This window comes from Sarcophilus harrisii, chromosome 1 (assembly GCF_902635505.1).
Source record: "Sarcophilus harrisii chromosome 1, mSarHar1.11, whole genome shotgun sequence".
NCBI lineage: Eukaryota > Metazoa > Chordata > Mammalia > Dasyuromorphia > Dasyuridae > Sarcophilus > Sarcophilus harrisii.
Window position 1 is genome coordinate 86,031,121 of NC_045426.1, and position 144,159 is coordinate 86,175,279.

At 39.0% G+C, this 144,159-nt stretch overlaps 2 protein-coding genes and 1 long non-coding RNA gene across 7 annotated transcripts; all 3 read left to right on the forward strand.

Annotated features, from left to right (window-relative positions):
• Nucleotides 1-4,622: 4,622 nt before the first annotated feature.
• On the forward strand, nt 4,623-22,230 carry LOC111719422. Its single transcript, XR_002769570.2, has 3 exons — nt 4,623-4,988; nt 21,179-21,343; nt 21,975-22,230. It is a non-coding gene; the product is annotated as an uncharacterized LOC111719422 (long non-coding RNA).
• Nucleotides 22,231-31,648: 9,418 nt separating this feature from the next.
• Nucleotides 31,649-82,190, forward strand: IP6K2 (inositol hexakisphosphate kinase 2). 5 transcript variants are annotated; one of them, XM_031959616.1, is made up of 6 exons: nt 31,649-31,763; nt 66,445-66,756; nt 68,964-69,186; nt 69,851-70,026; nt 76,223-76,398; nt 79,409-82,190. In XM_031959616.1, the coding sequence occupies exons 2-6, from the start codon at nt 66,555-66,557 to the stop codon at nt 79,904-79,906; spliced, it is 1,275 nt and encodes a 424-aa protein (XP_031815476.1). In that variant the 5' UTR covers nt 31,649-31,763; nt 66,445-66,554; the 3' UTR covers nt 79,907-82,190. The 5 variants fall into 5 exon arrangements, with proteins under 5 accessions (XP_031815476.1, XP_031815487.1, XP_031815497.1 ...); XM_031959627.1 differs by lacking the exon at nt 31,649-31,763 and adding an exon at nt 39,679-39,695; XM_031959637.1 differs by lacking the exon at nt 31,649-31,763 and adding an exon at nt 43,636-44,001.
• Nucleotides 82,191-102,641: 20,451 nt separating this feature from the next.
• NCKIPSD (NCK interacting protein with SH3 domain) lies at nt 102,642-132,013 on the forward strand. The gene is made up of 13 exons (XM_031959663.1): nt 102,642-103,053; nt 110,733-110,845; nt 116,445-116,646; nt 118,719-118,803; nt 119,760-120,343; nt 121,273-121,443; nt 123,144-123,230; nt 123,426-123,564; nt 123,776-123,856; nt 129,743-129,871; nt 130,096-130,188; nt 130,445-130,617; nt 130,980-132,013. The coding sequence occupies exons 1-13, from the start codon at nt 102,883-102,885 to the stop codon at nt 131,184-131,186; spliced, it is 2,235 nt and encodes a 744-aa protein (XP_031815523.1). The 5' UTR covers nt 102,642-102,882; the 3' UTR covers nt 131,187-132,013.
• Nucleotides 132,014-144,159: the final 12,146 nt, after the last annotated feature.

Genomic DNA, 144,159 nt, shown 5'->3' on the forward strand with positions numbered 1-144,159 from the left:
TTTCTTGGAGATGATTTTCTGTAGTCTTTTGCTAATATCTTATTTAAGATTTTAGCATCAATATTCATTAGGAGATTGGTCTATAATTTTCTTTCTCTGTTTTCAGCCTACCTGGTTTAGGTATCAGTACCATGTCTGTGTCATAGAAGGAATTTGGTGGACTCCTTCATTCCTATTTATCAAATAATTTATATAGCATTGGGGCCAATTGTTCTTTAAATGTTTGGTAAAATTCACATATAAATCCATCTGGTCCTGGGATTTTTCTTAGGGAGTTGTTTAATTGCCTGTTCTATTTCTTTTCTGAAATGGACTATTCAACAATTTACTTCTTCCTCTGTTAGTCTGGAAGTCTGTATTTTTAGGTAGTCATCCATTTCACTTAGGTTATCAAATTTATTGGCATAAAGTTGAGCAAAATAACTCCTTATTATTTCTCTAATTTCCTCTTCATTGGTGGAAAGTTCTCCTTTTCATTTTAAGACTACTAATTTCTTTTCCTCCCTCCTTTTCTAATCAGATTTAAAGGCTTATCTATTTTATTGGCTTTTCATAGAACCAATCTTAGTTTTATTAATTAGTTCAATAGTTTTTTACTTTCACTATTTTTAATTTCTCCTTTTAATTTAGAATTTCAATTTAGTATTTGATTGGGGGTTTTTAATTTGGTCTTTTTAGTTTTTTTAGTTGCAAGCCCAATTCATTAATCTTTTCTTTCTCTGTTTTATTCAAGTAAGCCTCTAAGGATATAAAATTCCCTCTTATTACCGCTTTGGCTGCATCCCACAAATTTTGCACATACCAATATTTGTTAATCCACTCCCCAAATAAAGAACAGTCTTTTTTTTTCTCCCAGTTTTCTGTTACCAGGAAACAAGTGCTATGAATATTTTGGTATCGGATGCAGGAATTCTCTTCAGAGGTGTACCTGTTTTATACAAGCAATAAAGATGGAAATGCAAAGAGAGCTACAGTAGTTTTTCAGAAGGCAGTCACTGCAACAGCCATCAGGTGCTGCTCTGATTTGAAGCTGCCAGACCCCTTTTAACATGTACTGTAGGAACCTGTATGAGTTCCCACTGTTTCCAGCCCAAGTTGCTTTCTATCCTTTTGCATATGTAAGAATAATGACCTAAATTTCCCTCTGATCCCAGCCTTAGAAGTCAGACTAGGTTTTATTTTATCCAGTTTAGGGCTGAAAATATAAAGAATGCATATTTAGGGTTAGGGTTAACTTATTTCATACTATCAAAATAGCTCAGACTTGACATCCCACCAAGATTCTTATCTTCTTCACAGTTTCATATGACTCAGAAGACTATATGGTCACATTATAGAGTAGAACAGAGTTTTTGAAAAGAATAAAAAATACACTATTAAAGTAAACAAAGCACAACTATTCTGAGGGAGAGGTTTTAGATGTTTGCTTCCCACTGTGGTTTTCCATTTGCCAAGGGAATAGCCTTGTCCAGAAACTACCAACCACACTACCCAATATCAAAGATAGAAAAATTAAATTAAATTAGCAATTTAAATTAAATAGCAATTCCCACCCAAATTCCTGTAGAAATATAGAGACACTTTTTGCTTCTCAACTAATCTCCAGCCAACAACTGGAATCTGATGGTCACAGAAGAGTCTTTGATAGCTCTGATAGTACCTCTGATATCTGAGGACAGGACTCCACAATCAGCTACTTCCCCCACCTCTTTTGATGTGTCTCTTACAAAGCAATCAATTGCCCTTCTTATAAATGCTCTGCTATAGCATGACATTACAGGATCTTTTGGGGGAATACCATGTAAATTAATCTCCTGAGGTTATATAAGTCATACATATCTCTTCAGACACCTTCAGGATGAAAATAATTCAAGAGAATACAAAAGTTAAGAGAACCTAAAGCAAATTAAATTTGCTTCAAACATGGGGGGTTTGTCGCTATTATTTCAGTTGTGTCCAATTCTCTGTGCTGCATTTGAGGTTTTCTTGGCAAAGATGCTGGGGTTTTTCCTTTTCCATCTCATCTTATAGATGAGAAAATTGAGGCAAGTAAGGTGAGATAACTTCCCCAAGTCATACAGTGTCTGAAGTCAGAGCTAAACTCAAGCCCCTTATCCACTGTGCTACCTAGTTATCCAGCTGTCATTGACCTATGTCCCGTACTTACATTATTGGCTCAAAGAACACGAAGAGTTTAGTGACTCCAGGACCATTACTCTAAGCACTGTGGCACCTAAGTGCCCCAGTGAACATAATATTTGCTTTTAAACCCACTAGCAGCAAGTAACAAGAATTTATTAAGCAAGAAAACAATCATAGACCTCAAGCTTACATGCTAAAAAGGGAAATATAGCATATGAAAGGGAACCAAAAAAGGTGTGTGAGAGAAAATGAGGAATGCTATGGAAGCAAAGTCTGTAGAGCATGGCTAGGGTGGGAACTGAAGCCTGGCTGGCTTGGGCCAGTTCCCAAAGCGGAGCCCTGGGGGAAATCGTCATTGGAAAAAGGGGGCTGGATTCCTAGATGAGCAGGTCCTGGATGCAAGGGAATTTCCAAGGGAAGAGGTAGATGAGTCATGAGAAGGCAAAGTCTTTAGAATCAGAAGTGCAGCCAGAAAAGAGAAAGCTCATGGCTTCTGTCCCAGCCTGTGCCCCAAATGGAGAGACCCATTCTACCAGATTTATCTGCTTTCTTTACTTCCCAGTTCTAGAAGACAGAGAGCATGAAATCTTTTATCAGTTTCTTCAGTCCATATGGCTGGCTCAAGTCTGGCCCAAAGGAAAGAATGCTAAATCTACTATACTTGGCAGAAGTGCCAAGAGTAGATTTTCCATCCATATGGTAGCATCCTCTATATATACCATTTTATATATATTTTCTATTTATTTAACCGTGTGTGTGTGTATAGTTTCCTCTAATCAAATGAGCTTTTTATGGACAGGAACTAATTTTTTTTCCTTTGAATTCTCCATATCCTAGCAAAGTAAAAACTTGTCAGTCTATTGTACTTAACCAATGTTCCTTGACTGAGATAGAGGAAGAGCAATTCAATGGCTCAGGTAAAAGGAGCAAGTTTGGGAGATAACCAGGAAGGCCCCTTGTTCTCTCACCTAGAGCATAAAATTCCTACCTGTACAGTTTATGCCCAACTTAGGCCCCTAGGCTACTGACTACGTGCTCTCTGCCCAAAATAATTGGCAATCCTGCTCACCAAGTACCAAGGGAGAAAAGCATGACGGTCTCCCCGCCTTTAAAGAAAAAATATAACCCATGTTTTTGAGGTCATCCTGATGACCGTCAAGAACAGGCAGATTAAAATACAGAGTAAAGACTCAAACATTTATTCCTACCCAAACTGCTTTCTTAGCAATTTGAAGGTACCCCCTCCCTACTTCGTGCAGACCTGCTTGTGCTCATGCTGTGGTCTTATTGCTATTCTGAAAACTCCCTTCCCAGTAATTCTGCTTGTCCAGGCATGAATAAGTAAGTTAAAATAATGTTGGTAAGAGTAGAACTGTAATAAAGGGGAGGACACGCCCTACAAAGGAAAGGGAGGTAACTATGGTTTGGGTTTCAACAGGGTAGGTAGGCTGCCCTGCTCTGGCACCTTTCATGGGACCTAAGGCCAAAGGATTCACAACTTGTAAAAACTTATAACAAGCAGAAGGAAGAGCATATTGATGCATAGGCTTAGGGTTGTTTTGTTCTGGTTTTTTTTAGTTTCTTTTCTCCCCAAAATCTAGCATTTTATACACAGAAGTTGCTCAATAAAAATTCATTGAGTCAACTTGAACCAACAAATACTCCATAAACTCTGGGAAAGAGGTGAAATACAAAGAATGAGACAGGTCCTCATTCCCATTGAGTTCTTATAATATGATCAGGGAAATGAGACATATACATGTGAGAAACAGGACAGTATATACCAACTGAAATTTATTAATTCATGTTAATGAATTAATAAATTATTTAATATTGCTAGGCCCAAGGACCTGGGTCATCATCCCATCCCTTCTCCTCTAAAAAGGACCCTCTCAATTCTGAACTGGCTCACAGCATTCAGACCAAGTTCAGTCCTGGGAAATCTGATCTCTGATAAGAGAAGCTGGGTTCACATTTCTTGGCTGGTTAAATTACTTAATTCTCATATATACGATTCTACTAAATAGGGAAAAAGAAATGTTCTTTATATAAAAACGTGAATCAGATATGGGACAGGTATTTATTTCCTACACACAAAAATGATAAAAGACACAAAAGACTTGCCACATGCATGACAACATACTAAACAAGCAGGAGTATTATTGCTATACTCTGCCAGGAGGCTAATACTCAAAACCATCTAAATATGGAGTAATTTTCACATAATTTCACATAATTATTTGTTATATTTCTTTTATAATTATATAATGTATATTGATTATATTATTTATTTCCCTCAGTTCTGCTCTATCTCCCTAAAAGTCTGTGACTTTTGGAAAACTGAGCCAGGGGATTTGGATTTTTCCTGTGGCTGATAATCTTCTCCAAAAAACATTAAAATCATTGTTGAGAACTACTCCCTTTATCATTAGGCAATTCCAACCAAAGGGCTTGGGACCACACTTAAACTTACAAAATGATCTTCAATCTAGGACACATCTATCTCAATAGTTATATTCATTTGCTCAAAACCCAGGATTCATGCTTGTCTAAGCAGGACATGGGATTTAGCTGACATATGCTCAATCAGAAATTTGTCCCAAAGTTACATGTTGCCACACTGAAGGGTCAAAGAGAAGTACAAGGGTAGAGTCCCAACTTTGGAGAAGGTCTGCTGAGTCAGTAACTCTTCCTCTTCAGTAGCCAATAAAAGGAGTTGCTTTGTCATCCCAAAACACGAGCTCTTCGTTGCTGATTCATACATGACAAAGGGCAATAGGCTTTTTTTACTCCACAGGGTCAAATCCCTGCAGCAATGAACGGATTATGCATATAGCCAGAAGCAGGTAGGAAATATCCAAATGCTCTTTATATAAACCACATTAAGAATAGTACAGATTACAACAGATGTGGGAATTCAAAGAGATAGATTGGTATGGATTACAATGACCAGAGAAAGCTGTTTTGGAAAATCCAAGTCTTGCTGGGTGGATAGGATTTGAAGGGGTAAGGGAAGGGAAGGAAAGAGGAAATAGGTATTTTTAAAAATGTTGGCAAGGAAAAGCTGGATATGGAGTAGGAATTGGGTGTAGGAAATAAGGGAAAGAATAAGGTCAGGAAGAACACAGAGAAAATGGAATAACTTTATCACAGGCATGCACATATTCTGTGTACACACTATATTTGTATGTGTATATATATATACATATACACATATAGAAATAAAAATATATTAATTTATACTTTAACATATTTAACATGTATTGGTCAACCTGCCATCTGGGGGAGAGGGTGGAGGGAAGGAAGGGAAAAATTGGAACAAAAGGTTTGGCAATTGTCAATGCTGTAAAATTACCCATGCATATATCTTGTAAATAAAAAGCTATATAAAAAATAAAATTAAAAAAAAAAAAATATATATATATATATACACACACATTCACACATGATAAACTGTATACCACGTATGTATGAACAACCTTGGGGAAATTAATAACAAAGAGCAGTCATTGTTGCCTGGATGTGTCATAAGTATGTACATATATATTTGTATGTATTTACATATCTTTGTGTCCAAGTATGTGTGTGAAATGAGGTGGGACTGGACTAGGGTAGTGGTAGCATCAGGAATAGGGAGAAGATATATTGGAGAGATTATTAGGAAAAGGGGATCAACAAAATTTGGTGAGGAATTTAAAAATCCAGGCTATGGCTCCTGACAGCCTACTCAGGGCTAAATTATAGGGAGAGGATTTTGGAGGATATCCCCAGGTGTAGACTGGGATGATTCCTGTGTAAATAAAGGCGTTGGGTGATTTGATATGACCCAGGCAGAGACTTTTGATGTTATTTTTACTATAATGCCAGATGAAAATGGAGAATCATCTTTTTTTTATTATAATAATTTTTTATTGACAGAATCCATGCCAGGGTAATTTTTTTTACAACATTATCCCTTGCACTCACTTCTGTTCCGATTTTTCCCTCCCAGCCTTCACTCCCTCCCCTAGATGGCAAGCAGTCCTGTATATGTTGAATATGTTGCAGTATATCCTAGATACAATGTATGTGTGCAGATCCAAACAGTTTTCTTGTTGCACAGGGAGAATTGGATTCAGAAGGTAGAAATAACCCTGGAAGAAAAACAAAAATGCAAAGAGTTTACATTTGTTTCCCAGTGTTCTTTCTTTGCGTGTAGCTGCTTCTGTCCATCATTGATCATTTGAAACTGAGTTAGATCTCTTTGTCAAAGAAATCTACTTCCATCAGATTACATCATCATACAGTATCGTTGTTGAGGTATATAATGATCTCCTGGTTCTGCTCATTTCACTCAGCATCAGTTCATATAAGTCTCTCCAAGCTTCTCTGTATTCGTCCTGCTGGTCATTTCTTACAGAACAATAATATTCCATAATATTCATATACCACAATTTATTCAGCCATTCTCCAGTTAACGGGCATCCACTCAGTTTCCAGTTTCTGGCCACTACAAACAGGGCCGCCACAAATATTTTGACATATACAGGTCCCTTTCCCTTCTTTAGTATCTCTTTGGAGAAAATGGAGAATTATCAGTAGCCAGGCAAGTCAGTTCCTGATTTGACCAGCAGGCGTCAGTCTGTCCCCAACGAGTTGAGGTGAGTCATAGGATACCTTTCCTTTTTTCTCCCCCATTGCTCCTGCCCATTTCTTCCTCCTATCCTTTCCCCTAGGTAATCCAGGTGCCAGCCTTTGCTTGGTTCATCCAGAATTGAGGGTGTTTGAAGAAAGTGAAGGAAGATGCAATGGAGGGGGAAATGGGAACAGGTAGACATTTCCAAATGGCCTGAACCTGTAAGAAGAGCAGAGCAAAGACTGAATAAATAGCCTGTATCCCCTGAGGGCTCAACCTTAAGGCTCCAGGGTCTGGCCTTCAATCTGTGAAGAAAAGCTGTCAATGGGGCTTGAAGGGCACAGAAAATAATGCAAAGTAGGGAGAGAGCTGCTGTTTTTTAGTTTGGTTTGGTTTGGGTTTTTGGTTTTGTTTTTTAAATTATAGCCTTTTATTTACAAAACATATGCATGGGTAATTGTTTAACAATGACCTTGAAAAACCTTCTATTCCAAATTTTCCCCTCCTTCCTTCTCCTCCTTCCCCTAGATGGCAGGTAGTCCAATACATGTTAAATATGGTTTGTTTTTTTTTTTTTTTTTTTTTTTTAATAGCCTTTTATTTACAGGTTATATGTATGGGTAACTTTACAGCATTACATGTTTAAATATGTTAAAAGTATATGTTAAATACAATATATGTATACACATTTATACAGTTCTCTTGCTGCACAAGAAAAATCGGATCTAGAAAAAAAGAAAAAAACTGAGAAGGAAAACAAAAATGCAAGCAAACAATAACAAAGAGTGGAAATGCTAGGTTGTGGTCCACACTTATTTCCCATAGTTCTCTTTCTGGATGTAGATGGCTCTCTTTATCACTGAACAATTGGAATTGGTTTGAATCAACTCATTGTTGAAGAGAGCCTAGTCCATCAGAGTTGATCTTCGTATAGTCTTGTTGGTGTGTATAATGATTTCCTGGTTCTGCTCATTTCACTCAGCATCCGTTCATATAATTCTCTCCAGGCCTTTCTGAAATCTTCCTGCTGGTCATTTCTTACAGAACAATAATATTCCATAATATTCATATACCCTAACTTATTCAGCCATTCTCCAGCTGATGGATATCCAGAAAAAGCAACTATGAACTAACTACGGCATAGGGTGGTGAATTTGGAACCAGGAATGAATTCAAATCCTGAGTCTACCACATTACATTTTCCCCCTCTAGGTCTTAGTTTTCCCATAGACAAAGGGGTTGAACTCCATGGTCAGTTCTATGCAACATATCTTAGGAAATCTCACTGATAAATGAGACATTCAGAAGGGGATTGGAGACAGGACATACCAAGTAACATTTGAAAATCTGAGGAGGTTTACATTGAAGAAGAGAAGGTTTAGAGCATATAATAATTCCCTCAATTTTTTAAAGACTGCTCAAACCAAAGAACTCTGAGACTGGAATAGGAAGGCACAGTATGAGCCTATAGCTTGAAGGTACAGGATGTGTCATTTTTGATCAGAAGCAGTCAAATATCTCGGGAAAAGCAGCTTGCCATAGAGGAGACGCACTGGTTTCAAAGCCAGGCATAGAGGAGATGCACTGGTTTCAAAGCCAGGCTACCTGAGTTTAAAATATAGCCATTAATACTATCTTATTTGTTTATTAAGGTTATTCGACTATTGGTACTTATTGGCTGTATTATCAAGAACAGATCACTCCCTTTCATTGAAAAGTTTCCTCATTGAGGGAGGGAGAGGATGGTTGAAAAAAAGTAGAGAATATAAGTGTTACTATTTCCATTTTCTATATGGGGGAAATGAAGTTTAAAGGGTTCACACAGTATTTAAGCATGAAGCTAGATTTGAAATGAACTTCAAAGCCAATGCTATTTCTGCTCCAATAAGTGATCTTCTCTCAAAGAATTCCAATCAGCCAAGCTGAACAGCTTTAAGGATGGAGGCTTAGACTGTTCCAAATATCCAGGTTCTCCAGGGCCCTATCTCCTCTCCTGAGATGACATTGTACAAGCTCCATGTTGACATCGTCTGGTGATACAAACAGTTCTCAAAGCCAGGACTACATCTGGGTCCTGGGAATATCCCCTACCTCAGTTTTTTTTAATGGTAAATTACCTGAATACAGAGAGGATTCCTTTGAGCAGGAGTTGACCCTCTTTTCTGTACCTCGAGATCTGTGGGCAAAGTCCAGGCCTAAGCATCACGAGGCACAATATTCAAGTGCAAGAAAAAATCCCAAGTCAGAGCAGGGAGTCAACTTAGACACATATAAACACCACAAAATAAAAGAATATGAGTGGTTTAAAAAAAAAAAAAAACACTAGCCTTCTTACCATCCCCATCAAAGGTAGCAAAGTTCAGAGTGGTCATGATTATGAGAACTGATTCCTACCTTTGAGATTTTCTGATCCAATGCCTTCCTCTGAAGGAGGAAACAGAGGGTCTGGAGGGGGGAAAGGCCTACTTTCTAGAAGACACAAGAGGATTGTATTCACTGTGGCAAAGGTATTAAGTAGCAGATCTAGGCTCTAACTCAATTTTCTGAACTCATTTTTTCTACTATATTACTGTTTATATCTAAGGCCATGTCTGCTACTGAGCTGACTTAACGCTAGTGCCCCCAAGTTGGCTTTTTTTATCAGTCTTCCTTAGACCTGGAGTTATGTTGCTCAAATTTCTTTTTCTAAGGAGACAAATTAATGTCCAGATTTGTGTATGAATGGGATTTAGAAAGGTAAGATTGCACAAAGTCGTCAGCCTCCTTCTCTCCTCAGAGTCATCCAAGACCAGTGTGGAGACAAATCAAGACAACTGGCAATGATCTGGGATGACTTGGGAATCTTTCTTGTCTGACCAAGCTCTAAGTTCTCCACAGTGCCTCCTCCAGTCATCTCCATGGCCGCTGTCATTCAGTTATTCTTCTAACAACTATTGTTATTATTGTCTACAAGGTTCTTTTGGTTCCACTCACTTTATTCTTCATTATTTCATGCAAGTCTAAGAACTAATACTATAAAATCCTTTTTTCTTTACATTTTGTTCACTAATTCCTTTGCTTTGTTGACCTTTTATTCTTCCAAATGAATTTTGTTACAGTTTTTCAAGCTCAAAAACATAATTTTTTGTTGATTTAATTAAGATGACATTGAATAAGTAGATTTGTTTAGGCAGAATTGTCATTTTTATTATCTTGGTTCTGTCCATTCATGTGCAATTAATATTTCTCCAATTATTTAAGTTTGACTTTGTTTAAAAAGGAATAGTATAATTATGTTCATGGAGTTCTTGGGTTTGTTTTGCAGGTTTGCTCCCAAGTATTTTATGCTGTCTATAATTATTTTAAATGAGCTATTTCTTACTATCTCTTCTTGCAGGGTTTTGTATGTGATATATAAAAATGCAAATGAATTATGTAGCTTTACTTTCTATTATGCTACTTTGCAAAAATTATTTTTTCAACTAGCTTTTTAGTTGAATCTCTTGGATTTTTCAAAAATATCATCATATCTGGCCTAGGATGATAGGATAGTCTTCTGTTACAACATTATGCACATAAGAGGTAAACTATTCTAAGTAAGAAGCACCTGTAATAAACATATCAATTGTTGATGGATTCTGAACCATTTGGTCTGGACACTGATAGAAATCTCATACATATAGTGACTTTCTACACTTTCCAATGCCATATATTGATTCAACACAGTGTGTATGCAAAAAGTAGAGGAAAGTACTGCTTCAAGCCCTGCCTCTGCTGGAATCCTCCAGCAACCATGTTGATGTACAACAGATCAACTGCAAACTGCAAAAAGAGATAGTTTTATTACTTCACTGCATATTTTGATTCTTTCAATTTCTTTTTCTTCTCTTATTGAATAATTGGTGATGATGGGTGTCCTTGTTTCATTCCTGTTCTTACTGGAGCTTCTAGCTTATCCCCGTTACAAATAATGCTTGCTGGTGGTTTTGGTAAATCCCTCTTATCATTTTAAGGAAAAATTCATGTATATCTATGCCGTCAAGTGTTTTTAATAGGAATGAATATTGTAGTTTGTCAAAAGGTTTTTCTACATCCATTGATATAATCATTCAGCCTCCCTAGTTTTTCTCTGGATGCAAATGGCATTTTCCATCCAAAGTCTATTAAAATTGTCTTAGATCAGTTTATTGTTGAAAAGAGCAAAGTCTATCATAGAAGATCATCACATAATCTTGCTGTTACTGTACATAATGTTTTCCTAGTTCTGTTCACTTCACTCAGCATCAGTTCATGTAAGCTTATCCAGGCTTTTCTGAGATCAGCCTGCTCATCATTTCTTATAGAAAAATAATATACCATTATATTCATGTCATAATTTATTCAGCCATTACCCAATTCATGGACTGATGCTTTTTTCTTATGAAGCTCATTTATTATCTGTTCAATTTTTTTCTAAAATAGGTTTATTTAGATAGTCTATTTCTTCTTCTGTTAATGTTGGAAGTTTATATTTTTAAAAATATTCAAATTTATTGGCATATAACTGGACAAGACAACTCCTAATAATTGTTTTGATTTCATCTTCCTTACTGGAATGTTTACCCTTTTCATTTTTTGATACTAATTTTCTTTTCTCTCTTTTTAAATCATATTAATCAATAACTGATTTTGTTGGTTTTTATAAGACCAATGCCTAATTTTATTTATTAATTAAAAGGTTTTCCTTACATTGAATTTTATTAATCTAACCTTTAATTTTTAGGATTTCTAATTTGTTCTTTCTTCTAGGTTCTTAAGTTGGATACGCAATTTATTGGCTTGTTCTTTCTCTATTTTATTGGTATAAACATTTAGAAATATAAAATTTCCTCTGATTACTGGTTTTACCATATCCCACATATTTTGGTATGTTGCCTCATCATTCTCTTTAATAAAGCTATTTGTTTCTATGACTTACTCATTAACTCATTCATTGTTTAAGATTAGATTATTTGGTCTCCAATTACTCTTTAATCTTTTTGCATAGTCTCTTATTAAATGTAATTTTTACTGCATTTAGATTTTAAAAGGATGAATTTAATATTTCTCCTTTTCTGCATTTAAGTATAAAGATTTTATGCCCTAATATGTGGTCAATTTTTGTGAAGACACTATGTACTACTGACAAAAAAAGGTATATTCTTTCTATTCCCATTAAATTCTTTCCAGATATGGATTACCTAGCTTATCTAAGATTCTATTCATCTTGGGGGTTTTTTTTTGTTTTGTTTTGTTAACTTTATTTAGTTCTGAAATGGAAGGTTAAAATCCCTCACTATTATAGGTTGGGTTTTTGTTTGTTTGTTTTTTATTTGTTTCCACCTGTAATTCATTTAGCTTTTCCTTTTAAAATTTAAGCTAAAATTTAAGCATTTGGTGCTTATAGGTTTAGTACTGATATTACTTCATTGTCTATGATACCTTTTATCATAGTGTAGTTTCCCTGTTTATTTCTTTTCATTAAATCTATTTTAGTTTTAACTTTGAAATCATATTTGCTATCCCTGCTTTTTTTGTATCAGCTGAAGCATAATAATTCTGCTACAGCCTAGCTTTTCTTTTCTTTTCTTTTTTTTTTTTTTAACACCCTTTGAGATCTGGGAAACCATTGTCAATAGCTCTAGCCTTAGTCTCCTGGAAGTTTCAAGGATAGTTTCAGTGCCATTAAAGGAAAAATTAACTTAGCCTACATAGGATAGGGCCCAAGAAAAGAGTCTAATCCATTTGAAATAAGAACCCTAGTGTAATAGTGCTGGACTTATGCCTGATGAAATAGATTTTTTTAATGGTCCAAGTTTGTAGCAATTCTGTCCTTGAAAATGTAGTTATGAAATAGCTTATGATTATGCCTTCAGTTGTAGAACAAAAACTATGTAACAAGTGAGTGGGGGGGAGGTTGAAATCCCAACCCTGCATCAGGAAGGGTTACTCCCTCCTACGTGGCTCCTTCAGCTGTCCCACACCCTTCTACTCCAAACAAAGGAAAAACAGGAAATATAAGGACAGACAGCACAGATATGAAAAATAAAATTAGATCTTTCAATTGCAGTTTCTCTAACAATAAAAAAGGTAAGCTTAGAAACTGAGGATTCCAAGTTATATAGAGAATTAACACAAACATGAAACCAAGAATCTATTCCCTAATAAATAAGTGGTTAAAAAAAACAACTTTCAGAAGAAATTATTAATTATTAATGATCATATAAAAATCTATTCCAAGTTAATATTAATAAAAGAAATATAAATTTAAACATCTCTCAACTTTTACCTTATGCCCTAAAAACTGGCAAAAATGAACAAAAAACTGGAAGTGCACAAAGTAAATCCTTATTAATTAATAATTTCCCTGTTGGTAGAGCTAAGATTTAGTCTCATTTTCTTCTGTTTAAAAAAATGGGGAAAAATAGAATTTTATAGAAACAATGATGACTTTGCCATTCATACCTTTTGACACTACTGGGCACTTATTTCACTGTGGTCAAAAATAGAAAACAAGATCTAATAAAAACTAAAATATTTATAGCTGTGAGTATCTCTACTGGGCCTGTATCCCAAAGAGATCATAAAAAAGGCAAAAGGACCTACATATGCAAAAATATTCATAGTAGGCCTTTTTACAATGGGAAGAAACTGGAACCTGAATGGATGCCCATCACTTGGGGAATAGCTAAATAATTATGGTATAAAAATGTTATGGAATATTATTGTTCTATAAGAACGATTAGAGAAAGGCGTGGAGAGATTGATGCTAAGTGATATATGTTCATTATTTGCTATCTAGGGGAGGGAGTGGGGAGAAAGGAAGGAGAAAAATTTGGAATACAAGTCTTTGCAAAGGTGAATGTTGAAAACAATCTTTACATAAATTTTGAAAATAAAAAGCTGTTGTTTAAAAATATATATAGCTGTGGGTTGGGTAGTAGCAGAGAACTAGAAACAAAGGAAGCACCCAGAAATATAAAATTATTCATTTTTCACTGTTATATGTGCCTACAGTTTGACTAACCTAACCTTTCTGCTCTTCTTGTACTCAATATTCCATCTCCAGTTTCTGTAACTTTGCCCAGGTTGTTTCTCACATCTGGGAAAGTGCCCTCCTTCTCTTTCCTATTCCTCTCCCCACCTCCAGTTGTGAGGTTCTCCTCTTGAAATCACTTGTATTTACTTTGTATTTTGTATCACATCATTTTCCTTGATAGACTGGAAGTTCCCTATAAGCAGTAATTGGTTTATTTTTATCTTGGTACCCCCTCAGCACCTAGTAAGAATTCCTGGCATTAATAAATGCTCGCTAATTGACGGAGCTGCTAGGTGGCACAGGGGACAGAGTTGGGGGACTGGAGTCAGGAGAAATTCAAGTCTGGTCTCAGATATTAGTGATGTGATCCTGGACAAGTGACTTAACCCTGTTTGCCTCAGTTGCTTCGTCTGAAAAATGAACTAGAGAAGGAAATGGCAAATCATTCTATTATCTTTTGTCAAGAAAACCCCACATGAGGTCACAAAGGGTGGAACTTGACTGAAAACAACTGGGCAACAACAGATTGATTGAGTGAATGAATGAACAAACTGCCACATATTAATGTGGTAGACTATTAATATGCATAAGAAATGTTGGAGATGAAGGATTCAGAGAAACATTGGAAAATTAATATGAATTAATGCAAAGGAAATAAGCAGATCTAGAAGAATAAAATCCATATAGTAGGAGAGCTGGAAACACCCAGCGATCCCCTGTACTGGGGAATCTATAGAACTTCTATAGAATTGCTCTTGCTCAAGGACTTTTGCCTAGTTTATCTAACCCTGTGATGAATCTGACAGGAACACCTTTCAAATCCCAGAATATAGAAGATTCAGAGACAGATACTTCACCTTTTCTCCAGTGCTTCTTACAGATTATAGCCCTGGGGAAGATTTTCTCTCTCCAGCCTCACTTACAAGTTTGAACACAAACTGAAAGCACAATGCTTTCTTCCATGTAAAGGGTGGGTGGGATTTGGAGAGAGCTCTGGCAAGTCCGATGGTGGAGTCAAGTCAAACAATTTGTTGAGAGAAGTCAGTCTGAGACTGGGATCCATCTCTGCATATGGGGAGCCTCAAACATGAAATTCTAGCTGGCTTTAGTGTGTGGGCTTTGGTTCTTTCTGAGTGAACCCAAGACTTTTTTTTTTTTTTTTATTTAATAGCCTTTTATTTATAGGATATATTCATGGGTAACTTTACAGCATTAACAATTGCCAAACCTCTTGTTCCAATTTTTCACCTCTTACCCCCCCACCCCCTCCCCTAGATGGCAGGATGACCAGTAGATGTTAAATATATTAAAATATAACTTAGATACACAATAAGTATACATGACCAAAACGTTATTTTGCTGTACAAAAAGAATCAGACTCTGAAATATTGTACAATTAGCTTGTGAAGGAAATCAAAAATGCAGGTGTGCATAAATATAGGGATTGGGAATTCAATGTAATGGTTTTTAGTCATCTCCCAGAGTTCTTTCTGGGCATAGCTAGTTCAGTTCATTACTGCTCCATTAGAAATGATTTGGTTGATCTTGTTGCTGAGGATGGCCTGATCCATCAGAACTGGTCATCATCTAGTATTGTTGTTGAAGTATATAATGATCTCCTGGTCCTGCTCATTTCACTCAGCATCAGTTCGTGTAAGTCTCTCCAGGCCTTTCTGAAATCATCCTGTTGGTCATTTCTTACAGAACAGTAATATTCCATAATATTCATATACCACAATTTATTCAGCCATTCTCCAACTGATGGACATCCATTCAGTTTCCAGTTTCTAGCCACTACAAAAAGGGCTGCCACAAACATTCGTGCACATACAGGTCCCTTTCCCTTCTTTATAATCTCTTTGGGATATAATCCCAGTAGTAACACTGCTGGATCAAAGGGTATGCACAGTTTGATAACTTTTTGAGCATAGTTCCAAACTACTCTCCAAAATGGTTGGATTCGTTCACAACTCCACCAACAATGCATCAATGTCCCAGTTTTCCCGCATCCCCTCCAACAATCATCATTATTTTTTCCTGTCATCCTTAGCCAATCTGACAGGTGGGTAGTGGTATCTTAGAGTTGTCTTAATTTGCATTTCTCTGATTAATAATGACTTGGAGCATCTTTTCATATGACTAGAAATAGTTTCAATTTCTTCATCTGAGAATTGTCTGTTCATATCCTTTGACCATTTTTCAATTGGAGAATGGCTTGATTTTTTATAAATTAGAGTTAATTCTCTATATATTTTGGAAATGAGGCCTTTATCAGAACCTTTGACTGTAAAAATATTTTCCCAATTTATTGCTTCCCTTCTAATCTTGTCTGCATTAGTTTTGTTTGTACAAAAACTTTTCAGTTTGGTATAATCGAAATTTTGTATTTTGTGATCAGTAATGATCTCTAGGTGAACCCAAGACTTAAAGCCAACTAGTGAAGAAGCTTCCATTGGCACAACAGCTGACAGGGTGCTCTATGACCAAGGTCAGTGGGATCAAGACAAGGGTATTAGTGAACCTGAAGCCCTATAACATATCAGAAATATGTTGGGACAGCTCAGGGGCCTAGTGGATAGAGCACCAGCCCTGAAGTCAGGAGGACCTGAGTTCAAATTTGATCTTAGACACTAAACACTTCCTGGCTGTGTGACCCTGGGCAAGTCACTTAATCCCAAATTCCTCAAAACTATATATATATATAAACCCCATTGGCATATGTTTTGGTCACTCACATTCCCAATTTGTGTACTTTTTTACTTGGGAACTCTGTGTGTTTCTGTCTTCCCACTGGTACTTATGGAAGTTTGGAAGGGGAGATGTCTTATTGCTACCACTCTAATGATTCCATTTTAATAAAGACTTTTGTTTTGAGCTTAATTGTGTCCTCTGGATGATTAGAGTAAAGATAAAAAAAGTTTTTTTTTTTTAATTTATGAGAGAGTTTTAGGAGTACAAACTTACTGAGCACCTGGAGTTGGGATAGCTTTCAGAGAGGATGCAAGAATGAATTGGTGAAATGGCCTGGAAGAGGCTACATTCTGCCAAGGTCAGGCCACATCTGGATTATTACATTCACTTCTTGGATCAACATTTTTGGAAGTATAATTGGAAAGCTTAGGGAGAAATATGTTGTTATTGTTTGTCCTTTGTTCTCAAAGAGAACCATGACATCAAGGAGTTAATGCCATGACATAAACTTGAACTGGATTTATGTGAGGGAGGGCTGCCTTACTTTCCCCTCCAGACATATCAGGGTCTAGTGGCAAGATAGAGATCTGGACTAGAGATGATAGGATGGTGAAAGACTTTAAGATCATCCCTCCTTGCTGTTTCTTATATACAATATTTTACTTTTTGACTCAGTGCATTGTCACTGACTCTTTCCCACATGGAAGTCCAGGCCTCCTCATCTTCAGCTCTGGGCTTCTCTGTTTCTTTCAAGCCTCAGCTAAGACCACTTTCTACAAGAAGCATTTCTGAATCCCTTTAATTGTTGTTAATGCCTTCCCCTGATGTGATCTTCAATTTATCCTGTCTTGTCTGTACATAGTTCTTTACATGTTGTTTACTCTATTAGATTGTGAGCTATTTGAGGACAGGAATTCTTTTTTGCCTTTCTTCAAATCCCAAACACAGCATGGTATGACACATAATCACACTGAATAAATGCTTGTTGACTTGATTTGATTCGAGTATAAGGAGAAGAAACTAAGTACAAAGAATAGTAGAATTCTTCAAGTAACTTTGAGGCTTTGGCTCTTAGTGATTAGTCAAAGATAGGTCCCAAATCAAGTCTCAGAGCAATTGTTTTTGTTTTAGACAGAAACCCTGAGGATCTCCTCCTTCCAGAATGATTAAAAAAAAAAAAACTAGATAAAAGAGACCATATTCTTTCCCTTATTTCTTACCTAGTTTTTCTCACTGAATGAGCATTGCCTTAGTCAAACAGACCTGGGAAAACTTAGCTTAAAAAGGCCAAGGTCTACTATTGCATCCAGTTCTCCTGGTTTATCTTGCCACTAGACCCAAATGGCTCTGGAGGAGAGAGTGGAGTTGTTGACTTTGCCCAGCCCTCTTTCAATTAAGTGCAATCCATTTGGAAATTATAACATCTCCTTCTGAATATCATGGTCCTCTTTGAGATTGAAGGACAAACCATGTATACTTATTGTGTATCTAATTTATATTTTAATATATTTAACATCTACTGGTCATCCTGCTATCTGGGGGAGGGGGTGGGGGGGGGTAAGAGGTGAAAAATTGGAACAAGAGGTTTGGCAATTGTTAATGCTGCAAAGTTACTCATGTATATATCCTGTAAATAAAAGGCTATTAAATTAAAAAAAAAAAAAAAAAAAAAAAGATTGAAGGACAAACAACAACAAATTTGAACCTTTTTTTATAATTTTCCTAAGATTAAATATAACATTTTATCCCATGTCTTGTTATCTTAAATCCTTCTCAATCCAGAGGTGTCAATGAGGTTCAGGACAACCAAAAGCTAAAGGCATTTGGGTTACTTGGAAAAGTTTCAGATTCTTTGAGATTCCAGTAGTCTTGAAAAAGACTTTCTGCATTAGTTTTGTTTGTACAAAAGCTTTTTTACTTGATATAATCAAAATTTCTATTTTGTGATCAGTAATGATCTCTAGTTCTTCTTTGGTCACAAATTCTTTCCTCCTCCACAAGTCTGAGAGGTAAACTATCCTATGTTCTTGTAATTTATTTATAATCTCATTCTTTATGCCTAAATCATGAACCCATTTTGATCTTATCTTGGTGTATGGTGTTAAGTGTAGGTCCATGCCTAGTTTCTGCCATACTAATTTCCAATTTTCCCAGAAGTTTTTGTCAAATAGTGAATTCTTATCCCAAAAGTTGGGATCTTTGGGTTTGTCAAAGACTAAATTGCTATAGTTACTATTTTATCCTGTGAACACTGATTGACTACTCTTATTTCTTAGCCAATACCAAATTGTTTTGGTGACCGCTGCTTTATAATATAGTTTTAGATCAGGTACAGCTAGGCCACCTTCATTTGATGTTTTTTTCATTAGTTCCCTTGAAATTCTTGACCTTTTGTTCTTCCAAATGAATTTTGTTATTATTTCTAGGTCAGTAAAATAGTTTCTTGGGAGTTTGGTATAGCACTAAATATATAGATTAGTCTAGGTAGTGTTGTCATCTTTATTATATTTGCTCAGCCTATCCAAGAGCACTTAATATTTTTCCAATTGTTTAGGTCTGATTTTATTTGTGTGGAAAATGTTTTGTAGTTTTGATCATATAGTTCCTGACTTTCCCTTGGCAGATATATTCCCAAATTTTTATGCTATCGACAGTTATTTTAAATGAATTTCTCTTTGTATCTTTTGCTGTTGGATTTTGTTAGTGATGTATAAAAATACTGAGGATTTATGTGGATTTATTTTGTATCCTGAATCTTTGCTAAAGTTGTAGATCATTTCTAATAGCTTTTTAGTAGAAGCTCTGGGGTTCTCAAAGTATTCCATCATAACATCTGCAAACAGTGATAATTTAGTTTCCTCATTACCCACTCTAATTCCTTTTTCATCTCTTATTGCCGAAGCTAGTCTTTCTAATACAATATTGAATAGTAATGGTGATAGTGGGCAAACTTGTTTCACTCCTGATTTTATTGGGAATGGTTCCAGTTTATCACCATTATATATGAAGCTTACTGATGGTTTTAAATAAATGCTACTGACTATTTTAAGGAAAAGTCCATTTATTCCTATACTCTCTAGTGTTTTTAATAGGAATGGATGTTGGATTTTATCAAATGCTTTTTCTACATCTATTGAGATAATCATATATTTTTTGTTAATTTGGTTATTGATATAGTAAATTATGTTACTAGTTTTCCTAATATTGAACCAACCCTGAAAAAGACTTTCAATGCGAAGGTAGGTGACCAAAGGGCCCAACAGAGAAGGAGAATGCAGTTCCCCTTTAACCATTCAACTATTCAACCAGTTAGAAATGATAAGTAACAGCCAATGGTCATTGCTTCCCATAGGACCATGAGCCTAGTATAATAGAGTGCCTAAAGTGTTTATTGATTAAGTCAGGTTGAGAGCTGAGTTGCTGACTGAACACTGTTAAGATTTAAGGACACCAGGGAAACTGAAGCCAGGTCAGGCTGAAACAGCAGACACAAATAATTTATATTCTCTATTTCCTCACCTGAAAACTGAGAGTAAAACTATCTGTAGTAGTTATAATGAAGCTCAAATGAAATCATGTCAAGATCTTGGACTCTATAAATCAGTTATTATTTATCAAGCTGAGTCTGAATTTCCTTCTTTATAAAATAAGATTATAATGATTCTACCACCTATCTCACATGACTGTTGTGAGAAAAGTACTTTGGGAATCTTAATGTGCTCTAGAACAAAGCTTCCCCAAGTAGTTACTTGAATGTGGGGGTTATGAAATTATGATTCATTATCAGTAAATGTTTTATTTGTATACCTGTTTGTATATCTGTTTTATCTGGGATCAGGTAAAAATTTCTCAGGCAAAGAGTGGTTTTAAGTATAAAACATTAAAAAAGTCCTTTTCTAGAAAAGTGAATTGTGATAAGGAGCTGAGAACTACATATTCTTGGGAAGGATCAGAGTTGAGAACTTGATCTGAGAGTGATTCTGGGCAGAAGCTACAGCTTGAATTGTTTGAGGCAGAAATTTTGGGGACATGGCTACAGTGTTGAGAATGTTCAGGAGGGAGAGAAGGTTGTATGGAAGGGATCTATTTCAAGTTTTTTGGGTAGGGAACAGGATTCCCCATCTCCACAATCAGGGTCTTGTAGGAAGTGTGAGTATATGGGTGCAGAGCATGGCTGTATATGTTTTGAGTACTCAATGATTTTATTGGGGAGGTGGTACTAGCCTTCCTACTAGTAGTATGAAGCAGACCTGTCATCCCTTCCCTAGGAGTTACACTGAAAGAACCCCAGGCTGTGCTCTTTCACCTCCATGTTACCTTTGGAGATTCTGAGCCTACCCTGCCTTCCCTCACCAAACATATTTACCACAATCATGTCAAAGCCGTGCTGTTTGAACACAACTCGGGATCAAAAGCATTATGTAACTCCCAGGCCCTCCTGGGGCTGCTAGTCCTGGCTCTCTTCCCAAATCATAAAAGCTTGAAAGGATCTTTGGAATCACATAGTCCTTTATCAGAAGAGACTGGGGTCGGGAGAGGTTGTGATTTGCCTAACGTCACGTAGGTAATAAAAGAAAAACCAGGATTCAAACTCATAGGAACGACTCCAGATCCAGCGTTCTTTCCCCCATCCTGGCTCTGCTCTTCTTCCTACTCCATCTCTCAGTAAACATTGTTTGGTCTTTCTTCCAAAGTTCCTTGACCCTCCATTGAACCTAAGTCCTAGGCGCTGTTTTGGACCTGGGCCACGGCAGGTCCAGCAGGTCAGTGCCCTGTGGATGTCAGTGTCCCTCGCTGCCCTGGGAATGGGCTTGTGGCCACGTAGGAGCCTGAGACAAGGACAGCTGCCTAACCTGTAGGTGAGGTCACACTCGGGTCCCCAAGGGGAGGCACGTGGATGCTGGTTAGTTGACTCTCTGTGGGTGACTTGGGAGTCCCTCAAGGATCTGTCTACCCCAAGCTCATTTCTTTCTCTCAGGGTTTAATTATCATCTCAATTAGACACATCTCGATCACCTCTAATAAGTCCTGCTCCACCAGAAGCTCAGAGTTAGAAGAGAACTCTGAGACAATTTCCTCCAAGTCATACCTGAACAAGGACACCATAACTCTTCAAATCCTATTATCTAACTTTTGCCTGAAGGTCCCTAAGGCAACCTGTTTCACTTCTGCCTAGCTAGGATTGATGCAGGTTTTCCCTTCTGTGCTTCATTTTGTCTCTTTGGAGCTTCAGTTCTGCTTCCTATTATCATCTGCCTGTTAGCTAGGGCCATCTGGTTATCCTGTAAGTATCCCAAGTTCAACATGCTGAAAACATCTCTCATTCTCTTTCCCCAAAATTTGCCCCGACCCCAAACTTCTGTATCTCTTTTGAGGGCATCACTTTCCTTCCAATATTAGATTCATTCTTGATTCTCCCCTCTCCCCTACTCTTTGCCTCGGATAAGTGATAAGTGACACACATTAATGCCCTTCTCTCTATTCCCACAGCCACCACTTCTCATGGAACCCACTTTGGTAGCCTCCCAATTGGCCTCCAGTCTCTGCGATCCACCCTCCACAAGCTTCAAAAACCAACTCAGCGGATCACTCTTGGATTCTTTATAACATTAGGGCCTTTCTTTTTTCTCCAGAATAAAACAGAATCCCCTCATGCTGGCATTTCAGGCTTTTCCCCTCCCAATTTCATCGATGGAGAGGCCCTCTCTTAAGTCAGAATGGCTTCCTTTTGGTCCCCGCAGGCCAGGAGGAGTCACTAGATCTCTCTGGGCTGTAGTCAACTCTCCAAGAATACAGGGGGTAAAGAAGTTGCCTAGATCCGTGGATTCCCAGATTCAGCCCCGGTTCCTTATATATATTTCTACCTTGTTTGACACATAAAAAAGCAAGAAAAAAACAAATTGAAAAAAACTATTTGTTCGCGCATCAGGCGCAACTTGCACCCAAGTTCATCGGTTTTCTTTTGGAGGTGGATAATATTGTTTTCCAACCCGAGTCCTCTGGAGTTTCTTGGAAGATGGCATCGATGAGAGGGGCTCCTCGTTACAATGTGGGGGTTAATGTGTACGAGGGCCCGGCTCTGCTCGCTCTCCTCCGCCTCGGCCCGCCCTTCATCACTTCGTCCTGCTTTTGGGTACTTTCAATAGTGCTCCATCACAAGCCTGCGCCAGCAGCTGGGCCAGACGCTGTTTTCTCTTTCCCCAACCGCCTGGGGAGGGCGGAGTCCGGAGCGGGTTCTACAGGAACCTGGGCTCGGGATCGGCCGAGGCCTGCAGAGCCGGGGGAAGGGGGGCCGCCCCCGCAGGGACCCCGCGGGGACGCGATGTTCCCGGCCCCGACCCAGCCCCCGCCCGGCCATTAACGCGCCCGGCGGGGCCCAAGCGGGGGCGGGGAAGAGTGGGGGGCAGGCAGGAACTGGAGGTGGGGGACTTCTCCCTCCGGGCGCCGCCTCCTCTTCCCCAGCCCGGCCCGAGCGCGGACTCTGGCCCGCCCGGGCCCGAGACTAAAAGTGGCCGGAGCGGCCGGGGAGCGCGCGGGGGGCCGGGCCGTGGGTGGCAGCTGGGACTAGAGGAGGGCTTCTGCAGCTGCTGGGCAGCCAGTCCCTCTCGTCTCCGTGCCAGGGCCCTGCACAGTGCTCCCCATCCCCTGGCAGCCCCTGCTCTCCTGCCCGGGCGGGTCCCAGGAACGCGGCGTCCGCTGGGAGCACGGCGCAAAGGTCCCGGCCGGCCGCCAGGATGCTCTCACTTTTAGGGGTTTGATCTAGAGGAAGTCATTTATTTACTTTCCCTCCTGAGGCAGTTGGGGTTAAGTGACTTGCCCAGGGTCACACAGCTAGGAAGTATTTCCGATTTGCACTCAGGTCCTCCTGACTTCAGGGCTGGTGCTCTATCCACTGCTCCACCTACCTATCCCTAAAAACTTTTTTTTTTTTTAAATTAAAACCTTTTATTTTCTAAACAAATGCATAGATAATTTTCATCACTATTACAGCTTTTTATTTACAAGATATATACATGGGTAATTTTTCAGCATTGACCCTTGCAAAACCTTCTGTTCCAACTTCTCCCCACCTTCCCCCCACCCCCTCCCCTAGATGACAGGTAGTCCAATACACGTTAAATATGTTAAAGTATTTGTTAAATGCAATATAGGGGTACATATTTGTACAGCTATCTTGCTGCACAAGAAAAATCGGATTTAGAAAGAAGATAAAAATACCGAGAAGGAAAACAAAAATGCAAGCCGACAAAAACAGGAGTGGAAATGCTATTCAACATTCACTCTTGCCTTGTTTCCCAAATTTTTTTTTCTCTCTCTTCCTCCCACCTTCTCCCCTAGACAGCAAGTAGTCCAATATAGGTTAAACATGTTAAAATTCTTCTATACATGTTTCCACATGCTGCACAAGAAAATCAGATCAAAAAGGAAAGAAATAAGAAAGAAAGCCAATTGTAAGCAACCAACAACAAAAAGAGTGAAAATACTGTGCTGTGATCCATATTAAGTCCTCATAGTCTCTCTCTGGGTGCAGATGGCTCTCTCCATCACAAGAGCATTGGAACTGGCCTAAATCACCTCACTATTGAAAAGAGCCACATCTGTCAGAATCGATCATTTTATAATCTTGTCATTGCCATGTCTCTTGGTTCTGCTCATTTCACTCAGCATCAGTTCATGTAAATCCCCACTTCAGGTCTCTCTGAAATCATCCTGCTAATGCATATGTGGGTCCCTTTCCCTCCTTTATTTATGATATCTTTGGGATACAGGCCCAGTAGAGTCACTGCTGGATCAAAGAGTATGTGCATATTAATAGCCCTTTGGGCAGAGTTCCAAATTCTCTCCAGAATGTTCACAACTTCATCCACAATATATTAGCATGCCAGTTTAGTTCTAGCCTACCTCAGTTTCTTCATCTGCTTAATAGAAATAATAACGAAAGTTTCTATTTAAGATCCGCTTTAATGTTGTCCTAACCCTTTTCTCACTACCTCACTACCTGGAGGTAGGTAGTGTATTATTTAGCAGATGGGAAAACTGAGGTTCAGAGCTGATATAATTTTTCCAAAGCCCCGCAGATGAGAAGTATAAGAGCCTGAAGAGATGACTTGGATCGCAAGTCCTATCCTAATCCATATCAACTTCAAGGAAAGTAGCAAATGTGATAAAGGTCCTCCACGGTCTGGCCCCAACCTACTGTTCCTGACAGTCCACTTCACTTCCTTTCACAGACCATATCTAAATTCTAGTTCTCCCATGAACTTGACCACCAATCCCTGAGCATCTACATAAATCATACCAATGGTGGAATCTTAATCCTAGAATATATGCTCCTTGTCAAAATACTTCTGCTCCTTAATATTCGATGCAAGGGTCATCCCAAGGACAATTTTCCTAATTCCCCCATGAAATCTCTCCGTCCTCAAATTCTCATGCAGCTTTTGTCTGCATCTCTCCTATGCCATTATCAGAATATATACTCCTACTTATCTAAGCACATTTTATGCACTGCCCAATCCTAGGAAACTGAGCTTCATGAAGGTTGTGAGCTTCTTGTGGGTCCAGACTGTGATGAGCTAAGGATATTTCATTTAGCCAGTCCTCAATAGTCTGGTGAAATGAATTGATCTGAAAACTCTTGGTAAACCTTAAAACACTATGGAAATAGAAATAATTATTCATATTATTGTTACTAAAGACCTAGAAATCCTGGTTGGGACAGCAGCAAAGATGGAAGGGAAGGGTCCCCTGGTTTTGTCAGAGCACTGAGCAGGAAGGAAGTGTCAGCAAAGTTGAATACAAATCCCAAAGAGAAAGGCTGGGTGGAACCTGATGACTTTATCATGCACACCTGATAGGTATGAAGTAACTATTTCTGGCATAAGAATCATGACATCACCTGATTCTTAGTGATTCTCCTTTTTGGGGATTGTAGTGGAGATAGCACAGCAGGAAGCTTATGCATCAGGTGTTTGCAGGTGGGTTCCCAGGCTGGAGGCCATCCAGAATTCTTTTCATTTCTTGCCTGTGGTGTCAAAACAAAACTGCCCTCTGAATATTGACGAACCCAAACACTCTTTTTTTGATTATCCTTCCATACCCATGATTCTTGAATCATGATAGAGAAGAGTTGGGGATAGTTGCAGCTGCTACTCTTTCTCTAGTATCCTTTCAGATAGCTCTGCAGGTCATCTGTTAAATGACAGAGGGACAAACTGAGCATAAAATGAACAAATGAATAGAATCCAAAGATCAAGGAACTGACCAAAAGCCTGGAAAGGCAGATATTCCTTAGACTGGAGTTGACAACAAAAGTATCTTTTACCATCTTGAACCTGGTTCCTCTAGTGGTTCTTTACAAGGTCAATCTTTGCATCTTTAATACTCTCCCCTCTGGTTCTTCTATTTCTATTTCATCCAATGAAGAAAAAAATCTATTCTTTCCATCCAATACTTCCATTAACTCATTCTCAACTCTTTTATAATCGTTCATGACCTCCATCCTTCAATTAAAACCTGCTCTCTCCAAAGTTATCAACTGCTAAATCTATTGGGTTTTATAAGTTCTCATTCTTCTTGGACTCTATTCACATTATTCTGTCCTGATTCCTTTCTCTCTATTCTCTCGCTATTGATCTAAATAGCTCCCAAAGACTCAATTATAATCTCTATGAATATGAAGCCCAAATTTGTGTATTTAGAGAACCCTAACCTTTTCTAACACTTAACATCTTATTTAATATCTCCAACTTTCTCCTGGATATCTCCAATCAGATATTTCATTATGTCTCAAATTCTTCCTTCATCTCTATCTCAGAAGCCCTATCTTCATATTTCAGTAATTCTTCCAACCCACCTTGATGCTCACTTCCTCCTGGTATTTACTTAGGTACATGTATCCCCCTATAGAATATCAACTCCTTAAACTTTGAGACAAACTATTATTAAATAGGTATTTAGCAAATATTTGTTGAAGTGAACTTTAGAGTCATTACCCCTATGAGTCTAAAGGCTTCTCTAGGACAAGATGTTTCCTTTTCTGATGAGAATTGAGATGCCTCTCTTATCTCTTACTTTCCTGCCTTAACAGTGCCTAAAGAATTTAGGGGAGAAAAAGGCAGAGAGAGAGATAGAATGAAGATATCACTCAAGGGAAAATTCCCTGAAGTCCCTACTGTAGTAAACAGAGACTAGGGACCCAATCAAAGTGCTGGCTCCACTACACGCTAGCTTTTCCCCAGAGGCTTTCTCCCTCTAGAGATCTGAAGAGAACATAGAATGATGAGTCTTCTTTCTGGAAGCTGGAAGCCAGATAAGAATCTTTATTCTCTTTAGCTCTCATCAACTGTGTCCTCAGCCAGAAGAGAAAGCATTGCAAAATCAATCTCCATCGACAAGGAGAGTCCCATACAAACTGACTTTAAGGTATGGGGATACACATCCATCAAATGGATTCTATTCATTTGTCCATTTTATGCCTCAGTTTGTCCCTCTGTCATTTAACAGATGACCTGCAGAGCTGAGAGTTCTTGATGGCAGGGATCATTTTGTATCCTCCGTATCAAAGTATAATACTTCATATACAGTATATGAACAGTAGGTGTTTAATAAACATTTGTTGAATTGAATCTCCTCTACAACATTCATAACAAATGGTCTTTCCCCTCTGCCTTCTTGCTACCAATTGTGATGAGCTCCCTTTTTTCTCTTTGTCACCCATGACTGAGATGCCTTCTGTCACATTTTCCTACACCCTTGTCTCACAGAAGATAGCTTTATCAAGGTTAATCCCGATAACTACCCAAGGGATCACATTCCGTCTCATCTCCAACAGGCTGCTTCCTCGGTCATCCCTACTTTATCATTTTAGTTACTTTTGAGAGACAGGGTTAAATGACTTGCCTAAGGTCACACAACTAATAAGTGTGAAGGGTCAGAAACTGATTTGAACTCAGGCCCTAAGGGGCATTATATAATTTACATTCATTCTCTCCCTATCTATTGATTAGATCCCTGTTGCCTGCAAACATGCTCATGCTTTCCCCATTTTGAAAAAGCAGCAACTTGATCCTTCCATCTCTGCTAACTTTTGTTCTATATCTTTTCTGCCCTTTGTGGCTAATCTGCTTTAAAAAGCCTGTCTATGCTAAATACCGTCCCTTTCTCTCTTTTCAGTCTCTTTACTTCTTACAATCTAGCTTCTAACCTCACATTCCACTGAGACTGCTCTCTCCAGAACTACTGGTTGGTTGGTTGTTGTCCTTTGTTCTCAAAGGACCAAAATGACATCACTGCGTTGAGTCCAGTTACAGTCTGTCCAACTGTGGCTGATCAGACTACACGAGCTCCCAGTGCTCTGCCGCAGGTTGGACACAAATAGTCCCTATGAATCTTGGAGGTAACTTCTCCATCTTGGAACCTCGAGTTTCTTCTGAGCTAATCCAATTCCGCTTTGCACATAGAGCACAGCAGCTTCTCTGATGAGGGCATGCCATGCTGGGCAGTCCTGTGCCAGTGTCTCCCATGTCATAGAATCACTTCTAAGATCTTGAGACCTGGACAGTGTCCTTGTTTCGCTTTTTCTGACCATCTTGTGAGCGCTTGTCCTGTGTGAGTTCTCCATCAAATAATATTTTTGTCTAGCATATATTTGGCATTTGAACAACGTGGCCAGCTCAACAGAGTTGTGCTCTCTGCAGTAGAGTTGGAATGCTTGGCAATTTAGTTCGAGAAAGGATTTCAGTATCTGATAGATTATCTTGCCAAGTGATCTTCAGAATCTCCCTAAAACAATTCCCCAAAACGTGATCTCATGATTGCCAAATCCCAGTGGTCTTTTCTTAATCTTCATTCTCCTTGACTTTTCTATAGCCATTGACAGTATGGATTACTCTCTTCTTCTTGATAATCTCTTCTATTTACTTCTCTATTTGGAGGACAACATCCTCCTCAGGCTCCCCATCCAGGTGTCATTCTGGACTTCTCACTAACTCTCACCTCCCCTTTCCAATCTGTTGCCACAGCCCATCTATCTTATCTTTGCAACATTTCTGCAAAATCTCCAATATATCCCGTTGGTACTCCGACACTGCCATCATTTGGGGACAGGTCCTTATCACTTTACACCTGGACTATTACAATAGCCTTCTATCGGACCTGCCTGCCTGAAATCTCTCCCCACTGCAATCCAAAATAAATTTCCTAAACTTCAAATCCAGCCACTTCTCCCCCTACTGAATCAATTGCAGTACTTCCCTTTTGCCTTCAGGATCAAATATAAAACCTTCTATTTGACTTTCATGAAGTCAATGACTTTCATTCCTACTTTCCAGTCTTCTTACACCTTAGCACTGCCAGAGAACATTATAACTTTGCTGCCCCAGGAACAGGACACTCCATTTCTGAGCTCTTAGGGGCTGTCCCCTAAGTCTGGAATGTTCTCCTTCCTTATTTCTGCTTTGTGATTTCCCTGGCTTCCTTTGAGTTCCAATTAAAATCTCACTAAAGGGAAACCTCTTAATTCTTAATCTGTTAATTATTTCCTATTTATTCTATATTTGTTTTTGTATTGTCTCCCCCATTAAATTGTAAGCTCTCTGACAGCATGGACTGTCTTTTACCTCTTTTGTATTTCTAACACTTAGGACAGTACTTGGCACACAGCAGGCACTTAATGAATGTTTACTCATTAAGTGAAAGCTTTCCCAGTTCCTCTTAATCCTAGTTATTTTCCCTCTCTTAATTCCTTTCTTTTTACCCTATAAGGGTGGCTGGTTTGTATTATTTGTATACTTAATTCTCTCCCCCCCTCTCCCCGCTGTATTGTATGCTCTTTAAGGACAAGAACTGTCCTTTGCTTTTTTTGTGTATTCCATAGCACAAAATAGATGCTTAATGTCTTGACTGACTGACTGACCACCTCCGAGGACAGGGAACTGATTACTTTATCTAACACAACCAGTTTTACTTTGGAACAGCTGGAATCAGAGTCTGCTTTGAGGCTACCTTCTTTCATTCTTTTTAGTTTTGCCCTTTGAGGCTAAGTTCAAATCTTCCTCTGCTTTAGATATCTGCTTTAAATGTCTGAAGGCAAGTCATAAACTTCTTTCTGGGCTAATCATCTTCAAATCTTTCAAAAGATCATTGACATATACTGGATTACTTGTAGCCTAAGGGAGAGGATGGGGGAATGGAAGGAGAAAAATCTGGAAGGCTTTGCAAGGATGAATGTTAAAAACTATCTATGCAAATATTTTGAAAATGAAAAGCTTAAAAAAACAAGATCATTGATAGTATAGTATTCAAATCTCACTATCCTGGTGGCCCCTGGACGTTCTACAGTTGGTCATGTCCTTCCTATATATGAAGACTGTCATTTCATAGTGTTCATTCATCAAACCACTTTGCCTACTATGCAAGGCCCTTTGCCCAATCCTAAGGAAAGTGGGAAATTGTGGAAAATGGTATAAACCCTACCTTGAAGTTTATAATGTAATAAAGGAATACAATTATTTGCATCAAACTGTTGCAAAGAGAATTGATTGCTTAAGGGATTCAATTTGATGAATTTTCTGGGCGGGTGAGCTTTTGTTTTGGAATAATTGTTATGCAGTTTCCACTCCAAGTAAAATATGAGCAGTTATTGGCATTTTTAGCCGGAGGGAAGAGGAGGGAAAGTGGGGGTGTATTCATTGCTTTAGGGAATTCCTGGTGTAGAAACTGCTTTAGCAAAGCAGATAGGGAACTGTTCTCCAGTAGTCTTTAAGAGAGTTACCTGGGAAACTAAGCAATTAGAAGTTGCTAGTATGTTTTTTCTAAAAGGAGGGATTTGGAACCATGTTTTCTCGATTGAGGACTGTTGGCTAGCCACTATTTTGTCAGGACAGAAACCAAATATTGATTTAAAGTGATTGGATTCCCCCCAAGATGATTTGGTTGACTGAAATGAACTCCTTTCCTGGGGCTTGGCACATAGCAAGTGCTTAATAAATACTTATTGACCAAATACTCCCAACAACAGGAAACACACTACTTTATCTAACAACTCTTCTTTGGAACAGCTTTAATTTGTTTTGTTTTGTTTTCCCTTTTGCTTTGCCACTTTCCAACTCCAGCCAAAGAATTGATGACTAGTTTGCTCTCTTTTCAGCGCTTCATCTTCTTCAAAGCATCCTTTAAAATTTTTTCATTCTCTCTTTTCATTTCTATTTTTCTTCTAGAGTGTAGAGGTGAGTTGAGGCGAGAGGATTTCCTATTAAATTGACTTTATTCCATCTGATCCTTTGTTCTATTCTGGTAAAATCTTTTTGAATCCTAACTCTGTCATCAAACTTGCTATTTTTCCTTGCTTTGTTTAAATAACTGTAAGGAAATCATTCATACCTTTATTCAAATAATAAAAGCAGCTAACAAGAGGAGACCCAGGACCCCTTCCTGCCGACACACCCCTTTTTGGGTCTGGTCAGTGTTCAAGGTCACATTGTGCACTCATCCGGACAATTAGAACTGGGGCTCGGGGCTCTCTGCACCTTCCCTGGCTGCTCCCCCCGCTTCAGGACTGCACAGATCAATACTGATGATTGACAGTGATTGGTCTCTGAGGCTGGGTATTCCAATGGGTGATGCTGAGGAGTGAAGGAGGGCACTGTAACTAGGACCAGTCAAATTGTGGAAGGAGGAGAGCTTGCGGTGGGAAGGGAAGAGGGATGAGGTTCACTGTGGGGGATGGGCGGTGGCGGCTGCCCTGAGGGATGGGGAGCGGGCGATTCATTGGAGAGGAGGATGTGGAGACAACGTGGGTGTCTGGTCTGAAGTACGGGGTGTTCAGCAGAACAGCAGGGATCCCCTGGGGGAAGGGGTATGTTGTGTTCAGTAGGAATCTGAGGAGACAGTGTAAGGGGTGGGGGCGCTGGGGGAAACTAAGCGGGAATGGGATATGTTTTATTCAGTGCGGCGAGAAGGTGATGTCACCCGACTGCGAGGGCCAGGGCCCTCAGTAGCCCCTAGGTACGGCCAGGGGCTTCCCCTCCCCCCCTCCACTTCAATTTCCCTTCCCCCGCCCTCGAAGCCTCCCAGCTGGGTCACCAGGCGCCTTAGCAACAGCGTATTTTGGGCTATCCAATCAGCGAGCCCCTCTCCCGCCCAGAGCCAATGAGGCCCTTCGCTGAGAGCGAGGGTACCCGGCGGGGGGAGCCCGCGGCGGCGGTGGCCGCCATCTTGGCTCCGGAGAAACAATAGAGCCGGAGTCGCCACCGGGGACCGCACGGGCCTGAGCCGCAGGTAACGTTACGTCCTTCGCCGCCTCCTCGCTCTTCCCACCGGGACGGCTGCCATCCCTCCCCACATTTGGCCCTCAATTTCGGCCCCAGTCCGGAGTCCCGGGGACGCCCTCGAGGGCACCCGGCGCCCCTCACCGCCCCCCGGAAGCCGCCCCCGGCCTGGCCCTTTCAGCCCCGCCCCAGGCCGGGCGGCCCGGCTGGGCTTGGCCCCGCGCTCCCTCCCTCCGTCCCCCATCCCGAGCCGCTGCTCCCGGGGCAGCTCGCTCTGTCCCCTCCTCCCCCGCCCTCCGCTTCGCCCCGCCCCCTCTGCTCTCTTCCCCTCCCCCTGCCGGAGCAGCCCGGGAGAGGCCGGCGAGTGCCTGGGACCCCTCAGCCCCCCGATGGGGCTCCGACCTCCCGGGATTTCCTCTCTGGGTCCCTCTTCGCTCTCCCCTCCCCCGTCTAACGGGGCAAAGGGTAGGAGCGCTGGCCCTGGCCCCCAAGCCCTGCCCTGCGTCTTTTCTTCTCCCTGGGCCTCATTTTCCTTCTTGTGGAAGGATGCAGGCAGTTTTAGGAGCTGCGCTCGACCCTAAATCTTGTCCTCCTGCACCTCATGCTGGGTTAAAAACAAACGTGCGTTTACAGCCGGGCTCTTAACGGAGACTAGTCCGTGACTAGACATCGGGGAGTCCCTGAGCGTGGAGGGGGGGAATTAAGCCTTTAACACAACTTTTAACAGAACTTTTAGCGTGCCCTTCAGTTGTGAATATGGGCAACAATACGGGCGGAGCTAGCGTATTTATCAGCCACCCAGGCACTGTGCTAGGCGCTTTATTTGATGAGGGGGTCCCTGAGTTTCGACAGACTCCCCAAGAGGTGTGACGTAACACCAAGCATGACTAATTTGCTCGAGCTACTACGTCATGGGTCTCAGCCATCCTTAGGAGGGTGCATTGTGTCTCCCATGTTTGAGAGCTTAGAATAAAATTTGGGCTCCTGACTTTATTTTAGTTCTCATTTCCAGTTATTTGTATTCACTCAGGACCAAGTCCTGTTCAGTAGACGTTTGAAATCCTGGCTCTGACCTCTTATCTATTCTTTAACTGCCACGACTTATCTTGGTTTCGGCGACTTTCTAATAGGCCTTCCTGTTACCTCTCCCTTCCTGCTGGGCTGATGATCTATCTGCATGGAGCTGATCCTAATACTCCAAAATTTTTCATTGCCTCGGTTACCTCCCTAGCACTTTGTACCTCTCCATTACAGACACCCTTTAATTACAGTGTGTCAGGGTTATTTGTGCTTGCATTTTGTTTCTCTGCTGGATTGTAAGCTCCTTGAGGGCAGGAACCATATCTTAACATTGCTGAGCACTGCGTCGTTATCAGATGAATTGATGATTTATTTTAGGAATAAGAAAATGTCTTTCTTATCAATGTTTGTTCTTTGTCATTTAGAACTGCAAGTTTTTGAACCTTATGGGGCTTGCTCCCAAGAGTCAGTTTCCTAATTTCTTGAACAAATCCTCAATTTAACATGGAGTGGGAATTATAAATGTCATGACTGTTTTTTTTTTTTTTGTACTTGATAAGAGCTTCATTCTCCTTTCATTCAGTACAATTCTCTTAAGCCTCTCTGTTTAGGGTGCAATTGTTGGTCAGATCTAACTGATAAATAAGGTCCACATCTAGTTCTCACAGTGCTTTTTGTGGGAGATGAAGACATTTTTATGATGCTGACTATAATCTAGGGCAGAATGAAGTTAGTTTCCATGTAAGTAAGACAAAATTACCTCTTTAAGGTTTCCTTCAGCTCTAGCAAACTATATCAATTATGTTGTACATGCCCTAAGTGTGTTATGCTATGGAAAGTAAATCAGAAAGAGAAGCTTCTTCATGCTCGTAAATAATAGTTAAAACTGAAAAGTACCTATTTTTTCTATTTATTAAGTACCAGATACTGTATCTTTATCAGTAAAAAAAAAGGGGGAGGGCACATATCTTCAATATTATGCACATTTATTTTAAAACTATATGTAAATTTTCTATTAATAAATTATGTAAAGTGTAGTTTAAATTAAAATGGATGAGGGTAAAGATGATAATCTATTTAAAAATAATTTTTATTTTCATTAATAATGGAACCCCCCATTTTGTTGTCATTTAAATATTACTAATAATTTTAGTGTAATTATCAGTAGAAGTGTGTTTCCTTATTTTTTTTAAAAAAATCTTAATACTTTGTGATATAGCACATTTTTGAATTTTATTCTGTGTTTGCTTGGCTCCTTTATTAGAGCTGAAAACTACCATAAGAGGCTTTCTAAAGTAGTCCAGCCCTGACATTGGAGGAAACTACAGCCAATAAGGAAATGTCTGTGAATTCCTCTCAAATCACATCTGTCATTTTGACCACCTATCTTTGAACGGTTTTTAGTGTCATAACTTTTGTGGAGGTTATTTCTGGTAAAGCTTGGGGGTTATGGAAAAATTTAAGCTTGGATGGTTTTTTAAATCTGAGGTGAATGCAAATTGTTATTCGTCAATATTTTGGATTGGTTTGTTTTTGATTTTAGTTTTTGTTTTGTTTTTCAGCTTTTCATGGGGCAGTTTAGTGATGTCACCCAGTCAGTGTCAGAGGGCAATAGAATAAAAAGATGTTCCTCTATCCCTCCTAGCTAAAGGCATTTGAAAAATTTGCAGGTTACTTTTGAAAACTGGAAGTTGGAAATATTGGAACCCACTAATTTGTATTTGTGTCTTGGACTCTTTTAGTAGTCTGGTGAATCATGGATCCCTTTTTAGAATAATATTTTTAAATGTATAAAATAATACATAGTTATATATAAAAATATTTTTAAAAATTAAAGGACTCTTGCTTTAAAAGATAAAAGATTTCCTTAAGGACTAATGGTGAAAACATTGGTATTTTTTTGTCCTTTTTATGATGTTAATATAATTTCCCAATGAAATATATCAAAGAGATATCACAGTGCCTCCGGAAAATGTTATGGACTTAGGAGTCAGGAGGCCCAAATTCAAATTCTAATTGTTTGACTATGTGGCTTAAAACTTGAGCCTTAGTTTTTTTTCATTTGTAAGTTGATAAATAAAACTTCTACAACCTACCCTGGGAAGCAACTTTGTAAATCATAAATAACTACAAAAATGTGAGGGAATGTTTTGCAGATATGTTCCAATGTATAAGATGAGGTTATAATATTGAAAACTAGAAAGGATCTTGGTAATTATTTAGTCCAACCCTCATATTTTAGAAATTAGATAATTGAGGTCCAAGTTAAGAAACATGCCAAGATCGCAAAAAGATTGTAGGTAGCAGACTGCACAGTAATTCACTCTCTGATAAAGCCTTCATCAAAGCACTTACTAATACATTAATAGTAATGGTAGAGCCTATTTCTGTCTAGTTCTTTTATGGTTATCCCTTCCAAATCAAGATTTTTCTCATTGGGGTTTTTATATATTGAGAGTCAGGAATAAGAAATTAAATGGGAATTTTTTTGGAAAATTTTGCAAAAGCTGCACAGTCTGTGAAGGCCAGCAGAGGATATAGAAAAGGTTAAGAAACTCTTAAGTGGATAAAATATAATGATAATAGTAGTAACATCATATTAATATTAATACTTTCATGAAAGCCATATGACTATATTTCCTTATTCTTAAAAATCTTGACTTGAAACTTTGTGATTCAGCAATTAGAAAATATGATTTTGTATTCGTTTTTTCCCCCATAACTTGTCTTTATTAGAATGTAAGTTACAGAAGGCAGAGACTGTTCACTCTTGGTATCCCTAGTAGTAGTATGTACATAATAGGTATTTCATAAATGCTTAGTGATTTCTGGCTAATAGCTGTTGCAGTTGAAAAACAAATAACCTCACAAATAGAATGGATAGATTCCTAATGGAAGAAGTGTTATTGACTTCACTTGTTAAATGACAAAACTTATTTTTCAGTTCTAATTATCTAAATGGGCATTTCCTCTGATAAATTTCTTTCTGATGTCAACTAATTTTTAAAATTATTTGGAAGGTGTTGCATTTTTCATTTTTAACATATAGGTTCAAACCACTGAAATTCATAGTTTAGAAGATTTTAAACAGAAAGTTTTTTTTTTCTGATTTTTTTTTTTTTTAAAGGGGTACAGATGTAGGAAACATCTTTTTGGACAATAGCTTAGTTGTAAAATGAATTAGTTATGATGGCTTCATTAGCTGATATCTCAAAACACAGTATATATTTAGGACAAGGTTTTTAGTATTCCATATTTCAAATCATTTTGACAATTTCAAATATTTTTATTTTAATAAAGCTTTATTTTTAAAAAGCTTTTTATTTTCAAAATATATGCATAGTTTTCAACATTCAACACAAGCAAAATCTTGTGTGCCAAATTTTTTCTCCCTCCCTACTCCCCTCTCTTAGATGGCAAGTAATCTACATATATTATATAAACACGTGTAATTCCTCTATACATTTTTCCATAATTATACAGAGAAAAATCAAATCAAAAGGAAAAACAATGAGAAAGCAAACAAAATGCAAACAAATAACAAAAAAGATGAAAATACTATATTGTGATTCACACTCAATCCCCACAGTCCTCTCTCTGGATACAGATGGCTCTCTTCATCACAAGTCTGTTGAAACTGGCCTGCATCACTTCATTGTTGAAGAGAGCCACGTCCATCGGAACAGAGCATTATATAATCTTGTTGTTACTGTGTACAATGATCTTCTGGTTCTGCTCATTTCATGTAAGTCTCCTCAGGACTCTCTAAAGTCATCCTGTTGATCATTTCTTATAGAACAATAGTATTCCATAACATTCATATACTATAACTTATTCAGCCATTCTCCAACTGGTGGGCATCCACTCAGTTTCCAGTTTCTTGCCTCTACAAAAAACGCTACTACAAACATTACACATGTGGGTCCTTTGCAATTATTTTTTGGGATACAGGCCCAATAGAGATACTGCTGGATCAAAGGGTATAAAAAAAGCTTTTTTTAAAGATAAAAATAAATACAAATAGAAATTCTATTTTCTTGTCATAACTCTTGGATTATATATACCCTCTGTGTTGGAGATGAGTGTTTTAGTAAACTGTTTTTCATCAGTTGGAGTAGTTAGAACAATTCATTATCTGGAGATCAGTTTGTCTGGTTCCATTTGCTTCTCCAACTTTTAAATGGGCTGGTTCTACTGGAACAAATGATTCATCCAGGGTTCATAAGATCTGTCAGAACTCAAGCTTTACAGACATCAATTTCAAATGAAACCCATTATCAACTTCATGTCACAGGTATCAGAAGAGGATTTTTAAATGGGTTGGTATATCAGGTAATCAAAAACATTTGGTTATGGGTTTAAAACCTAAAACTTGTTAGAGGAGAAAAGAAACTAGTTATAATGGTAAATTTATTGGTATTGTAGTTGCTTTGACCAGAGGCATAATTTTGGTGAAAATTTATTATCACATTTAATTGACATTTTCTTTTTCCTCCATCTCTATGCTCTTTTGAATAATTTAACAACAAAATTGTACTCTTCTTGACAAGCATAATAGAGTAAAACTGATGGCATTTAGCATCTGGAATCGAAAATTAAATAGAGCTGGTCAGATCTATAACATGCATATTTTAAATAGCAAAATATAGAGCTGGTGAAGAGAAATGAGTGTAAAAAAGTGTAAAAAAATGAGTGTAAAAAATATCAATCTATGGAAAATAGTAAAATCTTCCAAATTTCTTCTAATTTGGGAAGCTTCAAACCCTTATTAAAATTAAAATGTATGTAATAATAAGACCTTGTTGGAATCATTTTGACTTGTAATATTTTAACAATGTGGCTTCCTTATATTCACAAACTTTTCAACTAAGGTCTATGTTCAACATGCTGTGCTTGACAAAATGTAAAAGATTCTTTCTTTGCCCTCAAGAAGCTTGCAAGCTTGTTAATAGTCTTGTAAATTCTTAATTAAAATGTAATTTGACAGAAAGGATGAAGTCAACTGTTAAGACTTTTAGGCAACTTTGGCCTTTAAAACCTTAATCTTGGCCAGAAAGTAGATTTTGTTTAGATGGTAAATCCATCTGGGTATTGAAAATTCAGTAAAATATGACACTAAGAAGTTTTCCTGTGGTTTTCTTAGACTGTTAGAAGTGCTTTAAGACTGTTAACTGTCATTCTAACTGGATTAACTGTTATTCTGACTGATACAGAATTCACAGAATGTATTTTATAAGCAAAATTATGGACTATAATACTATGGGCCATGATCATACACTCTATTACTAAATTAGGCTTGTCTTTAGACAGCAGTCTGTCTCCAAGATGATTTTCAAAGCAACTGCTAACTGGTTCCACTTTGCTGGTATGGTTTTAGATAATTATTCCTTCACACATATCCCGTATTTTATTCTTTATTGCTCTATTACTGTGAATTATGGAACACACTAAAATTTATGAAGCCTCAAAATTTCAGTTGACCCAAAGGTCAGTGGAAGGACATATGGTAGGTAGAGATCAAATAACAGCATATTACCAGTGATTGACTTCATACAAAAAGTATTACAAAACATGCAATATAGAAAATGTAAATGTGTAAAATTAAAGCCATGGATTTTTATTTTATATAAATATAGATATACACACATATATACATAATACATATACAGGTATATATATGTATAGTCTGAGTGATGCACCACAACCCACAAAATCTACACAAGATCTACATGAAAGCTTCTGTTGCATTGGGTAGATTTTTTAATAGAAGATATGAACAAGAATCATACCAGATGGAAATGTGATTAGATTGTAATCTTTGTAGTTGAAAGGGAGTATTACTGGCATTGATAAGAGTTATGACTCCAGTGAAGTGTTGAAGTCTAATTTTTAATTATAAAAATGTAACACTCAAAAATGCAATACAAATAGACCCCCAAAAAACCCCAAAATTAAAACAAAATGAAAAATACAAAAGACAAACAAAATTAGAATAGTTTACTTTGAGATTGAAAAAATAAAGTAACAAAATGCTTCATAATTTTCTTTTGCGTTTCCTTCAGATTTTCTTTATGTAATTATAAGGTTTTATTGACTGTATATATGTATACCTCATATTTCTCTATATATGTATGTAATAGGATGTGAATTTTGTTTAGCATGTTATCAAATATGATTTGGATGTTAGATTTATTCAGATTGTGCTATAAACTCCTTGATGTGAGTATTCTCAGTGATGTAGAATACAAATCATCTTTGCCTACCCATTCTTGGATGGCCATCTAATTTGTTAGGGTTTTCTTTATTTTCCCGTGTATTCTACAGTTCATCAATCAAGCACATGGACAGTCCTTTGGCTCTCTGTCACAACATGAGGTGGTTGTCCTTTTTTCATTGCTCATTTCTATGATGACATCCTTTATATAGCTTTTTTTTTTTTTTTTTTTTGTAATGTGAGTGATTATGGTTCTTGTCTGTGGAGCTCTGCATTGGCAAGGATAACACTAGTTTAAAATATAAATCCTGTAGGGAAAAATACTGTAGGGAAGGATGGCAAAAGAATATGAGCAATGTTGTTTCAAAAAACACTGAGAAGCAGTACAAGAAAAAACAGATTCAAAGAAAGTTTGTCAAAAGACACAGCTAAGGAAAGTAATTTTAAGATTATTTAAAGATGAAACAAGAAGAAAGATAATAGAGAAATAGTTGAAAATTAACAAGTTTTTAGAATTATAATCATACCTGGCCTTTTATATAGTGTTTTAAAGTCTGCAAAACACTTCACATATATTATCTCATTTGAACCTCACAATAATTTTATAGTAGGTACTTACCAGGCATTATATCTCCATTTTACAGATGAGAAAATAGGCTCAGAGGTCAAATGACTTGCCCAAGGTCACACATCTAGTAAGTGTCAAAGGTAGGATTTGAACCTTAATCTTCTTCACTGTATGTCTAGTCTTCTGTCCACTTTAATTTTACATCACAGTTATTTCTCAGTATACACCCCACCTTCTCTCCCAGAATTAACCCCTTCCTTCTAAAAAAGAAAAACAGTTTAACAAAAATAATCAATACTGTGCCAATATATGTAGCATTCTACTCTCAAGGCACCTGTTTTTCTTCTAAGAGGAGGGAAGTCAAGCTTTTTTCACCAGCAGAGGCAGTGGAGATCCACTGCATTTGGACTTTAAATACCAAAGTTCCAAGGTGTTTTTAGAGGATGTGGAAACGGCACTAAAGAAAATAAAAATGAGAAAAGCAACAAACTAGACCAAATTTAAACAGAGCGAGTATGTGCTGGAGGTGACATGATTCTGAGACATTGAGGGATTGATTTTCAAAGTATATGAAGTATATATGAAGGTGAAAATGAAATTATGAACAAGGTGGAAAAAAACTTGAACCTTATTACCATAAAAAGAAAAATAGAATGACAAATACTAACCTCTCTGCCTAATTTATAAAATATATATTTTAATAATATTAATCAGTATGTACAACAAAAATATAATTGATGAGGGTATTGGAAGAGAGCTGGAAAGTTTCACAAATAATATTCCATAATAGAACATTATCTTTATTATCATGACATTGAAAGTAGAGAATTGTACAAATCTCTATTGGGTATAGTTTGTTGACTAGAGAGAGTCATTTGATTCAGTAGAACATTGGTTTTTCAGAATGTGATCTGGGAATTCCTGTGGGTTTTCAAGACCTCTCAAGGGGTCCACAAGGTTGAAGCTACTTTCATGATAATATTAACATATTTTAATCTCTAATGCAATACATATCATTAGATATAACCAACATAAAAACTCTTCAGAAGATCCTAATTTTTAAGTGCATGAGACTAAAAAGTTTGAGAACTCGTGTATGTGTGTGTAATGGGTATCATATTTCTTGCCTTCTCCATGGATTTGGGGAGAATTTGTAATTCAGTAAATAAAAAAAGAGTTTGAGAACTAATGCAGTAGAGCAAATTACTGCCTTCCAAGGTTTTCCAACAAGGCATTTCCCATGTATGTGTGACAGTTTTTATTACATAAAACAAGGGAATGTTATTTAATGATCTCTGATTATTAATCAGGCAGTAAATAAAATCGCTAGATGTATGCTAGCCTGGTGTATTTGTTTGTGTCAGAGGAGATGCTCTACAGAGTTCTTAATTGGAAGTCCAAGAACTTGAATAGAGGAAAAAAAATTGCATCTTTGTTTTTATTTGACTCTTAACAGAAATTTAGTATTTCCTTCACTTATGAATGTTAACAACAAACATTCTTAAAAGGGATTCTTCACCAGAATGCCAAAAAGGTCCAGGACACAAAAAAGATTAACCTCTGTTAAAGATGGTGAGGTGTTCCAGATACTCTTGTTTGTGGATTATTATGCTGATTGCATCAAGGATCAAGAACTAAAACATATTACATTTAAAATTAATAACTAACATACATTTTAAGTTGGTTTAATTGAAATAAAACTTACAAATGGAATAGGCTTATTTTTTTGTTCTTAATCTTTGCATGTGACAAATTGGTACCTGTTTGGACAAGAATAACAGTAGAATAGAACTGGAAATCACCACCACCTAGCTTGCTTCACCTATTTGTCAGTATATTCCTATGCTGATGCTGAGATCTTTGTATTAGCAGTAGGATGTCTTTGGTATCTAGGCAACACAGGTTTAGCTAAGCATTTCTGTTCTTTGCTTACAGAACTGAAAATTTTCCATTGTGTAGTTTATTGAGATTGCAAGAAAAGGGTTTTTCCTTTAAACCGAGATATTTCTGCTATTGCTAAAAGTTAATATAGTATAGGAACAAATTTTAGTGAGTCACATATTAATGAAATGTATAGTAATTATATTTATTTGCATTGTCCAGCAAATTACCTGTCAGTCAGTAAACATTTCTTAAGTGTCTGCTATGTGCCAGGAACTATGCTAAGCACTGAGGACAAAGAAAGGCAAAAGATAGCTCACAGTATAATGAGGAGATCATATGCAAACAAGCTATGCACAGCAATTATGTCTAGTTGAAACAGAGCCAGGGCCACTAAACAATATATAGCGATCCTGTTGGACCACATATTGACTTATAAAACCACAAATTAATATTATGTTTTTATTGTACTTTGATTTTGTTAAGTATTTTCTAATTGCATACACTTGGAAATGTTGCTACCTGCATGCTCTCAAGGCTTCATCTTTGACACGTCTGATAAACACAATAAATTTGAAATAATATATAAAGGAAGACACTAGAATTAAGGGAGATTAAAAAAGGCTCCCTATAGAAGATGGAATTTTAACTAAGACTTGAAGGAAACCAGGAAGGCCAGCAGACAGAAGTCTGAGGTTAGATATGACATTTAGAAAGACTTTTTTCTATTCTAAAAAATTTCTCAAAATATTTACTTCATTGTTCAGTTAGCATATAATCTAAATATTTAAATGAGAGGGAAATGTGCTCTATATTTATTTATTCTTTTTTTTAATTATAGCTTTTCATTTAGAAGTCATATGCATGAGTAATTTCATTGACAGTTGCCAAACCTTTTGTTACAATTTTTCCCCTCCTACCCCGCCCCCCCCCCCCCATGGCAGGTTGACCAATACATGTTAAATATGTTAAAGTATAATATTCATATACCATAATTTATTCAGCCATTCTAATTGATGGGTGTGCCCTATATTTAGTAGTACTGAACTGTTTTTAATTTTTCCCCCCCAATTTCACATAAAGATATCATTTTAAAAATTTTGAGTTTCAGGAGGACCTGAGTTCAAATGTGGCCTCAGACATTTAACACTTCCTAGCTGTGTGACCCTGGGCAAGTCACTTAACCCCAATTGCCTTGCCAAAAAACTTCCACATTTTCTCTACCCTCCCCCTAAAACAAGAAGCAATTTTATATAGGTTGTATGTATGCAATCATGTTAAAGCTATTTCCATATTAGTCATGTGAAAGAATAGACCTGGGCAGCTAGATGGCACATTGGATAGATCACCAGCCCTGAAATCAGGAGGACCTGAGTTCAAACAGATTCGGGTACTTAACATTTCCTGGCTGTGTGACTCTGGGCAAATCACTTAACCCCAGCTGCCTCCGGAAAAAGAAGAAATAAACCAAAAGGAAAAAATTTAAGTGAAAATAGTATATTTCAATTTGAATTCAGAACTCCATTGGTTCTTTGTCTGGATATGGATAACATTTTCATCATGAACCCTTTGGAATTGATAACTATTTTTTAAAAAAAACTTTAAATAATGACAACTTTTTTTTTTTTTTTAATAAGAGAATTGTACCTTAGAACCTACCTGAACAGTTTTAGGCAGAGATAGCTCATTTCACCCAGCTCTTGATTCTCTTTGAAGACTGAGAAAGTTAGGAAGCTGCTTCTGGTCCTCACTTTGAAGTGAAATCTCTATAGAATAGATAACTGCACAAATCGCCACATTCTTCGGCTTGAATTTTTAAGGAGTTGTTTATTAATGATGAAGCCTGTTGTTTTTTTGTGCCCATGGTCTATTAGGCAGCTTTGCAATCTAGTGGCTCTAGACCTTAGGGCCTAGTTTCCTGTGTGACTGATCTCTTGACCCTTGCTCATTTTATTGGAAAATTGCCTTTTAACAGTGGGAAATTTGAGATATACTTGGGAGTACATATTTAGTACAAGGTATATGCTCTGGTTCTGTTAAGGGAGGCAGCATGGTGTAATAATAGTAGCTAACATTCATATAGCACACTACTATGTGCCAGGCACTTTGTTAAACACTTTACAATTGTTATCTCATTTGATCCTCACAACAACCCTGAGAGGTAGGTGCTATGCAGAAGGCTAACAGGGATTAAGTAACTTGGCCAGGGTCACAAGATTAGTAAGAGTTTGAGCTTAAATTTGAACTCAGGTCTTCCTGATTCCAGATCCAGCGCTTGATCCACTGTACCACCTAGTTTTTCCTAGTATAGTGTACTGAAAAGAGTTCTGGTCTTAATCTGAGAAGACCTAAGTTTGAGACCTCATTCCACCACTAACCGTCTTCTCTTCAGCAAATTACAGAATTCTAGAGATTGAAGAAACCTCAGGAATAGAATTAAATTGTTTGAGTGCAAAGACCAGCTTACTCTTGATTTGTATCCCTAGTGCCTAGTGCAGTGTCTGGCCCATGGTTGGTATGTTGATTTATTAGCTTCATTGTACAGAAGACAAGACTAGAGCCCAGGTAGGTACTAGAACTATTTACCCAAGGTCATCCACCTTGGAATATGGCCAAGGCAGGGACTTGAACCCCAATTCTTGTGATTCTAAGACTAGTACAGGATTGAGTAAAGGACTTAAGACTAGTACAGTACAAACTGAATAGATGACTTTTAAGGTCCCTTTATGATCCTTATGATCTTAATTAGTTTCCTTAAGTTTGGTCTCTTCCCTCTCCCACATTGATTCTGAACATAGCATCCAAGGACAAACTTTCTAAAACACTTAACTAGTAATTGTATCAGGCAAGGAATGCATTTCTTCCATAGCTGTTTAATTGGCAACGGATTAATGATTCTCTAAAGGATGAGACTAGCACCAAGCCTTCAGAAGCCCCAGTTTCACTGGTTGGCAGCTAACCTATTAGTACAGACTCCAGGGCCAGCATTATGACTTCAGTCTCATCACAGTGGCTTTGGTATCTGCCTCCTCTCCTGCTATATACTGCCCACAGGTGAAAGAATTTCCTACTTCTGAATTGGTTGTGATGGGCATTATCAGTGACACATTGGCAATGGCAAATGCTAACCTTCTTAAGAATGAGATATACCAGGGTCATCCAGGGGGTGAGCCAGAATGCCGTGTGCATTTGTTAGAAATGCTTGTCCATATGGGTGCATAAGGATTTTATTTACTTGGTAAATTTGAAAGTGAAATGTGATTGGTTATTTTTATAACTTGCCTTCTAAAAAGAGTAAATGTTTTTCATAAATGATGATGGTTAGCATAATGCTCAGATGTCCCTTTAATTTCAAGTTCCATTTTTAGGAAACCCTTCATTTTGGGTTTGAATTAAGTTACAGTTGCAAGAGATAGTTTGACATTGTGGGTAGAGGGCTGACTTTTGAATCAGAAAGACCTAGTTCAAATCCTGGTTTTGACACAAGAAGAATATGAGGGGTATGATCATGGGCAAAATAAGTAAAGTCAGTCCTCAAAGATGCTTCAGGTAGTTGTTTTAAAGACTTACACATCAGTTGCTGAGATGAAATCTGGTCTGAACAACCAAAAATTAAAATTGACCCAAGAACTGGAAAACTGAGAATTAACTATAAAGATGTCATGGACCTTTCCAAATTTTAGACAGCTCCCAACTCTGAAATTATTTAAATGCAGTTGACTCTTGGGACAGTCTTAGCAGTTATGTCAGCCACTAATACTGCTTTACCTTCCTTTGGAGATGGTTTATTTATTTATATTAATTTTTCTTCCTAGTGTTGTTATTACAAACATTTGTGCTTTTAATTACTGTTTTGTGATACAGCACAGAATTTGACATCAGAAGGCCAGAATTCCAGTCCTGACTCCATCACTTAATTAGCTATGTGACCCCATGTCCATATGGCACAGTATTTTCTCGGCCTCAGTATTCACATCTCTATAATAAAGGGTTGGGTTTAATGATCAATCAGTTTTTTTCTAGCATAAATATTTCCAGCTTCCTATGATTCTATTATGTGATAACCTCCCATTTCTATAGTTCTTTAAGATTTTACTACTTAACAGCTTGTATGATCGTGAAAAAATCAAACATCTCAGGGCCTCAGTTTCTTATTTGTAAAATGAAGGGATTGGATTTGATCATCTCTTAAGGTTCCTTCAGTTCTAAATCTTTGATCTTATACTTCGTTTACAAGAAACCTGTGAGGTAGGTAGTGTATAATTATTATTTTTTAGTCAAATGTTCAGAGAAGTTGAGGGTCCTGCCTAGGAGGTGTCACATAATTAGTGTCAAAATTATGATTTGAATCCAAGTCTCTTGTCTTCGTCCTGCACCTTTTTCCTTATATTGCATTGCTTTCTTGAGTTATTAATGTCTACAAATGTTTTGTATCCTGTGAAGCAGATGTGAATTCAGGCTCTATTTAGTCTGATGCTGACCTATAGGATAAATTTTCTTGAACTGTAATGTGCGCTTTTTAACTTCATAAGCTTATTTTACTCAGGGGAAAAAAAGAGTTGGTAATACATAATTGGTGGGAGGCTTTCTTTATATGCTGTCTTGTGAAAATTGAAATTGCATAGAAAACTAGGATTGTCTTCTATTAAGAGATGGCATGATATTGGATTGACTTCAGGGACGAAAATGACAGCATAAGTATTAAATAATTCATTAAACACATTAAAAATATATATGAAGGTTTCAGCATTGCCTTGGCAATATGTTTAGTTAGCATTGGTTTCTCTCCCAGGATGTTTCAGAGGAGATAGATTTTGCTGGGACTGGTTGAAATCATCCTTATTTCCCTGTCCTTTGCCAAAACAGAGAATACACACATAAGCTTCTTTGGGAGAACAAATAGGTTTTGATTGGCTCCACCTTTGTTTATTTATGATCTAGCTGGTGGAGGTTATTAGTACCTGTAAAGAGCTTTGTACTCAAGGGATCCAGAATCTCAGCCTCTAGTTCAGTTGACCTAAGAGAATCAGAATAGAATTTCCTTGCATCATCCTCTGTAATAACCGGGTCCTCTTTGGGTAGTCCTCATTGTGAGCAAGTGGTTCTTTATGGTAATCTGAAATTGGTCTTCCTTTCACTTCTACCTCTTATTTCCAGTTCCCTCTTCTATATGATAACATTTAAAATATTTAAAGAGAGTTATCCTGTTTAGGCCAAGCAACCCCAGTTTCTTCAACTGATTTGCACATTTCCAGATCCCTTGTAATAAGACTGCTTCCTTCTTCCAAAAGGCTTTTAGATGTTATTGACCTCTTGTCATTTTCCTTTCCTTCAGTTCATAAACATTGATTAAGCTTCTGTGAAATAATAATTCATCTTTATAGAAAAAGCACCCAGACTGCTCCTTCACAGCTGCCTTGCCAGCTGTCAAGGCAACAGCTGACATAATCCCAAAGGGCGCAAAATCTATTCTATGGTTTAAAATTAACCTGATGCCTTCCTTATTTTGAGACTAGAGAATGTTATCGCTCTAAAAATATACTTTGTCAGGAAATTCCATTTGGCTAAGATTTTGGTTTTTATATAAAAAGTCTGGTTTGGTGAAATTCAGTAACATTTAATGTGCAGAACATTATGGAACATACTGAGATATATAACATTAAGATGCCTACCTTCCATGAATTTATATTCTAGTTAAGCACATGAGTTCTGTACACAGATAATACATATACAAGGCTGTATGTGCCATTAGAAAAGTAGAAATGAAGTGTCATGAGAACTTAAAGACAGATAATGTAGTGACAGCATTTTGAGCTGATCCTTTGAAGGATGAAAGGTTAAAATTAGCCAAAAATAGATAAGGCCTCCCCATGTTTTTCGACTTTGAGGCAAAATTATGTGAACAAATGAATGGAATCTGGTAAGCATTGGGACACATTTGGGGAAAAAATTTGGTATAATATTGTAGAAGGCTTTGAATGCCAAGACAAGAAATTTGTAATTTATTTTTGAAACCATGAAAGCAAGTATATGTAGGACTTGATACCATTTGTACATTAACAATATTAATTTAATAAATTCAAGGGATATGTTGGAAATAGAAATGGAAATGAGACAAATTAATGTGAAATCATCTTTCCATTGTGCTCAGATTGGTCTTCAGCACATCTACAATTCTAGGTTAGAAGCTTATTGCAAGCGGCAGATTTATTATAATATAATCAACTAGGTACTGGTTTTAATTTGACTGTTTTCTCCAGAGAACAGAGGCAAACTTTTGGATCTATAACCGTTAACTGTCATAGTAGTTGACAAAGCATTTGTAAAGAGAAAAATGTATTCAAAGGATCTCTTTTGAGTCTTTTCATTGATGTCCATTAGCAAAAGTAAGCTGAAGACTGAAATTTCAAGCATAGGAGCTAAATACAATAAATGAAACTGAACTTTTTAGAGAATGTAGAGTAGAGTGTGTGGGTGGGCTGGCCAGGCTGTAGGCAGGCAAGCTTTGGGGAGAGACCAGGAAAAGGAGAGAAGAATTGCCTGGTATAGTCCTTTACAATATGGTATCTATCACATTTAGAATTTCGGGGAGATAGAAATTACTTTGAATATAATAAACTATATAATGGTAAAGTTGGCTTTTTTTATGTTTCTAGTAGAGCTTAGAAGCAGTGGATGGAATGGTAAGTTAAATAGGACTAAGAGTAGGAATTCTAACCTTCTGCCTTGTCCACCCATTTTGGGTTATTAACATTCTGGTTATTTGAATTTGCTGCAAACTGTGCTTCTAATCTTTAAAATTTAGGATTTGCTTTCAGGGAAAGTTTTGTTTGTTAAGCTGTACCTGGTTATTGTGGCTGGAGTTGGGCTTTGTTTCCTCAGAGCTGAATTTTTATTTTTAGAGGACTCAGTGAAAGAGTTCTGTAGTTTATAATCAAGAGAATCTCCAGGATTCTCTAAAAATAAAAATTCAGAGGACTCAGTGAAAGAGTTCTGTAGTTTATAATCAAAAGAATCCTGGAGAAAAGAATATTGATGTTACAGAACTATGAGAAAAGAGATTTTTCAGAGATTAAAGTATTATAAATGTGAGTTGTTGTTATTGCCTTACTTCGGCAAGAAATCAAAAGACTCATGAAAACGAAACTGGATGAGAACTTTTTGAGAGTAAGAATGATAATAAATCCTATTTACATGTTCTAAGCACTGGGCTTGGTGCTTTACAATTATTATCTCATTTGTTCTTCAAAATAACTGAGAATTGAGTACTATCATATTATCTCCATTTTACAGCTGAGGAAACTAAGGCAAACAGAACAGATTAAATGATTTAACCAGGTCACAGCTAATAAATGTCTAGCTTAGATTTGAACTCAAGTTTTCCTGGCTCTGGATTCAGTTTCTATCTACTATGCCACCTATCTCCTTGTCCTCACTTCACAGGTCGTGCAAGTTCCATCCTTCTTTAAAGAATGGATTGTAGATTATTTAGTCCAGCAATCTGATTTTATAGAGGAGGAAATTGAGACCAAGCGAGTTGCAACTTGCCCAAGGTTAACTAACTATAATTAGTAGTACATCTGGGATTTGAACATAAAAATTTGACTCTATAATGAATACTCTTTCCACCAGACTGAACTGTCTTTTTTGTTCCCTTGATATGGAAAGCATTTTCTTGTGATTTTTCTACACAAGATATTTTGTTTTATTGCTGTGTAGTGAGCCAAGTCATATTTTGAAATATCAATAAGTAGACTTTTATTGAACACTTATCATGTCCCCATTACTATTAAAAGATGCTACAAAAGGATATAAAGCAGAATATGCTCACATGTTTTTAGTCCTTAGTCTGCATAGTCTCTATGAGAATGGAAGCAAACCCCTTGAAAGCACAGCTGTTCCTCATTTTGGCTAGTCTTTATAATGCCTAACAGTTCATAGTTGTTGTTTAGTTAATAAGCACATTGTTACACTTGATTCTGTGCATCTAGCGGTTTTGTATCTGTCCTGTCTCTCTGGCCAATATTGCAAAATCTTCATGTTGCCACAGTGCTGGACAACGTAGAGTGAATAGATTCTTGGTTTTTGTTTTTTACGTACAGTCAGTATAAATTCATAATGTTTATGCTTTGACAATTAGATTTCCTCATTTTGCTTCTTCATACTTATATCAGCACAAAATTTTGTTTATTTGGTATTTTCCTACATGGCATATCAAAGTAATTTTTGGATGGTGAGTCAGTATAACATTGGATCCATTCTTAATTTTCTACCCTGGGGAAGCCAAATGGTTAGGCGGATAGATAAGAGTTGAGCCCTTGAAAAGAATAGCAAGTTAAGAGAGAATGTCTTGAAACTGTAAAACACCACTGTGGGTCATGGGATTTTGAATTGGAAAAGATAATTTAGTTCAACCCATATTTTATGGATGAGGAAACTGAGTCCCAGAGAAAATAAATAAGTTGGCTAAGGTCACACAGATAATAAATTGTAAAACTGGGATTTGAACCCTATTTTTCTGACTCTAGATCTAGTGTTTTTTTTTCCCCACTTGGTCACACTCCAAGTTCTTACAGCAGTATCATTGATCAGCTGGTAAAAACTGAGAATTGGTGCCTCCTATAATAATGCTTTTGGTTTTGAGCCCAGTGGCATGGAAATAGGTCAATTCTTAGGAACATTTTTTTTCTTGCTAGAATTTAAAGTACATGGATCAAGTTACCTGTTTTGTTGAAAATTAATGTGAACCTTGCTTATGAGTTTGAACATTCTCAATTTCCTGAATTGGGGTAGCAAAGTCCCTCTCTAGGTTGAAGCATCTGAATAATTTGTATCACATTTTGGCATATTTTAGTTCTGTTTGTTCTTTCTTTTGGATTTCATATACAATTGTAATTGTATTGCAATCTACAGAGCCAAGAAGAAAGACAGAGCCCACACATTTGTGAGGCTTTTAGCTTATTGCTAAATTGGTTCCACAACTGAGTGGATGCCCATCAATTGGAGAATGGCTGAATAAATTGTGGTATATGAATATTATGGAATATCTTGTAAGACATGACAAGTAGGAGGATTTCAGAAAGGCCTGGAGAGACTTACACGAACTGATGCTGAGCGAAATGAGCCGGACCAGAAGATCATTATATACTTCAACAATACTATATGATGATCAATTCTGATGGACCTGACCCTCTTCAGCAATGAGATGAACCAAATCAGTTCCAATAGAGCAGTAATGAACTGAACCAGCTATACCCAGCGAAAGAACTCTGGGAGATAAATTATGAACCATTACATAGAATTTCCAATCCCTCTATTTTTGTCTGCCTGCATTTTTGATTGCCTTCACAGACTAATAGTGCACTATTTCAAACTCTGATTCTTTTTGTACAGCAAAATAACTGTTAGGACATATATGTTTTAACATACTTAACATGTATTGGTCAATCTGCCATCGGGGAAAGGGGATGGGGGGAAGGAGGGGAAAAATTGGAACAAAAGGTTTGGCAATTGTCAATGCTGTAAAATTACCTATGCATATAACTTGTAAATAAAAAGCTGTAATAAAAAAAAAAAATTTTTGGTTCCTGTGCAGATAATAGGACTTGTCTTCTGGAACTCCTTCCCTGTTCCCAGCCATCTCAGGTGGGGAACATACAGGGAAAGTAATAGCTGTTAAAATAGTCTTTTTCTTCTTCTCTCCTTGTGCCCCTCCACCTTCCCCTCCCACCAAGTTTTCTGTATAGGAGCAGGATATATCCATCACTAACTTCTGCCTTATGTGGGACCCAGACCTACATGGAGAAAGTTGGCATGGGTTAGCTATGGATAGTGAATCATGAAGTGGAGAGAAACCAACTTTGTGCTCTATGTTTATTTCTCTGCTAATAACATATAACATCTGGGTTGTGCAGTGTGTCAGCCCGGAGCCTTGAGAAGGGATAACCTATCACTGTTGTTATTCCAGTAAGCTTTGACTCCTGTTCTCCTTATACATATGAGAGAAAACTGAGGTTCAGACAGCCTTGTCATGACTTATCTGACTAATGAAGCCTAGTAATAATAGGATAGAGGGAACAGCTTGGTACCCAGCGCTTAGGTACGTCAGGGATAGACAGTATCTCCCATCAGAGAGAAAACTCTAGCTACCTCCATCAGGTTTAAAGAGTACCAGGCTGGAAACAATTTAGATTCTTTTTGGTAGATAAAGATAAGGAAGAATGGGAAAATGAAGTAACTATATTTGGAGGCATTTTATGATCCCTTCCTCCATTAGAGTTTGAGCTGAGGGAGGCTAAAAGATTGATTGGCATTTGGTACTGTTGTGGTGAGGAGAATCAACTAAGAACCCTTTATTTCTTTGACAGAACTGTTTATATGGGACTTAGGAATCTAAGATACCATTTTATACTCTTATCCTTCACTTGAGACAAGAGGCCTCTTCAACGAGGGTGACTGTGTGTGTGTGTGTGTGTGTGTGTGTGTGTGTGTGTGTGTGTGTAAAAGGATGATCCCATTCTCTGAAGATAAATTAGTTTGGGGGAGATTCTTTTCATGCTCTTTTGTTAAAATTGGAATGAAATGTTATTGAACTGATAGAAGTAAATTACTAATGTATCCATGGCTAATCTTTTTTGAAATAAGTTGGAGTTTTTCTTGTTCATTGCCTTAGCATAATAATAATTCCCCATGTCTAGAGCATGAAAATCATACCTCTTAACAGATAAGACCTTGGACTTGAATTTTTAGGATTTCTGGTTCTTAACTTCTTTCTGGTATTGACAGGTGTGTCTGTTGAAATAGAATCTTTGATTTTGGATTGTCTTTTGTATTCTCTTACTACTAAATGATTTCTTATTCTCATTGGCACTTTCCATTCTTTATTTTTTCTTGGACTTTAATATTTAAAACGATTTTTACATTTATTTTGAGTTACAGATTTTCTCCCTTTTCCCCAGCCCTCATTAAGAAACCACATGTACAATTTTGAAAAAACATTTCTGTCCTCAAAAGGCATTAAAAAAACATAAATCTCCCACCTTAATTTTTAAAAAAACCCTCCAGAAAAATAAAGCTTAAAAAAAGAGATAATTGGGGCAGCTAGGTGGTGCAGTGAATAGAGCACCAGCCCTGAAGTCAGGAGGACCCGAGTTCAGATTTGGCCTCAGATACTTAACACTTCCTGGTTGTGTGACCCTGGGCAAGTCACTTAACCCCAATTGCCTCAGCAAGAAAAAAAGATAACAAATGGAGTATGCTTCAATCTATATTTACATATAATCATTTTCTACAGTGTGGGTAGAATTTTTCATCATGAGTCCTTGAGAGTAGTCCTACTCCCTTTCTTTAAAGGAGCCAACTCCAGTGCTTTACATAGTGAATAGAATTATTTTGATGACCACAACATAATGTTCCTCATGCCACACTTTTTTAGTCAGATTTTGTATAGAGAATTCATTTTGATGTTAATTTTCTGAGTATGTACTTACCTAATTTTTAAGAATTTAGAGCTTGAGAATAGTAGCATAGTTTTAGTACCTGCTTCAGTAACAGAAAAAGCAGAACTAAAGAGAGAAACATTCAGGTATTTTTCTGTCTAGTTTTTCTTTTCTTCTTTTTTATTTTTAATAGCTTTTTATTTACAAGTTATATGCATGGGTAATTTTTCAGCATTGACAGTTGCCAAATCTTTTGTTCCAATTTTTCCCCTCCTTCCCCCCACCCCCTGCCCTAGATGGCAGGATGACCAATACATGTTAAATATATTAAAGTATAAATTAAATACAAAATAAGTGTAATAGTTTTTCTTTAGATAGGTTGAATTAGAGACTGAAATGTATGGCCAAAAGGCTCTTAAAAACCATTTAAAGTTGCATACTATTTATATTTACTATGATTGTTGGTCTCTGGGTTAATTTTCAAAAGTTGTTTGTTTTTGTTCTACTTAAAATGAAAAATAATAATGATTTGGGGTGAGGCTTTTAAAGAGACTTTCACTTTTCAGGGCAGCTGGATTTTGTTTTGTTTTTTCTAGCCTCAAGGAATTTCTTCAGTACTATTAAAAAACCAACTCTTCTTTTCTGAGCCTATTGATTTTGTGGCTTATTGTAAACAGCTCTAGTAAACCTTAGCCTTTTCCTGGGATGTTGATAAGATACAAAAAATTATAGTTAGCAATTAGCAGAAATTTGTTGCATTGAAGTTATTTTGAAGGCCTCCTAAAAAAGGATTAATAGTTGGCCTTTTCTCTCACCCTTACTTTTATGTTATTAAATTTGCTGCATTTGTTTTGTGTAGAAGCACTTTGTCAAGGTTTTCATCATTTCCAAAATGATATTAGGAGGCCACCTGGTTCCCCTGACAGAAATCCTTTTTAGATTTGAAATGACAGGATCATTATAGAAAACAAAGAAGCCTTCTGCTTTTCCAGAAGACTGATTCCTTTTTGTGTCTCTTTTTTATTTGTAAGAGTTTGTTAGGGCAATGTTTTGCTTTGCCTGAATGATAACTTAGCACCCCTGAAGTAGTTCAGAGAGAAAGAGAGATATTGTTAATATGAAACCTCTTATACATACAGCATTTGCCTTTGAGCTCTTGAAATCTTAACTGGTGTTTTGACAAATTCATTCTTATTTTAAAAACTTTTTATATTGTTCTTGCCTGATGTATTCAATTTCTCCACAAAATTTCTCCACAGCAGCTCTAGATTTTGTTCAACAAGCTGGTTACTTTCTGCCTAAGAACTGGAATGGATCTCAGAAACATTAAATCCAAGTCACTTGTTTTACAATTGCAACCCAGGTTGCAATCACAGAAGTAGTAAAAAACAGTACCCAAACCTAGATCAGAGTTTTGACTGCATTCCATTGTCAATTAATTCACAAGAGAAATTAAAAAAAAATTTTTAATTAAAAAAGAAATTAATGCAGATTATGATAATGGGTTTTAAGAATGTAAAATATAAACTTAATTGCAGTAAGATATTTGTAAATTTTAAAGTCTTATTTTTTATGGTAGCATATGGTTTTTGATTATTCCAAGATTATATGGCAAAAATATAAAATAACTATTGGATGATTTCTTTACTACATGGTTAATCCTTGCACAGAGTCTTGTATTTCACAGTACTTTATGATGAGACTGTGCTTTAAGTACATTCATAGCCATCATCTCATTTGATCCTCACAATAGCCCTTTGAAGCAGACTGGACAGAGATAAAAACACTGAGGCTCAGAGGAGGAAAGTCATTTGTATGACCTGTGTGAAGGTCACACAGAAAAGATGGTAGAGGTGGGATTCAAACCTAGGTCTCTTGTTTAGTGCCATTTTTACTATGCCATATTGCCTTCCCATGATAACAACTGTAAGTACTCAGTAAATATTTTTGGATTTGGTTTTTATATGATCCCTGGTAAGATTTTAGGGAAAGTACAATTGGACTTATAACTTCTACTTCTTTATATGTGTGTCTGGCTTGTAGCTTCTGAGGAATTAAAACCAAGGAGCAACTTAAAGCAGACTTTTTCTTGCTGTTTGGGAAGTTTTTTTTTTTTTTTTGCAGTATTTACATTTTAAAAATTAGGTATCATAATTTTATTCCCATCCCATGCTGTCTCTGTTGGACATTTTCTTTCCTCATAAGTATAAACAATTGTGCTATTAACATAACATTTCCTGTGCTCAAATCAAATATGTCAGCATGGAGATGCATTGGAGGAAAGCTAGAGATTGGTTCAAATTCACATGCATATTTTAGGTCTCTTTTTAAAGATTAGGCCAGTTGGATCCAGAACTAAATTAACATTAGTTTTTACTTTTAAAAAATCATGTTATATATTGGATTACATGTCATCTAGGGGAGGAGGTGGGAGGGAAGGAGGGAAAATTATCCTTGTATATGTTTTGAAAAAAAAAAACTGCAATAAAAAAAGAGAAAAATAAATAAATGAAAATAAAATACTCTTTAAAAAATCATGTTAATACTGCCTCTAAATTAAACGCTAATGTATTTAAATATTGACTTTGCATTAATAGGATTAATAGATTTTTTTTTCCTCAGGTGAATGAGTCGAGCCATTAACATGAAGCATATAAAGTATGGGATAGATACTTACTTTTGTATAAAGATATCAAAAGAAAGAAAACAAAGTATAGATGAAAACTAATGGTGGTTGCCAGTAGTAATAGTAATAATTGATTTTATAAAATTCATTTCTTTGTGTCCTTTATTATTTTATCCTTCTTCCCCATTCCTAAGTATATCTCCCAAAGCTCTGTTTTCAGTCTTTAAAAAAATTCTTTACCTAAATGATCCTAATTATTTCCATGACTTTCATTTATAATTTCTATGCAGCAATGCAGAGGAATATCGTGTGTGTGTGTGTGTGTGTGTGTGTGTGTGTAATTTTTTTCTCTCCTATCCTGATTGTACTTTCTGAGATCCAGTCTTCTTTTTCCAGCTATTTATTGCAGCAAAGCAGTTTTTTTTTTTTTTAGTTTGGTTTTTTTTAATAGCCTTTTATTTACAGGTTTTATATATGGGGAACTAACTATACATCATTGACAATTGCCAAACCTCTTGTTCCAATTTTTCCCCCTCCTTCGCTCCATCCCCTTCCCCCAATGGCAGGTTGACCAATACATGTTAAATATATTAAAGTATAAATTAGATACACAATAAGTATACATGACCAAACCGCTATTTTGCTGTACAAAAAGAATCAGACTCTTGAAATATTGTACAATTAGCCTGTGAAGGAAATCAAAAATGCAGGTGGGCAAAAATATAGGGATTTGGGAATTCAATGTAATGGTTCTTAGTCATCTCCCAGAGTTCTTTCACTGGGCGTAGCTGGTTCAATTCATTACTGCTCCATTGGAACTGATTTGGTTCATCTCATTGCTGAGGATGGCCAGGTCCATCAGAATTGGTCATCATATAGTATTGTTTTTGAAGTATATAATGATCTCCTGGCCCTGCTCGTTTCACTCAGCATCAGTTCATGTAAGTCTCTCCAGGCCTTTCTGAAATCATCCTGTTGGTCATTTCTTGCCGAACAATAATATTCCATAATATTCATATACCATAATTTAGTCAGTCATTCCAATTGATGGGCATCCACTCAGTTTCCAGTTTCTGGCCACTACAAAGAGGGCTGCCACAAACATTCGTGCACATACAGGTCCCTTTCCCTTCTTTAAGATCTTGGGAAGCAAAGCAGTTTTACTAAAAACAAAAACAGGGATGGGATTGAGGGCAATCACCCTCATCATTGAGCAGTTTATCAATTGGGACATTGGGACATCAGCGCATTTAGTCTCTGTTAGTGCCTAACTGTAATTTTTGTATTTTGTCAGCATTTTGAAGAACTCTTTACTAGATATGTCAAAAACTGAATTCATCACCACCCTTTCCTAAATATGCCCATCTCCCAGCATCCCTTTTCTGGAATTTTTTTTTCTTATTAACTCAGTAAATCTCTTAGCATAAACATTTAACACACACAGGACAGAAAAGAAGATGGTATATAACAATTTGGGATTTAAAATGCATATTGTTTAATTTGGTAGTAAAAAAAAAATGTCCTTTTTATTTGCCCTCTTTTGAACTTCTTTATATGCTCTTTTCTGTGTATTTTTAAATGTTTCATTGTTTTTCTTATTTTTCTATTTCCATCTTTATCACTGTTGACCATTTTTTCTCTCCTCTCCCCCACCCCCATAAATTGTTCTTTGTAACTCAAACCAAAGAAGTTAATATTGACTTTCCCACAAATGTATATTTCATTCTAGAGCTCTATTTTATATCCTTTGTACTGATAGATGGGAGCATACTTCATCATCTGAATCATTATTTGGTGCACTAAACAGAGATCTTTTGATGTTGTTTTTCTTTAAATTTTTATTGCCATTGTCTAAATTGTTCTCTTGATTTTGCTAATGTCTATTAGGGTTCTTTCAGCTTTCCCTTTCCATTATTGTACCATTATTCACTAAAATCATTTATATGTAAAATTCTGACCTCTCCTATTTGACTTTTCACTCTTCTTCCCCCCACCCCTTCCCTTTTACATCTAATCACTCTTCAAATCCTATTGATGCTGCTTCCATAGTATCTGTTAACATCCTCTAGTCTTCATTTTCATCAATAATACACATTAGTTGAAGCCTTCAAAAACTTACTGCCTGGATTATTTTAGTGGCTTCCTTACAGATCTTCCTGTTTCTGTTCTCTTGTCCCTATCAGTCTATTGGATAGCTGCCCAAATAATCTCCCTAATATGTTTGATCATGTTGCTCTTCTACACAGAAATTTTCCTTCAGTTGATTTCTTATTTATTCTAGAATAAAGGAGCTTATCCTCAGCTCAGCATTTTAGTCTCTCTACAACTTGGCTCCAACTTTTCTTCTCATACTTAATTTCACATTCCCTTAAATACACTTTGTTTTCTTTGAGAATCTGTGGTCTCCTTGTATATGCTCACCGTTAGGCAATTAGGTTATGTGGATAGAGCATTGGGCTTGGAGTCAGGAAGACCTGATTGTACGCTTAGACACATGCTAGCTGTGTAATTCTGGGCAAGTGATTAACCTCTGTTTGCCTTAGTTTCTGCAATTGTAAAATAAAGGTAATAATAACAGTTCCCAGAGTATCATATGTGTAGCACTTGGCATAGTGCCTGACACATAAGTAAGACAGTATACAAACCTCATCTCTACAGTTGTAATTCTTCTTTTCCTTTAAGATGCAGTTCAAGTGCCATCTTTTTCCAGGAAACCTTTCCCTATCTTATCACTTTCTCTTCAGATTTTCCTTACTCTATCTAGATCTTTCCTTTTTTCTTATTCTATTCTGCTTTGTATCTTATTTATTTACTTGCTGTATTTCCTTAGTAAACTATAAGCTCCTCAAGAATAGATTTTATGATTATAGTCCCAGTACCTAAATACAGTGCTTTGTACATAATAGGTACTTAGAAAATGTCAAATTAAAATCCTGAGATTTTAATGTTTTCCCCCCTTAATTGGGATGGGTTTGCATTGGACTATTTGGGGGGGAGACTCACATTTAGTGACTAACTCTGAAATATTTTACCATGTGCAAAAGTAGGTAAATTATTTACCAGATTGTCCCAATCTACAACTTTTCAAGGGTAGCATTGATTAACTGTCTTTGAGCTAACCCCTGTGACATAGTTTGTAATAAGCCACTATGAAGAATTTTAAAGCACTATCTTGGTTTAATTTTAGATGCCTGGCAAACTATTGTCTATTAATTTTTTTTATCCAATTCATTCATCAACTTTACTAGGATCTTTAAATATCTGAAATGCAAGAGATGAAGATTGGAAAGTAACTTCCAAATTAAGTGACATTCTCTAAAGAATACATTTTATGATTATATAATGTCTGCCAGAGGACAATACACAACGCATTTAAGAGATTCCATAATATTTTCTACTGGTTAAATTAAACTGGTCTGATAAAAGCTTTCAGTTTATTGCTTGTTTGAAGAAATATTGTTCAGTTTGGAGAAAAGACAATATTTCCCTGTTATTGTTATCAGGGGTTGAAGGATGCACTGTATTGATTCATAAAAAGAACCATTAAGAGGGAATTGCTGTTGTAAAATTGAGGAGTTTGTATTGAATAAAAATGCAAAATGAAGGAAATTTATTCTTAGACCTAGAATGTTAGAGATGGTAGAGAACTTAGGTAATATCTAATACATCCCCTTCATTTTACAGATGAGAAAATTGAGACCTGGAGAGGTTAAAGTAAGTGGCATAGTTGAGGGCTGGATTAGGCTTTTGTGACAGTAAGGGTCAATCATTGCTCTTTCCTATATATGTTATCATCTACTCTAGTTTCACTAAATCAGTACAATCCTTTGAAATTTGAATTAGACTGAAAGTCAGTTTATTTTAATCTTTTAGTAGGCCTTTAGTGGTTCTGTAATCTCACTGATGTGGATACTCTATCCAAGAAAGCCAGTAACAACCTGTACATAATCTTCTCCTTAACTATGTTCTTCCAGAAATCTTTCCTGGAGGTCCATAAATGTGCTGAGACCTTACATTTTTTCCTGTCCCCTAATCCCCCACTGTTAGAACTCTTAACATTATATGAGTACTAGTGCAGCATGAAGTATACTTGGCCCAATTCCTTTTTTAGTTGGTCATGTACTTCTTTCATGATACCTTACTAATACTTAAATAATAATATATGTATATATATTTGGATATGATCAGTGGAAATTTGTTTTGCTCGACTATACACATTTGTTATGTTCATCACAAGTTGAGAGAAGATAAGGGGAAGAGAAAAAGGATTTTGGTTCGTCAAAAAAAAATTTAATTAAAAGAATAAAAGTCTTTACTACCTTTAAAGGAATCTCTTTTCTGTTTGGGACTCTGTGATAGACATATCTTCCATGACGGTGATGCATTTTCCTGTTTTATGGCTTGCTTGATATTAATAATCAGATAACCATTAGATACTTACCTGCTATTGAATTTATCTAAGAGTCTTATATTATACCCATAACTTCAATCAGTTAATCAACAAGTATGTATTAGCACTTGCTATGCATTAAGCTTTATGCTAGGCACTGTGGGGGATAGAATGTACAAAAAATGAATCCTACTCTTTAAGCTTACATTCTAATGAGAGAGATTGAAAGTACAATTAAAGATATATATAACATCAGTAAATTACATTGCTAGTAAAAAGTACATATGCACATATTATATGCATACAAACAATTATTATATGCAAGATATTATTAAAGGAGCATGTGCCTAAGGAATTTTGGAGAAGGTGGCATTTGAGCTAGGTCTTAAAAAATGGATAGAAATTAGGCAAAGATGGGGAATTCATTCCAGGTATAGCAAATTAAGGGAGCAAAGGTGTAAAGGCAAGAAATTTCTTTGCCAATATTCTTTTGTGTCATCCCTGGAATATTGAGGAATAAGCACAGGGTGTATAGAAGGAGAAACAGTATGATGGAAATATAGATTTGGAAAAAGGAAGATCTCTTTGTTGGGTGGAGTAAAACTTCCATGAAGTATTTTGTAGGAGACAGAATTAGAAGACCCATCAAAAGTATAAGAATTGGCTCTCTATTGACATGTTTTCTTTGATTTCACTGGGAGGCAGTGATGCTGTTTTGTACACCTTGTTATTGTGTTCCAGTACCACTTCTATAAATTTAGAAGATTTTTCTAATAAGAATCTTCTGACTTTTCTAAACTTTGTGTCTGTGATCTTATCACAGTGGAAGCCTTCTCTCTTGGTGTGGATGGTAATCGCTACACATCTTCTCATCCATTCTACATGAGTCCTAATTTTCTTCCATAAATGATGTGCCCAATTATCTAAGAACTTTCTGATTATTTTATTATTTTATGAATGCCACTGTAACACTAAGATTTATCATTCTCTTATCCCCCATTCTTGCTTCATGATTGGCCTACTTTTTTCACTTGTATACGGCCTTGAATAAAATATTTTGGCAGGGTGATGGGATGGGAAGAATGGATACTTTTATGTGAATCATCTTGAGTAACATGCTGCAGTCTATTTTTATGCTTACTATTTGTTTTCTCATTACCTTCTGGGTCACTTAAAATTGTAATTCTCCTAAGGTGGCAATATTCATGATTTTCAGACATATAGCATCACTGACCAAATATTGATGTTAAAAAAGAATCTTTTGTCTGTAGATGGCTTTAATTTCAGCATTTGAAAATTGTCTTCATATCCTTTGACTATTTATCAATTGAGGAATGACTTGTATTCTTATAATTTTGACACAGTTCTTTATCTATTTTAGAATGAGGCTTTTATCAGAAGCACTGTTTGTAAAACATTTTTTCCCAGCTTTGTGCTTCTCTTTTAATCTTGTTTTGGTTTTGTTTGTACAAACTCTTTTTAATTGGATGTAATCAATGTTGTCCATTTTGTGTTTCATAGTGTTTCTCTAGTTCATCTTTGGTCATAAATTCCTCCCTTCTCCAAAGATCTGATAGATAAACTATTTCTTGCTCTCCTAGTTTGCTTATGGTATCAACTTTAAAAAAAAAAAAAACTTTTTGGAATTATTAGTAGTCTTAAGCTAAAGAAATATTCACCTGACAAAACTATAAAAGTGTCCGTGTGACCCTTTGGGTATAGTTGATCTAAAGTTACAGTGGAAGAAGAGTAGTTTTTACAGCGTGGCTAGCCATGGACACTCACATCTAAGATGAAAGTGTTTGTTGAAGCTAATGTTTTTAAATATCCAGTGTTTTTTATAGTTACAATAAAGGTGATTTCTACTAAGTGAAGGACATTGAGATATAACAGCAGGAATTAGGCTGGCAAAAAAGCCAAAAGAATTGATCGTGGGGTAGGGAATCCTTCCTGGAATGCTGTAGTGAAAGTAAGTTTGGAAAATATATCTTCTATGAGTTGCTTATTTTCCTGATTTCTCTCTAGGTATCTTATTCCATAAATGAGTAAATGCTCTTGAAACAGAAATCAACTTAATCTTTGTTGACTAGCTAACAGCATTTCTTCTGTCTTAGTAAGATAGATAGGCCACAGTGATAAATATATATGGGTACTTTAGCCCTCTTTCATTATTGGCTATTTGAATTTTTTGGAAGGTCTAAGGAAAAATGTTAAGTCTATTATTATCTTTCAGCTTTTTCTCATTGAAAGACAATTAGGTAGACATTAGATAGAGTACTGATATTGAAGTCAGAAGGCGTTTAGTCCAAATTTAGCTTAGGTACTTAATTGTAGTGCAAGGTTGGGCAAATCTCTGTCTACTTTAGTTTCACCTCTAAAATTGTGGTAATAATAGTACTTATCTTTTATGTTAGTTGTGAAGATCAAATGAGATAATATTTGTAAAGTAGTTGGCAAAGGACCTGGCACACGGTAGTCACTTAATAAATACTTATTTCTTTCCTTCCTTTTGTTATCAGACTTGGCTCTAAGTAGAATTGGACATATTTTTTTCCCTGTAACTTCAGACTCAGTTGACTCCAGTGGCCTTGTTACATAGGTAACAAATGCCCCACAGACTTCTGGGTGTTGTGTTGTACCTAGAGCAGAGCCAGCTGCCAACTCATGCACAGTGGCTAATGAGTACACTGGGGATGTGGGAAGAGTTTGTGTGACATCCAAGATCCTCAGCTAGAACAGAGTCACCACCAAGTCCCCAAGGAATCCTCTTCTCTGAGCAAGAGTACCTTCTTAAACATCTGGACATGCTGGCATCATTGCTAGTAAGGGAATTTCCCTAGGAATAATAACAGTAATAATTAGCTAGCATTTATATATACTGCTTTAAGATTTGCAGAGTATATTTTTTATTTGATCCTCACAACAACTCAGTGAAGGTAATTTTGTTATATCCATTTTACAGCTAAGGAATATGGATTGGAAACTCAGATAGCTAGTATGTATCTGAGACAGGATACAGAATCAGGTCTTCTTTATTCCAAATTGAGCTCTCTCTCCAGTATATCACCTGGCTATTTAGAAATGAAGTACTCTTGAATATAGATGCAAAGGTTTAGGGAAGAGGAAGTGGTGGTGAGCATAGGAGGAAAAAGTAATGTCCCTAGGTCATTATCAAAATGATTCCTGACTAATGCTTTGAAGAACCATCACCTTTCTGTGGAAAAGTCTTTACTAGTAGATTCATGTAATGCTATCTAGATAAGCAAGAGAATGGAACTGGTCAAACATCCCTTGATGGAAAGCAAAATGAGTTGTACTGCCATCTTCTGGACAGTTAGCATATTGTTGACGTGATGCTACGTTAGTGCTGCAAATTCCTTCATAGGGACTCAAATCTATTCTTGCCTGAATCAACCAAATGTTTTTGAGTGAGAGAGCTAAAATACATTATAATGCATATCCTATGGGAAAAGGAATTTATCTATAGCCCTGTGTTTCTAGTTCCCCTTCCCTTGAAGTATAACATAATGACAACAGTTTGATGCCCACAAACTTTTAAGATTATAGCAATCTAGAGCCTTCCTGGCAATTTGAGATAAAGGAAAATTTACACGACAGGCATTTTGGGGTAGTTTCCTGATTTGTGTTCTTTTGTCAATTGGGAGTAGAAGATAGATTAGTGAACCTATTAAGGAAAAACAGGTCTACTAGGTCTTGAGCTTTTTTTAAGAAAAAGCATCTTTTAAATATAGAAGAGAAATCACATGTTGAAAAACTGTCATTTGTAAGTTCAATGGATTTTAATGTAGGTTATACCAATTTTAGAGATAAAAGAAATCTTGTTATTTATTCCAACCCATCTTTATTTAATAGACTGCAAGTTATTAGCAGAGATGAGCCTAGAACCTAATCTCCAGAGTTCCAGTTAGTTTTTCTTTCCACACACTGTGACTGCTTCTCATATTTTCCAGGTAGAATAGCCAGTAGGTATATCTGTACCTTGAAAGAGAGATTATCTTTCCTCTGGGGAGGTATTCTTAGCCTCCTTTTTCTCCCTTATCTTTACTTACATAATGGGGACAATCCTACGGATTCACCTTTAGGGCAGAGTAAGAATTTGTGTATGACTCTTCTAACAACCCTAGATGGTTACATCTCTTCCCTGAAAAGGTGGGACACTTGTGAGATTTTCAGCTTGCTCCAAAAATGAAGGTGTCTCAAAGTATTCCGATTAGAGCTATACAAGCACAAAAGCAGGTATGGGAATGAAATTGGATCAGATCTGTATTAAACAGTAAATGGCTTACCATTCTTAGGGACAAAGCGTTCTGTGCTCATTTATAGTGCACTTACCATTGTTGCGGATCAGTGATCTTCTTGCACCAGACCCTGTCAGATTTTAATGCTGTGCTAAAGCTTTTATCCATCAGGATAGACTGATTAAAAATAGTCCAGTGACCTAGAACACTTTGTCTCTTTTTAAATCAAGCTCCTTATTTTGCAGGTAACCTTTCAAATAGAACAGAGTCCAAATTATGTTTAGATACAGAAGTTAATGATTGAAATGATTGAATTTCATCACCAGTAAAGCTATTTTGGTTTTGGTTTTGGTCCTCTGTGTTGTGTAGACAGCCAAAGTAACACAAAGAAAATATAGAGGGCTAAACAGGACTGTTGGGTCTTTTAGGATAGAAATTTAGAATGACCTTTATTCTCTCCCAAATCTTTTGGGGTAAATTGAAAATGTTAAGCAGCTTTATTATATCTCGGGTGGCCTTTGCCATATGCAGTGGTTATAGTTAGTTTTGTGTTGAAATGACTTTTAAACCAGTATTCAGTATTCATTGAAAACTGGGGGAAATTGGCACCTTCAGTTTTTCAGTCCTCTCTTTAGGATAATGGTATGGATTAAAGCAGAATTTGTTTTAAATTTATAATTTGACTTTGATGGGAAACGGGGTAGGGTGGGGGGGGGGGAGGACAAGCATTTAACCACTTATAGTAGATGGATACTACTAAACCCTAATCTTTTTTCTCCAAATTGACTCCCAATTCTTTTGTTTAGCTATGTAAATCACTGTACTATTAAAATTTCAGGTTCTTCTATGAGAAACTTGATAATCAGCCAATAAGTATTTGTAGTGTACTTATTATATGTCCAACATATAACAGGACTGCCCTCTGAGTTTACAGTGTAGTTGGAAAAATGACTAGTACCTCAAGAAATTTAACAAAGAGAGAAGTACAAGATAAGATATATACTACTTTATTATTCTTGAATATCAATATAGTATATACTCCTCAAATCACATGCACTGAAAATAACAGCACAAAATTAAAACTATTTCTTTCAATTTGGGTTAAAGATATTTTAACTCATTGTCTGTCATTCTTTGTTTTTCTCTTGGAATATTAGATTTGGGGTTAGAAAACCTGAAACAGATTACTGGCTCTGTTACTTTCTAGCCTGTGCAACCTTGCTTGACCAAGTTACTTTCCAGGGCTTCAGTTTCCATCTGTAAAATGGTAGGTTGAGCTTAAACGGGACTTTTGCTCAGTTGTAGATTTGGTCCCTCCAATGTCCGTTCCAGCTTTAAATTAATGATCTTCAACTGTGATGGACTTGGCTCTTTTCAACAATGAAGTGATTCAGGCCAATTCCAATAGACTTGTGATAGAGAAAGCCATCTACCCTCAGAGAGAGGAGTATGAGGACTGAGTGTGGGTCACAAGATAGTATTTTCACCTTTTTTGTTGTTTGCTTGCTTGTTTTTCCTCAATTTTTTTCTCCTTTTTGATCTGATTTTTCTTGTGCAGCATGATAGCTGTGGACATATGTTTAGAAGACTAGCACGTGTTTAACAATGTTGGAGTGTACTTGCTGTCTAGGGAAGGGGGGGGGAAGGAGAAGAGGGGAGGGAGAAAAATTTGGAATATAAGGTTTTGCAAGGGTGAATGTTGGAAACACTCTTCGTTGTATGTATTTTGAAAATAAAAAACTATTATTAAAATAATAAATCTTATGATCTTATTAATCCTTTCAATTGTGTATAAGTATGATTTGGGGGTAAAAGTACAAGCTGTATTTGGACCAAGATGATACTCCATTGGGACATCGAAGGCGTATGGGGTGGATCCTGAAGTGCTTCTCAGAGTTCAGGGAAGGGTGAGGCTCCCAGGAGATGCGGTAGCCAAAATAAACTGGGAGTAGCAGGTTCTGTTTTTCTGTGTTCTTTCTTTCTCCTAGCCTTGTCTTGTTGTCTCCTCTGCCTCTGAAGTGGTGCAGCCAGCCCAGCAGCTCGCTGCCACAGAGCTGGCTCCCCAGCATCCAGTTGGCTGCTTCTCTGGTGGGAGGAGCTTTTGGCATTGTTTGTCTTCTCTTGCATGAGCTCATTCTTGTTTGTCTTCCTGCTGGAGCTTCTAAGAACCATTTCAGTTTCTGCTTCCCAGAGAGAAGGGTGGAGCCGACTTCTTCCCTGGCTTGAACTTTGTTTAGGATTCTTATCTGGCAATTTACTCATAGCTCTGGATTTCATTGTGTTTATTTCTAACAGAACTTCTTGACTGCAATCAGTAGCTTTGGAAGCACAGAATTGGGGATCCGTCTGCTTTTGAGCTGCCTTTCTTCACACTGCCGCATTGTTCTGTCTAATGTGCTACAAGGATGAGCCCAGCATTCGGAGCTATGGAAGTGGAGCACTATGCCAAGGGAGTTCTGCTGGAACCTTTTGTTCACCAGGTGGGAGGTCACTCCTGTGTCCTCCGGTTTAATGAATCAACCATCTGTAAGCCCCTCATCCAGAGGGAACACCAGTTCTATGAAACCCTCCCGACAGAAATGCGTAAATTTACTCCCCAGTATAAAGGTAAGCATCTGTCTCGTGAAGGGTGTTGGCTTTCCATTTTGTGCCTCATTCTGCTGTTGTCTTATCCTCCTTAAAGCCTCCTCAGCCTGGAGGAGGTTTTAGGAGGTTTCTCTTCCCATATTTTGCTGTTGCTAGAGCCGGGCTGTGGTGATGCAAGGGTGGACATGGCTTGCTAACAGCATTAGAGCTGAGCAGTTCTGTGGGGTAGTCATATCTTCCTTAGGCGGGGCCAGGTAAGTATTTGCTGGGAAATGTTCCCAGTCATAGACTGCTTTTATTTGACTCTCAGAGTTTGTTCTCTCTACTTTTCCCTCTCCCTACTCCCCTTTCCAAGTATTGGGTAAGATTGCTCAATTGTTTTGTTATGGAGGGTTGGGGGAGGGTTGATTTTTCTGTGGGGTGATGTTAGAAGCTGAGCTTCAATTTTATATTTTGGGATTCTTCTTAAGTATCTTAAATATTTTATCATAGTGTTGGGAATAACGGGGAAGATTTTGAAAGTATTTTTTTTCTTAATTATTAGCAGCCTATATTTGCCCTTGAGACTCAAATTCAAGAATACTAGGTAGACAAGGATCATTAGAATTTGGGCTAAGGCTGAATCAGAGGAATGTGGAAATGGAAATTCCCATTCTGCAAGGTGGGAGCTAGAGAGCTACAGCCTGATGCATTTCCCAAATATTCCAGATGCTGTTATCCAGAGGCACTCCAGTGAATCCAGAATTGAGTTGCTTCTTCGTTTTTATAAAGCATTACTTTGGAGACTTTAATAGTCCCCAGTATTGTGTAACCTTTTAGAAAGCATCATTTGTAAATGCAAGAAGAGTGTACTAAGACTGTCAAAATTTGTGTTCTCTTTTGTATGAAAGACAGTGGAACACTTCAAAATCTTCTGGAGATGTTGAAAATGTTGCTCTTAAAAGCAAAAATGTACTAGACATCTGTACTACAATGTGTTAAATGATGGTTCTTTTTCAGTAAAGGGGAAGGATTAGGGAACTTCACTTGGTCCTTCCTTTTGTGTTGTTTTTTTCCAGGACAAAGCCAAAGGCCTATGTTAGCTGGCTCTTCCCTGCCCGGCCCTTTCCCTCTGTAGTTCTTTCTTATGTGGCAGCAAGACTGTCAGGCCAGGATTCTGAACTCCCCACCCCAGCTAATCCCTAACCCAGGTCCCTGAGTCGCCTGCCCACCTCAGAAGTCTCTCCCTGAGAACTCTTTCCCCTCCGGCCAATTGAGAGAGCACACGGCAAGGACTGAGCAGATTGAGTCATTGATGGGGGGCAAAGAGAGAGGACTGTGAGAAAAAGCATTCAGCCAGTTGTAACGACGCTCACTCTTCGGTAACTGCTGAAACTTTCTCATCGGGCACTGGGGGCAGCCTTGTCAGCACTTTGCTCAAAGACTTATATTCCCTCCCCTTGCAGTGCTCTAGAGACTCAGAGGAGGAAAAAAATGCTTTCACCATGTTTCTGTGTATCCCAATACAATTTGCTATGTATTGCATTTTGTTCTTTATTTCATGGGACTTCAATCTCAATAAAATAAGTCATTGCTGGACAAAAAAGACTTGTTCAGTTCGCCGTAGACATAGGGTGCCCAAAGATGCTCAGGGCAGCCTTTGCAGAGGAGGATGTGTTGTACTGTGTAATTTTGTTTCCAATTACCCTCCCCTTTGTTTTGCTCTTGTAAGTCTTTGCTTCTCTCCAAAGCTCTTTATTTCTCAGTCAAATATGTGTCCTGGTGGATGCTTTGGGCTTTGCTGTAATGCAAAACTTAAAAGTTTTTGGTGTTTCTCAATAGGATACTTATTTTTTCCATAACAGGATATAAATAAAATAATAAAAAATGTTTTCACATCTTGCCAAGGGGTTAGACCAGTCACTTTTTTCTTCTTTAAATTAATAAACATTTTCAATAATGTCAAAATGTCTCCTGTAATTATTTGGTCCTTATATTGTTCAGTGCATCAGCAAGAAAAGACTGATCCAATGTTTGGTCCATGATAAATTGTCTTCTCTGTGAGGTGTCATTTTGTCAAGATGTTTTGATATTTGTTAGGTTGGCAGATGAGTTTTGGGCCTCTGGCAACATAGAAACTAAGGAACAGGGTAAGAAAAAAAAACAACCACGTTAAACTCATGTTGTATAAACTGTGTTTTTTCCTATTATGTTAAATTATTTTCTTCTCCTCCTCCTCCTCCCTATAGGTGTTGTATCAGTAAGCTTTGAAGAGGATGAAGATGGAAACTTATGTTTAATAGCATATCCATTAAAAGGGGACCATGGTAATTTAGACAGTATAGATAATTCAGACTGCGAACCCAAAAATAAGCTCTTAAGGTGGGCTAACAAAAAGACTCATTTACTAGAAACGGAGAAGATCACCAAGGAGTGGGTCCGACAGCACAGAAAAGAGGAAAAAATTAAAAGGTTGGTATTAAAAAGTATCTTGTATTCAACAGAACAAAGTTGATTTTTTTTTTTGAAGTTTCATCACAGGTTACAATGTAGGATACTTAAGGAATCTGATTTAGTTTCTAAAATTAGGAAAGCCAAATTATCTCGCTCGTTTATCTGCTAGTTATGGAAACATAGAATCAAGTATTTTTTAATGAAACAGTATTTTGGTAGATGCCAGTTGTAGAAGGAAAGTGGCTATCTATAATAACACAAAATGAGAACCTTGAAATGCTAGTTCTAGTTTAATCTCTTTGCCCAGAACAGCATCATTTAAAGCATTGCCACAGGAACAATTCTGCTTGGGTACCCTATGATAAATGTTCTTCCTTATTGAGAAACATTTAATGTAGGGAATTTAATTCATAGAGAATTTTCATCATGGATTTGCTAAGCAATAAAACATTGTAACATGTTTGCTGGCAAAATTATTATGAAATGTGGACTACTTAGACCATCACTTTAAAAATGGAAAGTACCTCAGTGATCAGATGATCACTATCACTATATCGGACCAGAAGCTGTTCCTTTGCTTTAGTTTTGCTTTGTTTTTGCCTTAAAAATGATGTGTTTTTCTTTTAATTCCACATTCTTTCTTTGATGGAATGTTTTAGTGCTTTAATTGTCTGTTTTCTAGTCATAAGTTAGAAGAAGAATTTGAATGGTTAAAAAGCTCAGAAGTCTTGTACTACAGTTTAGAGAAAAAGGGGAATGTGAGCTCACAGATGAAACACCATAACCCGTGGAGTATGAAATGTCACCAGCAGCAGCTACAGCGCATGAAAGAAAATGCCAAACATCGGAACCAGCACAGTATCCTTTGCCAGAGATAGCAGAGCTGTAGCTGTTCTATTCAAGTCTTGTTCAAAAGGTCTTTAGAATCCTTGGAATGGTTCATATGTAAACATGAGATTTATTACAGTTGTCCAATGATAAGTTTTTTTACCCAAGTAATGATAACTTAGACCACATACTAGTGGAAGAGCATTAATTGGTTTGAATTCAGACTTTCAGCCATTCTGTACCTAAAAAAATGACTTAAAAAAACAAGAAGATAAAACCCCTATAATTTCCAAAGTTTTTAAAACAAGAACTAGTGGCTACATATAGGTAGGAACCCATCATAATAACAGTAACAATAGTAGCTTGCATTTCTGTTTAAGGTTTTCAAAGTGCTTAATGTGTTTTACTGTTGCCCTTACTCCTATGAGATCAGAAACATTAGAGATATAGGATTTTGAGATGGTCATCTAGAGATCTAGTTACAGGAATTCTTTTTTTTAAATTTATTTTTATTTTCATTTTCTAATTCTCTTTCTCGTCTCCCTTTCCCATGGAGAAAGCAAGAAAAACAAAATGCATTACAAATAGGTATAGTCTAACAAAACATCCTGACTTTAACCACATCAAAAAACAAAACAAAACAAACAAACAAACAAAAACCTTCAGTCTTCATTCTAAACCCAACATTTCTGTCTGGAGGGTAGGAAACCATCATCTCTCATCATGTAAATGGTCATTGTGTTGTTCAAATTCGCCAAGTCTTTCAGAGTTACATTGCTTAATAAACAAATTGTTATAGTATAAATTATTTTCCTGGTTCTGATCACTTCATTTCACATCTACTTATATAAGTCTTCTCAGGTTTCTCTCTGACAGCATCCCCTTTGTCATTTCTTAGAGTACAATAGTATTCTGTTACTTTTATTTACCACAACTTGTTCAGTCATTTTCCATTTGAAAGGATACACCCCTTTGAGTTTCTGATTCCTTAACATCACCAAAAAATCTACTATAAATATGTTTGCAGCTTAGAGATCCTTAACCTAGGATTTGTGGTTGTGGGTTTTTAAAATATTTTGATTATTATTTTAATGTAATTAATTCCTTTGTAATCTATGATTTTATATATTTAAAAACATTATAATTATATTAAACTATATATTTAAAACATTCTTAGAGTCTGTGACACATAAGAGGTTAAGAATCCCTAACCTTATATAATACTACAGGGTTTAGTTTGTTAGGTTTTTTTTTTTTATTTGTTTTTTAGCATTCTATACTTTTCATTATCTCGTTTGAGCTTTACAACATCTCTATGAGGCATGTACTCCAGATATTGTCCCCATTTTGCAGAATGAGGAAATAGACTGAAAAGGGATTCTGTGACTTGCTGATGGTTATATAGTTAGGAAGTTAGACCCTATTGTCCTGATCCCCCAGGTGTGGGAATCTATGTGTAATCAACCAGTAGTGTCAACTTCATAGAAAATGGGTCCACCAAACCATATATCAGGATCCTTGTGGTTGGTGTTGATTCAAAAACCTCTTAGTATCATTATCTTTGTTCTATTGTATTTTTGTTTATTTTGTTAATTATTTCCCAATTGCATTTTAATTTGGTTTAGGCTGTTCTTGGGAGTGTTGTGGGCCACATTCAGGCCTGCAGGCTGCATGTTTAGCTCTTCTGCACTATACCAGGCTTCCTCTTACTCTTTTTCCTTTAAATATAAGGGAAATGAGACTCATAGAAAAGTGACTTGCACAGAATCATACAGATATTAGTAGCACAACCAGGATTCGAGATCTAATCTTTTGACTCCAAATCTATTGATGTTGAAAACTTCATAATTGAATTTTAGACATTCATTTTATTTCCAGCAGACCTGACCATGTATCTACCTGGTATTCTGGGTCTCTTAAAGCTCCATGTTAAATCCTATGAATCTATGACTGTACAGTCCCCTTTTCTGACTTTTTGTTCTATTCTGTCTTGTCCTGTCCTCTTCTACCAATGAAATGATTGATTGGACTTTGGACGAGGTCAAGAAAGACTAAGTTTTATTATGACATTTCATTGCCTGGAAGCCATAATACTAACAGCAGTAATTAATTTCTATTTCTGTAACACCTTGAGGTGTACAAAGCACTTTCCTCCCATTAGCACTTGATGGTAGAGGTAGTACAATTATCTTCCCATTTTATAAATAAGTGAATTGAGCTCAGAGAGAGACAATATAATTTGTCAATATCACATAATAGTAAATGGCAGAACTAGGATTTGTACTTTAGTGTTTCATAACTTCAAGTTCAGTACTCTTTCCACCCCACTGAGAAAGGAACTTTTTTCATTTAGGCATTGTGCTTTTTTGAGGGAAAAAGTCAGTGATATAAGCCTTTGATTTGAAATAAGGTTATATCTTTATCTAAATACCCATAAAATGAATATATTTCTTTCCATTATTGCTATGAATATGTTGTCTCATTTACAACAACAGTTCCTTATTCTCTCTATTGGATATTTTGTTTCATATTTTATGTGAAGTGAGTTACGTGAATCAGTGAATCACCATGTCCTGGCTGCTTAAAAGCAGAAAATTAGATTTTTTTAACTTACTCTACTCACTAGCTTATTATCTTCTATGACCCTCTCTGCTTCTTTTATCTTTTTTCCTTAGTGTTTCTGCCTTCCCTTTGCAGCCCTTCCCTTTTCTTTCCTCTTTTTTTTCTTTATAGATTTATAGAGTTTGATAAATTTCTATACTCAACTAATTGATTGTTATTCCATGTTAGAGCCAAAATTGATGGGATCAAGCTTTAGACAATGCTCATCCCCCTCCTTTATTCTCTTGATTGTAAAAGGTCTTTTATGCCTCTTTTTTGATATGGTCTAATTTGTCCCATGATACTTCCCCTTTTCTCTTCTTCCAGTACAAATCTTTTCCCACCCCTTTTGATGTCACCATGTTAGAGTCCATTCACAGCCACATCCTCAATCCATGTGATGTCTCCCTCTGTGCCCCAGTGACAGATAACAGTTCTCCAGACAGATACCATTTTCCCATCTAGGGATGTAAACAATTTAATCTTTAAATAATACATATTTTCCCCGTTTACCTTTCTGTGATTCTTTTGAGTCTTGTGTTTGTAGATTAAATTTTCTGTTTAGTTCTGTTTTTTTTTTTTTTTTTTCAGTAGAAATGATTGAAAGTCTTTTATTTTGTTGAAGATCCATCACTTCCCCTGAAAGATAATGCTCAGTCTCACTGGTAGTTAATTCTTGGTTATAGTCCCAGATATGTTCTTTGCCTTCCAGATATGGTACTCCAGGCCCTTTGATTCTTTATTGTAGAAGGTGCCAGATCCTGGGTAATTCTGACTTGCTCCTTGATATATGAATTTTTTTGTCTGGCAGCTTACAGTATTTTTTCCTTGATATTATAGTTTGGAGATTTGCAACAATGTTTCTTCAGGTTTTTCTTGTGGGATCTCATTGATGGATTCTTTTAATGAGTAATTCCCTGTTTATTTCTAGAATATCACAGCAGTTTTCCTTAATAATCTCTTGAAGAATGTTATACAGGTTTTTATTTTTTGGTCATAGCCATCAGATAGACCAATAATTTTTAAATTCTCTTTTGTGGCTCTTTTTTCTATGTCTGCTGTTTTTTAAATGAGGTATTTCAACATTTTCTTCCTTTTTTTTTTTTTTTTTTTGTTTGTTTGTCTGACTTAATTGTTCATGTCTCATAGAATCATTAAATTCTATCTGTCCTGTTGTTTTTAATGTGTGATTTTCTTCATTTAGCTTTTGTATCTCTTTTCGCTTGGTTAATTCTACTTTTGAAGGTGATGCTTTCTTCAGTGGATTTTATTTAATTTTTTTTGCATTTGACCAATTATAATTTTTTAGTTTTATATATATAACCAAGCTGTTGACTCTGTTGCATACCTCTCATTTCTTTTCTCATTTTTTCTTCTACATCTCTTATTTGCCTTTTTTTTCTTTTATGAGCATTTCCAAGAAGCCTCTTTGGGCTTGAGACTATTCATGTCACTCTTTGACATTTTCTCTGTGGACATTTTATCGTCCTCTTTCTTCCCTCTCACCATAATAGCTTTCTATGGTCAAAGTTCTTTTCTGTTTCTTGCTCATTTTTTTTCCTTTTATTTTATTATTTCCTCATTTTTAATTTTTTTAACTTTTATGATTCCTGGGGTAAATGGGGCACTGTCCCAAGCTTCCTCTGCAGTTCTGAGCCTTGGCTTTGAGCACAGGGACTCCTTGTGTTTGTAGGGAATAGCTTTGCCTGTTCTTATCAGGAAACAGCATAGTTTCCCAGAGTTTGCCTTCTGAGCTGGCACTACAGGCTGCTTCCCTGATCTGCTTCTCTATTTGAACCAGTACTGAGGGCCTTATAATTGCTGATTCACTGTGATTAAAACCCTCTTACCGGCTGTCCCAGAGTCTATCTGAGTTGGGCTGAATACTCTTTTCAACCCAATGAGACTGACCTTTCTTGAAGTTTTTCCAGTTTATCTTGAGTAGCAGACTGGTTTCATTCTGTCAAACTCTGTTCAGAAGCTTGGTTTCAGGTGGTTTTCGAGGAATATTGGGAGAGCTTGAGCAGCTTCCTGGCTTCACTCTGCCATCTTGGAAAACTAGATCTTTTGACCTTTGGTCTTCCAATTTATAGCTGGATCACTCACTCATAATACTAAAGCTTCAGTGGCTCTTTGTTGCCTCAAAGATAAAATACAACCTCCTTTCTTTGTCAATCCTAGTTTTTCACAGCCGGCCTCTAGCCTGTCTTTCTAGATTTATTTCATTTTACTTGCCCCCATATACTCTTTGTTTTAACCAGATTGGATTTTTTGCTATTACCTCTGAAGGACGATGTATCATCTTTCCCATTTGTTTGTACTGTCTCTGGAAGAAAACATTTTGTATTTTGTATTCACTTATCTCTATATGTGATCCATTGTACCAGTAAGATGTAATAGTTCCTTGAAATTAAGGACTGTCTTTCCAGGACCTTGGAACACAGTAAATGCTGGTTGAATTACATTTTTTCTGATTTTATTTTTACCAGATCTTATTTATTGGTGTAGAGAACTCCCAGTGAAGATTGGCCATCTAACAATACTATTGGTAACAACTCTGCAGATTAGGTCATTAGAAAGCTACCTGGGGCTTACTGAGCAATTAGGTAACTAGAACAGAATCATATAGACAGTGTATGTCAGTGTAAATGCTTGAGCCCAGTTCTCCCTAACTCCAAGATTGGTGCTCTATCACCATACTAACTGTTTTATTTTCTTGGTATTGAAGCAAAATATAATCCCTTTTGAGAGCAGTGACTTTCTTATCCCTAGAATTATCAAATTGAATTGAATATGAATTGACTTGACATGTTCTGTCTCTCCTCATACAGTTTGATATGGGGTTACAAATCTTCTAAAAGAATTGGACATATTTAACCTATATAAGATTGCTTGCTGTCTTGGAGGGGGCAGGTAAGCGAGGAAGGGAGAAAAATTTGGAACACAAAGTCTTTTTTTTTTTTTTTTCTTTAATTATAATAACTTTTTATTGACAGAACAGAACCCATGCCAGGGTAATTTTTTTTTACAACATTATCCCTTGCACTCACTTCTGTTCCGATTTGGAACACAAAGTCTTACAAAAATGAAGGTTGAAAACTATTTTTATATGTATTTGGAAAAATAAAATACTATTGAAAATAAAAAATACAAATAAAAACGAACAAATGCAATTGTAGTCAGTTAAAAAAAAAAAAAGCCATAGGGTGACAAATGACAGTATAGGATTATATGCACAAACATGTGTTGCTTTACAGCAAATATATGACAACTGTGAAATTATTCTTATCTACCCCTAAGTTAATGAGATAATGTTGACTATGCTCTTTCTGGGCCATTCTTGATAGTCTTAAGAACAAGTTTGGAAAATATAGAGAGACCTAATCGAAAGTGTCAGCCCTATTGAGAAATTGCCTGTTAGAACAACAATTTAGCATTGGGGATAAGACCTATTTCTATTCTTTCATTTTATACAATTTGTATAAGTCCCTAGAGCCCTACCCTTTCTCTCCTCCCTTTCCCCCCAGGAAATTTGCTGGAGTCCAATGTTCATTTCATAATCAGTCAACATGTACTTTTTAGAATAAATATTTATTTTTTTGAGATTTTTTCCTTAACTATTCAGAATTTATCTTACTGGAAAATTTAACCTCTCGCTACCAAGTACCCTGTGTCCTGGACCTGAAGATGGGAACCCGGCAACACGGGGATGATGCATCTGAGGAGAAGAAAGCTAACCAGATCCGGAAATGCCAGCAGAGCACATCTGCAGTCATTGGAGTCCGTGTGTGTGGGATGCAGGTGAGCTTCCCGGTGCTCTGATGAGCATCTTTGCCTCCAAGGAAAGGCAGAAGCATCAGGATGATAAAAGGTCATTGCATTTGACATCAGACAGCTTAGATCTGATTCTCAGCTTGACTATGTAGTACCTGGGACTTTGAGCAAATCATTCTATTTATCTGGTCCTCAGATTCCCATTTGTAAAATGAGGTTAGATAGGCTATATTAATTTTTTAGAACTACATTTTCAATCCTGTGAGCCTATGGCCACTACCCTGGACAGTGCCTTTCTAGCTTTTTGTTCCTGTTCTTGCCTCTTCTGCTGATGACATTGATGACATCATTACATTTTGGTTTTGTACAAGGTCAGCAAAAACACTTAAGTTATATTATGACATTCCATTGCCTGGAAGCCATAATACTAACAAAAATAATTAATTTCTATTTCTGTAATATCATCTTAAGGTGTACAAAGCACTTTGCTCACAATAACACTTGGAGGTAGATGTAATGTAATTTCCCAGTATCACATAATAGTATAATAGTAAATGCCAGAACTAGGGTTTGTATTCTAGTGTCTCGTAACTTCAAGTTCAGTGTTTTTTCCCACTGAGAAAGCGACCCATGTGAGTTTGCATGCTTGATATTTTTTGTGTCCCATATCTAGTTTTCCTCAGGGTAAAAGCCCCTTCAACTATTTTCTACACTGATGACAAACTGATATGAGAACAGAGCTGAAAAGCGCTCCTTTAACAGGGACCAGGAATGACCTGCTTTGAAGAATTGAGCAGCTGTCCTCTTCTCCCCACCCCCATTGGCCAGAACCTTTTATCTGCTAAAAAGTGGTTTTCCTACTTGGTTCTTTGTGCCCTTCCCAGAGACAGAAAAGAAATTGATAGTAAAAGGAGAGGTAGATGTGCCTGCAAGTGCAGTTAGCACACTTATACATGATTTCAGTTAGAATTATAGAATAGAGAGCTAAAGGAGTGGAACTGCAGTGCTCATTAAGCAATTGTGTGTTAAGCTGGCTCTTTATGTGTGCAGAAACCTGTGTTTGATTCTATTAGAAAGTTTAGAGATATTTTAATTCCATAGATTAACTTAAAGTCTAGTAGAAGAACAAAACATTTAACTATAATAGATAAGCACATTCAAGAGGAACACAGTATCATGGGGGCTCTAGGGGGTGAGCTCGACTGGACGAGGCAGCATTGGAATTAGTAGGAAGGTACAGCAGAGAGAAGACATTCTAAATATAGGTTAATAGGCCCTGTGATGAGAGCCCAGAGTACACAGATTCACAAGATTTTAGATCTGGAAATTATTTGAGTGACTCTTTTATCCCTTCTTGTGTTTCAGATGAGAGAGCTCTGAGGCTCAGAGATGAAGTAATTTAATTTGCCCAAAGTTATATAGGTAGTAAGTGGCAGAAAGTCAGGATTCAAACCAAGATTTTCTGATGAGAGTTTTCTGTACCATGTTACTTCATAAAGATAATGGCTTTGTCCTTCGTTTCCATGTTCTCTGGTTGCTGGACATTACTTGAGAGAAATTGGCATTTCTTCCTATTTCTCTTTTTACTGCCATTAAAACACTTTTGAATTATTTCTGTTGTTTATGATTAATTAAAATGCACTTCCTCACAAGAGCTTTGGGAAGAGAGTTGCAATTGTTATGATCATTTTATATGTAATAATAAAACAGACTTGTCCCAGTCAAATACTAGAAACAGGATTCAAACCCAGGCTTGTTTCCATAACCAGTATCCTCTCTTCTGTTTCATGCAGTTTCATTCCTTACCAGTAATGTAGTAAACAAATATTTGTGGAGTACCCATGCAGGCTCTTAAAAGCTCAGCACTACCGGGGATTCATAAATAAAATATAGTCTTTCTTCTGATGGAATCCATAGTAGGAAGAAGATAGAGATGAGACATGGATGTTTAACTGACAAATGACAATATGGTGAGAGGGAGATACAAAAGAGCTGGGCGAGGTCTCAGGAGTGACAGGTAGCTCTTCCTGCTATGTCTAATTCCCTCTCAGTGTTAAGGTCTGTCCTGGATCTGCTTCCTGTATGAGTGGTTACTTAGCCTAGTTGAGCCTGTAAAGGATATGGCCAGTAAGAGACCCTTGATTCAGGGCAGCTAAGAAGCTAGAAATAGCTGGTTCTTTCACTTTGAAAATTGGAGAACTACATGTTTGCTAAGCTAGGGATTTAGATTTTTGTGCTTAGCATTTAAGGTCATCCACAATCTGAAATTTCCTTGTTTATAGCCTTACCTAGCTAAATTCCTGACATCTGCATTTTTGGGAATTCCAGTCAAGCTACATTACTCTCTCTGTCCCTTGTCTTGTCCTTAACTTTTCTCCTTGCCTTTGTTCATATGGTCTTTTTGGCTGGAATATTTTCCCTTCCATTTTCTACTGTTTTATGTCTTCCTTTCCCATTTTCATGCTATCTCAAGGAAGATTTTCCTGATCCCTCTTAATTAATGATGACATTTCCACCTCAGGACTCAACATAGAAGTGTCTAGACTTTTTTACTGTATTTCTCTTGTACTGTGTGCTTGTAATTGTCTTTGTGTTAGTGTCAAGCCCTAGCAAACTGAGTTCTGTAAGGAAAGGACTCAATATTTTATCTAAACATCACATTTCTGTGGTACCTAATGAAATGCTTGCACATAGTAGTTGTTTAATGTTTGTGGCATTGATTTGCCAGTAGGCAAAACTGCATTGTCTTAGCTGGTAGCGCCAAGGAAAAGAAGAGATCCGGTTCTCAAAGAGCGGGCGGTAGCGGTTCTTTTGCCTAGAGTCTTTCCTGTGGATGACATGTAGATAAATCCTCTGTCACCATCCCCCTTATGGCCTTGCTGCATTTTCTGGTCCTCTGGCCACATTGCCCAAGGACAGACCAGGCCCGTGGCTCCCGGTGCAGGGGAGTGCTGTATTTCGGACGGCCCCCTCTCCTGCTCCTGCCCAGGACCTCACTTTCACCTGGGCAGGGCTTGACCTTTTTTCTCCTTTGTAGGTCTACCAGACAGGGAGCGGCCAGCTCATGTTCATGAACAAGTATCACGGGAGGAAGCTCTCTGTCCAGGGATTCAAGGAAGCCCTCTACCAGTTTTTCCATAATGGCAGGTACCTACGCCGAGAACTCTTTGAGCCTATCATAAAGAAACTGACAGAGCTGAAATCTGTGTTAGAAACCCAGGAGTCCTATCGATTCTACTCCAGCTCCCTGCTTATCATCTATGATGGCAAGGAGCTGCCAGAGGTGGCTGTGGACTCAGACCCGGAGGACCTGGAGGATCTGTCTGAGGAGTCGTCCGATGAATCAGCAGGAGCCTACGCCTACAAACCAGCCATCGGCACGGTGGACATCCGCATGATAGACTTTGCCCATACTACCTGTAGGCACTACGGAGAGGACAGCATTGTGCATGAAGGCCAGGACACAGGCTACATTTTTGGACTTCAAAGCTTAATAGATATTATTACAGAAATAAGTGATGAGAGTGGGGAATAAACCATTTGAACGCATACCTGTTTGCAGAGAGCACTGTTGCGACTCTTTGTATTCCAGAGTATTGGCTGCTCTGGGTTGGGGAGGAGCCCCAGGGAGTGTAAGGGAGGGGCCACTGGAGCTCACAAACCTTGGAGTCTTTATTTATTTTACCTATTTCTTAAACATTCCATATTTGATGATGCAGATACCTCTTTTCTTCCCTGTGTGTATATGTTCCAATAAAACATTTTTGTTCATTGTAAATATGCGGCTGTCATTCCTGGTGGGGTGTTTGTATTATTAGCAGCTCCCCAGAAACTGTGGAGTATAGTTTTGAATTACATCAGGGTAAGAGCAGACATGTCTCATCAACAGAGATTACTCTCGGAACTCTGAGCCCAATAAAATATAAGACAGAACAGTAGTAGTTCCCCACTCAGGAGAACTTAGCTTGGGCCCTGAGACACCTAAAGTGAATCATGTGGTAATTATTCCAGGTTTCCTTTCTTTGCCCCTCCTACTATCTTGGGGTTTCCTTGCCCATAAAGTTTTGTGGGATGAACCTAAAAACCTAAAGCTGAGATGTCAAAATCAGTACCTTGTGTGGTCCGCACTACTCCCGTATGCAGCCCAAACCGAATGCTGAAATGTAATTGGGAAATATTCAACAAAATAAAATAAAAAAAAAAGAATGCTACATTTTAAGACTAGTCACTTTATGGCCCACAGGGATCCTTATGTAATTTAGTGGCCCCAGTTTCTATTCCTGAGAGGGTGTTTTAATTCTTAGGTAATTTGCATATTTGGGACTTCCCAGTATAACCCTTGCAGAAATAGATCATGTACCATTGGGATAAGGATTGGTGGGGTTAGCCCGAGGCCTGAGCTAAGATGCTGTGTCACTGTTCATTATTCCTCTTGAGTCATTTAGGTCCCCCTAATGATAAAAGCTAATATTTCCCTGGTACTTCCTAGTGGGCCAATAAGCACTTTCCTCCTAACCCCGGGAGGCTAAGTAGCACCAGAATTACTAGCTTCATTTTACAAAAAAACAGTAACTCAAAATAAGGCAGCCAAGGCTCTTCTGCCTCCAAGTTGAGTATTCTTAATACCTGTATCGTGTTTCTACCTTGCAAGAGGTCTAAGAGATAGGAAACAGGGAGAGTTAAAGAAATCTGTTCCCAACATATGTTAAGTGGGAGATAGAGGTAGCTTGTGAAACCTTATCCAGGGTAATTTTTTGCAGAACCCAAATGACCCTACACTTGAAAATAGAACTTTCTCAGACAATTCAACTACTTAGAAATTGCTCTTTTTCCTTGTTCCACTAATCAGAAATCTTAAGAATATTATTTTTTCTCCTATTCGTTCCAAAACCAAAGCACAAGTATTCAAGTTAATTGGGCCTATGGCTGTAGCCTGACTAAATCAAAAGATTTATGTAAAGTTGGAAGGAACCAGAGATCATCTAGTTCAATGTTAATTCCAGGTTTTTGACTATTCCCTTAGCAGTAAAACATTTTTGACCATCTGCCACTAATATATATGTTTATTTATTAAAGTGACACATAAGTATTAACGTACTAATAGTTGTATAAGAGGTGCACAAAAATAGAAGCCAAATGAGATAAAAGTATTTAATACAAAAAAATTTTTGCTTTCACCAATTATAGTTTTACATGAAAGCACTATGGACAATATACTTCGTTGTAGGAAATCTTGGTGGTTTAACCCTAGGATAGAATAATTTAAAGGTCTAGTTCTAAGTTTGACCTATTCTGATTTTTAGTTTTAATAGCTATCATTTTTTGGGAAAAAATACAGACATACATAGATCCAAATGGAAGAAACACATTCATTGCTGCTGTAGCTACCAAATCATTTTGAGCCCAATCCAATTATACTAAGGTTTTTGGTAAAACTTGGGTTACTGAATCCCTCATCTTGTCCTATGTCCATCTTTGTGTTTTTATATTTTAACAAAAGAGCTCAAAACTCAAAACTCTTCATCTAAAAGACTGAAATAGCTTATAAAATTCTTTGAGGCTTTTCATGTTCAGAGTTTTTGTAGGCAACATGCTTTTACATTATTAACAAAAGTGTAGTTTTACAACATCTTGCTAATTATGAGAACTTCATAGTATTAGTAAATATCTAATGATATGGTATGTGCTTAGTCATAATTGTTAATGATAATGGATATAAATCCATTTTTCAAATCTTGTTAATTTTGGTTTGAGGTATTAGATCTGGTGAAATTGTCATTGATTTTTAACCTCATAATAAAGTGTCGGCTCTGCCCTTACTTTATTTGTATTATTCTCTTCAGTCTGCAATTTCTTAGGAAACTCAATTACTTATCGAAACCTTTAGTCAAAACTACATAATGTGATCTGTTAATACACCCACTTCATCTAGTCAAATATAAATTATACATTGCAATACACTGAGAAGGAATGAAAGCATGAATGCGCCCCTCAATTTTCCCCTATTATGGAACTCTAGCTCTCTTCAGTATACCTCTTGTACCACATGTGCCTTGAGACTGATGTGAACTGAGTGAGGCCCCAATTAATAGGAAAGGCCAGTTTCTTATTTCTTAGCTAAATTTTGGGATACACCTCCACATTTTGGAGACCACTGATCCATTAAAATTCCCTCATTTTGCAGATAGGGAAGCCATCTGTAAGACTAGAGAACCAGGAGATTTGGTTCTGAATTCCTGCTCTTAAACACTAGTTATGGGATCCTGAACAAGTCAATCTTTCAGGACCGGAGTTTCCTAATCTGCATGGGACTGTTGTGGTAAAACTCATAGCAATGTAGAAAAAAATTGACTATTATAGAAGCAGGAGTTGTTACTATTCAAGGTCACATAAGCATTAAGGAGTAGAATCAAATTTTAAACTCATGTCTTTCCCCTGTATCATACAGAGTCCTCTGCATCAGACCCTCCCTTTCTCTGGCTACACAACCCCTCCTAGCATGAGAACAATTAGCATTCTATATCTGGAACCAATCTCATCTGCATTTGTCTTTCTTGGGGACAGTTAACCTTGTGTCTGTCTATCCCGGTACATTTACCAGACTGTCCATCCATCTACTTATGTCCATTTGTCCAAGCTTGAAATGATTGGACTTGGCAGAACCACCTAACCACCCAGGTCTAGGTATTTAGTTGCCCACAGTACCTACAGGACACTGACAAAAGGCAGCACTGAATCACTAAAGTGTTTTATTGGGATTGAAATGAATAGTAGAGAAATATCACACATATTCATAATCTCTTTTATTTTCTAAGTAGTTTGGGAAGCAAACTCCATTTAACCTGAAGGGTTGGAACCTTTGGTAGTAACAGCTGCTGCCACTCCTTTTAAATTGCTCTCAGTGGGGTCTGACACCCGTCCACTGCTTGGATTCAAGCATAATTTAACATTCTGGTGGTGACCATCACTGTGCTGCCCCCACCTAATTTTTCTCTCCCTTTAGGGTTGCAGACTCCAGTAGGAACCACTGTTATTCCTTCTTGTCCTTTCACATTTTGGGGAAGATTGATAAACTGGTGGAGGAGGACAACTAGTAAAATGAAGGACCTCAATTTCATGCTATATGTGGATTGGCTGAAGAAAACAGAAATATTTAGCTTAGAAATGGCAGGATTTAAGGAGTGTTTATGGAAGTATTTATGGAAATCATTCAAGTATTTGGTGGGGGAGAGCTAATGTGGAATAAGCTGTGAAGGTTTTCTGGAGGCAGCCTTAGTCTCAGTTGAAATAAATAATTACTCCAAAATCGCAGCCAGCTGGTAAAAATGCAAACGTTTATTTATCCTTCCAAATTAGCCCTGTTAGTTGAGGCCTATCTCTCTGCCTGGCTCCAAGATCTTGCAGCTTTGTCCTTGGCTTCTGCCTCTGCTTTCTTCAGCCTCCAGCCAGCACCAAGTTGGAAGATGCAATGGATCTCTCTTGCCTCGGAAGATAGGGCTTGTAGGCTTTCTTCCAGAGTGTCTCTCTCCTAAGTCCCACAAGAAGAACTAAGCCCAAGCTTCAAAAGCTCCCTATATATGTGATCTCCCAAAGGTTAACTCCGTCTTCTGGAGGGAGAGGGATTCTGGGTTATCTCCCAGAGTGCTCTCTGGCCATAAGGGAGGTGTGAATTCGGACTAAGCCCTACTAAGCCCTGCATCCTCCCACGTGTGAACTCCATTGAGTACTTAGATACTTATGAGCTCTCTAAAGGTGTGAACACAAGCATTGTTCAATCAGTTCCACTTAGTACCTTGTTTCAAGTTCTGGCCCAAAATAACTATTAACTCCATTGGCTTAACAGTTTGTAAAAGATTCCAACAATAAGCAATGGATAACTTGTTCTGATTGGGCCCAAAAAACCAAGCCTGAACCAATAGGTGGGAGCCCATGTTACTTTATTGTACTTCTAGAGAGTTTGATATTATAGTAGATATTAATATCCTGAAGTTGCTTTTCTTGGAGAAGCATTGCTATCCCAGAACAGAACAATGGAAAGCACATCATGTTGACTTTACTTTGTATCCCTTCATTAATCTTGTCTACCTTGTATTACTTTCATTTAATTCTTTTGTTTCCTCAAAGATTTTTAAGTTGAATGCTTTTTTTTTTTTTTTTTTCCATTTAGCTTCAGATTGGTTAAAGAGAAACTTCTGAGTGCTGAGTTCATTCTTCAACAATTCTGGCTCCCTGACTCAGATTGTGGTTCTCTGACTTTGAGCTTGGTTTGAGATATCTTGCAATCTTTAATTGCAGAAAAGAGAGATAATTTTAGGGGTCATGAATCAAAGAAAATGACATTCAAAAGTAAACAGAAAGGTTAGAAGAATAATAGAGCAATAGAAATCCTTTTTAAAAAGCCAACTCCCCCTAAAGCACCCCCCCCCCAAATCCCTAATGAACTGGTAGCTGAATGGAAGGAGGGGAAAGAGGAATCTACTTGACTGAGAGGGGGGGAAAGGAGAAAGAAATTGTAATCAGATAAAAGCAGCAGAAAAAAAGAAACAAATTTATACTTCATTCAGTTCTCTTGAGTTCATTATCTCTTCACCTGGAAGTGATTAGGAGAACATCCCTTCCCCCTCTATAAGTCCTGATTGATTTTTTATTCAATTGAACATATTTTAAGGGAACAAGGTTTTTTTAATAATAGTTTTTTATTTAAAAAACAATAAGAAAAACAGAAAATAGAAAACAAAATGAAACAAGAGAACATTGTCGTGCCCAGCAGAATATCAGATTAAACTATATAACAACAAATACCAGATTAAGAAAGAATATATATATTAGTAGATATTCATGAGTGTCCATCTTTTTTTTACTTACTTTAAATTGTTCTTTTGTTCTTTGCTGTTCACCTTTTTTACTTTATTCTTTTTTTTTCTTTCTTTCATCCCCCTCCCACCCCCAAGCAGGTTAAAGAAAGGATATATTTATGTATACATATATAGATATATGCATACACATATGCACGTCTCCACACATATCTTTCTTATCCCTGCTGACTCTTTGCTTTAAATATGTTCCTAATTTGCTTTAACTGAACCTTCCACCTGCCAGGGATCCATCCCTTGTCTTTTTCCTAATCCTTTGCTTGCTGGTCTGCCCATCCTTCCCCCCTTATAGATTTTGGCAGGTATTTTACCCTTCATGGTATATATGTAGTATTACTATTTAACCCATATCCCGAGGCTAGTGGGTTTTCAGAACTCCGAGCCCTCCTCCCCTCTCTACTGCCTCTGTGTCTCTTCTTCATCTGCATCTCATTTGTATAACATGATTACTATTTTTACCTTAACTGCCCCATCTCTCTTTTGAGCTATCCCATTGTTGATGTCAATCTTAAACATATGGTAAACATATCCAAAAATCATAAACAGTTTATTCATGTTGAGTTCCTTAAAACTGATTTTTGATATTGGCTGTTAAATGTTAAATTTTCTGTTAAGTCCGGGGTTTGGTTGATAGAAAGTCCTGAAAATCTGCAAGTTCATTGAACGTCCATTTTTTCTCATTCAAAATTTGAGTTTCAAATTCTCTTCTTTTCTTCACTCCTCTCATTAAGAAGACAAGCACTTTTACATAGGTTGTACATGTATAGTCATGCAAAACACATTCCTATGTAAGTCATGCTGTGAAAGAAAACAGACCAAAAAAGAAAAAGCAAAGAAAAGGTATTTTCAGTTCTGCATTTAGGCTCTGCCAGTTCTTTCTCTAGAAATGGACAGCACCTTTCATCATAAATCCTTCAGGATTGCCCTGGATTATTGTATTACTGAGAAGAGCTAAATTATTTACAATAGATAGTCATATCTACAGTTATTGTGACTGGATACAGTTTTCTCCTGATTCTACTCACTTCACTTTGCATCTGTTCATGTAAGTCTCCATTTTTCTAAAAATCAAAGGAAATAGTCGAAAGAGATCTTTCCCATTTCCTGTTATTTATTTTCCTGTTTTCTGGTTCTGGTTAGTTGTTCCTGTCCCTTTAGGCCCCATTATTGTATATTTAATTTAGATACATTTTGTATGTATTTATCTTAAGATACCATTCTAGGCTTTCCCTTCAAGATCCTTTCTGCCACTGCCTCATAGAACTTACTTCAAGGATTCTCCGTTTCCATTGTTGCTCTCTCTTAGAATAATGCCATTACTGCAGATGTCAGCAGGGCAATATCTGGTGAATTGATCCCAACTGAGACCAGATCTGACATTTCTGTCAGTTGGGACAGAAATGTAGACTGGTGAACCGTGAAGTGTCCAGTATGGGAAGAGGCCGAAACACTTGAAATCTTGCCTCCAAAGAAATCAGGGGAAAATCAGGAAGTGAATAATAAGAAAAATAAGTGAGAAAAATGACTAAAAGTACTAAAGATCCTTGACCATAAACATAGAAATCAAGAGCACTTCCTGGCATTGGCTGTTGAAGCCTGAGCAAACTTGTTTAGCTTGAAGCCAGAATCTCCAAGGCACTTGAGAGAATGGGGTAGAAAGAGATCTAGGGGAGGGTCTTGACATAAACCTGTATGGTGTCCTTGGATCTGCAGATTTGAGATACAGGGGAGCAAAGCCCAGTGAGCTTAGGGGGGCTAAGTGTCAGTTCCTGTCTTGTTTTTTTTAATCTTTTAGATTCTAAGTGTCCCAGATCTTGGAGACAGCTGAACTTGTTTTAATGTTTGATGTATAATATCTGTTCAGGAGGTTTGAGAAGCTATGGGGATTAAAAAAAAAAAAGTCCAGTCTATCATTTTGTGGATTACATGACCCCTGGTGGTGTGTCCATTTTATTTTGTGTGGTCCCGTCTTTGTATTACTTAACCATGAACACTTTAACTCTCTCAATTGGAAAGGTAATTTCTTGCTCCTCTGATTTGTTTATAATGTGATCTTTTATAGCTAGGTCATGCCTCCATTTGCAGCTTCTCTTGGCATATGGTATGAGGTATTGTTCTAAACCTAATTTCTACCTGAAAACAGTTCAATTGTCAAATAGTTTTTGTCAAATAGTGACCTCTTATCCAAGTAGCTGGGGTCTTTGGGTTTACTGAATTATGTATTTATGTGTTTGTTTTTTTCTCTATATTTTGTACTTAATGTGATCCTCTTGACGATAGCTTTATGATACAGTTTGAAATATGGTATTGATAGGTACCACTACCACTCTTTCTATTTTTTTTTCATTATTTCTATTGAGATTCATGACCTTTTATCCTCCAGATGTGTTTTAAAAAATTTTTTTTCTAGCTCTATAAAGCAAATATGCTTGAAGTTTGTTATATTTTATAGTAAGTCAGTTATCTTAGTATTATCATTTTTATTATTATTAACTCAATCTACCCAGGAAAAATGACTATTTCTCTTAATTAGGTCTGTCTTTATTTCTGTGAAAAATGTTTTGTAGTTGAATCCATATAGTTCTTGGGTTCTAAATTTTAGTAGATATAATCCCCAATAGTTCATAACTTCTTTAATTATTTTGGATGGAATTTCTTTTTTGGGTTCTTTAGATCGATTTTTTAGGTAACATTCAAGAATGTTCATGATTTATGTGAATTTTTAATATCCTACAACTTTGCTGAATTTATTTTTTGATATTTTTGCTTGATACTGGGTTTTTAAAGTAAATCATTATATCATCTGAAAAAAAAGGTGATTATTTTGTTTCTTCTTTATCTTTGCTTATCCCTCCAATTTTTTTCTTGTCTTATTGTAGCCAGAATTTCTAGCTCTACAATAAATAATAGTTTTGATAACACATCTTTGATTTATCCCAGTCTGATTTGAAAGGGGTCTAACTTTTTCCATCATATAATATTTGAGTTTATATAGTAATTACTTACTATATTAAGCAAAGCTCCATTCAATTCCTATTATTTCTAAAGTTTTCAAAATATGCCTTTATTGATTTTTTTATATCACCATAGTTTCCCTAATATATCTCCTCTCTGCTCACAGAGGGATCCATCTCATATAATAAACAGTATATTTAAGACAAAAAAGAAAAGAAAAAGATCAGCATAACTGACCAGTATGTTGAAAAAGTCTGGAAAATTTGCAATGTGCAACATTTGTAGGTCTCCCAGCTCTGACAAGGGTTGGAGTGGGAGTGCCTTCTTATATATCTTCTTCCCAGCCATGCTTATTCTTTGTGATTTTGCAACATTCAAACTATCTCTATTTACTGATATTATATTTGACAACTCCTAGGGAATTAGCAAAGACACTAATTGAGATAATAGTTTCAGTAAACTTTAGGATTGTAAAATAAACCCACAAAAATCAATTATCATTTCTAGGTGATGATAAGAAAACCAAAGAAGCAAAAATAACTACATTCCATTCCAAATAATTACCAAGTACCTAAAATATCTGGTGACAGAACTACCAAAGCTCACAAAATATTTGTATAGATTTCATTACAAAGAGCTCCCTAAAAAAATAAAGAACTTAAAAAGCTGGAGGAATATTCAGTGCATATGGCAGGGCCATGCCAATGTGATAAAAATCCCAATACTACCAAAATTAATTTATACTTTTAATGATATGCCAGTCAAATGACCAAAGCAATACTTTAAAGAACTTAATAAAATAACAAAAAAATGTAGAATATCAAAGGAAATGATGAACTGAAATAGGGATGAGGGGGGAATAGCTTCTCTAGACCTCACATTACTTCATGAAGCAGTAGTCATCAAAACTGGTATTTGAGTTTAAAAAATTAATAAGAAAGAGAGAGAGAGAACAAGATAGAGGGAAGACAAGGGAGAACAGAAATTCTGGCATTCAATAATCCAGTGTTTCATGAAGAGGAAAACACACATTACTTAGGAAAAAAACTCAAAAAAATTGAGAAACTGAGAAAATTGGAAAGCAGAATGGCAGTTATTTGGCTTAGACCGATAATGCATAACTTTGATTACATAAAACTGAAAGACTTCTGCGCAAAGTAATGCATTAATTAAATCAATGCATTTAATGATAAGGAAAAGGATCAAGTGGGAAAAAAAATCTTTGAGTCAAAGTTCTCTGATAAAGATTTGATATCAAATGAGAGGATTCTGGGAAGATGGTGGAGTAGGCCAGAAAACTTTTGACTCTCCAAATTTCCTCCACAGGCAAAAAACAGAACATCACCTCAGAGAGAATGTGGAACAGAGGAAATACAAGTCAGGTTAAAGCAGTTAAAGACAACCCCAGGAAAGACCCAACTTCCAGGGGCAGAGGTCAGGCCTGAGTGAAAGGCAGACAGACCAGCTCTGTAGAGCCGTCAGAACCAGCCTACCCCTGGTAAGTGCAGTGGGGGAAGAGGTGCTGGCTGTGGACACTTGCAGGAGAGTCCAGGTCAGAAAGGACAGCTGAGGTTTGCAGCCACTGGAGGGACCTCAGGGAATAAGATCATTTTTCCAACACCGTGACTTGGGGTTCTAGCTGTGGCTTTGGAGGGAAGAGGAGAGCCCAAGGCTGAGCTCTGGCAGAGACCTCAGAAAATCATAGTAAGAAGGACCTTTATCAAGGAAATTTGCTCTGAAGTTCTAGAACAAGATTCTCTCCTTTCCTCCCTCCCTGTTGAGAAGGCAAACAATTTGATATAGGTTATATTTGCAAAAAAATTTCCATAATACTCATGGTTGTGAAAGAAAATATAGCTAATAAAATCCTTGAGAAAAATTAAGAAAGTTTTTTTAAAAAGTGTGCTTCACGAATGTTTGTGGCAGCCCTTTTTGTAGTGGCTAGAAACTGGAAACTGAATGGATGTCCATCAGTTGGAGAATGGCTGAATAAATTGTGGTATATGAAAATTATGGAATAACTGTTCTGTAAGAAATGACCAACAGGATGATTTCAGAAAGGCCTGGAGAGACTTACACGAACTGATGCTGAGTGAAATGAGCAGGACCAGGAGATCATTATATACTTCAACAACAATACTAGATGATGACCAGTTCTGATGGATCAGGCCATCCTCAGCAACGAGATCAACCAAATCATTTCTAATGGAGCAGTAATGAACTGAGCTAGCTATGCCCAGAAAAATAACTCTGGGAGATGACTAAAAACCATTACATTAAATTCCCAATCCCTATATTTATGCACACATGCATTTTTGATTTCCTTCACAAGCTAATTGTACAATAATTCAGAGTCTGATTCTTTTTGTACAGCAAAATAATGTTTTGGTCATGTATACTTATTGTGTATCTAAGTTATATTTTAATATATTTAACATCTACTGGTCATCCTGCCATCTAGGGGAGGGGGTGGGGGGGGTAAGAGGTGAAAAATTGGAACAAGAGGTTTGGCAATTGTTAATGCTGTAAAGTTACCCATGTATAAATCCTGTAAATAAAAGGCTATTAAATAAAAAAAAAATTTCATAGTTTCAATGTCTCTGTTCTGAGATTTTAATGAATGAGAATGAGAATATTTTTTCTTTTGAAAATAGTACAACAACTGAGGATCTGTGAATCACTACTGATTAAAACAAAAGGACTTACTGTTGGGTAAAATGAACTAAAAATTGCAGACATATGCATAATCCAAAAATAAAAAAAATAAAAAGTGTGCTTCAATCTGCATTCAGATATATCCATTCTCTCTGTGTATGGATAACATTTTTTCATCACAAGTCCTTGGATCATTGTATTATTTAGAATTACTATCATTCACAGCTGAACATGACACAATATTGGTTACTTTGTATACAGTCTATTTCACTTTGAACCAATTTATGTAAGTTTTTTCAGATTTTTCTAAGAACATCCTACTTGCCGTTTCTTATAGCCCAACAGTATTCCATCATAATCACATATCACAGTTAGTTCAGTCATTTCCCAATTGCTGGGCATCCCCTCAATTGGCAATTCTTGTGGATAGAGAACCAGCCCTGAAGTCAGGAGAACCTGAGTTCAAATCTGCCCTAAGACACTTAACACTTCCTAGCTGTGTGACCCTGGGCAAGTCACTTAACCCCAATTGTCTCAGCCAAAAAAAAAAAAAAAAAGTGCCAATTTTTTACCACCACAAAAGAGCTGCTATTAATATTTTTGTATATGTAAGTTCTTTTCCTTTTTGTTTTTTCATCACATTTGGTATACAGATCTAATAGTGGTATTGCTAGGTCAAAGGATACGGATGGATGATTTTATAGCCCTGTGGGCTGTAGTTCCAAATTGCTCTACAAAATGGTTGAATCGATTCATAACTTCAATAGTGCATTAATGTCTCCTTTTTCCCACATCCCCTCCAACATTTGTCATTTTCCTTTTCTGTCCTATTAGCCAAAGCAGTAAGTATGAGGTAATACCTCAGAATTGTTTTAATTTGCTTTTCTTTATCAATAGTGAGTTAGAGACTGATGAAGAAAGAAGTCGAGATATGAATTACCTGGAAATATTGGTATATTTTGATGACATCATTGTCTTTGGGAAGACACTGAAAGAATAAAAGGAGAGACTGATAAAAGAGTTGAAAAAAGAGAAGAAAACAGCTTAACACTTTCAGGTGCCAGTGTTGCAGAACCTTTGTAGAGTTAGTGGTGTGAGTATTGACCCACAGAAGATAGAAACACTTTTGACCTGGTCACATCAACCTGAAATAAATAGGACTACCAAAGTAGAAACAACTAGAGGATAAAAGGATTGCAAGTCAGGATACTCTTGGGCACTGAGTGCCGGAGTGCCCCAAAGGAGAAGGGTTGATAGAGTGCACCAGAGGGCAGCAACAGAGAGGATTGAAATGGTTTTCCAAAATAGCCAAAGGCTGGGGAGTGATTGACATCTGGTCAGAACAACAGGTTCCAGAGGTTCAGGGACTTTCCAGCAATAGCACAAGAGCCACTCCATGAGGTCAAGTAGTTCATTTGGTAGTCACAACCAGGGAACCTTTGAGATAAAAGACTTTTCCAGGTTTTGGAGATTTTTGCTACAAATTTATTAAGAACCACACAATTAAAAAGAGATCAAAGTGGAAAAATAGGAAAAAGCAGTGCAGCCTCCAGTTCTTCTGACAACTACACAAAGACAACTACACAAGTGTCATTAGGGATCAGAAATCTAAGAAACAATCTAAGAAAAAGTCACAAATTTTACACTGAGGCAAGCAAGCTGGGCATGAACTGGGAAATGGGTGGGCTAGGATTGAGAAGTAGAACCTCACAGCAGAACAGTGGAATTAGAATCTCAGCCTCAGCACTGGCTCAACCAGACAACAGACACCTCAGGACAGAGCCACAGAAGGCTTTAACATCCCTGCTAGAAAGTCACAGGTCCTGGCCCCTAATATATGTCACCCTAGAAAAGTCACTAATCCCTGTTTGCCTCAGTTCCTCATCTATAAAATGAGCCGGAGAAGGAAAAGGCAAACCATCCTGGTATCTCTGCCAAGAAAACCCAACTGGGGACATGACAAGTTGAATACACCTGAAATGACCAAACAACAAGCCTAATACAAAGTCCCAGTAAACGATGCTTCAAATCCAGACTTATAAGAAAATGATTCCAAAATGTTTACAGGCAAAACCTCAAAGGAAAACGTAACTTGGCCATGAGGATAATTAGAATGCCTAGAAGAAATGAATAAGAATTTTAAAAAGTTTTAAAATTACCTTATAGGACGGTACTTTGATATTTGATAACCTATAGCAGATTGCTTGCTGCCTTGGACTGGGGAAAGTAAGGGAGGGAGGGAAAAAAATTTTAAACACAAAGTCTTATAAAAATGAATATTGTGGGCAAAAATGTTTGCAGCAGTGCTTTTTGTAGTGCCAAGGAATTGGAAATTGAGTGGATGCTATCAGTTGGGGAATGGCTAAATAAGTTATGGTATGTGAATGTAATGGAATATTATTTTTCTATAAGAAATGATGAGCTCAAGTCACTTAACCCCAACTGCCTCAGCAAAAAAGAAAAGAAAAGAACAACAACAACAAAAAGAAATGACGAGCAGATTGATTTCAGAAAAGCCTGGAAAGACTTACATGACTGATGCTACGTGAAGTGAGTAGAATCAAGAGAACATTGTACATAGCAACAAGATTATATGACAATCAACTGTAATGGACTTGTTTCTTTTCAACAATGAGGTAATTCAAGGCAATTCCAATAGATTTGTGGTGGAAAAAGCCATCTGTATCTTGAAATATGGAGACTGACTGTGGATAAAAATATGGTATTTTCACCTTTTTGTTGTTGTTGTTTTTGTTTCCTTGCTTGTTTTTTTTTTTTCCTCTTTCATTCTCATAGGTTTTTCCCCCCTTTTGATCTGATTTTTCTTGTGCAGCATGACAAATGTGGGAATACGTTTAGAAGAATTGCACATGTTTAACCTGTATTGGATTGCTTGCTGTCTATGGGAGAAGCTGGGGAGAAGAAGGGAGAAAAATTGGGAATACGAGGTTTTGCAAAGGTGAATGCTGGGAACTATCTTTGTATTTGGAAAAATAAAAAGGCTATTAAAAACCAATTTGTGTGTTAATATGATTTAATTCTTTGCATTAAAAACATTTTAAAAAATGAATATTGACAACTAGCTTTACATGTATTTGGAAAAATAAAATACTGCTAAAAATAAAATTACCTCATAAATGAAATAAGTGAGAAAAGGAAGACAAAAAGGAAAAAAATGAGAGGACTGGAGAGACTTGCAAAGAAAATTAACAACTTAATATGAGGTACAATACCTTATATAAGTAAGAGGATCCCTAAAAATTAAAGCAAATTAAATAGAATATATCTTATTAAACAAAAGTCATTTTATAGTAAACAAAACAAAGTCAAAAAATTGGGGAAAAAAGAAAATGAAGGTATCGTATAAAAAAACAGATCTTGAGAACAGATCAAAAAGAGATCATTTAAAATCAATGGGTTACTTTTTGTAGTGGCTAGAAACTGAAAATTGAATGGATGCCCATCAGTTGGAGAATGGTTGGGTAAATTGTGGTATATGAATGTTATAGAATATTATTGGTTTTTTTTAAAATTTTAATAGCTTTTTATTTACAAGTTATAGCCATGGGTAATTTCACAGCACTGACAATTGTCAAACCTTTTGTTCCAATTTTTCCCCTCCTTCCCTCCACCCTCTCCCCTAGATGGCAGGATGACCAATACATGTTAAATATATTAGAGTATAAATTAAATACAAAATAAGTATACATGCCCAGACCATTACTTTGCTGTAAAAAAAGAATCAGACTCCGAAATATTGTATAGTTAGCCTGTGAAGGAAATAAAAAATGCAGGCAGGCAAAAATAGAGGGATTGGGAATTTGATGTAATGGTTCTTAGTCATCTCCCAGAGTTCTTTCACTGGGTGTAGCTAGGTCAGTTCATTACTGCTCCATTAGAACTGATTTGGTTCATCTCATTGCTGAGGATGGCCAGGTCCATCAGGATTGATCATCTTATAGTATTGTTGTTGAAGTATATAATGATCTCTTGGTCCTGCTCATTTCCCTCAGCATCAGTTCATGTAAGTCTCTCCAGGCCTTTCTGAAATCATCCTGCCGGTCATTTCTTACCGAACAATAATATTCCATAACATTCATATACCACAATTTATTCAGCCATTCTCCAATTTATGGGCATCCATTCAATATCCAGTTTCTAGCCACTACAAACAGGGCTGCCACAAACATTCGTGCACATACAGGTCCCTTTCCCTTCTTTAAGATCTCTTTGGGATATAAGCCCAGTAGTAACACTGCTGGGTCAAAGGGTATGCACAGTTTGATAACTTTTTGAGCATAGTTCCAAATTGCTCTCCAGAATGGCTGGATTCTTTCACAACTCCACCAACAATGTATCAGTGTCCCTATTTTCCCATCTCCCCTCCAACATTCCACATTATCTTTCCCTGTCATTCTAACCAGTCTGACAGATGTGTAGAGGTATCTCAGAGATGTCTTAATTTGCATTTCTCTGTTTAATAGTGACTTGGAGCATCTTTTCATATGGCTAGATATAGTTTCAATTTCTTTGTCTGAGAATTGTCTGTTCATATCCCTTGACCATTTATCAATTGCAGAATGGCTTGATTTTTTATAAATTAGAGTCAATTCCCTATAGAATATTATTGTTCTGTAAGAAATGACCAGCAGGAAGAATACAGAGAGGCTTGGAGAGACTTACATGAACTGATGCTAAGTGAAATGGGCAGAAGAACCAGGAGATCATTGTACATTTCAACAACAATACTATCTGAGGATATATTCTGATGGAAGTGAGAAGATCCAATTCAGTTCCAATTGATCAATGATGGATAGAATCAGCAACACCCAGAGAAAGAACACTGGGAAATGAAAGTGGACCACTTGCATTTTTGTTTTTCTTCCCAGGTTATTTTTACCTTTCTGAATCAGATTTTTCTTGTGCAACAAGAGAACTGTACGAATCTGCACACATATATTGTATCTAAGATATATTTTAACATGTTTAACATGGATGAGACTGCCTGCCATCTAGGGAAGAGGGTGGAGGGAGGGAAGGAAAAAGTTGGAACAGAAGTGAGTGCAAGGGACAATGTTGAAAAATTACCCATGCATATATTGTCAATAAAAAGCTATTTTTAAAAAATCACTGAGCTACCTGAAAGCTATAACCAAAAAAGCAACCTTAATATCAGTTTTTTAAAAATCATGAAAGGAAATTGCATAACAGAACAAGAGGGAAAAGTGAAAATAAAATTAATCTACCTATCATTTACTGAAAGAAATCTCCAAATGAAAATTCCAAGGAACTTTCTCACCAACATCTAGAACTTTCAAGTCAAAGAAATAATACTTCAGGCAATCATAAAAACGGAATTCAAATACCAAGGAATCACTGTTGGGATCACACATGATTTAGCAACTACCAATATAAGATAACAGAAAGCATGGTTGTAATATTATAAAAGAAAAAAATATAAACAATCAAGAATAATTTAATCAGGAAAATTGATAGAATCCTATTAAGGAAAATTGAACCTTCAATGAAATAGATGATTTCCAAGCTTTTTTATTTTATTTTTTGCTGAGGCAATTGCAGTTAAATGACTTGCCCATGGTCACACAGCTTGGAAGTATTATATTTGAAATCAGGTCCTCCTGACTTCAGGGCTGATACTCTATCCACTGCGCCACCTAGCTGCCCCCCAAGCATTCTTGATGAAAAGACCAGGGCTGAATAGAAATATAAACTCAAGGAAAGAGAAAGATTAAATGATAAATACAAGTGAATAATCAGAAGAGGTTGTATAAGGAAGAATTTTTCACATTTTAATAGGAGAGGAAAGGAATGGGAGAGGGAATTAAATAAAATAGAAGACTTAGTTGTTTTGTTGATTACTGAATGAAGAAAGAAAAAAGTGGGGAAAAATATATATTAGAGGAAAGGATAAGGGAACTTATTTCACATAATTCAGGTAGGTAAGCAGAAGCCTATACAAAAATGGGAGCTTTGGGAAGAGAAGTGTGTCATTTGAATTCCATTTTCATCTGAACTGATCAAAAGGAGGTTAAGAATATACATACATGTATACATATACAAAAATTTGGTGTGGAAATACATCCAACTCAACAGGAAGGATGAGGGAGAGGAAAAAGGGAGGTATAGGATAGAAGTTAGATTCAAGGATAGATTAGTCATAAACAAAACAAACCCTAAACTTGGAGGGGAGAATTGAGGTCTAAAAACAAAGGTTGAGAACCTGTGGTAAGAAGTGGGGAAAGTATAATGGAGGATAGAAGGAAATAGTCATTTGACAGTAAATGTGAATGGGATGAATACATTTACAAAATGAAAGAGTAAAGCAAAATGGATTGAAAAACAAAATATAACATGATGTTTATAAAAATGCAGCGTGCATAAAAACTCACAGGATTAAAGAGCTGAAGGAAAACCTATTTTGCTTTAGCTGAACTCAAAAAAAGCTGCCATAATTTCAGACAAGGCAACAGCAAAAATATACTTAATAAACAGGGAAACTGTATTTTGATGAAAAGGTATTATTCATTCTAGATGTTTTAACATATGTGCACCAAATGGCATAACATCTAAATACTTAAAGAAAATGTTGGGGTAGCTAGTAGGTGCAGCTGATAGAGCACTGGCCTTGGAGTCAGGAGGACCTGAATTCAAATCCAGCCTCAGACATTTTATACTAGTTATATGAATGTGGGGAAGTTGCTTAACCCCAATTGCCTCAAAAAAAAAAAAAAAAAAAAAAAAAAAAAAGAGCTAAATGAGTAACTGGAACAGACAGTAAAATTATAATGGGGGGAATCTGAATGTACCTCTTTCAGAGCAAGACAGATCTAACAACAACAAAACAAATGAAACAAATCAAGGCCCTGAATAGAACTATAGAAAAGTTAGATATGAAAGATCTTTGATAGTAGATAGTAGATAGAAAGATCTTTAATAGAAATGGAAAAGAATCCAAATAGCTTCAGTTGCATGATTTCTTTACAAATTTGACCATGAATTAGGGCATAAAAATCTCACAAATACAAGCAGGCAGTAATATTAAATATATCCTTTACTGGTTATAATTAAATAAAAATTATATTAAATAATGAGATATTGATGAAAGCATTAAAAATCAACTGGAAATTAAGTAAGTTATTTCTCCAGGGGGTTAAAGAACAAAGCACAGAAATGATAATCAGTTATGACAACAACGAGATAACATCAAAATTTTGAAGATGCAGTCAAAACAGTTCTTAAGAAATTTATATGTTCAAACATTAAGGAGAAAAAGAACATATAAATGAATTGGACATACAACTAAAAAAAAGAAAGAATCAACAAATTAAAACCTCAGTTAAATACCAGAATAGAAATCCAGAGAATTAAATAGATTTATAGTATTAAAAACAAAAATATAATTAACAAATAAACTAGAAGTCAGCTTTAAAAATACAATAATGACAAGTTATGGGCCACTTTGATTAAAAAGGGGAAAACCAAATTACTAGTATAAATATTTTTAAAAGAACAAATGAATAAATAAGGATACCATGAGAAGTTATTTTACCCAACCAAATGCCAACAAAACTGAAATAGACAATTTAAACAACCCAATATTAGAAGTAATTGAACAAGCTATAAATAAGCTCTCAAAAGAGAAAAAACCAGGACTTGATGGATTGACAAGTAAACTCTATCAAACGTTCAAAGAACCATTAATTCCAGTATTATAGAACCTGCCTTTAAGAAGCTTATATTCTGGTGGCAGAGAGACGAGTTAAAGAAAAGTTTTTATATAGGAAATAATATTTGAGTCTTGGAGAAAGCTAGAGATTCCAAGAGATAGACTGAGAAAAGAAAACATTTCCAACATGGGAGATGGCCCAGTGTAAAGGAGACATATTCCGAATATATCCAATAGATTTAGTGAAGAGCTTAAAGTGTATTCTTTCCTAGAGGTACTAGTGAGCCACTAAGCCATACCACTCAAACTCCAAGAAATTATTTTACGGAGTTAGAAAAAATAATAACAAAATTCATCTGGAAGAACAAAAGGTCAAGAATTTCAAGGGAATTAATGAAAAAAAAATGTACATGAAGGTGGCCAGCTGTACCAGACTAATTCCCTGCTTAAAATTAAGCAAGCAGTGGTCATCAAAACCATTTGATATGGGCTAAGAAATAGAGTAGTCGATCAGTGATAGGTTAGGTTCACAAGACACAACAGTCAATGACTATAGTAATCTAGTGTTTGATAAACCCAAAGACTCCAGCTTTTGGGATAAGAATTCACTAAATTGCTGGGAAAATTAAAAATTAGTATGGCAGAAACTAGGCATTGACCCACACCTAACACCCTATACCAAGCTAAGGTTGAAATGGGTTCATGATTTAGATGTGATATTATAAGCAAATTAGAAGAACAAAGGATAATCTACCTCTCAGATCAGTGGAGAAGGAAGGAATTTGTGGGCAAAGAAAAACTTGAGTACGTTATGGAATGCAAAATGGATAATTTTGATTATATGAAGTTAAAAAGCTTTTATACAAACAAAATCAATGCAGACAAGATTTAGAAAAGAAGCAATAAACTGGAAAAAAATTATATTCAAGGATTCTGATAAAAGTCTAATTTCTTTCTTTTTCTTATTATAGCTTTTTATTTACAAAACATATGCATGAGTAATTTTTCAATATTGACCCTTGCAAAACCTTCTGTTCCAACCTTTCCTCTCCTTCCCTCCCATCGCCTCCCCTAGATGGCAGGTAGTCCAATACATGTTAAATATGTTAAAGTATATGTAAAATCCAATATATGTATACATATTTATATAGTTATCTTGATGCACAAGAAAAATCAGATCTAGAAAGAAAGAAAAAAACCTGAGAAGGAAAACAAAAATGCAAGCAAACAACAGAAAGAGTGGAAATACCATGTTGTGGTCTACCTTCATTTCTCATAGTTCGCTGGGTGTAGCTGATTCTTTTCATTACTGAACAATTGGAACTGGTTTGAATCATCTCATTGTTGAAGAGAGCCACATCCATCAGAATTGATCATCATATAGTATTATTATTGCCATGTATAAGGATCTCCTGGTTCTGCTCATTTCACTTAGCATCAGTTCATTTAAGTCTGAGCCTCTCTGTATTCCTCCTGCTGGTCATTTCTTAGGGAACAACAATATTCCATAACATTCATATGCCACAATTTATGCAACCATTCTCCAACTGATGGACATCCACTCAATTTCCAGTTTCTAGCCACTACAAAGAGGGCTGCTACAAACATTTGTGCACATACAGGTCCCTTTCCCTTCTTTAAGATCTCTTTGGGATATAAACCAGTAGAAACACTGCTGGATCAAAGGGTACGCACAGTTTGATAACTTTTTGAGTATAGTTCCAAATTGCTTTCTAGAATGGTTGGATTCATTCACAATTCCACCAACAATCAGTGTCCCAGTTTTCCCGCATCCCCTCCAACATTCTGCATTATCTTTCCCTGTCATTCTAGCCAATCTTTTAGTGCTATCTCAGAGTTGTCTTAATTTGCATTTCTCTGATCAATAGTGATTTGGAGCACCTTTTCATATGACTATAAATAGATTCAATTTCTTCATCTGAAAATTGTCTGTTCATATCCTTTGACCATTTATCAATTGGAGAATAGCTTGAATTCTTATAAATTTGAGTCAATTCTCTATGTATTTTGGAAATTAGGCCTTTATATCAGAACCTTTGAATATAAAATGTTTTCCCAGTTTATTGCCTCCCTTCTAATCTTGTTTGCATTAGTTTTGTTTGTACAAAAGCTTTTTTAACTTAATATAATCAAAATTTTCTATTTTGTGATCAATAACAATCTCTCGTTCTTTGATCATAAATTCCTTTCTCCTCCACAGGTCTGAGAGGTAAACTATCCTATGTCCTTCTAATTTATTTTTAATCTCATTCTTTATGTCTAGGTCATGAATCCATTTCGACCTTATCTTTGTATATGGTGTTAAGTATGAGTCAATGCCTAGTTTCTCCCATACTAGTTTCCAAATTTCCCAGCAGTTTTTGTCAAGTAGTGAATTATCATCCCCAAAGTTGGAGTCTTTGAGTTTGTCAAACATTAGATTGCTATGATTATTGACTATTTTGTTTTGTGAACCTAATCTATTCCACTGATCAACTAGTCTATTTCTTACCCAGTACTAAAGGACTCATTTCTAAACTATATAGAGAAGTCACTCTAATTTATAAGCATTCAAGCCATTTACCAATTGGTAAATGGTCAAAGGATATGAACAGACAATTTTCAGATGAAGAAATTGAATCTATTTCTAGTCATATGAAAACGTGTTCCAAATCATTATTGATCAGAGAAATGCAAATTAAGATAACTCTGAGATACCACTACACACCTGTCAGACTGGCTAAGGTGACAGGAAAAGATAATGACCAGTGTTGGAGGGGATGTGGGGAAACTGGGACACTGGTACATTGTTGGTGAAATTGTGAATGAATCCAGCCATTCTGGAGAGCAATCTGGAATTATGCTCAAAAAGTTATCAAACTGTGCATACCCTTTGACTCAGCAGTGTTTCTACTGGGCTTATACCCCAAAGAGATCTTAAAGAAGGGAAAGGGACCTGTATGTGCCAAAATATTTGTGGCAGCCCTTTTTGTAGTGTCTAGAAACTGGAAAATAAAGGGATGCCCATCAATTGGAGAATGGCTGAATAAGTTATGGCATATGAATGCTATGGAATTATTGTTCTATAAGAAACAATCAGCAGGATGTTTCAGAGAGGGACTTACATGAACTGATGCTAAATGAAGTGAGTAGAATCAGGAGAACATCATACATGGCAACAGCAAGATGATATAATGATCAATTCTGCTAGATGTGGCTCTTCACCAATGAGGTGAGTCAAGCCACTTCTAATAGATTTGTGACGGGGAGAGCCATCTGCACCCAGAGAGAGACTATGAGGACTTAATGTGGATCACAGCACAGTATTGTCACCCTTTTTGTTGTTGGCTGCTTGCAATTTGCTTTCTTTCTCATTTCTTTCCTTTTTGATCTGATTTTCTTGTGCAGCATGATAAATGTGGAAATATGTATAGAAAAATTGAACATGTTTAATATATATTGGATTACTTGCTGTCTAGGGGGAGGGGATGGGGGAAAGGAGGGGAAAAATCAGGTACACAAGGTTTTGCAAGGGCGAATGTTGAAAATTAGTAAATGTTTTGAAAATTAAAAAAAAAAAAAACTTTGAGTAAAAAAAAAAAGAACCACTAAAGCTCCTCAAGTAAGGGGATAGCACAAGCAGACCTTTGCTTCAAGAGCACCACTGCAATCTCCTGTATAATCTTTTCAAGGTTCAGTTGTGATGCCATCCAAAGAATCCAGTGGGACTCTCCCTGACCCCACTTGGGATTTTCTTGGCACCGATATTAGATCATTTTGCAAACAAGGAAACTGAGGCAGACCGGCTGACACGGCGGCTAGCGGTCTGCGGACAGACCCGAGCCCGAGCCACGGTGCCAGAAGCTCCTTGGGGTTCCCTTTGTGGTTCGTTTACCCAACGCCTTTGCGGCTGGACGTGTCGGGCCCCTCTTCTGGGGGTACCTGCGCGGGGCCTGGGGGCGGACTCCGAGGGCACCGGTACCTGGCCGGCGCTTTCGGGGAGAGCACGTGGGGGGGGGGGGGGGGGGGAGTGTCACTTAGCTTTGGGACCTCCCCCTGCGGGACCGAGTGTCACCGCTTCCTCATTCCGTTCTCCGAGCCCCGGAGTCAGAGGGCGTGTGGCGCGGCGCGACGTCAGGCCCGGGGGCCCGCGCTCTCGCGCGTGGGCCGAGCGCGCCCCCGGGGGCGGGGCTCCGCGGCAGGGCTGGGGGGGAGTGGGAGGCGGGAGCGCGCACGCGGCTGTGTCACGGGGCGGAGCGGCGCGCGGCAGCCCCCGGACCCCGGCGTCCCCGGCTCCCAGCTCCCGGAGCCTCCATCCCGCGACGGCGGCGGCCAGGCCTCATGTACCGCGCCGTGTACCCCTTCCGCTCCACGGAGCCCAACTCGCTGCCCTTCGGCGAGGGGGAGACCTTCCTGATCCTGGAGCACAGCAGCCCGCACTGGTGGCTGGCGACGCGGACCCAGAGCGGGGAGACCGGCTACGTGCCCCCGGCCTACCTGCGGCGCCTGCAGGTCAGAGCTACCCCCCCCCCCCCCCCCCCCCCCCCCCCCCCCCCCCCCCCCCCCCCCCCCCCCCCCCCCCCCCCCCCCCCCCCCCCCCCCCCCCCCCCCCCCCCCCTCGCCCTGCCCGGCTCCCGCCGCGGGCCGTGGTCCTCGCGTCCCCGTCCCCCGCTGGCCCCCGGCCTCCCGCGCCGCTTTCTGGGCCCCTTCCCGCCCCCAGGGTCCCGGGCCTGCTTGGTCCTCGGCACCCTCACCCCCGCCTCCTCGCCCTGCGCCCTCTGGGCTCGGCGCTTCTCCCCCTTTCCGTCCTCCCCCTCCAGAACAGCCCCGCCCCCTAAAAAGCCCGGACCGCGGGCCTCTGGGGTCGGCGCGGGCTTCTGACCCTGGGCCGGTCCCGGGGAGCCCTCCGAGGGGCCCCGTGACGGACCGGGGAGGGCTCGGCGTCTCCTCGGATCTCCTGCCTCTGTCCTAGGTGCCGAGCTCCGAGCCGGCTGCCGCTGGCTTCCCGGGATCGGGGCAGGGGGCGGGGGACCACTCGGCTCTGGGCCCAGCTGGTTCGCAGGCCTCACCTTACCCCCCTGGCTCCTTCCCCACCCCCACGCCCTCCCCCAATCCTCAGGAGGGTGATGGCGCCAAGTCCCCACTCTCCTCCAGCCCCCCGGGAGAGGGAGGTGGGCCCCGAGCTGGGCTCCGGCACGGAGGAGGCTGGTGAGTTGTACTGGGCGTGCCCTTGTCTGTAGCAAGCATCCTATTCCCAAACCAGCTCCCGGGACAGAAATAACCCCCTAAATGTGGAGAAATGGCAGCTGGTGGTGCGCGCCAGCCTCCGCTCTGGGCAGCGGCCTTTGTCCGCCGGAGACCCGGGTCCCACTGCACGGCCCGATCTCAGGAAGATGCTGCTCGTCTTTGGAAAGCCTGGGCCTTGGGTCTTTAAGATTGAAGCCTAAATACGCGTGGGTGGGGAGCAGATGAAAGGCTGCGTGTGTAAGCTGGGTAGGCTCCCTGCAAGAATTTTGGCATCTGGCGTGATGTCCCCCCGGACAGGGGGGTAAGTAGTAGATTTGCTCCGGCAGAGAGACGTGTGGCGTTCTGTCTGACTTTCTTCCTAATGGGGCTTCTAATTAACAAGGCTTGGGTCCCTCTGGCTCTGACCCCTCCTGCCTCGGGCAGCTCTATGAATTGTGCCTTGGGCCATCACAGGCCCTCTCTGGGCCATCACAGGCCCTCTCTGGGCCATCACAGGCCCTCTCTGGGCCTTGGGTTCCCCATTTTGCAAAAAGAAGGACTTGGATAATCACTCGGCTCCTTCCAGTTGTAACACCTTATATATATAGCCGTGGAACATGGCTGTGGGTGACTGCTGCGTATGAAGTCCCCGTCAGGAGTGACAGTGTTTGCGAGACCATGCTGGTGTCTTTGCAAGCTTTGCATAGCTCTGCGTGTTCCTGAGCAGCTCTGCCAAAGGAATGTCACACAGCAGCCCCTCCCTGATGAGGGATTAGGAGCTCTGATGTTTGTCTGTCTGGGTCTTGGTCCGGGGGTCCATTTGGCGCCGTCTGAGTTAAGCTGGGGTGGGTGGAGAAGGTCAGGATATTCTTAGAGAGCTCAGAAAACCCCGGCAGACGCCCAGCCCAGTGGTGATGAGGTCAAAACTGAGCTGAGGGGAAAGGAAGGGTGAAGTTGAATGAGAAGGTCCAGACTCTAAGACTCTGGCATTTGGGCTTCCTCCTTCGTGTCACCCCCAGTGCCAGGGCAGAGGTCCAGGACACCCCCGTCACTTGGTTTCCCATCCCCTCCTCTTCCTTCCTCTCTATCTCTCAGTCTCTATGTCTCTTCCTCTTAGGGTCTTGTCAGCCATGAATTTAAGATGAGATTGTGAGCTTGGCCTTTAGGGGGAGTGGGTAAAGGAAGAATGAAAACCAGGAATCGACTTTTTGTTAACATCCCTTAATTTTGGAGTGTGTGGAAGAATCTGGGTTTGATCATCGATGGGGAGAGTGTCATGAGAACTTGTGGGGATTAGGGGTGGCATATAAGAACCTCAAAGGCTTGGGATGCCCAGTGATGTCAGAGGGGTGATAGGGAGTAGAATTACTAGGAAGGCTTCTTTTCCCCAGGGCTTGTCTTTTTCCCTGTTGGCAGGGAGTCCTGGGAGGCTTTTCAGGAGGGCTTCAGCCAGTTCATTGCTCTGGGTGTGGCAGCAAACAGGATTTCTGGATGCTTCTTTCTGACTTTGGTTGTGGCATTCTGTACTTCTGCAGGTCTGACGCGAGCTGTCGCATTCAGTGCTCTGATCTGTGACATTTTAATAATCATGATGATGATAAAATGCTCTATAAATGTGATTTAACATTAACACAGCATTTTCTTCCCAACAATCCTAGACTCATGGATGTGCTTAAGATTCCAGGCTCTGCGCTGTGAGCCTGCTTTGTCCTGGTTCTGAAAAACAGGCAGGACTCATCATCATTTGCTATCCCTGGCTTTTCCCATGCTGGCCTTGCCCCTCCTGTGCTAGCCTTGGCTCCCTGGATTCTTCCGAGCTGGGTCACCCACTGGACTCCATTATCCCCAGCCTTAGTCAGGACCCGACTGGCCAGAGCTGTTCCTCTGTGCTCAGTGTGGCCAGGGTGAGACCGCAGTAACCTTTATAAGGCAGCTTCCTTGGGAGGACTGTAAAGTGGTAGAAAAAGCCCTAGACACCGGAGAAAGGAGCAATCAAACTCTACCGCTTACTAATGGAGTGACTTTATCCAATTGCTTCTGCTCTCTGGGCCTGTTTTTTCATCTGTAAAATGATGGAGATGAGACCATCTAGTTCAAATGGTCTCTGAGGTACTTTCTCCTCAAAATCTTGTAATCCCACGAGCAAGTGCCAAGATAATGAACCATAAATGCAAGTCCAAAGGTGACTAGACTGCCAGACCCACGAAGGGCCTTTGTCCTATTTCCTGTCAGCTCCTGGTCCCAGCCTCCTCCCAGCTTTGTTTCAGCTTTGTCTGGGTGAAGGCCTTCCTAGAGTTGCTTTGAGGGTGGCCACAGTGTTGGGGCACTGAGTATGGGGGACAAGGAGTGGGGTACCTGTAGCTATCCTTTTCTGGCTCAATATTACTCTGAGTTCTAATTCTACTGTCATTGGTGTTCTCTGGTTCTTCCTGAATGATGAAGGCCTATATATATCTGGCTTACAGAGACTTCTCTCCTGGGCTTTAGACTATCTCTTGACTTTAAAGTTACTTTCACCTCCTTGGAGATTTCAGTGATGATGGCTCCTTCCAGAATTCTAAAGGATCATCTCTTTCCTTGCTGGGCCAGTATATCTGATATGCATTTATTAGCTTGTAGTAGAAGGATAATTGGGCTTAGAAACAAGAACTGGGAGGAATCTCACAAGTCATCTGTGAACAGGAAATCCCTGATAATATTCTTGACAAGCAGTTATCTCACTTCTACTTGAAGACTTCCAGGGATGAAGCAGCCACTATTTCCTGAGAGAGCCCATCCCACTTCTAAAGAGCTCTTTTACTTTTTTTTAATAATAGCTTTTTATCTTCAAATTATATGCAAAGATAATTTTCAACATTCACCCTTGCAAAGCCTTGTGTTCCAAATTTTTTCCCTTCCTTCCCTTTCCCTCATTCTCTAGACAGCAATTCTTCTATACATAGTTCTGCAATTTTTCATGTTGCACAAGAAAAATCAGATCAAAAAGGAAAAAAATGAGAGAAAAAACAAGCAAGCAAACAACAACAAAAAAGGTGAAAATCCTATGTTGTGATTCACGTTGAGTTCCCACAGTCTTTTCTCTAATGCAGATGGCTCTCTCCATCACATCTATTAGAATTGGCCTGAATCACTTCATTGTTGAAAGGAACCACGTCCATCAGAGTTGATGATCACATAATCTTCTTGTTGTTGTGTACAGTGTTTAAAGAGCTCTTTTAGAAAGTTTTTCCTTATAGTGGACCTCTATGAAGACTTTTCTACCCATTGCTTATATCTCTGTTCTCTGAGACTAACTAGAAGAAATCGAATTCTTCTCTCTAACAGCCCCTTCTGATGCTTGACAACAGCTATCTCGTCCTCTCTAAGGCTTCTTTTTCTAGGCTAAACATCTCCATTTCCATCAGTTGGTCTAAAAGGCCCAAGTTTGAGTTCTGGCTCCCTTCACATAGTAGGTGTGTTCTTTGCTTCATTCTTTGCATCTGTAAAATGAGGATAATGCTGACTTTATACAGGGTAGCGGGGAGGAAAACACTTTTGTAAAGGACTCTAGAAATGGGAATTGTTACTACTCTAAAGAATTTTCTCATTGGTGGATCTAGGCTCACCTCTGCTCCATCTGTTTCCTTAAGGAGCTTATTTTGGCTTATTTAAAATCTATGTTTAAAATGTTTTATTTGTGAAAATATGTTTAGAAAAATTACACATGTTTAACCTATATTGGATTGTTTGCTGTCTAGAGGAAGGGGGGAGGTGAGGTGGGAGGTAGAAAAATATGGAACACAAGGTTTTGCAGGGGCGAATGTTGAAAACTATCTTTGTATATATTTTGAAAAATAAAAAGTTATTACAAAAGTAAATAAATAAAAATGTTTAGAGAAAAAAAGCTTAAGTGTGATTGTAAAATCAAATATTTTATCATCTATTAGCTCAGCATATATGCACTAGAACAAATTTAAATGTATAAATCTCTTTTTTTCTCTGAAATGCTTTGTGTTTTGAAAGCTGAGAATTAATGTCATATATGAAAAACTGGGGCATTATTTCAAGTGATCTTTATCATCATTTTGTCTGTTATAACTATAAGTGGCATAATCACAATGCTGGTGGGTATCTAACAGCTAACTGCACAGATATGCTTGGAAAGAGAAAAAAGACCTTGTTAAATAAATTGTCCCCATAATATAATGCTCTCATAGGCTAATTCTTGCTCTGATTTGTCACACATTCCGTTGATAAAGTTCATGTTCATTACCAAAAAAAGTTTTATTGATGCTTTAAAAACAGATTTAAAAAATCCAAACACTTGCTGGGTATCTCCCTTTTAACAAAATAATTACAATTAAGTCAACCATGTTAATACATTGGTTGTGGTTAAAAATGTATATCATGATGTACCATTCTGCTAAGAGGCTGGAGGCATTTTTCCCATGAGTCCTCTGGTGATATGATTGGACACTGCATCGATCTGAATTCTTCAGTTTGTCAGCATCGTTTTCCTTTGCATGATTTTGCCACCCAATAAAATGTTCTCTCAGGTTTTCTTTCTTTGCATTAATTCATGTAAATCTTTCTTAGTTTTTATGAATTCTTTATATTTGTCATTTCTTATGGTGCAGTGCTGTTCCATGATATGCTCCATCATTCATATCATCTCACCAATCCTTGTCTCCTTTTGTTTCAAAATTGTTGCCTTTCACTTTACTTTGAACTTCTCTCTTCCCCCCAGAGTCTAGTCAGAGAGAAGAATAATTCTCAGAGTTAACTTGACAGTTCCTGAACCCCAACTCTGGACACCAAGGACCACTTACTTTGCCAAATCCTCTTCAATGACTCCCATTCATTTCCCCAATCACTACAGGTTGAAAACATTGAAGTTCATTTCTCATCAGGTACTGCAAGAGATGAATTCCATCAATAGCACATAGGTTTAAATATTGATAGACAGTTAGAACTGAAGGAATATAATCCATTGCCTCCTTTTTTTAGAGGGTGACACTGAAGTTTACAAAGAGAGAGGAACTTGCTCAAACTAACACAGATTGTTACTGACAGATCTGGGACTAATAACCAGGATTCCTAACTCCCAGACCAGGCTTCTTTATGCACTATGTTGTACTGACTCCATGAGTCCCTGATTATAGCTTTGGTCTGTGGCCTTGAATGTCATGGACATTTCTTCTAAGTACTAAGGCTACCTCTAAATAATGTGCTGTTCCAAGAGGTAGTAGTTCATCCCATTCTACCCGTTTTGGAAGTCTTCACACAGAAGCTAGATGACCACTTATTTTGTGGGTTGTAGTATGGATCTCTTTTTTTGTGTAGACTTGAATAGATGACCAGTGAAAATCCCTTTTAAACTTCACATTTTATGATTCCTTCAGAAATATCTGTGTTTCCAGGAGATTTGTACCATTGAGAATTTTCTTAGGGTCACTGAAAAGGGGAAGAGTAAGAGACAAAAAGGAGAAGTCAGTGCTGGACCTTCTATGGAGTCAGCTAGACATTTTGTAACACAGAATGTGGAAGCTGGAAGGATTCTTAGATACTTTTCAGGCTGATAGCTTCATTTTACAGGGAAGGAAACCTGATAGCTGAAGAGGAGGAGGGCCTAAAGACACATAATGTCCATTAGCCGAGCTAGAACTAGAACCCATGTTCATTTTGTTATTTTCCCATTGCATGATGCTGCTTATTTTTTCAGAGTCATAGCCATCCCTTTTCACTATTCAGCAGAGACCATATGGAAGAGACCTTGGAATAGCAAATCTCGGGTCTAGAGACATTTTTAGTACACAGAACATGAAACACCAGAGCTGGAAGAGATCTTAGAATGTAGAATGCCTATATTTGGAAAGATAAAATTAAAAAACTAAGGATCTAGACTAGACAGTCTCTTTCAGCTCCTTTGTTTTTTCTCTTTATTGTAACTGAGCTTTTTTTTTTTGTTTTGCTTTCACAACTTATTTTGAAATCTATCCCTGTCCCTTTCCCTACTTAATGAATCAACCATTGAGCAAAGATGTAAAAAAAAAGGAGGAAGAAGAGGCTGTTCAGCAAGACCAATCCTATAATTTGTCAGCTGTGCCTAAATGTAGATATAACATTCCAAAACTGTTATCCCCCATATTCAAAAAAAAAAGGGGGACAGTACATCCTTTCAAATCCTTTCTAGGACCAAAGGGCAGTTAGGTGATGTACTGGATAGAGCACCAGGCCTGGAGTCAGGAAGATCTGAGTTCAGATACAGCCTCAGACATTTACTGGCTATGTGACCCTATGAAAGTCACTTAACCCTTCATTCGTAAAATGAGCTGAAGAAGGAAATTGCAAACCGTTCCAGTTTCTTTGTCAAGAAAACCCCAAATAAGGTCACAAAGAGTCATGTGACTGAAACTGAACAACAACAACTGGGACCAAACTTGGTCATTGTAATTATATATAAAGCACTTTTTGTTCTTTCCATTCACATTGTTGTAGTAAATATTATTTTCCTGGTTCTCTTAGCTTTTCTCTTCATCAGTGTATAGAAGTCTTCCCAAAGCTTATATGAAAATGATGTGTTTTTTTAAAATATCAGTCTAGAAATATTTATTAACATCTTCTATATTTCAGTCCCTGTTTAATTTTTTTGTTTGTTATTTCTTATCACACAGTAATAATTTCCTTACAGTTGGCTTAGCCATTTTCCAATAGATGTAGCCTCTTCACTTTCTAAATGATGAAATTGAGGTCCACAGAGCAGTGACTTGCCTAGTCATGTAGAGAATTAGTGCCCAAATCAAGACTCAAACCCAGGTCTCCTGCTCCCTTGCATTGGGCCCTCTCTGCTACTGCTTCTGGTGCCATGCCCTAGTGGAACCAGGGGTCCACAGCTTGGCCTACCTCTTTCCCTTTTCAAGGAGAAGTCTAAAAATACACATTATTCCCAGGATCTAGCTTTACTTCTTCTGTTTTGCCTCCCCCAGGGTTTAGAGCAAGATGTCGTCATCCAGTCCATTGACCGAGCCATTGAAGCAGTGCACAATTCTGCCATGAGGAACGGGGGCAAGTACAACCTGGAGCAGCGGGATGTCCTGCAGTGAGTGGGGACCAGCAGCACCGAGGAGGGAGGGAAGCAGGCCCTGGGATGTCCGCTTTCTTTTTTCTTCATTCACCTCTACTCCTCCCCACCCCTCTTTTTTTTTTTTTTGGTAGAGAAGGGGGAGATTGGTTTTGGTTCAATTCTTTCCTGGGCTGAAAGTGTATAATTGGCCCAGGTGCTTTAATCAGCTGCATCTTTCCTATCTGGCTGGTTTGACCCTCCTTATCTAGTCCAGTGAGTCTTCTGATTATTTTATCCACTGCCAATCAAAACTCCTGAGCTCTGACAATCCTCCAGCCTCAGGCTCCCCTGCTGTGGGGATCACAGGCTCACAGCATTCTGCCTGATATATGTGCTTTGCTGTAGTTTTTTCAGGGCTGGGGGTCATTTATTAAGCATATACTGCTTTCAAGGATCCCACGAGGCGGGCAAAACACATGTTATTAGTCCCATTTTACTGAGGAAATTGAAGCTCTCAGAGGGGAAATAACTTGGTCAAGGAGATACACAAACTTTCAGCAGAGCCAGGATTCAAATTCATGCCTTTTAACCTCAAAATGTGTTATTTTTGCTAAGTTTCACTTCAATTCAGAAAACATTTATTAAATGCCTACTGTGTCCCAAATAACTATGGAATAGGGATGAATGAGAATTTAAGCAAAATGATTTGAGAAAGGGAGAGGAATCAAGGATAACTTTATGGAAGAGAGGTGTTTGGATCCCCGAGCCTTGAAGGAATAAAAGAATTTCAGCAGGCAGAAAGGAGGCAGTGTGCATTTCAGTCCTTTACAAATACTTCTTGTTGTTTGTCCTTTGTTCTCGAAGAGGACCCTGGAGTCAGGGAGGGATGCCCTGACATGCAAGTGAGTAGGATTGAAGTGACAGAAGGCTGGGCAAGGGCACCTGCCCCACTTCCCCCTCAAGAGCCATCTGGGTCCAGTGGCCAGAGAGAGATCAGGACTGGAGATGGCCCTGGGTATAGTGGAAAATCTTGGCCTTTTTAAGCTAAGGTCTTCAACAGGTCCCAGTTTAACTGAGACTGTACCTATTCAGTGATTAAGACTGAATATCAATAGAGGCAAAGAATCTACTCTTCCACCTCCCCACCCCCACCCCCATGAGTGAATAAATGAATAAATAAATAAAAGAATGAATGAATGAATGAATGAATCTGAGAAGGGAAGACTCTCAGGGTTTCTGACCAACTCAGAAATGACTGCTATTAACATTCAATCTGAGTCAGTCAGGACTCAGGGGAAGGGAGGGTGCAGAAGAAGGAAGGGTGAGCTTGGAAAATATCTAAGTTTGAAATAAAGGAGAGATTAATTTAAAAGGGAGATGTATGAAAAAAGGCTGGAAATAGGAACTGATGTAGAGCAAAGCTTCTTAGTCATGACCCATATGGGGTCATGGAATTATGATTTATTATTGGTAAATGCTTGATTTGTATTCCTATTTTATATACCCATGTACCCAGAGTTGCATAAAAATTTCTTGCGTGAAAAGGGGTCAGAATGAAAAAAGTTTTAAGAAGCCCAGGTTTAGAGGAGGGTGTTGAAGAGTTTGTATTAAATGCAATGGAAAGACCCTGAAGTTATTTGAGCAAAGGAGTGACACTCTCAGATACTGTGTTTTAGGAAGAGTTTTGGCAGTTATGGGAAGGATGGGTTGAGGATGGCAGAGCTTCAAGGCCAGGAGGCAAGTTAAGAAGCTATTATAGCTATTATAATAAAGCAACTAGAAAATGCTCCCTTGTCCCCTCTATGTCCCTGCCCCCAAACTCTTGGTTTCTTCCATGGTTTAACTCAAGCACCACCTTTTCTTCTATATGATGCATTCCAGTTCCCTCCAGCTTTAGAGTCCTTTTTCCTGAACCTGCCTACCTTACATATATATAGATATTTCATATCTATATATATTACTATATATATATATTGATATATATTCCCCTACATCTTCCACAAGAGAATTTAAGTTCCATAAAGTCAGGGACTGTTTTACTTTGTGTCTACTGGCATATGGTATGGATGCTTAAGAAATTTCTGTTGATTAATTGTTGCAAGCAGGAAATAACAAGTACTGAATTGAGGTGGCTTTGGAAGGAGCAAAGAAGAACTAGCTGCAGGAAGTATTGTGAGATTTATAAGAGAGGTCAGGAGGCACATGGGCTCTAACAGTTGTCTAGGAAATGGCTTTGTCCCTCTGTAACCCCCTCACCAAAGACTCTACATGTGGATAGGAGCTAGCCAGCCTGACCTGTCTGGGTCATGTCACATTCCCCAATGGTTGGTGCAAGGCCTGGAGAGGGTGGGGGGAATGGCAGCAGCAGCAGGGCCCTGGAAAAGGCACCAATTTTGGAGTTCGCATCCTTCATTTGTTCATTTTGATCCACAAGCATTCATTATGCACCTACTAGATACTCGAGGCTCTGTGCTTAAGGATACAATGACAAAAGCAAATCCTGACCTTGAAGAAGTCACACGTACATAAAATGTACATAAGTATATATTTTTGAAATAAACACAGAATAGTTTCAAGATGGAGACAAGGTCAGTAAGTGAGGAGATCTTGGGAAGCCTTAAAGGTAACTAGGGATTTTGAGAATAAGAGAGAGGAAGAAGGAAGTGGATTTGGGGAGTGGAAGCCAACTTGTGCAAAGAAATAAGAGCTGAAAGATAAAATGTCTTTTATGGTGAACAGCTAGGAGGCCAGTTGGACTCAAATGGAGAATTTGTGTAATAGAAGAATTGCACATGTTTAACCATTGTTGGAGTGTTTGCTAAGGGAAGGGGTAGGGAGAAAGAAGAGAGAAAAATTTGGAATCCAAATTTGCAAGGGTGAATGTTGGAAATTATCTTTGTTTGTATTTTGACAATAAAAAAACTATTATTATAGAAGACCTTATATAGCTGTGATGGAAATGGAAACCCCATGATATATTAGAAGAAACTCTGACCTTGACATCAGAAGAAGCTTCAGGGCTTAATAATGCTGTCACCCAGTAAGTCACTTTTTACCTGGGACTTCAGTCTCTTTTTCAACAATATGGGGATGGCAGAGCCTACAGTATGTATTTCTAAAGGCTGGTATGAGGGAAGTTGTTTGTAAACCTAAAATGTTAGAAAAACAGGAACTACTGTTAATAGTCAAAAAAAAAAGTGCATCCATCGTGCATCTTAGTTTCTTCATATGTAAAATGTTTTTTTTCTAGCTCTTAAGTCCATATGATATATAGATTCAGCATGATCTGTTAGATCAAGTTAGAGTTAGAATCCTGACTCTTTAATAGCTTTTGTAATCTTATATGGCCAGTTATTTAAATCTTTGAGCTGATTTCCTGATCTATAATTAGGATAGAGAGTGGACCTAGAATTTCATTGGTATAGGGAATTCCTGGTGAGGAAATTCACTTTATTAATACAGCTTGGTGCCTTCTCTGCCGCTGATTGGTAGAGTTGCCCCCTTTACTGGTAAGTTAAATAATCTGTCTAGAGTTAGCAGCTATTGTGTGTCAGAGGCAAGACTTGAACTTGGATCCTCTGGCAACAACCTGACCAGCTCCATCCACTCTGCCATAGGGATATTATTCCCTGTATTTTTGCCTTAAAAGGTTATTGTGGGGAATGTGCTTAGTAATCCTTAAGCACTATAGGAATAAAGTTGGTGTTATTATTGTTATAACAGGGAATGTGGGTGATCTAGAATGCAAAGACGGGGAAAACAGCTGGTCTAGAATATAAAGACAGGGAACACAGGGCATCATTAAACTATAGATTAAAAGAAAATGATCCATTCTTAGATGAGGTGGTACCTAGACTCTCTAAGCTTGTCAGTCAAGCTATGGTTTTCCCTACCTATCCTTGAGATTGGCACATGATTTGGTGGGTTTTTTTTTTTGGGGGGGGGGCTTCATTTTACTCATTTATTTTTTTAGGTTATACAAGTGCATTCATTTTTTACATATTTCCATGAGTCATATTGGGAGATAAAAATCAGAATAAAAAAGGTGAAAAGAGTATCCTTCAATATCCATTCAATTTCCATAATTCTCTCTCTGGATGTGGATAGCATTTTCTATCCAAAGTTTATTGGAATTGCCTGGATCACTGAATTGCTGAGAAGAGTTAAGTTTATCATAGTTGATCCTCACACAATCTTGCCATTGCTGTGTATGGTGTTTTCTTGGTTCTGTTCACTTCACTCATCATCAATTTGTGTAAGTCTTTCCAGGTTTTTCTGAAATCAGTCTGTTCATTTCTTATAGAACAATAATATTCCATTACATTCATATGCTATAAATTATTCAGACATTCCCTCAGACTGAGTGGATGATGGGTATCCATTCAGTTTCTAGTTCCTTGCCACTACAAAAAGGGCTGCCATAAACATTTTTGCATATGTGGATCCTTTTCTCTTTTTAAGACCTCTTTGGGATACTGATCCAGTAGTGAGACTGCTGCATCGTCATATATGCAGAATTTCATAGACTTTGGGGCATAGTTCCAAATTGCTCTCCAGAATAGTTGGATCATTTCACAACCATCAACAATGCATTAGTGTCTGATGCTAAGTGAAATGAGCAGGACCAGGAGATCATTATATACTTCAACAACAATACTAGATGATGACCAGTCCTGATGGATCAGGCCATCCTCAGCAACGAGATCAACCAAATCATTTCTAATGGAGCAGTAATGAACTGAACTAGCTATACCCAGAAAAAGAACTCTGGGAGATGACTAAAAACCATTACATTGAATTCCCAGTCCCTATATTTATGCACACCTGCATCTTTGATTTCCTTCACAAGCTAATTGTACAATAATTCAGAGTCTGATTCTTTTTGTACAGCAAAATAATGTTTTGGTCATGTATACTTATTGTGTATCTAAGTTATATTTTAATATATTTAACATCTACTGGTCATCCTGCCATTTAGGGGAGGGGGTGGGGGGGGTAAGAGGTGAAAAATTGGAACAAGAGGTTTGGCAATTGTTAATGCTGTAAAGTTACCCATGTATATATCCTGTAAATTAAAGGCTATTAAATAAAAAAAAAAAAAAAAAACAAAAAAAACAATGCATTAGTGTCCCAGTTTTCCCCACATCTCCTTCAATATTCATAATTAGCTTTCCCTATCATCTTTTTGGCAATTTATGAGCTATCAGGGAGGGACTTTAGTGGAAGATAAACAATAATATTATCCCTTCTTCTAAGGATAAGCTAAAGTTTATAAAACACTTTTACTCATAACTCTCTTTTGAGGTGGAGAGTATGTGTATCATTATCCCAGTTTTCCAAAGATGGAAGCAGGCTCAGAGGTTGAATAACTTGCTCAGGGTCATGCAGCCAATAAATGCAAAGCTGAGGTTAAACTTCAAGTTCTCAGACTCTAAATCCAAGGCTTTCTTGAGCATATCATACTACCTTAAAGGCAGAGTAACATTTGTATTCCTTTACACAGAAAGGTATAATGTCAGAAGATTTTCACTTCATCTCATTTCTTTTCTCTTCAGCCAACCATAACACTTCAGTATGGAGCTTCTCAAAGTCTAAAGCCTAGATACCAGGTATCTACACTTTCCTCTCCCTGCAGGAAGCTGATCCATCACAGGAAGGAAACATTGTTCCGCAAAAATCATGCAACCCCGAGCCCGATGACCATGACCCCTTCATCCAGTGACCACCACCTGGACACTGCTACCACTAGACAGTCCAATGGGGTCTGCAGGACCAGCTATGAGAGGCAGCATAGCCTGCCCAGCTCTGAGTTCCTGGGAGACAGTGCTTCCTACCAGGTATTGGGGAATGGATCAATAAAGACAAAGTGTTAATCTGCAGATCCTATAAGTTTAGCTAGCACAAGAGATCTTAACCTGGGATACACATATCACCAGTGATGTCTGTTTGTGAATGAATTGTAGGGGAGCTATATTTTGGGTGGGAAAAATCATATTTTTACTTTCACTAATCCCTCACTTAAATTTAGCATTATCTTCAATGATTTAAAAATCTTTTTTCTTGAAAGGGGACCCTTAGTTCTTCACCAGGCTGCCAAAGAGTGTCCAAAAGGTTAGGAACCTTTGAGTTAAAGGGTTTAGGCTGTTCAGTCCCCAATCAACAAGGCCTGGACATGGATCTAATTAGAAACTGCAGACATGGAAAGCTTAGGATCTATCACCAGCAAGCTTCTAGACTAGATCATTTGTAAGCTCTTTGAAAAGGGAGTGGAGATCACTAGCAGCTGGCAAGAGTTCATCAAGGACAGGTCGTGCCAGGCTAGCCTGCTGTTCTCCTTTGCCAGGACTCCAACTAATGAGCCTGATCACACATATACCTACGTTTCAGCAAGGCCTTGATAGTCTCTTATATGCCCTTGTGGACAAGATGGAGAGATAATGGTCAAGCTCAGTGTATTTGAAACTGGTAGAATGGCTGGAACCAAGGAGTAGGGTGTTGTGTCTTTGGTAAATGCTTTAGACTTGGATAAAGGTGGGGATGGCACATTTCCAGATTACTTGAGAAAGGTAGAACTCCAGCTGGATGACAAAATCAGACTCCGAAAAGACCTCAGCAGGCTAGAACAACAGAGTGAAGCTAATAAAATGAAATATAACAGGAACAAACATTAAGCTTATCCTTGAATTTTTTAAAAATCAGCTGTACTAGGGTAGGGAAGGAGGTGAGGCAAGAGGCAACCAGGTGGCCCAGTTGATAGAACTAGACCTGGACTGGGTCAGGAAGATGGAAGTTGAAATCCAGTCTTCGACATTTACTAGCAAGTTACTATTTGCCTCAGCTTTCTCAACTAGAAAATGGAGGTAATAATAGCAACTATGTCTCTGTGAGTTGTTGAGAGGTTCAAATGAGATGATATTTGACATAGTAAGTGCTATGTAGATGTTTGTTGTTATTATTATTAGTCTATGAAAAAGATGAGGAGAATTTAATGGCCTATAAATTTCCAGTGAGTCATTTGTGTGTTATGAGAGCCCAGAAGGCTGGTGTGATCTTGAGCTTCATTAAGAGAGTGCCCAGACTGAGGGAAACAGCAGTTTCCTTATTTGAGAGTCAATTCAGATTTTGAAGGAATGTCAGAAACTTGTGGCTTGTCTACGGGAGGTAACCAGTATAGGAAAGGTTTTTCTGCTGTGTGGGGATCATTTGAAGGCACCAAGCTGAGAAGATGTAGTAGTTGAAGATTACTGCGTATAAGGGCCATTAAACAATTTCTGTTTAACTCAAGAGAGTAAAGTAGGAGCGATGGGAGTCATCACAGGAGGCAGGTTTCGACTTAAATATAATGAATTAGAGTGGAGGGGATAGTGGAGGGGAGTGGAAGCTGGCATCCTGAGTCAGGAAGACCTAAGTACAAGACTTACCCTGAACAAGAGACTGTCAGTGCTTCAGGTAACTCAGACTATAAGTTGTAAGGCAGAATTGTACTGGGAAAGTGCATTTCCACATTGGGAGTTCCCTATACTGGTGATAGCATTGATCTGGAGAAAAAGAAAGAACCGAGAGATCTTTTTTCATTCATCACAACTGTTCAGCAATGTTATAGACTGAATAATGAAGGAACAACTTCCCTGTCGTTGGAAGTATTCAAGTAAAGGCTGAATGATCATCTATAAAGGGTTTTGGAGGAGGGAGACCTGTCCTGTTTGGGAGGCTGGACTCCCAGCTCTGAGATTTTAGGATTCTGTGCTTACTGAGGCCTGAATGAGGAGTTGTAGCAGGAATGGGAACCATCTTGGGGCTAGCATTGGTCATCAAGGCAGAGATGGAAAAGAGCTGCTGGACCCTTTTTTTAAGGTTGGGCTAAACAGCTCTGGAAGCTGCCACCCTAGACTTACTCTTCTTCCTACAGGTCCCGCCACATCCTCGCCGTGTGGCCTCCATCACACCTCCCCCACCAGGGAAACGGCGGCCCATCCCAGTGGGCTCTGTGAGAGGTAAAGGGGCTTTTGTGCAGGTTGAGGGGGGTGCTGGAAAAGGACAGTGAGAGGCAAGACAACTCAGCACCTCCTTGTTGGGCCCCTCCTGGGGGGGAGTTACCCCCTTAGACTCTGCTTGGGACCACTGGGCTGGCTCTGAGGATTAGAGACAGGAATTGTTTAATCCTTTGTCCCAATTCTGGACCAGAATGCCCTGATCTAGACAGAGTAAGCCATGTCTTGAGATCACTGGTTTGGATTGGGGTGGAGTGGGAGGGGGGGGTTGATAGCTGCCATGTGTGCATGTGTGGAGGGGCTGGTATTTTAAGGGCAGCATAGTAGAAAACTATTGATCTTGGAGTTCAGAAATGTAGATTAAAATCCTATATCATCTAGGACAAGTTCATCTTCTATCTCTAGCTTCAGTTTTCTTATTCACAAAATGGGATTATAAATATCCATCCTAACTACTCCACAGGGTTGTGGTAAGTAAAATAGCTTGTCAGTTTTAAAGTCCTATAGAAATGTGAGCTGTTGCTATTCATAATAATTGTCTTATTTTCCCACCATCTCCCTGCTGTCAGCCAGGTGCCTGAATGCTTTCGGCATGTGTGACTGAGCTTGGGCCAGGACAGTCCTTCTGTGATTGACATTCCCCTGGGGCAGCTGCTGCCCTAGTACTCCCACTTAGCCATCCCCCATCCATCTCCCTGCCCCAAGCTGTGAAGGGAAGAAGGGAAAATGATGACAGAGACAGAGAGAGAAAATTAGAAGAGTAAGAGACAGAAGGAAAGATAATAATGAGTTAACTACATATGGTGCTTTGAAGTTCGCAGATTGCTTTACAGAAAGAGCTCTTGAGCTCAGAAGCTTTGGAACCAGGTGGAAGAGCAGACAGCAAGGGGAGAAAGGAAATGCAAGACTGGCAGTGGGTGGGAATTTGAAGGGTCAGGGTTTCTGTCCTCTTTCTGTAGGGAGTCCAGATGCTCGTCCAGATGCTCCAGCTCGGGGCAGCTCCCTGTCCAGCAACTCCTCAGTCAGTACCACCTCCCTGGACACACTGTACCCAGGACCCAGCACTGTGGATCCAGGACCCCCCACGGCTGCCTCAAGCCCTAGCCACACACCTCCTCCTATTCCTAGCCGAAGCAGCACTCGGGGTGCTGCTCCCCAACCCCCCACCCCACAGAACCAGAACACCTCTCCAGAGCCCCCCAGGACCATGGAGGGCCTTCCTAAGAAGGAGGAGCAGGAGGAGGTAGCTATAACAGCCCCAGGCCCAACTCCAGCCCCAGCCCCAACTGCAGCTCCCGAGCTGAAGGCCATTAGCACCCTAACTCTAGAGGAGGCAATAAAGAAGGAAGAGGAGCCTGTGGCCCCAGGGACTGTGCCTTCCACAATTGGTGCAGAACTGATGGAACTGGTCCGAAGAAATACCAGCCTGAGCCATGACCTGTGCCGTGTGGCCATCGGGGTGGTTGTTGGACATATCCAGAGCTCAGTCCCGGCCATTGCAGCTGTCATGGAGCAGATCCTCATCTCCTTGGTGGAGAGCAAGGTACAGGGTGGAGGGCGGTAAGAGAAGATGGGTAACAGGATGGCAGCCCATCAACTGGGATTTAGTGGGCTCCCTACTTTGGGTCCAACCCAGAAGAAAAGGCAGAGAATGAACAGACTTAGGTTTGACCCTCAGCGGGTGCTTAGTTTGGAGGAGAGGAGGCAGAAGAGCGAAAACAGGTCCGGGTTCTGCTTCAGGGAGCTGCCAGGGAGGGGGAGGGGGCAAAATAAGAGCAGCAAACCAGAGCACCAGCGCCCGTGTCAGAGCCTGCGGACCCAGCTGGGCCCAGCCCCATTCCAGGCACTCCCATGCTCAGCCTGGTCAGCTAGGAGGTCGTATTTTCTGAGGGTCGCAGAGAAGTTAATCAGGAAGTGGGCTTGGGAAGATTGATGCTGTTTTTAATTCCTTGTTTTCCTGCCGCGTGGAACTGTTATTACTAGGAAGGGTTCTGGAGTCAAAGGTCAATTTTGTTTTTTTGCTGAGGCAGTTGGGGTTAAGTGAGTTGCCCAGCGTCACACAGCTAGGAAGTGGTAAGTGTCTGAAGTCGGATTTGAACTTAAGTCCTCCTGACTCCAGGGCTGGGGCTCTATTCACTGAGCCACCTAGCGGCCCCCTAAAGTCAATTTTAAGATCAAGCCAGGAGGCGGAGGCTGTGGACCATGTGAATGGGGAGACTTGGTTGAGAGACCCTAGTCTGAGGGAAGAGACAGGCGTGAAGCGAACAGAATCCAGCCCACATACAGTGGCAGAAAAAGCTGAAGGAGAACGGCGGGGTGGGAGTGATCACAGAAAATCCTCCAAGGCAGTGGCGGGGGTGTGGGGTGTGTGGGGGGGTTGGGAGGCGGGAGGGGGACGAGGCAGTGGCTGGGGGAGACACGGAGACCTCACTCACTGACCTTCCTTTGTCTGGGTCCTGGGGGGCGGGGCAGGATTTAAGCTCGGCCCTGCCCTCAGGCCAAGTGTGTCACGACCAGCACCGGCTGGAGGTGATTTTCGCTGATTTAGCGCGGCGCAAGGATGACGCCCAGCAGCGCAGCTGGGCGCTCTACGAAGATGAGAACGTCATCTGCTGCTACCTGGAGGAGCTGCTTCGGATCTTGGTGGGCAGCCGGGGGGCGGAGGCGGGAGGGATCCGTGGGCTGCGATTCGGGGGCCGGAGGAGAGAGGGAAAGGGGAGAAGATCCCGGGATGGCCATGAGGGCTCACACCGTTCTAGAAAGATGTTTTTGAGCTACTAGACCTCAAATCTTTGAGGCTAAAGATTTTCCCGCTTCCTTCCCAGGATTCTGCTTGAGCAGGATTCTATTCCCTCTGATACTCAGTTTTCTTAGCGGAGAAATCTTGTCCTGGCAGGATCGCAGTTAGGGGGCGGGGTTGGGGTGGAGATGGACAATTAAAAAAAATTCAAATCATCAAGCATTTATTGTGTCTCACATGTGCCCAGCACATGCTAGATACTGGGGTTACAAAAAGGATGATCGCTGCCCTCAAGAACCTTATAGATGCTGATTAGGGAGACACACTTTGCACAGATTAATATATACAAACTAAGTTAGCTGGGGGGAGAGCATTAAAATGGGGGAGGGGAATCAGTGAAAGACTCAGGCAGGGGGTGGCACCTGAAGGCTTCTAAGTGGTAGATATGAAGAGGGAGAGCATTCTGGTTTCAGGGAGGTGAAATGATGTCTATGGGGGGACTAGCTGATAGCCTAGTTTTGCTGGAATGTAAAGCTTGTGAGGGGGAGGGTTGGGAAATTTGTCAGGAAAGCTAGGTTGCAGCCAGACTAAGAATGGCTTTAACTGACAGAGAAGTTGGTGTTCTACTTTAGACATGATCCATATATAGCCAGTGAAGCGTCTTGAATATATAAGAGATCTGGTCAGCCCTGGGTGGAAAAATGAATCTGGAAGTTATTTGGTCAGAAAGGGAAGAAAAGGCTATTCAGTAGTCTGTGGGAAAGGTGATGAGGACTGGAAGTTAGCAATGTTTCATAATTTCCTGTGCCTTTTATATGATTTAAGGACTGGAAGACATCTTAGAACTTAGGGTATCCAAGTTGGGAGGGATGCTGCTTTGCAGCCAAGCTGGACCACTTTCTAGCTCTTTGCCAGACTCTCCCTGCTGGCTTTCAGTTCCTTGTATTTGCTTAAGGCATCTTCCATGCTTGAACTATGTTCTGTCCACATTTCCACCTGTTGTAATCTTTCTCTCCCTCCAAAGGCCAGCTCTGATGAACCTTTTTCATCCCCCTCAGCTGAAGTGATCTCTTTCCACAAATTATCTTAGAGAAATTTATAAAACTCTTCTCTGCTCCTCTCTTATTCTCTACCTTATGTTATATTAAACCTGAATACATTTTGAATCCCATCAAAATATATGTGTCTTGAACACCAAGGGCTGTTTTTTTTTTGTATTGTGTATCCTCAATATAGAATATTCTTAGTAGACTCAATTTATGTTTTTCAGATTAATTTGAATTCTGACTCCAAAACTTTTACTATGTTTGAGACTTGTTCCTAATAATAGGTATCTGCCTTCAAGGAGCTTACAGTCTACTTGGGAGGAGTGAGGGAGTTAGTCAAGAGATCTGGGATGGCAATTCTTGCCAGAGCCCAGCCTAACAAGGTGAACTGAAATGGAGCAAAAAAAAAGATCTGAACAAAATGCACTTTAAAAATGTGAAGAAGGAATGAGATCCCTTCCAATTGGAGTGGGGCATCTGAGGGTCTGAGCAGATGTTAGTGCATATATCTATGCCTGTGATCAGAGGGTGAGGCGTCCCTCCATTGTCTTTTCCAGACAGATGCAGACCCAGAAGTTTGTAGGAAGATGTGCCAGAAGAATGAGTTTGAGCCGGTTCTGTCTCTGGTGGCCTATTATCAGATGGTACGGGTTGTGGGATTGAGCTGCACACATCTGGGCATAGAGCGAAGGTTGCTTGAAAAGGGTGGAGAGAGATCTTCTGGAGAGTGGAGAGTCTGACTTCTGCTCTCCCTCAATCCCAGGATTCAGAGCGGGTATTATGGGCAGGGGATGGGCTGAGTGGACACTGGTCAGGACTGACCTTTCTTCCATCCTCAGGAGCACCGGGTTGCCCTCCGCCTGCTACTCCTGAAGTGTTTTGGGGCCATGTGTAGCCTCGATGCGGCTGTAATCTCTACACTGGTCACGTCCATCTTGCCAATGGAGCTGGCTCGGGACATGCAGACAGACACACAGGGTGAGGACAAAGGGCCCTCCAAGCCTTGGCCAGCCCTCAAGGTTCCTCCTTCTCCCACTCATAACGTACAGGACTTTTCCTGTGCTCCCTTTACCCTCCCCAGCCTCAGACCTGATTCCCTGGGAATAGTCCAAGGCTTCCCTTGCTGCCTCCTCCAAGGTCAGCCTGGGCTCAGACTGAGCGGGAACATTTCACTCTCTTCCTCCCACAGACCACCAGAAGATGTGTTATTCAGCCTTGGTCCTGACCATGGTCTTCTCTATGGGGGAGCCGCTCCCTTATCACCACTATGGTAAGGCTGAGGGATGTGGGAGAAGGGGAACTCCCTAGGCCAGATGGCGCCTGGGAGTGGGCAGTGGGCCTGCCTTGTCCCAGCAAGGTTTTTCTTCTGGCTTTTTCTGCTCCAATCCAGTGGCTCCCTTACCTGCATAGTACCTTGTGAAGTGTACTGGTTTTGGAGACTGGGTCAGGGGCGGGGGGTGGATCCTGACTTCTAATACTGGCCCTGCTGCCTCTTCCCTGTGATTTTAGACGAGTCACCTCACTTTTTCTGGCCTAGATTTCCTCATCTATGTAATAACAAGGTTAGACTAGATTAGAGATTTTTAAACTGGCTGTGTGTCATGTGCAACTTAGCTAATAATGATTGAAGCCTGAGGATTCCTCAGAATAAGATCACAAAAGAAGCCAATTATATTAAGTTTTCAAAATATTTGTAAAAAGGAAGTCTTCCTGACTCCAAGAACATTGCCTTACCTGCTGCATCACCTGGCTGTATGGTGTTTGAGGCCCAGCCTTGGCAATGGGACTAATCTCTGATACTGCCAGGGACTCGACCTTGGGCAGGTAACCAAGACTCTCCGAGTCCCCAGTGACTTTTATTATGACAGGTTGTAGATCAGTTTCCAGTCGGTGTCAGTGGAAGAAGGTGGCTCAGTGGATGGGGTTCTAGACCTGGGATTCAGGAAGACCTGAGTTCAAATGTAGCCATTTCCCAGCTGTGTGACTGGGCAAGTCATTTAACCTGTCTCCCTCAGTTTTTTTTTATCTATAAAAGGAAGATAATAACAAGAGCTGCCTCCTAAACTTTTGAGGATCAAATTAAATAACATGTAAACTATTTGATAAATTTTAAAATGCTGTGTAAATGTGAGCTATAATCAGCTATTATGTGAGCTATAATCCTGGCCCCAGGCTTATGTAGAATTGGATAAGAGATCTTAAACTGGTGCCTGTGTGGTTTACAGGCTTGTTTTACAAAGAGCTTTCTTCATAGCTCTATGCGATTGGTGTTGATTAAACCCAGGTCCGGCCCAGCAGTGTACAGGCTGTTTTATTTGATGTCTTTAAGCAATATATTAGAGAAACTAATCTCAGTTTTTTTTTTTTTTTCATAAATCAAGCCTCAAGTGAAAATATACTTTCCCCAAAGTCCTGTCAGGATGTGATACTATAATCTAGTATCATACAGGGACATAGAAGATTTTTTCTTTTGGATCAGGAGCTATAGGAGCTTTTATGGGGCAGAAGGGTGAAGACCTGGTACCTAGGTGGAGGGGCTGTCTCCAGACAGGTTCAGGGTCAGCCTGAGAAAGTGGACCCCTCAGGCAAGGCCACATTGACTCAGGAAACCAGGTGTCTGGAAGGATTGCAGTGCCCTTACAGAAACAGAGAAGTTCAAAGTTTTGGATTTGGAGAGAGGTGGGGAAGATTGAGTCATATTTTGAATACACTGAGTTTTAGATGCATAATCAGCAGATAACTGTGAATTTGGGAAAAGAGTTCTGGGAAATGGATATAAGGGCTGGATACAAGGATTAGGAGGGGTCACTTCAGTAGAGGTGATAATCAGACATATGGGAGTGGATGAGATCATGAAAAGAGAGTATAGAAAGAATAGGAAAAAATCTTAGGACAGACTCTTTAGGAACAGTTATACTTAGGGATTCAGTAGGGGAAGACTGTGAGCTAGCAGAAGATATTGAGAAAAACATAGTTAAGTAGAATGAGAATCAGGACAAAAGCAATGTCATGAGACATGGGAAATGAAAGTACTGAATAAGAATAATGGAATAAGTAATAATAATAATAACTGAGTAAGTAAACAATACTGTGGGGAAAATGTAAAAAAAAAAAAAAAAAAAAAGATGCCAAAAACCCCCCATGGAATTTAGCAGTTAAGATTTCATCATTCAGTCCATTCTTGGTCCTGGAGAACAAGTCTTGAAACAGAAGTTTGCTTCTCTCTTCTTTGAGAAGAGGTGAAAGATGTCAGGGGTTTAAGGTTGCATGTGCTATCTGGGTCACATTGTTGGTCAGTTTTATTATTTTTCTTTGTAACAAGAAAGGGTTTGATATGGGAATGGAACATATCAGAAAATGAGTGAATGCAAAAACCAAAAAGCATTAAAAAAAACAAAAAAACAAAAAGAGGTCAATGGGAATCTTTACAAGTGTGTTCTTGTTATTGTGGTGAGGTCAGAAGCCAGATTACACTCTGTATTGAGGAGTGAGTGGGAGGGTGATAAAGAAGGAGATATAAAATCAAGTTAAAAAAATACTGTGATAGATTCTGGAGAGAGCAAAGTCAGAGGAAGGTTTGAAGATCAGAGAGGGAGAATTATCAGTTGGGGCAGACTTCCAGATAAGATGGGAAGGAGAAGGCTCAAGGGCATGGTGAAAGGAGTCAGCTTAGATAATAAAGAAGGACCAACTCATTCTCTGAGATAAGAAGATGATGAGGGAAGTATACAGATTTTGAAGTATGGAGGATGTGAAAGTCCTCAGTGGGTGTCCTCAATCTCAGTAAAATAAATGAAGTCATCTGATGGGGAAGTATGGTGGTAGGCTAGTTGGTAGTTGGGAAAAATTGGGAAAGAAAAATTTTGATTACTCTTTTGTGGGAATGTGATAGAGATAGTCCATAGGAGATGAATAAATGAGTTTTCATGCACTGATGAGGAAGTGTAGTCAAATGGACAGGTTTCATTAATGAAGTTATTCATGTTATCTGTAATGATTTCCATCAAAGTTTACTGGCTTTGGAATGAGAAAAAACTAGTGATAAAAGTAGTGTTTATATAGTGCTTTAAATCTACAAAGTGCTTTAATTATATTGTCCCATTTGATTCTCAGAACAATCCTGTAAGGCAAGTGCTACTTTTTATAGTGCTACCATTTTATAGTTGAAAAAACTGAGGCATGAAAAATTACCCATGCATACGTTTTGTAAATAAAAAGCTTTAATTTAAAAAAAACCTTAAAATCTAAATTTAAAAAAAAATTGTCCCATCTAAAAAAAAAAGTAGAGCTTACATGACTTGCCCAGGATTCTCACAGCTAGCAAGTACCTAAGATGGAATTTGAACAGGGAGCTTCCTGACTCCAAGACTAACACTTTATTCACTGAGGCATCAAACTATCTTTTTTTCTTTCTACATTTAAAAAAAGTTTATATAACATAAGGATTATTTGTTTAACTGAGCCATCAAACTATCTTTTTTTCTTTCTACATTTAAAACAAGTTTATATAACATAAGGATTATTTGTTTAACTACTTGCTAGAATTCGCTTTCAAATTCACTGGAATCTGATGTTTCACTTCCCCTTCCCTTGTCCTACAGTGAGTTAATTTATGACTGTTTAATTTTTCTTCCTGAGGTCTGGTTATTTATTTTATTTGTTTCCTGTTTTGTTAGCTTTTGTTTTTTGGTAGGTTCCCTCATTTCAGTTAGATTTTCAATTTTGTTACCTTATAATTTGGTGTAATAGTTGGAGAATTTTAAAGATTTATTCTCCCTTTGTGACTTCCTACTTTTTATTTTTGTTTTGTTAAATTTTTTTGTTGGTCAACTTGGCTTATAATGTAACAGTTTGTCAGTCTTGTTTTGTTTTGTTTGGTCCAATGTCACTTTCAAGGTGGTTCAGGGAAGTTACTTAGTCTTCACCATTCCCAGTGTCCTTTTGTCTGAAGTTACATGTTAAGTAAATTAGAGAATAGTGAAATATTTGCCATTGTCCTTTTGAATCTTACTCTAACATAGTATCCCTTGGACCTTAAAGGAGGGCTGGTCATAGCCAAGTCTAACCATGCTATTCTATTACTCAATAAAGGCCAGTGATTCTTTGTTGCATTTAGGATCAAATATAAACTCCATTGCTTAACGTTTAAAACCCTTCATGACTTTGCCCTCTAGCTGTATTCTGTGTTACTGCACTTTACACACTACATACTGATTGCACTCCTTGGTGTTCCTCACCAGGATACATACAGTCTCCTCGCAGTGTCTGTCCTCTGTGTCCAGAATGCACTGTAACCCTTCCCCAGCGTCTTAGCCCTCTTTCCTTTAAAACTCAGATCAGGCACCACCTTCTACAACAAGTGCCTCCTCGCTCCTCCCAAACTGCTTATGTTTATTTTTATGTAGGTAACACTGTGTTTTGAGGTGTCACTGTTAAAGGTGCATTTGGCTGAGATATATTTGTTATCCTCCTTTCCTCGTACCACCTTTTTCTCTGGCAATGTAATCAACTATACCCTCAGCAATCTAAATCTATGTGATCCTGTTTTGATTCCCTCCTTTGCTGCTTTATGGAATTAAAAGTACAATCTCAGTAGCTCAGAGCCTCTAGTTCAGAAAATTCCTAATATTTAGACATAGATTTGTCTCTTCCCTAATTTGAATTTATATTTATTTCTATCTGATCCCCTGACCTTTTTATAATTGTAGCAAAAATTTGGATTACCAGAAACATAGAGGGTAAAGTCAATCAGTTAACAAATATGTATTTAGTATTTATCATGTTCTCTACACTACGCTAAGCACAATGGGGATGTAACATAGTGCAAAAATAGTCTTTGCTGAGGAAGAGTATATAACAGCATTTATTAAAAGACAAGTACTGGAAGAAGATGAAAAAAGAACAGGTCTTTTCTTGGAAATTTCCTCAGTTTTTGGAGAGGTACAGGTACAATTGATAGCATTAGCCTGAGATACCTGTAAGTGCCAGTGACCCTCCTAGATTTCTCCCTTCACTGTTGCAGCTTTTTCCTTTTGCCTATTGTTTCTGTGCTGCAGGTTCTTCTCCCTCAACTCTTGAAGAAAGGAAGATCTCCTTTTTTCCTCTGAACCTCCGAATCTCTTTCATGTTGTGTTTCTTTAAGAACTTCAGGTTTTAAATCCTGCTGGTTCAAATGTTTTGAGAGTTCCATGTCTCTCCCAAGCCCCCAGAGGCCCAACACTAGTGCTGATTTCTGAGACCAGGGTGACATGCACACTTCTGTACAAAGCTGTACCTCCCCTCAGGCAGTCATGGACTGGGTATAAACTAGATCTGTACCCCACCTTTGGGCTCTCCCCAGTCTGAGACAAGCAGTGACGCAGACACACATGGATGGATAGATAAATACAGGATACATATGCGCAGGGCAGAAAGGCTACACAGATGTGTACATTGTCACCATTTTGCAGGAAGGAAGGTTGAGACTCATGATGGTTGAGTAGCTAGATCAATATTAAACAGCTATTGATTGTGGGAGCTAAAATTCAAATCCAGGTTCTAGATTATCTGAGCACCCTTTCTATTATTCTTTTTTGTTTTTCACTTATTAATACTAGCTAAATATTAATAGTGATTGATAGATTTAGGCCCATAACACATTCAAGCAGTTCTAACTCAGAAGATGGATTAGATCTGTTCTGCTCATTGAGCCCAAAAGAAATAGAAATAGGCTAAAATTACAGGGATGCAGATTTTGACTTGAAGGAAACTCTTTAACAAAGACAGCTGACCAAAAATGTAGTAAGCTGCTTAGCAGAGAGGGATTTCTCCATTACTCAAAATTATCAAGCTGGATGACCATTTGTTGAGAATGTTATAGAAGGGATTTCTGCTCAGAACAGGTTGGACCAAATGTGGCCTCTGAGCTCCTTTTAAGTCCTGAGAGGCTGTCTTTACACACTGGAAAGGGAGGTATTTCAATTAGGAACAGTTCAGGAATCTGCATTTGGGGTAGTGGGGCAGGGGAGACCAGAAATGTCACAAGTTGGGGACTCAGAGCATTCCTGAGGCCCTTGATTGGTTTGCCCAGCCAAAGTGAATTGGATGGGTGCTAAGTGTGGGGCCCAGGGAGAGGACCAGAACCATGTGTGACTTTGTGCCTTCCTCCTCCATTCAGAGCACCTCAGTGCCCATTTTGTCCAGTTTCTTTTGGATGTTGTTGAGGATGGTCTGCCCTCAGATACAACGGACCAGTTGCCTGACCTCTTTGTCAATCTGCTTCTGGCCTTCAATCTGCACATGCCAGGTGAGGGGAATCTCCATCACCCCCAGAGCCTTAGAAAACTCTCATTTTATGAGTGAGAGATAGCCTTCCCTCTTTTCAAGGCACCCATGAGGCCTTATACACTCAGTGAAGGCCTAATTAAATTGGGGAGATAGCCCCTAGAGGGAGGAGGGAAAGCTCCAAGACATGACCTCCCATCATCCTGGATTCCTCACGCCAGTCTCTCTGAGCCTGTTTTTCTTCAGACCCAGAAAACAATGTCATCATGACCACTGTCAGCAAACGTTCAAATGTCAAGATCTTCACAGAGAAGCTGTTGTTGTTGCTGAACAGAGGGGGTAAGGTGGAGAGGAGGGGAGGGCCTGCAAGATCTTGGGAGGAGGTGCTGGGGACTCTGGAGGGAAATGCTTTTTCTCTGCCCTCGCTCCCTTCACTCCAGGGCTCGTGGGGTGCTAGGGGACGTAAAAAAGGGAAAGTGCCTGAAAGGGGAGGCAGGCCCTGGGTAGACCTTTGGATGGTGACCAAGGCCTGGAAAGGAGAAAGCAACATTCAGCTGGGACTCTGTCCTGTCCCCACTCCCACTCCCATCTCCAGATGACCCCGTGCGCGTCTTTAAGCACCAGCCACAGCCCTCTCATTCGGTCCTCAAGTTCCTGCAGGATGTGTTTGCATCCCGGGAGACGGCTTCCATCTTTTATCACACGGACATGATGGCCTTGATTGACATCATTGTGCGGCATATCTCAGACCTATCACCTGGAGACAAGGTGGGCCCGGGGTTGCTCAAATGCTTCCTGTGAGGAGTCACACAGACACAGACACACACACACACACACACACACACACACACACTCTGCTGGGGGTGGTGGTGGGAATCAGGCACCCTTGAAGACCAGCCAGTGCCCAGTACTTGAGGAACTAAATTTGTTGCCCCCTTAACCCATCATAGATGTAAGAGTTTGGGACTCTTCCCCACTCTGGGGGCCGGCCTTGGGCTCCCCTGGAGTCACCTCTGGTTTCAGGGTCCTTGTCTGCGATGATGGAGATTGGGGCATCCTCCCCTACCCCTGCTGTCCCCCTGACCCTGATTCAGAGGGTGATCCAACTCTGGCCTGCCTTCCTTCCCCAGCTGCGCATGCAGTACCTGACTCTGATGCACGGCCTCATCCGCTCCACTTCCTACCTGCAGCACAGCCACCGGCTGCCAGACCTGCGGGCCACCCTAAAGCGTATCCTGTCTGAAGAGGAGGGTGGGCTGCAGAGCCAGACTGACCAGACCATCGTCCGCCACATGTGCGAGGAATTCCCTGCTCTCCTCTGCCCGTCCACCAGCTAACCCTCGGCCCCCTACCTGCCTCTGCTCTCGGCCATCTTCCCCAACCCCAAGCCCCAGACTCCTACCCCTTAACATCCACTCTATGATCTGGAGACTTCCGGGTGAGGGGGCTTGACGCCCTCACCCTAGGCCTTGGGGGCCCAGAACGTTTTGCACAGAGTTGCGGAATGGGGGGCATGAAGCTGAGCCGGTCTCAACCGCCCCCATTCACCCCCCCAGAAGCAAAAAGCACTGGAAACTGGGAAGGGCTGAGGCTCTGGGTGATCTTTGATACCAGGGAGGAAGGGGAAGCAGAGAACGAACCACAAAGCATTGGAAACCCTGTGGCATTGGGAAAGGTCCTGAGTGTTCCTTGGGGGGTGAGGGACTGATGCTCCCCCAAGGCTTGTCTTCCCTGTTTCTCCTCCCACCCCTGCTTATTACCTGGCCCTGCTCACACTGCTCTTCTAGGCTGACCTTATTGAGGCTGCCTCAATTACTCCCTGCCTACTCTTCTCACTCGCCTTCTTGCCTTAGCTTTGCCCCTAGCCTGCAGGGCCCAGTTGTCCTCTCACATTCTCCCAGTGCCCCTTGGGATTGGGGTCTAGCCCCAAGTTGGGAAGGAGGCTAAGGAAGGAGCTGACAGGCCCTCTGGTGGGCCAGGAGCCTCTGCCCCCTGGTGTTCAGGGGTGCATTGGAGCCCTGCTCCACTCTGGGATGGCCTGACCAAAATCAGGTTTTGTTTTCTCTGTTAAAAAATGTACGAATGTTCAAAGGGACGCGTATTTTCTTAACTGCTTATAAGCATAGCCAGACTGGAAAATAGATGAATAAATCACTCACAAGCATCCCTAGGTTGTGGGACCTTCTAGCCTGGTCTGCATGTGGGGAGTGAGAAGAAAGGACGAGGGAGGAAAAAGGATCCCTCCCCCAGGACTGGGGAGTAGGAAGCATAAAGTCAGAGAATTTACAGTGGAAAGAAACCTATATATTAGGCATGTTTATTCTAAAAGGCTCATTTTATAGATGGGAAAAATGGAGGCCTCCCAAAGGAAAGAGACTTTTCCAAGATCACACAGCAGGGAACAAGTTCAGAGCTGAATTTGGATCTGACTCAATTGCTTGTGCTTTACTTGGCACCTTCTTTGACAGTCGGGGCTGCTGTAGTCCTCCTGGATCAGGGGAGACGTCTGGAGGCCCTAACTGTGACTCGTGTCGGGGGCGGTGACCTCAGCCCGGGGAGCCTGTTTATGTCCTCCAGTCACCCTTGGGATTGTGGAGGAAGAGGGTCAGCCTCAGACTCCCCTTCCCTGTCTGGGATAGGGGGTGAGAAACAGGTTGGTCTTTAAATCCCATTTTCCTCCTCTCATATCTCCTTTCTCTCCAGCCCCTTTCTTTTCTGGCTATTGGTACTGACGTCCTAAGCCTGTGAGGTGATGTGAAGGGAGTAGAGGGAGGGTGGGAGAGTGGGTACAGTGTCTCATATATGGAAGGTTTCTCTTTCCACAAACTGTCCAACTCCGTCTGCCCTCAAATCGGGACAGATGTCCTCACCGTTGCAGGTCAGATGATTTACTGGGAGACCAAGTTCATCTGCTGGCTTGTCTATCCCCACTCCCAGTACATCAATAAAGGTTGGAGCAAAAATCATGCAATGCTAGAGCCGGATGGGTCCTTAGAAGTAGTCTAAACTTTTTCTTTTAAATAATAGAGGAAGAACCTAGTACAAAGGATGTGGTTTGTCTAGTTCTATAAGTAATAAGTAAATAGACCCAATGTTCAAACCCAGATCATCTGACTCCAAACTCGAGTCTCTAACCAGACTAGATAATTTCTCTGTGGGTGGTATGATGGTGGAAAGTGATGTTTGGAGCAGAAGGTTCATTTTGCAGCAACCCCTGATTCTCTGTTTTTGTGTGTGTGTCAGTGTATATCTCTATGGGTTCCTCTTTGTATCTATCTCTGTGTGTGTGTGTGTGTGTCTCTCTGTGTCTCTATCTGTGTGTGTGTCTGCTTGCCTCTGTGTGTATCTGTTTATTTCTGCTCCGTATGTGTATCTCACTGTGTCTGTCTCTCTGTGTCTATCTCTGCTCTGTGTGTGTCTCTATCTCTTTGTGTCTCTGTCTCTGTTTATCTCTCTGTCTCTGTTTCTCTATCTCTCTGTCTCTGTCTCTCTATCTCTCTGTCTCTGTCTCTCTGTCTATCTCTGCTCTGTGTGTCTGTCTCTTTGTGTCTCTTTCTCTCTGTGTGTCCCTATCTCTTTGTGTCTCTGTCTCTCTGTGTCTCTGTCTCTGTGTCTGTTTTTCTCTCTCTGTCTCTGTTTCTCTATCTGTCTGTCTATCTCTGCTCTGTGTGTGTCTCTATCTCTTTGTGTCTCTGTCTCTGTGTTTCTCTATTTCTCTGTGTCTGTTTGTCTATCTCTCTGTCTCTGTCTCTCTATCTCTCTGTGTCTCTGTCTCTGTGTCTCTCTCTCCCATCAAAGGCAGGGGCCTGGGCTGAGTGGAGTGGGAAGCACGCTGCTTCCTTGCCCATCTGCCTAAGCTACCTGACTCCCAGCCATGATTTTCAAGGAAGCTCAGCTTCCTGAGCTGCCAGTAAAAGCCCACATGACCAGTTCATACTCATCTTTCCTGAGTTTGCCATTTGTTATCTATATGACCTTAGGCAAGTGGTTAGTTGTGCCTCAGTTTCCTTATCTGTAACGGGAAGGATGCTTTGAGGAAGATGGCTACCTAGGGCACAACACAGTGCAATGAGGGATACTTTTCATCACTTTTACCAATACATATCTCTTCCCACTTTACATTTTTAAAATTATTGTTGATATGTTTTATTTTATACCACCAAACAACTTCATATCTGGATATATCCCTCTCAAGGCTGCCATTCCATATTTTCTAAAAAATGGAGATGAACTAACCAATATATCAGCGCAGTCAGACAGCAAGGGAGGTGGTCCCCTCCCTTGGGGGGGGGGGGAGGAGATAAGTGGAAGTATCTGTAATGTCAGGAAAACTCCCACTTTTGTCATGGCCTTGAGATGACCAGTGCCAGTCATAAGCCATGACAACCTGTTATTGAGCACCATGGTGTGCAGGGCCTTGTGCCTAGTGCTAGGAAGTGACACTGAACGGAGATGGAAGCTTATCTCCTACAGATAAGGCCCAAGGGCTGAGGAGGAGGGGAATGGACATGCAGACAGATGGATGTGAGGCCAGATGAGAGCAAAGGAGACAGGCAGAAAGAAGGCCCTAAGAGAATCTGAGGAAGGGGGGACAGTATCCAGCTAGAAAGATTGGGGAAGACGTCATGGAGGAAGCAGTCATTGAGTGGAGCCCCAGAAAGAGAGTTCAAAAATCAGCAGGTGAAGGAGAGCTTTTCTGTTATGGAGGTTGATCTGCACAAAGGGAGGAGAAGCTAGGACAAGATTGGAGAACCCTATTGGGTGCAACTGAACAAAAATCCTTCATCTAGACTGGAGTAGATTGAATCAAAACTGTATTTGAGGAGATTCTTGTGAAGGAAGCAGGGCAGGAGGAGCTCAGGGAATGACCAGCGGTCTAGTTAGGTTGCGATGTATGGTCTGTGAAAGGGAGCGATGTGAAATAAGGCTGCAGAGTCAAGTTGGAGCCAGGTTGCGGAGAGCCTCCAATGCTGGGCTGTGGAGTCTGGTTTTTATTACAGAAGCAAAAGGGAGCCAAGGATGTGCAAATGCTTTGTCCTGAGTTCACTTGTATTCAACAACTTCTGATTGTCACTTTTAGCAATATGTTATTCTGTGATAGCATCCAAACCTACAACTTCATAATGGCAATATCTCCATTGTGAACGTATAGCCTACATCTAGATTTTGGGGTTCCTTCCTTACCTCCCACTGGCACTGGCAGGTTGAGTTCCTAGAGGGTGGCTGGCTACATCACCCCTTCAGAGGTTTTAAGGTGACCACAAAGGGTTGTGAAGCTTTCTCTAAAACTTGAGCCTCCATGGTGTGTGTTTTCCTCAAAATTAATTGTCAATTAGAGTTAGTCTTGCCCTGACCCAGTGATTAGTGCTTCATTATCAATTTAACCAATTAACATAAATTAGCTTTTACAGAGTGATGTTTACTTAGAGAATTTGGCAAGAAAAGTTTTTAAAAACCAAACATGCTCTTGAACTGGGGACACACCTCCTCCTAGACCAAAGCTTCTTAAACTGTGGGTCACAACCCAATATAGGTCACATAACTGAGTGTAGGGGTGGAGAAATTATGATTTATTATCAGTAAATGTTTGACTTGAATGCCTTTTTCATACGTCTGTATACCTGGGGTTGTGTAAAAATTTCTCAGGTAAAAAGAGATTGCAAGTGGAAAAAGGTTAAGAAGCCTTGTCCTAGAACTCCTTGGTCCCGAGCGCATCAAGCTATCCATGTTCACCTAGCTGCTGCAATGAGGACAAAAGTCTCTTAGGGAAGAATTGTGCTCAAATTTAAAGTGCTTTCTACAAATATGCAATTACTTCACCAAGTTCACACCTAAATATGGCATAGCCAATGGATGTGTGGGGATTGGGAAAGGACCCCAAAAGTTTGAGGTCACAAACTGATGTCAAAGATATCTCAAAAGAATTTGCAGACTTGAACCCATTTCCTAGTCAAGGGGCAAAGTTTTATTGTAATTTTTCACCATTATTAAGTGGACTAAGTTCCAAAAGAAATTAGCAAAGAAATAGGAGCAAGGAGACACATTTATTCTGCTTTCTATCATTGACATGCTAATTCTATGGTCATAGCTAGAACCAGGGAATAGTCTCCGGAATATGGTTCTCACCAAATTATCAGTCAGCAATGGATTGAGGAGTGTTCTGTTCAGAATCGGATTGTTGTTCTTAGATTGGAAATATGGGAAGTCCCTGAGGCAGATTCCAAAGCCAGAAGATTTAGGATTACTGACATTGTTAAAACAGAAACCCCCCTAAAATCAGGGGACCACAAAATTATTGTCCCCCCAGAAGCTATATTACATCAGATGGAGTCACCCCAGAAAATAGCCTCAAAGATATTAGTTGGACTCAATTCATAGCTCAGCTAAATCCTGTAGGTCACTTCATAATGGGCTTGCTGCCAGAAAATTTTGGTATGGACTCCAGTTCTTGGACCCTGGAGACCCTGGACCTCCATTGGCATTCCCTTTGGATCTTTTGAAGTTCATAAAATCATATTCCTTCACCTAAAAATAGGAAGAAATAGACACAGAAGAGAGGAGCAGGAACAGGGCTGATGCATTCATGCTCTTTCTTCCCACCTCAAGGGTTATGGTGTCCTCCTCCCTTGAACATAGGAAATTGAGAGACTTTTGTCCTCATTGCAGTGGCTAGGTGAACATGGATAGCTCGATGGGCTTGGGATCAAGAAGATTCATCTTCATAAGTTCAAATCCAGTCCCAGATACTAACTGTGAGATCCTGGGCAAGTTATTTAACCTGTTTGCCTCAGTTTCCTCACCTGTAAAATGAGCTAGAGAAGGAGATGGCAAAACACTCCAGTGTCTTTGCTAAGAAAATCCCCAAATGGCACCATGAAAAGTTGGATATGACTGAGACAAGTGAACAACAATGATGTGCTCAGATCTGCACTTTCAGAATATTGCTTTGACAGATAAGAGAAGGATGGACTAGACTGGGGAAAGATTTTTGTCAGTTTGATCACTAAGCAGACTCGTCTAGGAATAGGCAGTGTCATAGAAGAGGAGATATATATATATGAGAAATATTACAAAAATAGAATCAGCAGCAACTTGGCTAGGGAAGGTGGGGCAGTAAGAAAAGGAGAACCTGAGGATGACAGGTTTCAAGCTTGATTGGGAGGATGGTGGTATTTTTATTTGTAATAATGAAGCTTAGAAGGGGGAGGGTTTTGAGGAAAGATGATGGATTTTGTTTTGGATGTGTTGAATTTGAGATGTCTTTGGGATATCTGCTGAGAAATGTTTGGGGGGAGAGAGTTTGAGAGTGGATAAGTGGATCTGATAGTCATAAGCATAGAGTTGATCACTGAAATCATGGGAACTAATGAAATCACCAAGTAAAATAATATAGAGGGAAAAGAGAAGAGGGCCTAGAACAGAGCCCTAAAATACCTACTTTATTGAGTATAACTTGGATTGAGATCCAACAAAGGACATTAATAAGGAGCAGCTAGTAGGAGAACCAGGAGAGAGTAGTCTTATAGAATCCTAGAGAAGAGAGTGTTTAAAAAAAAGATTAAAAAAAAAAAGAGAGAGTGTGTGTTAATAAACAACCTTTCTGTTTTCTATTTTGAGTGATCTCTGAGTAGTTATTCTGGGTAAGGGTCTTCTACATCCCACACAAAAGTGTCAAGAAGAAGAGGGTAATCAATATCTAAGGCTGCAGAGAGGTCCTAGTGCCTTGTGCATAAATGTTTAATAAATGCTTGTGATTTGATGTGACTAGTTATTGCAAACATTTTCTCCCATAGCTTATTCTAGCTATATTGCTGATGTTTGTACAAAGGTTACCTGATTTCATTTCCTTTGAACATAATACCCATAGGTAAAATTATGATTTCCTATGTGGATAGAGGGAGAGGAGAGAGAAAGGGAGGAAAGGAAGGAAGGAGTATCATTGTCCCACTGGAACTGACCAGTTGGGTTTCCAGTGACTCTTATCCAGGATGTTAACTCCCATTCTTGTTTCATTTAAAAATTTTATAATTATATCTATATCTTTATCCAAGTCATTGTGAGAATAGTCAAGGGCCAAAAACAATTCCTGCAGGCAAGCTACTAATTACTATTCAAACCTCATTTCACTGAGAGGCTCAGGAAATTTTCCTTCTGTTGATAGAAAGTCAGATCTCTAAATTCTTGAATTTGGAGTTACCTGACAGGCAGCCCCTGAGATTAATGCATGACAGTCCCCCTCCTCAAACGTAACTCTTTTTTTTTTAGGAGAAATGGGGTAAACATGTCTCCCCTTGACATTCCACATTTGGATAGCACTAATTGTTAGGAAGTTTTACTTGATATCAAATCTAAATTGGCTTCAGCAACTTTTATGAAAGTAGGTGGTGCACTGCTCCCCGAATCAGGAAAATCTAGGTTCAAATCCAGCATTAGAAGCATACTAACTCTGTACCTCTGGGTATCCTCGGTCTCAGTTTCTCTCATTGGTAAAATGAAGATAAATAATAGTACTTAAGTCCAGGGTTGTCATGAAGACAAAGTGAGATACTATTAGTAAAATTCCTTGCAAACCTTAAAACTACTATAAAAATGCTAACCACCATTACTTTTTCCACCACTAGTTCTGCCCTCTAGGGTCAAACAGAACAAATCTATTTCTTCTTTTTAATATTCTTTCAAATAGTTGAAGACAATTATCTTTTTCAAAAATAATTTATTTGGGGAACTTTATTTGATAAAATGCTGCAAAAGTCAGTGTGGATTTGTTAGCTCTTTCCATTTTTAATAGGGGTGATTCTTCAGTGAAGCTATAGAGAAAGTTTCCTTTTGATAATCCCATAAAACAAAGTGTCAAATGGAATAAAATTTATTTGTCAAGGTCAGCAGTTACATGGGAAAATGTCAAGTTATCCTAAGTTTTTGCGCACATGCAGCCTTGAGTTTTGGGTCCAATAGAAGATTGTCGTGTCTCCAGAAAAACCCTTAATATTTTAGGGAAAAACATCTTAAATTATGACTAAGATACTTTGGGAAGATACCTTTAGGTTTTCTCTCATCTTTTAGGTAGAACATATTTTAAATCTACTATGTACTATATTTTAACATTGCAAACAAGTGTCATGGCATTTAGACATCTGTGAAGCCAAAATAAATCACCTGAAAATAAAGAAAATAACTATGTAGAACAGGCTGATGTTGAAAATACTTATATTTTGGGACATCTAATCTTAGCTGGAAGCTTTCATGAGAATGTTCATTTCTACTACTCATCAACAAAAGGCCAGTAAATGAGTCGAAACATAGGGGAGCCACTAGAAGAGCTGTTTTTTTTTTTCCCCCTCAGCCATCTATGATTTTTAATCTTGTGCTGTTACCACAGAATAAGCCCCTGGGGCAGGATGTTGAAGCCTGAATCTCCAATAGCTACCTGAAAGCCGACCCCTCCCCTCTGGCAACTTTGTTACAAAAAATAGTATGGCATCCCCAAACTTTAAATGGCAGAGCATTCCTTTTTAAAACTTTGCCTAGATGCTTATTTGACTAGACTAAGCAAAAACCTAGACTAGACTAGAAAACTACACAAAGTTTGTAGAAGAAACTTTTATTTGCTAGTGACCAATTGAGGGGTGACCAGAAAGCAGTACATTTAAAAATGGAGAGCAAGCTAAAAACAGCTGTGTTTATTTCGTAGGTCTGAAAGAGACTTTGGAGAGATCTCCCTCCAAGTCCCTCATTTTACAGATGGGAGTGGGGTAAGCATTTGTATAGTACCTACAATTTGCCAGGAACTGTGCTAATAACCTTTACAAATATTACTTAACTTGCTCTTCGTAAGAATCCTGTTATTAACAGCACAATTGCAGAAACTGAAGCAGTGTTAAGTGACTTGGCTAGGGTCACATAGCCAATAAGTGGCTGAAGTCAGTTTTGAACTCAGGTCTTGATTTCAAGCCCAGTGCTGGAATCACTGGGGTCATCAACTGTCTCTGTTAAGACCTGATCAGAAAACTGAGGTCAAGGTTGGGTCAAAGGTAACAATCGCACAGCATTAGGAGAATCAGAATTCAAAACTATAGCCTTTGATTTCAAATCTAGTATTCTTTTCATTATTCCATACTCCTCCTTGGATGGTGTATCCATCATTGGTCATTACAATTACACAAACTGTTATGCTGTCTTTTAGTATTAGTTTCGTTTACATTATTGTAATTCTTGTATCTATTGTTCTCTTGTTTCTGTTTACTTTGATCCTTGAGTATAAGAACTGTTTTTCATTTTTTGTCTTTGTATCATCAGCATCAACATCAACATCTGGAATATTGAAAATGTTCAACAAATCCTCATTGAATTGAACTTTGTTATGTCATCTGCTAGATTGTTACCTTCCCCCCCCACTTTATTTGTATTTGAGTGTTCTTTTTGTAACTTAATGTTTTATTTTTTACCAATTATGTGTTTTAACATTTTTTTCAAATTTTTGAATTCCAAATTCTCTCTCTTCCTCCTCTCCCACAACATAGGAAAGGCAAGCATTTTGATACAGGTTATACGTGTATAATCATGTAAAACACATTTCCATGTATGTCATGCATCAAAATAAAGAAAAAGGAAGAAAGTAAAGAAAATGTGTCTTTGATCTCCAGGTCTATCTCTGGAGTTTCATGGCACCTTTCTAGATTGTGACCTTAATGATAATCAGCTTGTAGGATGCTGGCTCTTGGGTGTGCCTTGAAATCTGGGCAACTTCATCTTAGCTTGCTTATACTTTGTGTTATTCCCTTCCTTCTTAAACCGCCTACTTCTGTGGCTAAGTGGCAAGTCTGCTTCTCGATAGCAGAGGAAGTCAGAATCATGTGTATCTGTACATGGCTCAGGACCCTGTATATGTGTGTTGGAAGGACTTAAAACCTGAGCATTTGGGACCTTGGAGGAAGTAAGAGCGGTGTATACCAGGAAAAGGGAGTCAAAGATCTATGGGTTTGGAAAGAAGGACCCAGAACTGTGCATGTCTGGGGTAGTGATTGGACCTTGTGGGTATTCAGATAAAAAGGTTTGGGGTTGGCTCTATTTGAGGGAAAGACTGTGAGTTAGAGCTTTGTGTGGAGAAGGGGCAGAGTTGTATATGTTAGGGAATCAAATCAAGAAGCATTTATTAAGCTTCTTGAGGAGCCAGAATGATGTCCCCTTAAAGTAAGGTTGGGGGCTGGGGAGTTGAAGTGATTTGTTGGAAAAGGGGATGGATAGTTAAGGGGCCAGAATAATAATTGATTAGAGGGAAATTGAAAGTGGGACTGAGCATTATGTGCTTTATGTGCATTAAGAGGGGAGTCTATAGCCATGCATGTTTGAGGAAGAGAGAATATTCATGAATCTGAGCCAAGCATTTGGAGGCAGAAAGGAAACTTTTCGTATCTTTTAAGGAGGTCAGAGTTATGTGTATCTGACCAAGGGCAAGGATTGGAGGCAATGGGGATTGAGCATAGGCAGCTCAGTTATAGCGGCAAGTAGGAGTGGAATTTGAAAGCAAATGATTTTATTTCAAAACCAAATGGGCTTTATTTTATATTAGTCCATGTCTCAAGCGCAAACCCATAGTTTTTGTCCATATGGAGATAAGACACAAACATATCAGTAATGTAGAACTTGATACATGATAATGTAAACTTATCATTCCATGAAAAGTACATCAAGTCTCAAGGGACTGTGGGGGTGATTTGGGTGATTAGAAAGTGAGATTTTAAGTTTGGCATTACTACCACTACCATCACTAATGCTATTGCTATGGGACTAAGATTTAAAAAAAAATTAAATATATATACTAAATGGCAGACACTGTCTTGGATGTTGGGATACAAGACCAAAAAAAGAAAAAAATCCTATTCTCATTGTATACTGGAAGACAACACAACATGAGTAAACATTTTCAAATAAATGCAAAGTAGTTAAAGAGAGAAGGTACCAGAAGTTAGGGTCTAGGCTTAAGAATAGTTTCGTTGTAGAAAGGGATGCTTAAGTGAATTCTTATAGGAAGTGAGTTGTTTTTTTTAAATAACTCTACCACAGCGGCAGCGTGATGAGTCAATAATGAAGACAGAGATGACCCATGCAAAGAATCCTGGGTTTAAAAGCTGCCTCTGACACCTACTGGATATATGGCTCTCCCCAAATCATTTAACCTCTCAATTCTCTCAGACAGCTTTCTAGGATTATACATTTCAGAATAGGTGGTGATCTGATTCAATAGAGGAAATAACCTACAAAAATGAAATAAATCCCTGGTAAGGCCATAGTCCCCATTTATTTAGCATCTCACAATTTACAAAGCATTGTCCTTAAAACAACTCTTTGGGAAGACAGTGCAGCTATTATTCCCCATTTAACTCGGGGGTAAAATGAGATTCAGAAAGATTTGTCTAGTGCCGCACAGCTAGTTAAAAACTTGATTTGAACCTAAGTCCTTTTGAATCAAAATCCAATTTCCCCCCAAAATACATCAGGAAAAGGAAGAATCCGACTTGTGTCAAGATTAGAATCTTACTATACTTTAACTGAGGCTGGAGAACCTTCACGGAATGCTTTTCTTCCCCACACTCAACGTAGGCAATCACCAGACTGGCCTTCGGGAGGTCCCAGAGTAGCCAACGCCCAGTGGGAATACTGGTCCAAGCTCTTTATCCCCGCCCATACCTTCCCCAACCCAGGAGGTGGAGGTAAGAACAGGAGCCGAGCCTCTGATTGGCTGGCGATGATGTCATAGGTACCACAGCCCGACAGCCCAGAGCCCCGTGGGGAGGGGAGCCGGCCTTAGGATTCCCGGATCGCATCCTTAGATCCAGGATCAGGATTACCTCCTCCACCCTTTCCCGGAGTCCGGACCCCTGGCACCCTCCCAGCCCTTGAGTCTAGCTTTTCCGCCCAGTATCTGCATCCTAAATTGCTGCAGAGCGACGCAAGCTGGCTCAGGGCTAGCGGAAGTCTAACCCTTCTGGCCGTCGCCTTCTTCCCCCTAAGTCCTGAAGACAAAGAGGCGAGCGCCTCTGGGGGGCGGGGTCTCTCCTGGTGCTAATGAAACAATGTATTTCCGATTGGAACTTTGGATATCGACCTTCTCTTCTGTTTGCGCTTCCGCTCGTTAGCCCACCGGGTACGGATGGTGCCAAGCGCAGGCTGGAGCTGGGAGGAGTGGGACTGTACCATTAGCCCTCACCAATGGGATTAGAGAGCGGAGGGTTAGCCTAGTGACTGGTGTGTCTTAAAGAGTTAAATGAGGAGGCTCAGATCACTGCTCTTGCGGCAGCCTCTTTCTGGCCAGCGCATCCCAAGTGCTGTTTACCCAACCTACCACTGGGAGGCCGCTGGCTTTTCAGCCGCTTCAGCGCTCCTGTCAAAACCACGGGCTTCCCTCCTTCTAACTCTCCAAACCCAACCCTAGCTTGACTGGGAAGAATGAATGTGGGATAGCTTATCATCATCGCACGGTCTCCGGCAGACTCAGGGAACTTTTAGGTTGTAGGGACTAATCTGTTGCTGGCTTAGTTCAATGCCCAAGACCGCGCCCCATAGGTGCCCCGCCCCACATCGACATGGTGAAGTGGCCTATTTTGGAGAGTTTCACCCTTCCCTCGGATTACACCCTTCAAAACTTTGTGGTTAATTAGCTTATATTTCCATGCATTTGGGGGTGGGACGCACATGATGAGACGGAGGAGTCACGGAAGTGGAGAGGGCAGAGGACGTTTCTGTCCCCCCTTTTTTCCTCTGGGGTCCATCTCTCCAGAATGGAAGTTGCTCCTCTTCTCATTCACACTTTCCCCTTCATTAGTTAAAGGGGTCTTTCCCTCTCTGTACTGAATGAGAGAATCCTTGTTAACTATTCCCATTGCCCTTATAACATTCCCAGCGGAAATTCTTCGAAAGACAGACGCTATACCCTCTTCCACGCTCCAGCTTTAGATGGAAGTAACAGGACTCTATAGGCGCGGAAAGCTGGGCTGGAGGGTTATGGACACTAACCCTTCAGCGCTACTGGGACTATGGGGAAGGTGGAGTCTAGGAAAGAGAACTAAAGGAGCAGAGGCAAAGTTCGCCAGGAGGGAAACTGAAACAGCCTAAGTTGGAAGCAATGGGTGGGAGGCGGGTGACAGAGAAAGCGGAAGAAGGCGGGTCGTAAGGGATTCAAACCAAACGGGTCCATTCAGCACCGCGGCCAGCGCTAATGCCCTCAGCCAAGATGGCGGCAGAAGGATCTGGTGCCCAGGTTGCCATGCGCGGCGGGCCGTACCACCGGGCGTCGGGGATCGGGGCGGGGGC

Excerpts from the sequence above, each read along its gene's own strand:
- IP6K2 (XM_031959616.1), top strand. The coding sequence starts at position 66,555 with ATGAGCCCAGCATTCGGAGCTATGGAAGTGGAGCACTATGCCAAGGGA. Across the intron at positions 70,027-76,222 it reads CAAACATCGGAACCAGCACA|AATTTATCTTACTGGAAAAT; the intron begins GTATCCTTTGCC and ends TTAACTATTCAG. Across the intron at positions 76,399-79,408 it reads TCCGTGTGTGTGGGATGCAG|GTCTACCAGACAGGGAGCGG; the intron begins GTGAGCTTCCCG and ends TCTCCTTTGTAG.
- NCKIPSD (XM_031959663.1), top strand. The coding sequence starts at position 102,883 with ATGTACCGCGCCGTGTACCCCTTCCGCTCCACGGAGCCCAACTCGCTG. Across the intron at positions 120,344-121,272 it reads TCTCCTTGGTGGAGAGCAAG|GATTTAAGCTCGGCCCTGCC; the intron begins GTACAGGGTGGA and ends GGGGCGGGGCAG. Across the intron at positions 123,565-123,775 it reads CATGCAGACAGACACACAGG|ACCACCAGAAGATGTGTTAT; the intron begins GTGAGGACAAAG and ends TTCCTCCCACAG.